Raw genomic sequence first — 110,321 nt, forward strand, 5'->3', positions numbered from 1 at the left:
CAGAAGGAACCCAGGAGTGCTGGCCTCAGGTGGGAGCCGGTGGGGAGCGGGAAGAAAGGCCGGGGGACAGGCGGGGGTGGGCAGCGGGGTTGTGGAGTGGGGTGGAAGGGGAAGGGGGAAGAGGTGTAGGGTGGAGGTTGCAGGTTTGGGTGGAGAGTGGGGGGTGCAGGACAGGATGGAGGGGTGCAGGATGAAGGGTGGGGGATGCAAGGCAGGTGCAGGGGAGTGGATGGAGGGGTGCAGGCTGAAGGGGGGGGTGCAGGGTGGTGGATGGAGGGGTGCAGGGGGCGGGTGTCGCCCGGGGACCCCAATTCCTGGGCTCCCGCTGCCCTCTAGCGGGCAGGTCCGGCTCGGCCCCGCCGAGGGCACCGCGCTGTCCCCGTGCCCCCCGTCCACCCGTGGCGGGGGGAGCAAGGCGGGAGGCGCTTGGGCTGGGAGCAGGACACGGGGGCCCGCGTGTCGTGGCGCAGCCACCCGAGGGGAGGCGCTGGGCGAGGCGGGGGCGGCCCAGGCATCCCGGCACAGCGCCCGGGCGGGCTGGGTCCCGCGTGGGGCCGCTGTCACCCCCCCCGGGGGACACGTCCCCCGGGTGAAGGGAACGGGGCGTGGGGCGGGAGCTGCGGGCGGGGCCTGGGGTTACAGTCATCCAAGCCGCCTCCGGGGGGAGCCCCCGGGCGGCCCCGCTCCCGCTGGAGCCGCGCCAGGGTGCGCAGGGGGCACCCACTGGGGTCCTGCCCCACGCACCCACGGGTCACTACCGGGGCTCCTACTGCCCCCCCCGGGGTGCCCTTCCCTGCACCCAGCGGGTCCCACTGCCCCGCCTCCCTGAGTCCCCTCCCCAGCACACAGGGGCTCCCACTGCCCCCCCCGAGTTCCCTCCCCGGCACCCACGGGCTCCCACTGCCCCCCCCGGCCCCGCGCCCCCGCAGCGCGCCCGCCGGCCGCCAGGTGGCGCCACGAGCCCTCCCGGGCCGGGCCGCGGCTCGAACCGGTGCGGACCCAGCCCGGAACCGGTCCCTGTCCCCGTCCCTGTCCCCAGCCCTGATCCTCTCCCTGTCCCTGCCTCCAGCCCTGTCCCCAGCCCTGCCCCTGTCCCCAGCCCCGACCCTGTCGCTGTCCCCAGCCCTGATCCTCTCCCTTTTCCTGTCCCCAGCCCTGTCCCCAGCCCTGTCCCTGTCCCCAGCCCTGTCCCCGTCCCCAGCCCTGTCCCTGTCCCCAGCCCCGCCCCTGTCCCTGTCCGTGCCCCCAACCCCAGCTCTGTCCCCAGCCCTGATCCTCTCCCTTTCCCTGCCTCCAGCCCTGGCCCCAGCCCTGTCCCTGTTTCCAGCCCTGTTCCTGTCCCCAGCCCTGATCCTCTCCCTGTCCCCAGCCCTGTCCCCAGCCCTAGCCCTGACCCTGTCCCCCCCCGCTCTCCCTGCCCACCCCACTGCCTAATGCTGGGCTGATGCTCCGCATCCCATAGGCGTGTGACAACCCCAGGTTCTCCCTGCACTGGGCCCTTGGTGGCATCTGGCAGGCTGAGTCACCCTGGGCAGCCCTGGGTTGGTGGCACCTGGGCCGGACTGCCATCAGGGACGTGTAGCCACACCATGGGCTTCAGCTGGGACGGGAAGCCCTCAGTTCTGCTTCTGCCCCTCTGACGTGGGGTGAGACGTGGAAAAGGAGCGAAAATCAACGCCGGCCCCAAGGCCTGGGGTGAGGGCACATTTGGGGACGGGGCAGTGCGTCATGCCTGGGGTTCAGCTAGATCCTGGCAGCCAGGATGGGAAGCCCTAAGCACCAACCCAGGACAGTGACGCACAGGGTGGGGTTCACTGCCACTGGGGAAGCTGGACCAGGGGCAAAGCACCTCCAACCTGGGCGGCCATCGGACAGTGCCCGTCCTGCCCGTTACCCCAGGGCTGCACGGCGCCTCGCTGCCCACAGGGCCTGTAGAGAGGCAAGAGAGGGCTCAGCCATCCCTCCCCTGGATCCTTCCTCTTCCCATCAGTTATTTCGGGAGGTGGCACCTCCATGCCCAGCCCCGCACCCTGCCTTGTCCCGGGGTGTCAGCAGGAGCAGGGATGCGCAGGGCTGGCGAGTGACCGAGGCCGGAGGGCAGCGAGGGAAGGCAAGCCCCCCTACTCCTCCCCAGCCTGTTGCGGTTGGAGCTGTGGAGTGGAAGTAACACGCGGTGACACTGCTGCCCAAAAAGCCGCCACCAGAACAATAGTCGGGAGCGCGGAGGACGCAGGCGGCCACGCTGCCCTCAACGCTTGCCAAGGAGCCAGGCGCATCCCCAGGACACCCCGCAAGGGCACCCGGCCTGGGGCATCCCATGCAAGGGACATCCCACGGTGCTGGGTGGCCTGAGCAACTAACAAGGGCACCCTGCTAATGAGGAAGGACTGACATTTCCAACGGTGGCACTGGGACGGAGCTGGGCCGTGGCGCTGGGGTCACGACCGAAGAGGCACTTGCTGAGCCCGAGGCTGTGCCGCCTCCGGCCCTAACAGGGAGAAAGTGAGGGGAAAAGAAAATGGCAGGCGAGACAACAGAGGAGCGGGGTTGCTTTGCCTTTAAAATAATGCAGCAAAATTAGCAGCTCTGCAGTCATTAATATGCAAAAATGCAAATCAGGAGGTAATTAAGCTGCAGTCCTCCGGAGGATATTTCCATCATAATGAATTCTATTGTCAGGGAAAGAGCAGCCAGGCGGATTTATGTTGCTTACATGAATATAAAATATGAGTATCAAAGCGTCGTCCTTGCTGCCTGCTGCAGTCCCCTGCCCCGGACAGAGGAGGGCACAGGGCACAACGTCCCCATCCCTCGTGCCCGCCCGGCTGGCGTTGCCCATCGCCAAGGCAAGGCGGCAGCCGGGGGACTTGGGTACCTGCAATGGGGAGGAAAAATAGCCTCTCCCTTCCCCCTCCCTCTGTGCCACATCCCCCAGCAAACCCCCAACCAACCGGCAGCGCGTCAGTGCCGTCCCCTGCGGAACCCACTGGCACTGAGACCTGTGCCGGGGCCCTGCTGGCTCTCCATCTCCCCAGGGGCCAAAGAGGGACTGGGGACACCCCAGCCAGGGGGTGACTCTTTCCCGAGTGGTCCCGTGTGGTGGGGCTCCCCCAGCAGCACCCTGGCCCGGCCAGGGCTGTGTCTCCACAGGGACCCAGTGTCTGACCCTGTCAGGATTCCCCTGTCCCAGTCCCAGCCAAACTCCCAGGAGAGCTGGACTCTGGATAACACTTTGTCCATCTGTCTCTTCCCACCCCACGTGTGTGCCGGGAGCCAGGACCCAACCGAGGTGGGCACTGGGGGTGCGCAGGGACCCTCGGACACCACAATGGTGGGGACCCCAAACTGGGGGGGATGACACGTGGGTACCCCGAGGGTTTGGGGTGGTGGGGGCAGCCGGACCGCTGAGCTATTCAAGTGATGCACCAGCCAAAGGACCACCAGTCCTTGGGCACGGGCTCAGTCCCCGTCTGCCAGGTCAAACCCTGCCACCGAGCTGTCCGCGGGTGCCATGTCCCCCCCGGCAGCCCCCGCCACGGCCCCCAAACCCGGAGGGCGAAAACCAGGACGCAGCCTTCCCCTTTCATTCCTGTCAGTGGTGTCCGCCACAGAAAACAAACCGAAACCCACCCAAAACGAAATAGTTGGCCGGGTGCCACCCTGCAGCTGCCGTCTCCCGGCTCAGCCTGGCATTTTTCAAATGTCAAGGCGAAAGGCTGCAGGGCCGCCAGGCTTGGGGGGCTCGCTGCTGGGGCGGGGGGGTGGAGGGGGGGCTGGGGACAAGGAGGGGGACGGGAAGGGGTGCGGAAGAGGGGGAAGGGACACCCGCAACCCCTGCAGCTGTCATTGTCATCCTTGAGGTGGAGGTGGTAGGTTGGGGGAGGCGGAGGGAGCCCGTTACGGGTTAGATGGGAGGGAACCAGCTCCATCTTAGCGTTGCTGCGGTCGAGGCGAGAGAAGAAGAAGGTTTTTAAAAAAAAAAAAAAAAAGGCAAGAAAAAAAGAAAAAAACGCAGGAAAGGACACGGGCAAACAGGAGCAGCTGCTCCCCGGAGATGCAGGGCTTTCTTCTTTCTTTCAAAGCCACAAAAGTTGTTGCTCGCAGGCTCGGGAGCCCCCTCCCATGGCCCCTCCTGCCTCACGCCGCTGTGGTGAGGGTGGCCAGACAGTTGGTGGCCAGAGGCTGAAGCCGTGCTTGCCGTCCGAGGGCCCGGGGAGCTGGAGCTGAGCTCACCCCCCATCCCAGGGCATCCCCTCGGCTTGCCCGGGTCCTCCCTGCCCAGGGCACGGTGGGGCTGGGGGCTGGCAGGGCACACGGGGCGGGTGAAAATGGACCCGCCATCCCCAACTGGACCATCCTCATCCTCAGCACGGCTGAGGGCTGGGTGCCCCTACCCATGCCCCGGGGTGGCACGCGGGTGCCTCGCAGCCAGGCTGAGCTGACAGACACAACCCAGCGGTCCCCCCCGGCCCCCACCTGCCGTGGCCCCCCCCGCCACCGCGCTCAGCCCCACCGCGCACCTGCGAAGCCGGAAACCTTCAACTCCCCGGTAAAGCCCAGAGCCGGGGCGCGGGGGGGCCGGGGAGGGGGCATAGGCAGAGGGTTGCCTCCATTTCCCCGTGTTCACCCTCTCGCCGTCGGGCAGTGGGGAAATCGCTGCCTTTTCCCAGGGGAGGCTCATAGCCCCGATGCCCCATCCCTGGGGAGGTGGGGCACCCGGGTGTCCCCCTCCCCAATGCCCTCCTGAGCCCCATTAAGGCCAGTGGGAGCCAGCAGGGCTCTGTGGAGCATGGAGTGTTTTAGGAATGACGTGGGGCTACCTCCTCGCTGTGTTCCAGCCCCACGTCCGGGGATGCAGAGCCCAATATGGTCGGGGGTCCCAGGTTTCCCAGCTTTCAGGGGGCTCGTGCCCCAGGGGGGCTGTGGGAGGGTTGCGTGGATGATGGGTGAGCAAAAGGGATTTGCGGTGGTGATGGCTGACAAACTGAAATCAAACTGGCTCTTGAGGAGCCCAGAAACAGAGCAGGCTGAGGGCAGACTCCCAAATTTACCCCCCCCCAGCCCTGAGGACAGACACCCCCCCCCCCCCAATGAGCTTAGGGGATCACAGGGTCCCCAACCATTGCCCCCAAAGCTACCATATCCATCTCACGGCGGATGGCAGGGGGACGAGGGGTCGGGGTGCTATGCTGACCCCGGGAGAAGGGGACACCCTTGTGCCACCACCCCAAGAAGGACCCCTGAGGGCATTTTCTTCAGTCATCATCACGGCAGGGTCCCAATACACCCCAGCAAAAGATCGTGTCCCCACTCCCCCGGGAGCTCACGGTGTACCGAGGCCATTCCCTGTTCCCGCGGGGACACGAAAGCTGCGTGACTGGGGCTGCGGAAGAGGACGGTTGGGAGAGGAGCACCCATGTTTACATACGGTGACTTGCAAATCCTCCCCCCTCACCCCTGCCTCGGCATCCCGGCCACCCTCCCCCTCGGTGGCAGCTCCTCTTGAGGTTTGAGGTGACATCCTGCTTTCTGCGTCTCGCTGTCACCCCGGCCTGGGGGGCCCGTGGAGCAGGTAGGGAAACCGCAGAGGCAGCAGAGGCAAGGCTGGGGGGGCACATCCCCCTGTCCAGCTCTGGCTGCACCCAAAAAATGGCAACTAGCTACACCAAAGATGAGTCAAGTCCAATGACCCCCCAACCTCCTTGCACAGCTTGGGAGGGGCACATCACAGGGCAAGGAGCTCACAGGTTCCTTTCCTGAGCTCCCCATCCCTGTCTCCTTCCCCTATTCTGGGTGAAAAAACCTGCCAATATTTGGGTTTATAAGCTACCAGGAAAGGAAAACAGCAAGCTATAAATCAGGGTGACATCCTCCCTGCCGAGCAGCAGGTTGGAGCAGGTGAAGCTTTTTGCTTTGGTGCTTTATTTTGGGAGCATGCATGCGGAGGCAGGAATAGAGATAAACACCAGGCTCTGCCCTGCAGCCCATCACCCAACCCTGAGCATCCTGGCTGCCCACACCACAGCACCCGTGTGCCCTGGGCACCTCAAGCGCAGCTGGTTTTATCTTCACCACTCATAAAAATAGAGACAAGGATACCTGGCAGCTCAACCTCCCCTTCCCGGGATGCTAGGGGATGGAGGAGGGATGCAGGGATGGGAGCACTCCCTGTTCCCCTGAATTAATCTGGGGGGAAGCTGTAGTGCCAGCTCTGAGCACCATGCACGGAGCAGCTGCCCCCCCCCCCGACGATGGGCACATGGGTGCTGTGCCTGCATGATGTGGGTGCCCTAGCAGGCAGGAGCAGGGGAAGCCAAGGCGCTTGGCACTTGTTTAGCTGTGAGCACAGCTCGATGCAGAGATAAGATAAGGCGTCTGACGGCTGCCAAGTTAAACTGAGGTCACTGCAAACCCAGGCGGGTGAACGTGCCCCCGCAGCCCCAGGTTACATACACACACATCCAGATGTGTATTTTCATTTCAGGCAGGTCTGTGTCCTTCCACCTGGCTCTCCTGCCGGGTTTGATAAAAAAAAGCACCTTTTCCCACACCACCAAGCGTTGAGCAGAGCTGATGGCAGGGGGTTTCCAAGCCTCTTTTTGCCTAGTTATGCTCAAAATCTGAGCAAGATGCTCTGTGGGAGAGGGGCAGCTTCTTGGAAAACCAGGGTTTTTTTCTATTTCACAGTTTGAGCAAGGTGTCAGGGGCTTCCCCTCCCGGTGTGAATGCGTGGGGCCAGCGTGGGGCTCGGCTGTCAGGGCACGATCCTGCCAACTCCCAGCCTCCTCTCGCTGTCCCGGTTCCTCCGTGCTCCAGCCCCGTGGCCCTGCCGGAGGCACCCCTGGCACCTCCTGGGGCTGGCAGAGCCGGCACCCTGCACCCCCTCCCTGGTGGCTCCCGGGGAGGCTCCAACACTGCCAGTCACCGAAAGCTTTGAAAGCAGCTTCAAAAGTTGGGCTGTCCAGGAACCGCAGAGCCAGGACTTGGCCGCATGCGTGGGCGGTTCAGAGCCAGGGTCACCTTTCTGCCCTTTCCTCTCCCCTCTCCAAATGTGCTTTTTTTTTTTCTCCCTTAAGCTCCTGATTTTAAAGAAAACTATCATGAATCCTCCAGACTCCCTGACCTGGAGCTTTCCTCAAAAGAGAAAGTCCCCAGGTGTCCAAAAACTGAACTGGAGGAGGTCCGGGAGCCCAGGCCAGGGGCTGCCTGGGGGGACAGAAGACACATCCAGGGTTTAATAAGGGTAAAAAGCCCCTTCGCCACCCCAAGGCTTCCTCTCCCCCACCGAGGATGCTCCCCGCAGCCCCCCCAGATGCGGGTTTGCAGGGAGCGGGGTGGGGAGGGGATGCAGGAGGTGGGGGCAATGCGGGGGGAGGCATCACAGCCGGATTCAAATGGGAGACGCCTGACAGATGGGTCTGCCCTAGATTTCACGACTGGCTGCCGTTAATCTGGCTTCCTGCGCCCTCCCCCCCCACCCCAGCCCACCTCCCCACAGCTCAGGGCTGCACCCAAGCTCCCCATTGCCGAGGTGGGGGGTGACAGGGCCCTGTGGGGACACAGGGAGGGGGCCGTGGTGCAACTGGGGTCATCAGGTGTCCCCAGCCTTTGGCAGGGCTCCTGGGAACCCACCGGCCCACAGCCAGTCACAGCACCCTGCTCCGTCCTAAATGTCCCCTGCCACTCGGGCACAGCCCAAAAACCAGCTCAGGGGAGCCCATGTCCCCCCTTGTCCCCGTCCCCCCCGTGAGCAAACCCCTCTGCAGCCTGCTGGCCACAGCCCTGGGGGAAGATGGGTTTTGCTGCAGTGTCCTTTCACATGCCCAGGGCTGAGTACCTCTTCAGCCTCCTCCTCCTCCTCCTCCGGTCTCCCTTAACCCGCCTTTGGATTTCGTCCCATCTCCCCTCTGCACCCCCCTGTTCCCCAAAGACCCTGCAAAGCTGCGGATGTAGGGGAGGGGGAGCACCCTGCAAAACGTCAGGGAGGGACCCGACAGCTTCAGCTGCAGAACAGGCACCCACAGCCGGGCTGCAGGATTTTTGGCTGCTCCCTGCCCAGGGACATTGCCCTGTGACAACCCCCCCTGCCCCCAGCAGCAGCCTCTGTCCCTGCCATACAGGTGGGGACAAGGCACAGCGTGGGGAAGGATGCTCTGCTCCCTGCAGCTGCCCTTTGCCGTGTCCCCAGGCCACTGAAATGCAGCCCCCCCAGTCCGTGTGTCCCCCCCACTGGCAGCGCAGCCCTCCCAGGAGTTTCTGCTTCTCCTTCCTCTCAGCAGGAGTGACGTGAGCTCCTGGGGTTGCCGGCATCTAATTATACCACCGTGTCAGTGCGGTTGGCTCCCCCACCCACGCGCCGCGTCGGCCCAGGGAAGCGAAAGAGAAGCGGTGCCACGGGCCAGGCCGGGTGGGAGGACACGGTGGAGATGCACCTGCAGCCGTGGCAGAGGATGGGCAAGAGCCGGCAGAGCTATGGCATCCCCGTGCTCGGCCCTTGCCGGGAGAGAAGGGTGGATTTGGGGGGTGTCATTTGGCTCCGGCCCCCAGCTCCCTCTGGAACAAGGCGATCTGGACTCGTGTGTCCTTCCAGGAGAAGCACATCCAGATCTCAGCCCCTTGCTTGGGAGCTGATCTATAAACTTAGGTCACTCAGGGCCAAGTTTCTCCAGGGCACCAAGTCGGTTTTTAGGTGCCTGCTCACGGCCAGGTTGGTCTTTGCTCCTGTGCCCAAGCTCAAGTTTTGGGGGAGTTTTCAGCATCTTCCACCCATGCCAGAGCCACGCGCAGTGGGATGAGGTTACGGTGCAGACACAGATGTCAAGAACTGGAACAGTATAGAAGAGGACGGAGCCAAACTGGATCTTCCCCATGTCGGTGGGGCTGGATCTGGCAGCGGGGAGGCAGCTGGGGGGCAGGTGGTGCCCAAACCCCTCCCTGGGCTGAGACTGCAAGGAGGGAGGGTGGAAAATGGGGCTGAGAGGGCACCCACTGCAAACCCTCACTTCGCTGCAGAGGAGGCTTGAGCCAGCTCCTGCTGTGGGGAGAGTTGCCACCGGGATCTGGCCATCCTCTCCCACGGCCGTGCCCCACGGCGGGGGAAGGAGCCTGGAGCAGGGACTCATCTCACTGGGGAGGTTTCTATTACTCCTCAAATGATGCTGAAACTTGACATTATATCACGAAACCCGCTAAGGGAAGAAATCTGTGTAGGGAAGGGAAATCCCCTGGCCGGTCCCAAACAGGCGCCGCCCGTGTCTTCTCCTTCCCCTGCAGCAAAGGCAGAGAGGCCATCGCCGTTCCCGGTGTCCCGGCGCTCGGAGCACCTCCACTTTGGGGCATGTTTGCAAATTGAAACTTTCTGAGCCTCACCCATCGTGAGGACATATTTATTTAGCTTGAAGAAGCTGGAAAGGTGCCCTGTTAACAACACGTTTACATCCCAGCGGCATTCAAACCCCCAGCTCAGCCATACAAAAACCTGCCATCCCCTCCTGTCCCTTCCTCAGCGGCACTTTTGGGGTGGGTGGAGGGGACTTTTCCGGCTGGCAGGGGTTATATTGGCAGTCCTTTAGATGGGTGCTGCCACCTTCTTTGTCCATGGGGAATATTTACCCTCAGGTTCGACAACTGCCCTCACACCCTGCTGTCTTCACCTGTGACGAGATGCTGGATGCCCCGTTTGGCAATGCCGGACAGCACCTATGGGCAAGGCTCCCATCCCTGTCCCCTGCTCTGCACCCAACTCCCGTGATAACTATTTCCTTCCATCCCTCTCCCTCTTCCTCTCTGTCTCACTCCTTCCCTCCTCTCCCTCCCCCTGTCCCCATTCCCCTTCCCCGGAGCCTCCTGCCTGTCCCTCTGCCCAGGCCGGAGCTGCCTGCACAACCAGGGACCAGGCTCCCCTCAGCCTTTTCCCAGCAGAATCTGCACCCCCCCCCCCCCCCCAATTAACCTTCTCCCACCCACAAACTCTCTCAGCCAGCAGCAACCTCCACCTCTGCATCCTGGCGGGGGAAGACGGTCCCCACCGGCCCCCCCGTGGCACCCCAGCAAGGGCACCCCCGGAGATCCCCCCCCTGCCTCAGAGGAGGTGCTAAGATGGTCTCTGGGTGCGGGGGTGTCTTTTCTTTCCATTCAGAGGAGATTCCCCGGGCCCCCCGCCCCAGCAAACACGTACAGAGGGTTTCCTGTTCGTAGGCGGATGCTATCCTGGGCCGCGGGTTGCAGCGGCGCGGGGGGGGACTCCACCTGGGGCTGGGGACACCGTGTTGTCTCCTCCGGCACACCATGCCGAGGGCTCTCTCATGACCCCGGTTCGGTTTTGGTTGATTTTAAGGCAGCTTTTCCAAGCCCCCCCAGGCAGCATCGCAGCCCCCCAGGCAGACACAAGCATCCCCAGGCTTTGCTGTGCTGTGGGGACCATAGCCTGCTGCCAGGGGAATAAAAAGCACCCTTGACCTGGGGCACCCAGGGCGGGATTTCTTTACGGTTGAGTCATCTAAATATTACAATTTGGGGACCACTTCCCCCTGAGCCCCAAGAGAGCCCACGGGGCTGGGGTGCGCTGCACCGTGGCACAACCTCGCGTTTCCCAGGGGTCCCATCGGCACCCAGTAGTCTGCGGACGATGGGCTGGAAAACATGATTCCAGGTGTAATTAGGGAGAGAAGCGGCATGGTGGTGGTGGGAGGCAGCCGGAGCATTTGACATCGCCGCTGCACCGGGGCAGTGTTTTGATGGAGCATTTTTGCATTTTTCAACATTTGCACAAAGTGAAGGGTTTTGCGCACAGAAGAATTCCCCGCTGAATTTTCCAATGAGCTGCCCCGAAGCTTTTCAACACGCGGTTGAGAAGTTTCCATCCTAGCTCTGCCCGGGCTGGGAGGTGAGCGGAGGCAGATGCCACGGCCGTGCTCCTCTGCAGGGCTGGATCCGGCCAGCTCCACCAGCGCCCAGCTCTCCAGCGGGTCCTGAGCAAGGGCTGGATCGTGTCCCGTTCCCCCTGGTGCCTTCCCCCCAGCATCGCTGCCTTCCCCATCCCGCTGTTGCTCCGGTGGGGATGTGGCCCTGCCCAGCAGGTGCCTGTGGAGATGCTCGATGGCCACCCCAATCCTTTGCCTCAGTTTCCCCACCTGCAAACAGGGCTGGGGGCTGCGCGAAACCCCTGAGCGGGGATCTGGAGGAGCAGCCGGGCAGCTCCTGCCCTGGCCGGCCACAGCAGCCATCGCTCACACTCAGCCAGGACCCAAGCCTGGTGGAGGGGGGTGTCCTCCCCTCAGCGCCGGTGACAGGGACACCTGGAGTGCTAGCGGCAGGGCTCAGAGCTACTGATGTCCCTACTCCGTGCTGTGCCCAGAAGAGAGGGTTAAGGAAGAGAGGAAGAAGAGGGTCCCTGATGCCCCCACGCGAAGGCAGGGAGGATGATCACGCTTTCCGCATCACTTCTGTCCCAACGTCTGGAAGAAAAGGAGCAAAACAGGTTGGAGGAGACCTGTCACTGCCACCGATGTCCCCCACGGCTGTGCCGAAGGCCGGTCACCATGGGGCAGGCAGGGAGGCCACGCTGACAGGCAGCCACGGCAGGCAGGGATGAATTCGGATCTATCGTGCAACTCCAGACTGTCCCGCAGGAGGTATTGGCTATCATAACTCAGCTGATGGAATTATAACAGTGGCGCGCGTTGCGGGGGCTGCTGGGGGCCGTCGCTAATAACAAACGGCACCCGAAGGGAGGACGGTGAGCGAAGCTAACGATGCTTTCAGGGAGCTGCCGGTGGCACACGCTCACCTTTTGGCGGAGGAAAAATCCGTGCACAGGGATGAGCAGCGGCAGCCAGGAGCCGGAGAGTGTCCCGCTCTGCTGTGGGTGCTGCAGGGGCGGCCAGGAAGGAGGGGGCACCCTCGGAAGAAAGGGGGACAGCGTGGCCAAAAGGTCCAGAACCGCTGCCCGAGCTGCCTGGAGAGCGTGAGCCAAGCCCAAAGCCTGCCCTTGCTGGGAGCCCATCCCCGTGGCAGCTCGGCTGCTGCACCATCACGCAGGCTGGGAAGGAGCTGGGGACAAAGTAGCTGTAACGTGAGAGATGGGCGGGTTTTTAAAAAAGAAAAATAAGAGTTTTGAGGCCTTTTTTCTCTCTCCCTGTTGTTGTTGTTGTCCATAAATAATAATTAAACCACCATTTCCAGCCGAGGCCACTTGTTTTAAATTTCCTGGCTAAAGTGATGTAACAGCTGTGCGTGATGCAACGCCATGTGGAATGCATCATTCAGGAAACCAAAAACAAAACTGCCTTTCTGTCCAAATACTCAGCATATCTCCTTCCCCCAGCCCCTGGCTCGGGGGTCCAGCAGCCCCCAGGTCTGGGTTGGGCATCCCCCATGTTCCCGCAGGACCCGGCTCTGGGTGCCCGGTGCCTGCAGGAGGAGAGCAAGGGGTGGCTGGGGGGGGGGCAGCTCCCTGGTCCGCGCCGGCTGAGCTCCAGGTCTTTTTTAATTAAAAATGTTACAAATCAAGAACCGGCGCTTACGCTGAGGACATATAAACCTGCACAAGCCTGGCACATACCCTGCAATGGAGTGGAGTGTCTGGTGGGCTCTTCCTGAGAGGTTCCCCCGTTTCCTCCCCCTCTTCCCCCCCAGTTTTGCCCAGCCCTGCCATGGCTGGAGTAGCCAAAAGCTGGCTTCAGCGGGTCTCCTGCCACCCCCATGTCCCCCCCCACTGTTGCTGGAGGGATATAGGGGGCTCACTGGCTCAGTCCCCTCTGTGGCTGGACTGTCTGGCAGGATTTAACCCTGCCTCAGCTCCCCACTGCTACAGGGAAAAATAAACTCTCCGGGATGCCCACGACTGTCCCTCTGTCCCATCCCCTCCTGCAGCATCATGGCTGCCCCGTGCCCAGTGCCAACTCAGCTCCCACGGGAGCCCGACCTGCCTTTGAAACAGGGCTCGCCAGAAAGGACAGGCAAGAAAGGAAAGAAAAAGAGGAGAAAGGGAAAGAGAAGGGGAAAGAAAAAAAAGAAAAAACCCCCCGAGGTTGCAGTGGGAAATCAGAAGTCAGAGCTGAGGCATTTCGGCAGCCGGGGCTGGAATGTCTGACTCACACTGTGACTAAATGCAAATATGAACTCAAACTTGCTCCTTAAAGTTGCTGGGATCCAGTGCGAAGCCCCGAGCTCCCACCGGCCCCCCTCGCCCTGGGTCTCCCAGCGAGGTGGCCCGAGCCCTGCTGCACGGTGGCCCACACCTCAGTGGCTCCAGGGACGGGCATCCGTGGGAGCATCCTCCACGATGACAGCGACATGCGATGCTCCACACCTCCCCATTTGTTTTACCTCCCTGAAACTGGACCGAGGTGGGAGCCTGGGGGCAGGATGGCACCCCCAGACCTCGGCTTTGGGTGGGAGATGCTCGCGTGGTCCTGCTTCTCGCTGTCCCCACGCCGAGGGGACCTCCTTGGGCTGCCCCTGATTTTTAGGGGCAGGGGGGCTTTACGCAGAGGACTTTGTGCAGCCACTGGCCTCGCTGGGTGGTCCCGGCCCATCGGTCTCCTCTGTGCCAGACGTTAGGTCCCTCGCGGTACGGGTGGCTGTCACACGGTGTCCCTGGACATTAAGAGATGGGGGAAGAGTCTGGGTCCCAAATGAGCGGCAGGTCCCAGCAAGCAGCACCGCACAGAGGGAATCACATCATGTCCTGGAAAAACAGCCCTGCTCGAAGAAAATTCCAGGGAAACGGGGATTTTGCTCCAGTACCTTTTTTTTTTTTTTAAGTCTGTTTTGTTGCCCAGCACTGACCCGACCTTTCATTCATTTTCAGTTTTGTAAGAGGGGGCTGGGAGGCTCCAAGGGAAGCAGCAGTGGCCGGTGTCCCGCAGCCCGTGCGGGGGCCGGAGCCTCCCCCAGACATTGCCGCAATACTTAACGCTAGACCAGCTCAGCACTCCCAAGCTCTCCTGGCCAAGGACCGCAGCGAGCCTTTCCTGGACCCTCCTGAACCGCCGGGAGGTGACATGGGGACAGTGACTGGCCAGGGTGGGGGCTCAGAGGCAGAACAACCTGCCCCAAAAAGCCACCTTTGGGCAAGTCTCCATCCATCCTGCTTCAGGTTTCAGCCTTTTCTTCTGCGCCAGCAGCCCTTTCTCTGCAGACAGCGATGGGTCCTGCACCTCCTCGGTGAGAAATTAAATGGCTCGGCTGGTTTTCGGCTCTGGGAAAGAGGCCGGGACACAAAGCAGCCCCCCCAGCTCAGGCAGGTTTCTGCCATGAGGTTTCCAACACAGGGCTTGTTCAGGGCTCCCCTGTCCGTGGACGCTGGCGTGGGCTGGCACACCACTGCCATATCCCCAACAGCACCTACAAAGGTCTCCAAGGTTTTCACATGAACAGAGTTTGGCCCTGCTGGCATCAAACGGAGGGGAAACTGAGGCACAGAGACCGCGGCCACAGGTAAACAGAAAGACCCGACCAGCGAAACTGCTCGTCTTCCTGCGGAGATGATGGGTGGCTCTGCCAGCTGTCGGAGCTTGTGGCCTCTCTCTGCTGTCTTCTGCATTATTGCATGTAACAACCTGCCCAGGCCTCAGCAGCGAGGAGGAGGCGGCCGCGCCAGGAGCTGCATGCCTGCGGCTGGCCGCCGCAACGGCTCCGCTTTGCAAGCGGGGAGCAACACCCAGGGCAGGGAGCTCATTGCGGCCGGAGCTTAGAGCTGCCCGGAGCCCCTGGACCTCAGTCAAGGGCTATAAAGGGATGGTGCTTCTCTGCAAAACTTTTAATGCAGGGAAATCCCCGGAGCGGGAAGCAGAAAGCTGGCACCGTGCAGGCTGGTGAGGGCATCACTACTCCGCCAGCGCCTCCGGCTGCCGGCAGCACTGTTGCTTATTGATATTTTACTGCTTTTTGTTTCTTCCGATGTGGTGCTGCAAACATGGCATTGCGTTGGGGGGAGGCAATTGATGAACCCGGGTTTGGCTCCAGTGGGATTTGTTTGATTCCTGCAGAACTATTAAGTCACCCGCACCTTCCAGGGCTGTCGGCGCTCTGCCTCGTGTAACAGCCAGCGGGTACCGTGCTGCAGGGACCCAGGGCTGGAGCTGCTGGAGCTCGGGGCCAGGGGATGGGAAGGGACCCTGGGAAGGGGACAGCGAGCAGCTCTGGAAGCAAAGCTGAGGGATGTCAGCTGCGTTATATGCAGCAACCAAGGGACACAGGAGTCGGTGGGACAACGGCAAACCCAGCGCGGGTAGAGCTGGAGGCTCTTTGCTGGGGGTCCACACTGGATGTCTGGAGAGCAGCTGGGCTGCTCTGGCCCTGCCAGCACCGCCAGGTTCACCACCGGCTTCCAGGGCTGCAAAGCCCTTCTCAAAGCTAGCAATGCTTTTGCAACAACAGCCGCTGTTCCTCCAAAGAGGGAGCATTGGATGGACGGGCTCTTCCCCTTCCAGCAAGGCTCAGGAGCTGAGCCCCGGGGGATAACCTGCCCGTGGGGGAAGGTCTCCGTGCCCTCCTTCAGCTGGTAGCTGGCCTGGAGCCTCCGCTACACAGTTGCTTTTTCCCCAGGCATCACCAACTCTGAGTACTGCAAGAGTCATTGTGAAACTGTTTTATTTAAGCCACAGATCTTGGGTGTCGTAGGACTACGATGCAATCTCAGCTCTGTTGACTTATTTATTGGCTGTACGTTATTAGCACTAACAGTTGTGAAGCCGATGAAAACTGCTATCCCCATCCCAAAGGTTCAGAGGATGGAAACAAAGAGAACTCGAGATGCTGCCCACGCAACGCTGCTGTGTTTTATGCCATTACGCAGGGCCAAGGGGCGGGGGTTGGCCTGTACCTCACATCACAAGGGGCTCAGGGAATGTCGAGGTTGCTCCCGAGCCTGCAAGCTCCAGCGCATCTCCAGGCGGGAATGTCGCCGGAGCCCCTCCAGCGTCCTGGGTGGAGGTGTCTGCACGGCATCCCCTCGGTACCCCTTTGCGTACCCCCCCCCCATCCCTTCTGCTTCTTCCTGCCTTACACCAAAATAGCCCAAAGTAGGAAACTGAGGGGGCCGTGCCATAAAGTGGAAGGGGGAACTTCTCAGCTTCAAGAAAAAACCACGATGCCGGAGGAGTTTTAAGCCTCCCCAGTTCCTCACAGGCAGGCCTGGGGACACGCTTCTTGCCACGATGCTGCCACCAGGAAGGAGAAGCCTTCAAAGGCAAATTCTATTTTCAACATATGCAAAGACATGCGGTGACCAAAACAGCTCGGAGCAGGAAAATCTCCCCACCGCTTTCACCCCCCACCGTCCCAGCACGGATGCCTGGGGAAAGCCGGCGAGGCTCACGCCAACTCCTGCCCGCCACGGCTCTCCATCACTTGGCTTTGCACAGCCACCAGCGGCAGGATAGCTAGGCTCTGAGGTTTAATTACAATTGTTGACAGGGAAATTATGGCCACACACGCAAAATTAGAATATAATTGTGTTACGGAAATGTTTCATCTTCTCCTTGTCATCCCCAAGAGCAGAAGGCAGAGGGGGAGCAGAGGAAGAGGGGTGATGCTGGCGGGAGGCGCTGGCCCTGTGCCTCGCAGTGGGGGAGAGCAGCCAGGCGCAGGGTGCTGTAGGGCGATAGCTGCCCGAGGGGCCATCGGGCACGGAGAAAATGCAGGAGAAAAAGGCGAATGGGCTCCTTTTACAGAGTGGGAGCGCACGAGGCACCACTCCCCATCCTTCGGGAGCAGGGGGAGCGTGTAGCATGGGCAGGGGGAGTTGCGTCTCTGCCATCCCGTTAGTCCAGCGCTCGGCCCCGTGCCGATTCCCAAAAGCAGCTGCATGCGATGGCCAGCCCCACCCGTGCCCCGCACGCCTTTCCACCCCGAGCCCAGGCGGCATTTCCCCCAGCTGGGCTCTTTGCCCAGGGCTGGCTGCCTGCAGGGAAGCAGCAGGGGCCAGGGGCGATGCTCAGCCCCCCACGCCGCACGCAGGATCGGTGCGGGATGTGCCCAGGGCAGCCGAATCCCACCTCCCAGGGGAGTAGGCTCCTCTCAGAGGGGCACAGATGGCTGCCTGCGAGCGTGGTGGCTGGCGGTTCCCCCTTGGCACGCCTCGGACCGCCACCACAACCGGCACTGCGCTGCCAGCCCCCCATCCTTGCCGAATCGGGGTGGGGGCCGTTCTCACCCCTGGAAGATCCATCCCCGATGACCGGAGATGACTTTGGTCACCGACCCCGTTTAAATGCAGGCAATTCTTTCTGCTTTAAAAAAAAAAAATAAAAGGCAAATGGCCCGAAGGTCCAGGTGACAGCTGGCCCAGGACCCCGGCTGCAGGAGAGGGTCAGGCAAAGTGAAAACGAAAGCAGCCTGCCTGACCAACAGTTTTAAAGCCGGCCAGGCAGGGCAGGAGCAGCAGGCCTTTGCCAGGGAGAGCGCCCGCTCCAGGGCAGGCCGCAGCCCAGCTCCTCCTCGATCCGTCCATCGGATGCCAGTGGGGACTCGATGAGATGAAATAAGCCCCTGCCTGCACCCACAGAAGCCGCATGCTTCTGCCTCTGCTTCTGCACCTGCCTGAATCAGTTGAACTGGGGGCAAAGCGCTCGCTCTCCACCGCAGCGTGACCCGGAACAGGGAAGCAGTGTCGGGCTGCAGAGAACCCCGGCTCCCCCAAACCCGGCTCCTTTCTCCCCAGCTGGCATTTTCAAAAGCCACCGAACAAACGAGCGGCCCTCATGGGGCAAGCAGCTCCCTGGACACCAGGGAAAGATCCCGCCGACCGGCAGCCTCCCTTGCCCCTGGTGAACCAGGCGGACACACGGACACGTTACACAAGGTGCCGGGGCTGGCCGGTCGGCACCTTTGGTACAAAGCGCCCGCCGACCGGCTTCTAAGTGCCGTCACCCAGCTGCAAAGTTAAACCAGGCGGGTAAACGGTCGGAAAGATGTAAAGATCTGGATATAAAATATGGACTTTACATCACAACGCCCGCTACGCTGCCGGGGACCGGCCGAGGCTGCTGGTGGGCAAGAGCGTGGGCAGCGTGGGCAGGCGTCACCGCCCGTGGGCCTCGCAGTGCTCCCCGGGTCACCCCATGCTGCTGGGCCCGGCCTGGGGGTGGTGGGGCTGCCCCGGCCCCCCCAGCTCGGGCCTGCCCTGTGGTGGGGGACCCGACGTCCCCCGTGCTGGGGTGCCCGCGGCTCCCCGAGGGAGCGGTGGGGTCAGGCCGCGGCCCCCTCCAGCCCCACGCGTGGGGCTGCCCCGGGTGAAGCTACCCCACCGTGGGGCACCGAGGCGGCGTCCGGCTGTGAGGCGGCGGCTGCTGCCGGGCGGGGGCTGCCGGGGTGTCGCCGGCTCCGCGGCTGGACCCCCACGCCCGGGTGGGCCCACGGCCCTGCCCGCCCGACCCCGGCGGGGGCCCCGTCGGCGAAGGGAGGGGGGGAGGGCTGCGGGCGGCGACGTGAACCAGCGGCCGCCCCCGGCCTCCGCCGCGCCCCGCCTCTTGCGCTCGGTGGGCGGGGACGGGGACCAGGCGCACCCTGGTTGGCCGCGCCGCCCGCCACTCGGAGCGGCGGAGCCCTCCCGTTGGACGGCGCCCCGCGGCCTTATCAGTCCATCTCCCGGAGCTCCCGCGTCGTCACGACCCTCCCGCCCCGCCCCTCGGCGCTGCGTCCGCCCGTCCCCCTCCGCCAGGAAACATAGTTCCCCATTCGGGGGGGGGGGGCATCCGCCCCGCCTCCCCCCCCGCGCCGCCGTCGGGGCCCGTCCCGCCGTAACAGGTGCCGCCCCACTTCCCCCCCACCCCCCCGGTAGCAGCACTTTCCCCATCACCTGCTGCCTGTGCGGGCGGCGGAGGGATACCCGGAGAGGGGAGGAGGGGGGGCGGTGGCGTCCCGCCGCGCAGGGAGGGGGGGCGGAGCTTGAGGACGGGAGGCGGGGGGTGTGTGCGGGGGGTGTGTGCTGGGGAAGGGGAGGGGGGGGGCGGTGAGGGCCGCCGCGTCTCGCCCCGCCGCCGCCGCCGCCGCCGCGGGGGGACCATGCGGAGACAGCGGGGCCGGCGGGCGCAGCAACAGCAGCGGGAGGCGGAGCGGCCGCGGCGGCGGCAGCAGCAGCAGCAGCAGCAGCAGCGTTAGGGGTCTCCGGGCCGTGAAGGTGGGGGGGGGGGTGGTGGGGGGGGTGGGGGGTTGTGTGTAGGGGGGGGCGGGGGCGCGGGGCGGGCCGGGGCGCACGCGCCGCCCGGTGCGGGGCGATCGCGCCGCTTCGCTACATTGTATCCGCCGGCGGCGCGAGAACAATAGGCGCCGCCGCCGCCCGCCCGCCCGCCCGCCGGCCCCTGGGCGCCGCGGCCGCCGCCCGCCTCGCCCGCCGCTCTCCGCACCCGCGGGACCTTCATGCGCTTCCCCCCCTCTCCCCCGCGCACGCACGGGGGGTGCGCGCCTGCCCCGGAACAGGTAAAAAAAAAAATTATTTTAATAAACCGAAATGTAATAAAATATCAGACGCGCTCACCCGGTTGCTGTAGGTCCCGGTGTAGCGCTCCGTGAGTGGAGCTGCTGCGGGACTCGGGGCGCCGGACCCCCCCCCCCCCCCCCCCCTCCCGTTCCCTTCCCCTCCGCCGGGGGCTGCCCCGGGCCGGCAGCGGCGGGACGGGACGGGGCTCGGCTCTATTGTCCCCGGTGCTGCCGGCAAAGTTTGCCGGGGCCGAGGGATGGGGGGGGGGGGGGGGTGGTCCCCGGTCCTGCTGCGAACTTCAGCCGGGCACGACCTCCCCCCCGCCTTCCTCCTTCGCTGCCCCCCCCCCCGCGGGGGTTCCCTGTCCCCCTTCCCGGGTAGGGGGCCCACGGCTCCGGCTCGGGGCCCTGCAAAAGTTGGGGGACCCGAAGTGTGTGTGGGGGAGTCGATTCGGCCTCCCACCCCCGTGGCGCGGGGGTTGGGGGGGGGCAGCCCGCTTCCACCCGCGGCAGGGAGGGGACCCGTGGGGGCCCGCTCCGGCCTCCTCCCTCCGCTCCGGGCGGGGGCGGCCGGCAGTGACCCCCACCCCTCCCCACAGCACGGGGGACACGGGTGTGTGTGGGGGGGCAGTGACCCACTTCACCCCCCTCCCTGCAGTGTGTGTTGGGGCGGGGGGGGGGGGTGTCCCGCTTCCCCCCCCCCTTCTCCTCCTCCTTCTCCTCCTCCCAGCGGGAGCCCGGGCCTGGCGGGGGCTGAGCGAGGCCCGGCCCGCGCCTGTCCCGGAGCAGCCGGGCTGCACAGGCCGCGCCGGGGCTTGAGGGAGCCGGAGCCTTTTGTCCGAGGGGAGAAAGGTGCCGGCACCGCCGGAGGAAACCCGAGCGGGACGGGGAAAAGGCGGGGGGGGGCGGCGGCGGCGGCGGTGGTGGGAGAGAGGCGGACATCTGCTGCGCGTTAGCCCGGCATCGGCGGGGCCCCCGCGCCCCCCGTCCGGCCCTTGTTCCTGCCGGGTCAAGTTTTTACTCGGCCTTTGTGCTGCCGGGGCGGATAAAGGCCTTCCCGGGCCGGGGCAGGGCGCTGGCTTCCCGGGGGCTGCAGTTAAAAATAGGAAGGGGGGGGGGGGGGAAGAATAAAAATAATAGCCCGGAATGAATTTGGGGTGGTGAGTGCGTATTGTTCGAGTTGTCCGTGATCTTGGCGAAGGCTGCAGGTCGCCTTGGGGGATGTGGGGTTTTGGGGGGGCTGCTGAAGGGATGCATCTCCCCCCCCCCACCACCTTTCCCCAGCAGCGACCGGGGTCGTGGGGGTTTCTCCGGGGTCTAACGGGGACGAGCTCGTCTCCCTGAGCCCACCGGGGCGGGCAAGGCAGCGGGGCAGTAGGTTAGTAAAGTTGCTTTAAAAATACTGACCAGATGCATCGATGACACTTATAGAAAAGGCTTTTTAAAGGCAAGAAAAAGGAAAAAAAAAAATAAAAATCCCCTGGCTGTTTTTTTATAGTGGCGAAGGGTTTTTACGTGCTGGGCTGATTTCAGCGTTTTTTGTAAAACTTCATTGAAATGTGGTGGCTGAGCCGGCACAGCCTACAAACGCCTTGGATTGCATGGAGTTTTCTTCTTTTTTTTTTTTTTAACCTTACGATTAATGAGTTAAATTTATTGGCCAGCTGCCCCTTGTAACCATGAATGAGTTCCTAAAAAAAAAAAAAAAAAGCCCCCAAAAAAGGAATCTTTTATCTCATCCCAGGCCTCTCTGCCTCCCTCCCAAAGAAATATTTTTCTATCATAGTGAGCTAGCCAAAAAGATCAATCTCCCTTTAAACAAATAATCTGTAAAATTAGGAAGAATAATATTTACCTATCTTGCAAGGTTGCCTGGAGGGCTTTATTTTTGCAAAACCCTCCGAAAACAAAAATTCTTTTTCCAGTCCCTTTTGGGAGCGGAGAGGTTCAGTTCTCACTGGGTATGGCCTGGCTGGGCATCCCCAAATTCAGCCCCTGAAAAAGCAGCTGCAGGTGCTCGGCAACCCGAAGGAAAGGGGCGTAAGATCAGACCTTTTTTTTTCTTTTTTTTTTTTTTTTTTCTTTTTTTAAACAAAACTAGGCAAGGACAAGAGAGCCTCCTGCGGGGAGCAAGTGTGGGGGAAGGAGAGGGGGCGAGCCAAGCCAGACAAGCGCCTGAGTGATAACTTGCCTGAACCCTTTGATAAATGAGTTGACTCTTTTTTTTTTTTCTTTTTTTTTTTTTCCCCCTTCATTCGCCACACGCCAGGAACAGAATTGGCCTGAACTAGTGGAATTGGCAGCAAAAAACTAACATACAAGTGTGTCTGGTCAATAGAGCGCTTGTTCCTGCCTCTGGGTGCTATGTGAGGACTCCGACTGTGCTCTCAGCGGAGGACTTGGATGCTGGAGACACGCAAAGGATTTTTCTTTTCTCACCCCTTTCTCTCTCGGTCTGTCTTTTTAAAATATTCATCAATGGGGTGGGTAGTTTGCTCTAGTCATTAAAATATCTCTTTCCCCTCCCCCTCGCTTTCTCTAGGACTGCCACTGTTGAGTCTGTGGGAGTATGAATCAGCAGCAGCAGAGAATGGCTGCAGTTGGGACAGACAAAGAGCTCAGTGACCTGCTGGACTTCAGTATGGTAAGCGAGCGCGGCCGGGGGGCTTTAAAGGCCCCAGGGCTTTGCTTGTGTGCAGTGTTTTGGAGCTGCAGAAGGGAGGAAATGTGAGCCTGTAAATTGGACATGATGGGTTTCAGATGTGCCGTGTTTGTGTGCATGCACATGTGCTGCAACTTGTTTATTTTCAAGTTAAAGCAAAGCCTCTGCCCCTCCTCTCCCCTCTTCCCCTCAAACGTATATTGTTTCCTTGCAGGGAGCACAGAGAGGTGGGTTGGGGTTTTTTTGGATGGGAAATTCTGGGGAAACGTAACGGAGTTGTGTGTTCTCTGTTTAAATGCTCACCGCGAAATGGGCTGGGTGACTGTTTCTGAAGCCATGCAAAGATGTAACTTCAGTAGCTGAATAATCAGGCTTTTTTCCTCTCCCCAGATCCAGACTATTAAACTTTTGCTCCCACAGGTCATTTTGTCACAGTTTGAAATGTGTCCAAGCTCTCCAGTGCATTATTTTTGCAGGAGTTGGATGCTTGTGTTCCCCATGCTCTGCTCTTCTGTATCCTGGAAACCTGCATTTAGGAGCTGTTTATTTTCAAAGAAACAGGACCTAAGAGTTCCCCCAGAAGGGTGTGCACAGCTCGGAGGAAGGAGAAGTCCCTTCTAGTCGTAGCAGAGTGAGGGTTAGTCCCCGGCACATCCGTCTGTGCTGCCGTCCAGGGTCGGCAATCTGCCACACAGTGTACGCTGTGCGCTTGCCGCACCGGTGCTGGCTGTCATTGGCAGGTGACTTGTGGAGGGGAGAGCCTGTGTTCAAAAGAAAATAACTTTCTGTTGGGTTCCTCTGTTGTGTGCTGCACCCTCATGGCATTTGGAGCGTGCATCTTGCTTTTTAGATAAGCAAACGTGCTGCAAAGATAGAAAAAACAGCCCCATGAGGAGGAATAACCATGAGTGTTGCCGCTGTGGCTCTGGGCTGTCCTGGGTCACCCAGCCCACGGCCCCGCTGATTTTCCTGCCCCTTGAAGAACGAGGGAGTAAAGGGGGGGAAAAGCGGCGGCAGAACTAGGGGTACCCGCTGTCCTGGTACCTCTTAACGCCTGTGAGAAGTGCTGAGGCTGGGCTGCTTTTCTGCACTCGAGCACCGAGGGTTTAGCAATGGGAAATAAACCTTTTTGTACAGCTGGGACTTGTACCTGTCCCGGCAGGGCTCCGTGCTTGAGGGGGGTGTCGGTGGTGGGGTCTCTCGGTCCCCCGAAGAGCAGTCCTGCTGCAGGAGGGGCTCAGTTCTCCCAGTTTCATGCTTGTGTTGGGAGGCTGGTTCCGTTAAATTACCAGCGATGTATTTTTACAGTAGTATGTTTTCCAGTTGGTAGGGGGACTGCAGCGATGGTATGCGTTTAAAAACAGGAATATGCTCAGGGCTTGCTGGGGAGCGGTGCGTGGTTATTTGTCCCTCTCTCATCTCAGAGGTCCTGCGGGTTGGCAGGAGCCCTGGAGCTTTCCATCTCCTGCACTGGAGAGTGCCAGGTTTTGAACTGCTCCCTGGCCAGGGCTGCAGTGGCTCCTGCTTTGCTGTTTCTCCCCCTTAGAAAAAAATCAAATCCCACTCACCATTTAGAGCTTTAAAAAAACCCTAAGACCTTATTTTCAAATTTAACGAACCATCCTCATTTGCATGCTCAGAGCTGTATTCCCTGGAGGGGTCCTGACCTGTTCCCTCTGTACACGAATGTTTCTGTCTTTGGAGATTAACCTACACCTAACGGCTGAATTTGGGTTCAATTCCAACGCTCTTACGCTGGCGTAAACCTGGGAACGACCAGAACTTGTTCTGTGTTCGTGTAGGGCTCATGCGTTCAGCAGCGGAACCGGGGGTGGCTGCTTGCAGGATCAGGGCCTGCAAATGTCATTTGCCAGCAAATGATTCGAAGACGTTCCCTCCAGGATAAGTTGGCTGATGGGCTCCGACGCAGTCTGGATTTGAGCCAGATCTGTTTCACAAACCCTCATCTCTGCACACGCACACCCTTCTCCTGAGTTTGCATAAAGGGAATATTAACATCTCTCCTGAAGGATGAGTAGCTAAAATGGAAAGCTTCCTAGCTAGTAGATGGTCTTCACCCTGGCATCGCAAGCTTGTTGTGCACAGTGTGGGTCTGTCGAAGACGCCTCTCCGTGGGTTGCTCTCCCTGTGTTGTTGGGATGCAGGCTTTTTGACCACAAAGCTTGGTCTTTCAGGTATATTTGTATTTTTCTTTGAATAAGCAGGAGTAGAGCATTGGTTTGCTAATCCTCTCCAGGAGAGTAGATGGGAGGGAAGACTAGAGAGAGAGATTCAGAGCAGCTGGAAGCATTTGCTTCACATCAGTGTTTCGGTTCCTTTTTCCTAGGGAAAATATCTTCAGCCCCAGTAGTCTGTGGTCCAGCTCTGCACCGTGTTTTGCTGCGTAGTGAGTGGATTTTCAGGTCCGGCCCTAATGGCATTGCATAGTCAGACGTGAGTTCGTGGGGTCAGTAAATGGCAGGGTTGTGTGAGATGCTATAAATTGGGCTTACAGTTCTGAAAAGAAAGACTCGTGCCTTCTTGAATAAATAAGTACATTGGGTAGTTATTGAGCTGCAAAGCGCTTGCCCAAAGCTTTGTGCCAATGTAATTTGCCAATAAGGGTGAAAATCAAAGGAATCTGTAACATGTATATAAGTGAGCCAGAGCCAAACACCCAGCTATGTAGTCTGATCGCTGCTTTGGGGTGTGCATGGCAGCGTGCTTACCTCTACCTCTGAACAAATTGTCTTTTATAATTGCCCCAAAGTACAGGTAATTTGTAAGCTTTCTTTCACCACCGCTGCCTGGCAGTAGTCCAGGACGGGCTTGCAAATCTGGAGGAGAGCTTTCGAGAAAGCATCCTGCCTATAGATTCGAGTTGCCGGCTTAACCTATTTATTAGGCTTGGGTTTTGGTGCGTTATCCTTTGGCCCGTGGTTGCCAGGCTTTGCAGCTTGGCCTGACGGGCACAGGCTGCATACGGCAGGAGCCGCCCTCGGTCTGCGCCGTCGGGAGATGCTCGGCCACGAGGACTCGCCGTGGTTATCCCGGGCGGCATCTCAGCTGTGTCACGCTGCCGGTGTTGGTGTGTTGTGGGAAGGTGCGGGCAGGTATCCCGGCTCGGCTGGGGTGCTTGGAGGGCAGGGACACCCCATGGCACGGGGAAAGCCGGGATGGAACAGCCCGGGCAGGCATGCAGACGAGGTTGGGGGCCTGTCCGTACCGCAGAGCGTGCCTGCCAAGCTAGATAGAGGCAGGCGGCTGCGTGCCAGCCTAGGTCTCTGGCAGAAGTGAAATGCTGTTAACAGCCATGATTATTAGCAGAGTATTAACCATATGCTGCGGGGATGCTAGTTGTCAGGGTGGGTTTCTAGCTCGATGAGACGTTGCAGGGTGGGCAGGGGCTTGAGCAGTCACATAGGACCTGCCGTCTGATTTCTCCGCGAGCAACTGCTCTCGTGGCGTGCCAGCCCTCGTGGCTCCAGCCGTCGAACTGGGGGTGAAAGCCAAACTGTTACCGGCAAGCAGGGCTCACGCAAGCTCCTTCTGCCCTCGCCGCTGCTGCTTCTGACGTGCTGGAGGATGCTGAAGCCGTGCCCTGCGCCCTGCTCCGGCCAAGGCGCAGCGCCTGTGTTTCCATGATAAAACTCTCGCTTTTGTTTAGAGTGAAGCAGTTGTAAAGTTTGACTTTACGCCACAGTGGACGTTTGGGGCTGTAGTCAGGAAGGTCTGTCTTAAATGAACACGTATAAAATATCCTGCTGGCAATGTTTATTGAGTCAAATTCCCTTTTCTCCCCGAATTAACAGCTGGATACTTTCCACGCTGCAAAATAGATTTCAGGTTTTGAGTTCAGGCCTGAGGTTGGTTCAGCCTGGAGTTCATAAGGTGGAAGAGCGGAGGAAGTGAAAACAGCTATTTAATTTGAAAACACTGATGCACTGGTAGAAGTACACAATAAATGAAATGCTGCTTGATATTGGTACTTGTGTCTGGCAAATTCCCTTTCTTGCTTACGAAGTTTGCTGTTGCAAGTGTGGGGTCTCTTAGCTATAACCTGCCTGGTGGCAGGTGCGGGTGTTTGGATCTTCCCATGCGCTGGATTTGCATCTTTTAACCTGGGAGAACTGGAGGGAGGATAAATTCTTTGGGAGGGGTGGAAATTGAGCTGCGAGGGTACGCAGAAGTTGGTGTCAGCTGTCAGGGAGGCTGGAATCGGGCATGAGAAACCAAATACAGCGACTTAAGATGGGGGATTTTACATAACCGTTTAAATCTACATTATTCAAATCCAACAAAGGCCAAGTAATGACCCAATTACAGTTCCTCAGACACTCATGCCTGGGTCCCTTCTCGATGCCTGGGTCCCTCTGGTACGTGCCAGCTCCGGTTCGTCTCCTCCCTCCCCCTCGTTTATTTTTAAAGCAGCATTTAAAAGCAGAAAGGAAATTCGCAGTGGGTGGGTGAACTTTGCCTGTGAGTGACATACGCCAGCGAAGGCAGCCGGCACTTCACGTATGACTTGCGCCAGGCTCCTCGAGGCAGCGTACCGGGTCGGCTTCAGCCCACACCACAGTGGAAAAACAAGCTGGCAGCAAGAAAAAAAAAACAAAACCCAAACCCCAAATGCTTCCTGGAGTTGGCAAGTGATAAGTGTGTTTGGAGCCTGTATTGAGGTGAGGGGTAACCCGGGGTTCCCCCTTCTCCGGCATCGCCCTGCTTTAGCATCTCCGCTCGCCTTGGTGTGCAAAGGGGTCTGCGAGTCCTTCATCCCTTGGGGAGGGCGAGCAGGAAGGTGTTGCATCAGTCTCGGATCTCTCTCTCGAAGCAGGCAGAGGCGGGCGAAGGGGAGAGGTGGGGAGGGCATCCCCTGGCGGGGCCGGGTGCGGGGGTGTGCTGGGGATTGCCAAGCGTGGCAGTGAGGGGGGGGGACCACCTCTTTTGCAGAAATAGAAAGCGCTCGTTGCACAATGGAACAAAGCTGTTCATTTTCTCCGCTTGTATTTGCTGCTCAAACCTTGGGTTTTTCAGCATCAGCAAGTATTAGGCAGAAATGCTTGTGAAAAAGAGCCAGCAGTGCTTTTTTTGGGGGGGGGGGGGGGTTGGTTGGTTGGTTGGTTTGTTGCTCTTTGCTGCTGGGTACCATTATGTTCGTGTTTCCCATCCCCCCCTGCTCACACATGCAGAACTGCCTCTTGCCACTTGGAAAGGGGGTTTCTAACCACTTCACTTAATCTTCTTCCCTACCTTAAGAGGAGGGAGTGAGCACAGGCCGGGTGGGATCAGCCATATAAATTGCATTTTTAGTAATTTTGGAGATCTTTGCAGAAAACAACACTGCCCTGCAAAGCCGGGGGGGGGGGGGGGCAGGAAAAACCTGTAGCCTTGCAGAGGAAGGTAGGCTGCAAGTCTTTGGTGTCGTCAGGGTTTGTTTTTATTTTCTAGCCCGACTTCCTGAGGAAACAAGGCGTATTCGATGGCCGGGCTGCCGGCCCACCCCAAGTGACTCTGGAGCCCATTCGGGGTGGGCAGCAGCATCCTGGGGGGGGTGCAGCAGGAGCCCCCCCAGCAATGCACCTCCAGCAGCTCTCACTGCAAGGCTGCATGTAGGAGGGTGAAGGGAGAGTGGGCTTACGGCCGGGGGCAAAGCCGTAGGAAGGCAGGTGTCTGCAGGCTGGCTGCTGGCGGGAGTGGTTGTCCACACGCGGGCTGCGTATTTAAACACTGTTTACACCTTTATTTAAATACATATATATAACATATACATGATGTGTGTGTGTGCATACATATATATGATCCCAAATTTGTGTTCTTTTTTTGAATGGCAGTTGGTTTCTTAACTGCTCTCTTTGCATCTCTACCACATTTAACTGTTCTTTTTTTTTTTTTTTTTTTTCTTCTCCCCAGCATTTGTGAAAACAAAGCTGGGCAGACGGTTTTGTACAAAGGAATGTTTCTGACCACAGCCAGACATCAGCTATGTCAGGGCATGAAATGCTGCATTTCTGGAGGCTCTTGTGCCATTACATTGTTTAATCTTCAAAGCATTAAACTTTTGAGTTACTCAGACATTGCAAGGCTAAAAATAATAAAAATTCAAATGACTTGGTGGTGAAAGTATCTTGAGTAGTAAAAGGATATTAAAATGTTAATTCACTAAGCGTTTTCCCACCAGTTGTTTTATTGGCTGGAGCTCCATTTGTGTGGAGAAGAATTAGTTTTCTTTTCTGCTGCACGCAGGTGCATATAAATTTTTAAATAACAGCTTCTGAAACCCTCCCAACTTATATTAAAAATATTTATACAGGTTAGCTGAGGAGGTATGCAGTATTTTTGAGGAAGCTCCCTGGCAGGAGAAGATTAGTTGTGACACTGAAGCTGCAGCAGCATAGCAAACGAGTAGCCAGAAGGACTGATACTGTAAAATACGTTAATCTTCCTAATTGTAAGTTAAATACCTTTGCCCTTGGCGCAGCTTCTCCCACCGGACCCCAGGGCCTTGTTAGGTCACGGTGCCGCTGGAGCCCCCGAATCACCAGGGGTGGGAGCTGCTCCTCGAGGCTGGAGGGTTCTTCCCTCTGAGAGCTGGCGTGAGGCTTCCTGCGTCGAGGTCGAGCATCGCCGGAGCGTGTGGCTTAGTCATCTCTGCCCGTGCCAGCTGGAGCCCGCGGGCAGCCTGCGTCCTCCCCAGGCACTGCACATTGCTGGAGACAGGCCTGGGAGCGTGGGAGATGCTGGATGAGACCTGGACCACTGTGGGTGCTGGGGTGTTGAGGGATAAAATGAGGTTTGCTGGGTGCTGTTGTTTTCCTGCTAGCTTTTTATGAATGGAGTCGGCCTTTCTCCATGGCCCCATGGGCACCCTCTAGCCTAGGCCTTGGTGAATAAGTTAGGGAAGAAACAGTTGGTTTTGACCACAGCAGTGATGCTTCTTGGATGGTTTTCAGTTGCACCTAAGGAACCAGACACGCTGTGTACACAGGAGAAGTTTATGCACGTAGGAATGTGTGTGTATATTAGCACACAGCTGCGCTGCTCTCCTGTCCCTCGTGCAGCTGATCTATGTAGCAGGGACACAAGGAGAGGAAAGTTTTTTACATCAATAAAGTGCTTCTCTTCCCCCTCTGCTCCCCCCCGCCTGCCCAATCTGACCCCCTTTGCAGCAGCACAGTAAAACTAACATACTGAAATCTCTTTTCTCTTCCCTCCTCTCTCATCTTCTTGTTTTTCTAGATGTTTCCCCTGCCAGTGGCTAATGGAAAAAACAGACCCACGACCCTAGCGAGCACTCAGTTTGGAGGATCAGGTACTGTCATCTTAAATTTTTTTTTTTTCTTAACACCGTAATGTTTCTTGCAATAAATTTGTGTTTGCTTCCAGAGACCCAAAAGGAGGGGTTTCTGTAGTTTTGTGTTGTATATTTTTCTGGTGGTGGTCTGCTGCTGTTTCTCCGGATGATTTTCTTGTTGCTCCACGTGTCTCCGGGTAGGCAAAGCTGCTCTTGCCGATCTGTGTCCAATTAAGAAGTCACTACCTGAGCTGAAGGTTGTTGTCCCGCCACTCCTATTGAAGCAGCCCGAGAGCAGACAGTCAATGCTCTTCGCTTAAGCTGCTTAGACAAACGCACGTCTGCAAACGTACACCTTGGAAGACTTTTGCTGTACGTCACTGAGAAGACACGGTGGTGGTGGTTAATTCCTGGGGCTCAGCTGCCCAAAGGGAGACTCTGGTGCAGCGTGGGCGTCTGCTCCATTCAGCCTCTCCAGCAGCTCCCTGCTGTTGGGTGGGATCTCAGCATTCCCAAAGGGACCTTTGCAAAGCCCTCCTGGCCTGATGCCTCCAGGCAGCACGGCCGCCCCGGGGAGGTGGGCAGCAAGGGTGGCTGGAGCCGTTTCACCAGCCTCCGAGCTGGACCCCGCTGCGGTTCTGGGGTGCTGTCAAGCAGAGCCTCGCCTGTCCTGCCTTGCCGCGGTGCCCCTGAAGCCAGCAGCTGGCCCCGCTCCCCAGAAGTGCTGAGCGGCTGCATCTCTGCCGGCCGGGATGCCAAGGAGAGGCCAGGGGTGCCAACATCAAAGGGCTTTGGGAGCAGGGCGTCTGCGGGGAGGAGCGGGCTGGCGATCTGTCTGCGATAGGAGACTCTCTGAAGGGTGCGTAGCTTTAGATGTCTGATTGGGAAACATGGCGCTGGTTAATTTGAGGCTGAAGAGGAGAATTTCTCGTCCGGGCGGACGGCGCGGTGCTGTGCCAGGCTTTTGATGCCTGGGGAAGCCGCTCTGTGCAGGGCTCGCTGAGGCCCCTGGCATGCAGGAAGTTCGGTTAATTTGCCCTTCTTGCTGAAACACGCTGATGCTTTGTGGATGGTTAAAATTTGACCTTCTGTAGCCTGGGCCGACTCGAGCTGTCCAGGAAAACTCCTGGCCACGTGGAATGGCTGTACCCCGACACCAGGAGGCATCCTGGAGAACGCGGTGGGATTTCTGGATAGCAGCTTTGATGCCACAGCATGCTGTGGGGCAGCTCTTGGGGAAACCTGCAGAAGTGGGACGGGAGGGGTGTACTCTGCCCTGCCCTGCTTGGCCAGGGAAATTTGATGCTTTCAGATCGGGCTGTTTAGCTGCATGTCAAGATGGTTTTGAGCAAACATTTTTACAGGGAGGGAAGCTGTTGAGTGGGTGCTGGAGGAAATTTGAGGGGAGAAAACTCTCGGGTTAACCCAGATGGAAGCTGAACTCTCCAGTGAGTGTTCGTGTGTGTGACTTCTGCTGTTAAAATAATCCACAAAAGACGCGCTACACGCTAGTGAGAGAATAGTAATGGAGCAGCTCGCATTAATTCGTTTCCTGCTCGGAGGCTGGCTTGGCTGCCGGGTTTATAGTGCTGGCCAGCGAGGAGAGGCTGCGAGCAGGGCTCTGCGGTACAGCCGGCGCAGCGACTGGACCCCCCTCTGCTTGGCTGTGCAGCAGCCGAAACGACACAAAATCTTTTATTCCCCCCCCCACCTTCTTTTCTTTCGGGTGAGTGAAAGGTAATGGTGACACCACCCTTCCTCTGGGCTGCTGCTTTTTGTGTCTGGCTGTGAGCAGTTCATAAAAACAGAGGACTGGTGTTATACAACTGCACCGAAGGCAGTTGCACAATCGCTGCTGTCCCTGCCTCAGGGCTCTGTGGCAGCTCTTTTGTCCTGCCCTGGGCATCCTGGGTTTGAAATGCAGCTTGGGGCTTGGTTTAGGGGAAGCCTTTTGCTCCAGCAGCAGAGTCATCCCTTGACCAGTCATCCTTGGCCTCACCTTTGGAGAGCAGGGGACATGTTTCATTTGCGTGTCGGCTTTGTGACTTTGGTGTGGTCCTGAATGTTTGACGATGGATTTTTGCTGGTGGGGTGAATAACTGCAGCAAGACATTAATGAGATGTGCCATGCAGAGGGGTGCACTGCGTCTGTTGGAAGAATCCAAGGTGTCTCAACTAGGTCCTAGATAGTGGCGAGTGGTTGTTTTCGTAGTTTGTCGATGTTGGTTTAGCTTAATTCACTAATTGACAGCAAGGTACAATCAGATACTAGTTCATCCCCAAAGGCATAGCCAGCCATCCGGCTCAAAATTTGATTTGAAGTCGAATCATCACCAAACCTGATGTGGTCAGAAGGTGAAGAGCAGATGGTCCTTGGATTTAGGGACCTGGACTTGCTGAGGGAGCAGAGCGCCTTGCAGCCATGCCGTAATCTGGACCTGGAGATTAGCTCCCTAAATCTTCTTGCCTTGCAGGAAGGCCTAGGCTTCATCTTTAATGTGCCTCGTGTTTTTCAAACACTCCCGTTTAATCAGTATCCCGTACCCTTGATAAAGATAGCGCAGCATTTCCCCTCCGCTGCTGTCCCTCTGCCTGGAAAGGAGAAGCAAACGCTGATTTGCTTAAGTCTTAGCTTGCCAGTGTGCACCATAGTGCCAGTATCTCATTATTTGGGGTTATTGTAGTAACCGCAAGATAATAAACTGATGCTGTCTTATGTGCCAGAAAAATTGGTGTTTCATGCTTCTGCCCACCCTTGGACATGTGAATTTATGGCTTCCCACTTTTCATCTCTCTCCTCCTTGGGGAAATCCTGGGGCAGTATGTAGCTTTTATTTTTTTCCCCTTGGAGGAGCTATTAACTCAAGGCTCTTTCCTCCCCAGAGGAAGTTAGGAATGAGGGGAGCAAGGCAGTGACTGATGACTCCCAGCCAAAATGCCCCACTTGCTTCCAAAGTCCAGCTGGTAAATGAGGTAGTACATTCATTTGAAACAGTGCTACTAGAAAATCACAGGGATAACATTGCCCCAAATTCAAATCCTTTTCAAATCCCAATTAATAATTGCCCCGGCCAAGCTGCTGGCGCTCGTGCAGGTGGCCCCTTCTTGAGGGCAAACCCATTTCCCTCTCTCAGGCCAGGAAAATTCAAAGTGTTATTGCAAGCCCTCCAACTTTGAGATCCCTTTGCTTTTATATTTGTCTCCTGGTTTTATTTTAAGCTCTGCCACTGTTTCCCTCATTTCTGTCCTTAAATGCACCAGGGAGGAACTGGTTTAGCTACCCTGCCGCATGGACAATTCAGCACCTCCGCTTTGCATTTTCTTGGCAAGGCGAAACCCAACAATTGCCACTAGGATGGAGCTTACGTCATGCAGACTGTGTCTGCAGCATTTATAGCACATATAGGTCACCGCGGGGAAGTTGGTCTTCCTGGGGCTTTGAGCTGCAACTAGTGTTTTCCAGCGTAAGCCGTGTCATTTGCTGCTGGTATTTTATTTTAGCCGGGACGCTCAGTGTATGCCTATTGTCCTGGCCCTAGAAGGCTGTGGTTTCATCGTCCTCTCGCCAAACTGTTTGTTTATTCTTTGCAGTAGCAAAACATTTAAAACCGTGTCCTCTGTCCCCCCCCCCATGTCGTAGTTCATAAATGACTAATCTGATCAGAAAAGAGCTCCCTCCCAGTGCGCTTAATTAAACTGTGCCTCTAGCAGGAAACCACTCGTGCTAAATTTCACATGGAAATAACCATTTTTAATTGACATTAAGACAGGAGTGGCGGGAGGCAAAGAAGTTTCATTGTCTCTTCCCAGCCCAGGCCGTGGTGTTGCCGCCGCAGCATGGGGCCACACCGGGGCTGTTGCCTCGTGGCTACTGGGTTTTCGGCAGGGTCAGTGCGTGCCAGCTGCGCCTTTGCTTCAGCAAATGAGTTGGGGCTCTGCGGAGCAGGGAAATAAAACCGAGGCAAATGGTTGTGCGAGGTAACGCATCTCCCGGAGCAGCTCATGAGCAGCGCTTTGCATCCGCGGTTAATACAGAGAGCGTGCAGCCATCTCCCCTTCACGTCGGAAATGGTGCGCGATGCCAGGTTTGTGTCCTATTGAAACAGGAGCCCAGGCGGTCTCCTGCTGACAGATGATTCTGCTCACAACAAATAAAAGCTCTGCTAAAAAAACAGCTTTTTTTTTTTTTTTTTCCATGTCCCTTTTGAGTAAGTGAATTCACCATTAAATGTCTTTTCCTTCTTGCTTTGTGCTGAAGGGAGCTCCCTTGCTTGGGATCTCTTAGGTGGGTTTGGAAGGGAGAGTCCCCTCCTGGTCTGTGCTGTGATTTCCACCCCCAAAATTTGTTCGGTGCTTTTTTGCTAGTGAGATGGTGAGATGAGGCTCATTGTTGAGGGAATTGCTTTGATCGGGGCAAGTTCATAAAATACATTTGAAGCTGGCTAACCGGGGAGTTTTTCAAAGAGTTACAAGCTGGTGCATGCAACAAATTTTAAGTTATAGTCTACTGAACAAAGTAAATGCATTCTCCCTGGAGGTAGGTGAGTCTGTATCCCCTTTGAAAGCCTGCTTTAAACAACGTTCAAACTTGGATACCTGTGGCAACAGCACTGAAAGTAATAAATTCTATGAAAGATGAGGTTGTCTCTTTAATTGGTGCTATGGGTGAGCTGTTTGAAGATTTAATTATTTTGTGTGTGCACGCAGCCCTGTATTAGGAAGCTCCGAGGTGGGGAGGGGAGGGTCTGGTGCACCGGCTGGGAGCGCGGTGCCTGCCCCGGCAGCTCTGCGAGCGCAGGAGCGGTGCTGGGCTCCGCTTCGCTTGCGGAGCAGCCGGCTGGGTAGTGTGCAGTAAAAGCACCTAAGTTAGAGAGTTGCTAAGTTAGAGAGCTAAGCACGGCGTTTCTGTTGCCGTGCTGTCAGCAATTGAGTTTCAGGCTGCAGAAACGCATTTGCAACTATTTACCATAGTGAGGAAAGCAGGAGCTTTTATTAGTAAGGATGTATCACGTTTTCCTACTAACTGCCTCTAGTTCCCACATGTTTTGCTTATGCTGAAGTGGGAGTGATGGGCTTTGCTTGCTATTTTGATAGATGATGAAAGGCAGACATGAGGTGCGCAATATGTGACTTGATATTTAAAACTGGCACTTTCCATTAAAGTACGTACTTCAGGCTGCTTGTTTATGTTGCGGTTGTGTGCGTGCCCATACAGCAGGCTTGCAAAACTGTCACTAAACACAAAGCCACCACAACAAAAAAGTCAAAGCAGGAAAATTTACTTGCCTGCCTATTGGCTTGACTGTTTCTTTCAAAGTAAAAATTACTTTTTAGCCATTATCAAAGGGGAGAAAAAAGCCTTGCCATGGACAAGTCAAGCTTGCAAAGCTGTGAAGTCTTGTTAGCCTGGAAAGAGGCAATCCCTGCAGCCCTCCGCTGCTCTCCGCACCCCTGGAGCATTTCCATTCCCACTGCCGGCAGAGCCTGCTCCCGGGGCGTAGGAGGATGCTGCCGGTGTGCTGAGGGTATTGCAGGGAAACACCCAGGGTACTGCAGTCCCAACCTTTCCAGTAACAAAGCCTGGAGGACTTTCAGTGAAGTTCGTCTCCCACGTGCTAGTCAGGTGCGTTAAACAGCTTTCTGCTTTGTTTTTGACTCTGCCTTTGGGAAGCTCCAGTTCTCCTTCCTCTCCCCTTTCTGCTCCCTGTTTTTCCTGTGGGGTGGGTCCCGTTAACCAGGATACAGAAAGCAGGATTTGGAAGAAAAGGCTTGGAGGGCCCGAGAGCTGGGGGCAGGGAGCGAGGGTCGGCAGGAAATAGCAAGCGTGGGGGAACAAATGGCAGGGGAAGATCTTCACGCCTGTCTCCCTTAATCCAGCGTCACACCCCAGTTGCATCTCTGATCCTCGTGTCCTGGGGTGTGGGTTCCTGCTCCCAGGGCTTCCCCACCTGGGCAGCTGTTTCTTCTGCGTCTTTCTTTGCAGTGAGGTTGAAACAGGAAGGCCTTCCCCTCTCTTTCTCTCCTCCCTCCCGCCCCTTCAAAATTTTTTTTTTGTTCCTCAAATTTTCAGGCAAGGCTGAGAGCGAGGGTGTCCTGCCAAAGGCACAGCCGGTTTCTAACAGACACGCAAGGAGCGAGCCTGGGAAGAGCAGGAAAAGGGTGACCATGTTGTTGGGGCAATGGGGATGCTCTGACAGCAGCTCAGTGCTTCTTCAGCAGTTGGGGAGAGGCAAATATAACCCAGTGCCTGTATTGGTGTGTGTTTACCTTCAGGGGGTGAAATGGTGCACACTTTCAGGGGAGGGTATTTTTTGTTATTTTTTTTCTTCTCCCACCCCGGGGAAGAGTCCTCCTAGCTAGATTTGAAATTTTGAACTAGGAAAGAACACAGAGAATGTCGGGGGTGCCAGAGAGCCAAAGCTGTACTGAGATAAGTGACAGCTTTTGTTTAGAAACTGCAAATTTGACACAGACCTTGTTTAAGCACACAGTTTTAACTTTGCCAGAAGAGCTAAAGCAGTACAGCTATCTCCTGCCGGGAGAGCTTTTTTCTTCCCTAGATGAGGCAATTCAGTACTAGTGTAACTGTGCCTGCTCGAGGGGTTATGACGAGATGAGTGTATCTTATGTAAAAATCACATGCCTTGCCTGGATTAAGGCTGATGTGAAGCTGGGCTGCAAGTGAACCTTCTGTGTTTCAAAAGAACATGTACAAGCTCAAGCACCTGCTTTTCTTTTAAGAAGAGGAGCTGGTTGCATATTAATTGCATGCCTAATGTCATTGCCTTGTTCATACTGCTGTCTTCTTAATCGCAAGGGCCAGGGTCTCATTACAAATGATCTTCTGGAGGGCAGCATGCTTGGGGTTTGGCGCTGGGATGCAGCAGCTCTGCCTCAGCCCACCTCAAATCCTGCTCACACAGGACTGCCTGAGCGGCACGTGTTGGTGCGGGGCTGAGCCTTTGGCTCAGCATCCCAGCTCGAGGCCTTGCATGCTTCTTGTGCCCTTTCCAAAGGGGAGAGATGGCTTTGGAAGGGGCCCAGCAGGTCTGGCAAGCGTTTCTGCTGGACCTCGCTGCTGCTAATTTCAAATTCTGCATGCTCTGTAGGGTGCCCTACTCCAGCACGTGTCCCAAGTGTGACCAGTTACTCTGCCTATTGCATCTCCATTGTTAATGTTTATGTGCAGTGAAACTCAAATTGGAATTTTTTTTTTTTTTTTTTTTTTTTTTTTTTTAGTTTGAGACAGCAAGTGGGTGTCTTTAAGGGGCTGGATTTAATGCATAGTGCTATTTTGTTACTCTGGATGGCCTCGTCTCTAATCTGGCACTACATTCTCCAGTGTTAACATGGCTGAAGGATGCTATAAATGCATCTTCTTTGCTCACTAGTGCCCAAAATCACTGGTAAAGGTGATACTTCGATGCTTTTCTAACAGAAGAGCAGACTCTAAACCCAACTGGGTAATGTTGTTATTCACAAGTGACATTTTTACAAGTAGGAAGGTGATGGTGATCTACCACTTTAGCTGGAAGAAGGAAATGTTAACACAAGCCTCCCTGTGGTCACCAGAGTGAAGTCGTGAGTATCTCTGTTTCTTGAACGCTTTAAGCCACGGACCCAAGAGCATGGAGTCCATGACCATCGGCTAGGGGCAGGTGAAGCCCTCCGGAACCACCACGTCCCCTCATAGACGAGGCTGATGAGAGATGATTGTCTCAACTGGGCTGATCTGCCTCTTGGCAGCAACACGGCACGATTAGCTAGCTGCGGGAGTGGAGGTGATCTGCCTGCATCAGCTGGAAACCTGCCCCGGGAGCAGCGTGAGCCAGACTGTGCCTGAAAAACACACTGCACTCCTAGGAGCGGGTTTGGTACCTCTTCCCCGCAGTGCAGGGATCGCGGTGCAGGTAAACCCCAGGTCGCTGATTACTGGCTGTTGTTTCTCTTTTGTCTTGGCGTTCGCTCCCCGGCAAGGCTCCTTGCTGCTTCTGCTCAGCCTGTTTTACCTGCTCCGGGCGCAGGAGCGGAGGGGTTCGCCTGCCCACGTGCTGGCGGCTGCCCAGCGCCCGCTCCGTCGCGTGGAGGGCTGCCCAGTGGTGGGCCAGTGGTGGATGTGTGGCCGATGCAGCTGTCTCAGTTATGCCAAAAAGTTTGCCCACATCTGCCTCTCGAATTCCCAGCCGCGTGGGTTGGGATTATCCTGCCCTCTCCCAGCGCCTCCAAATAGCTGAGAAATCCTGGGAGCACGGCAAGGGGGTGGCAGCCCGCGGGCTCCGAGGAGGAGCACCGACTCGCCCGCCTGTCCCTGCGTGGCAAGGACGAGGGACCTGGGCAGCATCAGGACTGGGTGCCGGGGTTTCCCTGGCACGTCCCCAGGCCACCAGCCCAGCTGGATACATACAGTTGCCTGAACCTGATCAACTTGGGAGGTGAGGACGGGCAGTGACCCGCTTGGTGTCATGCTTTCCAGCTAGCGGGCAGTTTGGAGGGTGCAAAAAACCCTATGAGGATGTGCTGGCCTGAATGCAGGCACCTGTTGGTGACTGGTGCTGTTGGGGAAGGGATTGCATTTTAAGAAAGTGGGGCTTTTGCAGAGGGTGGTTGCAGACAGCCTGTTGTCAGTCAGTTGATGCCTGTGCCTCTGCTGGACCTCTGGGTGGAATCAAGCCGGCGCAGAGAGCGTCTCGCTGCACGCTTTAGAGGCCCTTCTGCCAAAAGGTTCCCAAATACTTTGCAAGTCTTGATTAGTGCATTAGCTTAAACAAATTGAGTTATATGTGCCACAGAGGGAAGAAAGGTACTGCGCTCCTTCAGTGTTGACTTAAAGTTTAATTAATTTTCTTGTCAAATGAGGCATGAAATACAGTGTGAAATATATTGCGGTGCTGAATCCGTAATTGTACGGGGGACTGGGAGCACAGCGAGCGCTGAGGATAGGAGATCACCTGAGGCAAGCCGGGGCACAGAGCTCTCGTGGCACCAAAACGTGCGCATCTGGCAGCGGCGGTGCAGCCAGGCTTTCAGCCGGCAGCAGCGAGCCGATTCGGGGGGACGCATGCCCCAGCAGCGCTCCCCGGGGCAGTTAGGACCGGGTCAACCTCCCCACCCAAAGTGGAAGCGGTGTCTGAAGACGCTGTCGCGCCCGAGGGTCGTCACTGTTTTTTGCCAAAGGATCCAAACCCTGGAGCCAGACAGACGGACAAGACTCGCGCTTGCGGCTTCCAGGGGTCTGTCCTCTCCTGGATGCAGCAGGAGCAGCCGCTGTGGCCTTTGTGTCTTTGCCATCTTGAAATGAGTTCGACCTGGGTTTCGGGTAGGATGGGGAGTTTTGCTGTCTGATTACAGAGATTCTGTGTTTGTCTGTCCCGGGTGGCCTTGCAGGGTGGAAATAATATGAGGAAACATCAGCAGAGGAAAAAGCTGAACTGTGAGTGAAGATTTCTTGATTCAGCTTTTGAGAATTTTTGTAGCGGATGTTTTGATGCTCCTCTTGTTGCCGTGATGAATGTTTCTGGAGGGAGGATGTCTTCACAGCGCCTTACTCCCCCACTAAAGGAGGGAAAGAGGCAGTCCAGGACATCTGCCCCCCCTTTTTTTTTTATCTTGAATATTTCAGTTAACTCTCCAGGTAGCCCAGCTCCAAAGCCAGCAGGGAGAAAAAATTTTAAAAATACTGTCCATCTGCCTGTTAACCCTGAGAAGCACATCCCTACCTCCAAAGTGACCTAAGGCACTGTCTCCCTCTAAATTTAGCTGGAGATTGTGTCATCAGCAAGAGGGAGGTGAAGTAATGTGACATAAGCTTTTTCTAGCAGGGGAGTCTTCATGGTTAGACAGGGACCGAAAATAAATAAATGGGCTTCGTTTCAGAGCATGTGGGGATGAGGCTGGGAGGAAGGGCAGCCTCCAGCGGCCTGGTATGTGTGTGGGGGTGGGTTTTTTTCATACCACGCGGGGCAAAGGACAGTCATCTACAAAACCTTGGCCCGTCCTAAATGGTAAGAACCTTCCAGGAAAGTGGGTTACGTTCCTCGTGTCCTGTCTGCAGAGTGCTGGGGACTGCCAGCAAGCCATGGGGTCTCCTTTGGCAGCAGCACTCACCTCTCCTGGGAACCGGTGGGCAGCAGGTTTGGTGGTGGCTGCCTGGAGCTCACTGGCCACCACTCGAGGCAGAGCTGTTTCTCTCTTTGAGAAAGAGTTTTGAAGCTGCTTCTGCCCATCCTTCATCCCTGGCCCCTGGGGATGAGGAATTGGTGAGGTTCTTCCCCCTCCAAAAGCCCTCCTGGGTCTCCGTCATGGTGCTCTTTGGTCGCAGATGTGGTGGCATCCAGGAGTGCCCCAGGGGACAACCCGTCGTGGTGCTGACCTGGAAGAAGACCCAGCCAAAATCCTGCAGGACAAGCCTTGGGGGACACTGGTGTTGCCCATCACCTCTCTTACCTTTCTGCCTTGTCCTGCACAACCAGGGGGGACAGGTGGCTTGGCTGTGACAAGTGACGAAACCCGTCCTTGTGGTGGTGAGTGTGTGACCACTGCTTGGAGAGCGGCGAGGTCCTGGGCCCCTTCTGCTTTCTGGGAACTTTTTTTTTTTTTTTTTTTTTCTCCTCCTTTAAAGTGAGGTGGTCTCTTTTCCAAAGGCTTCTTAATGCCCCGTTAACATTGTTATACAAAACAGCAGTATGCCATTTAATTAGGAAAAATACGTACTAACCTCTACCATATGTTGCTCTTCTCCTCGTATTTGCATTTGAAAGTCCAGCTGAATTTCAATGTGAAACTGGATTTTATCCAAATGATGAATGGCCCGAGAGGCTGTGGGAAGGTGGATGTGCCTCCCTCTCGCATGTGGTTGGTTTTTTGGGTTTTTTTTTTTCCTTTTTAAAGAAAAAATTTTAAAGCAAGGTTCCTTTATTTCTTGTCCCATGGTTCAGACTGTTCACACCTTTCCTCTAAAACCTTAAGTGAACTTGTCTGGTTGGGTGGTCACTCCTGTGTCCTCCAAAGTACAGAGGCTCCAGTCCCCCGAAGGAGAGGGATTAGATTTACTCTTAAGCAACACGTTTTCAGTGGCAGCTCCGCTCATGGCCAAGGAGATGAGCCTGCTGCCGAGCCCCTCCACGCTTCTGGGTTTCAGCCGCGGCTGCTCTGTTCTCGTAGGATTGTAATCTCCTTTGCTGACTTAAAAAAGACATCGGTATCAACAGGCGCCTTTTCTTTCAAAAGGCAAGTGAACGGCCCAGCCGTGCAGGCTTCGAGTCGCCTTTGCCTCCGCGGCAGGAGCGTGGTGAGGGTTATTCGCTCTGTTTTTCCCAGCCTGCCATCGGATGGGGTTCATCCATATATGCCTCAGCTTGTCTCCTGGCACGCAGGACTTTGCCAAAAGCGCACCAGCCACAGCTTCCTAGCTGGGGGCTGAAGCTTTTGGGCTTTTTATTTTTAGTTTGTTGGAGTGGTGGCAGCTCCAAGCCCCTTCCCAGATGGGGCCATGGTTTCTCTGTGGCCGTTGCTTCTCCGGCAGCGTTCCCCGGCCACCATAAAACAGGAGTGGTGGCATCTCGCTGCTGCTCGGGCTGCTGGAAGAAGAGCTGTTTTAGGAGCCATGTGGTGGCTGGGTCCATGGCAGCGCATCCCCACAGTCTCTTAGAGCTGCCTAGATTTTCCGCTTGGCTGGAGGCTGGATTTTTCTCCTCATCTGAGGTATGTTTAAACTTAGTTAAGCTCTGTAACAAGCTCAGCATTATGTTGCTGAGCTGGGTGTGCTCACGCAGCTCTTAGTGACCTTTTACCTCACCTACCTGGCAAAAAAAGCCCTTAAAAATCACTTCATATCCTGATTATTTCACATCCTCTGCCTCTGCGAATCTGTCTTCGGAGGATCGCTTGGGTGCCAGGCTGGTTGTGGTGCTCGTAGCGGGAGCTGGTTGCCACAGGTTTCTGACTTTTGTTCTCTTTTCTCTCGGCCCCTTGGAGATCAGTTCAATCTTTAAGACAGTTTTTGTTGGGTTTTTTTTGTTGTGTTAATGCAGCTGAACTAATATGATTACATTTCCAGATTTGGGTAATGGAATAACAAGTCAGGAAGCTCTTTCTTTTTTTTTCCTTTTTTTTTTTTTTTTTTTTAAAAAAAAAGGGAGAATTTATGTCACTTCCAAATTATCCAAGTCTCCAGCTAGGAAGATCTTTCCCTTTTGCAGTTACTCTTGGCACAAGGGCTCTTTGCTACCATGGCCATGCGTGTGGCATCTTACTCTTCGTGTAAGGGCTGCTGCACTTTGTGCTCCACGCCATGACTGGCCACAGACTCGGAGCAACCACGAGGTTGTCCTGGGTGCCCAAAAAGATGGGTCTTCTTCAGGAAAGCAGCCAGGCCAAAGCAGCCATGTACATCCCTCAGTGCTGTGTTCAGGGGAGAGACCCTTGCATGCATGTCCTTCCCTGGGGCAATTTCACCAGCATCTCGAGGTGCGTTGGCTTTGCTCATCTCTGTGCTCACTCTCAGATTTCAGAGGAGCAATCTGGAAAACAGCTCAGCCAAACCGTCTCGCAATGGTAACTTCCTTTCTAAAAAGAGAAGGATGTTGCGGAGTTAGTGGCTTCCCATTATTTTCCCCAATTTGAGCGCTTTCTTGCCATCGGTCCCCTAGCGTCAGGCTGTGCGGTCTGCTTTGGTTTGGAGACAGCCTCGCCACTGCAAAAGCACACCGTGGCGCAGGGCGCCCGTGTCTTGGAGCCGTGCGGGCTTTAGCTTCCCGAAGCACCGAGCTGCTCCTCCCCAGCCGGGACAGAGGTACCGGCCAGCGGAGCCCCCGCACCGGGACAGAGGTACCAGCCAGCGGAGCCCCCGCACCGGCACAGCCCCGCCGAGCGGGAGCGGGGCTGCGGCGTTTGCCCTTCTTTGGGTATGCTGTAAGAAGGTAGTGAGTCACTTTCCATCGAGCCGATAGTTACCCTGCTCCTGTCTTGTATTTGTGTTGTGTAGCCAGCAGGATTATTTATAACTTAGCCAGCATCCCGAGTCTATTGTTTCAGCAAAGAGCAGGAATGACTAGATGACTTCCTGAGATTTTTTTTTACCACCCCCTCATTTTTTATTTTTTTTAAAATCTGCTTTTCCTTCCAAGTATTATATTCGCCAGTTGGATGCTTTCCCCCCACATCTTCCCCTCCTGATTGTGCATTTATACTGCTGACGATCCCACTACCGGTGTTGCTTTAACTCTTAAAAACTCTCCCAGGAAAAGCCAGGGTCTGTGCCCCGGGAGGTCCGGGTCACCTTTGAATGGCACAAGCTGCTCTCACCAGGCAAGGAGCCAGCCTCGCAGGTGCTGAGGACCAAGGCATGAGGCTCTGGCAGTGCCGTAAATGGGAGGGCGAGTGCCTGTGCACTTGCAGGAGTTACCTTGTGCTGTGGATGCCTTAGGATGCTGTGCAACCCAAGTGCAGGGTTAGTCTGGTCCAGGCCACCATCACAGGATTGCACATTTGCGCTCTGGTTCAGCCTTTTTGTCGCTGCCCCTCTGAGGGTGTTAATTAGGGCAATCCAAAGGTCTCACCTGAGCCTGGGGCTGCACAGGGCGAAAGCCATTTCCATGCTGGTGGAGGCAGCGTATCCAGCCCTGGGGATGTGGCAGTGGTGGGCATGGAAGAAGCGGGTCCTGAGCTGCTGTCCTGGCACATGCGGCCGCTCGCCCGGTGGCAGTGGTCCCGTCTGGGCAGTGTTTGCCCTAAATCCTGGAGCTCTCCTGGTTCTTGTCCTCCTCCTCTTTGTCCATCTGCCTGCAGTTAATTCGTTGTTGATATTGCAAGACCCAGCAGTCCACATGGTTTTAATTAAGCCTTTTCCTGGAAATCAGTGGGTAGTAAAGGTGTGCAAAATGGAGAGAAGGGACAGCGTGGGTGGTTTGGTGAACTCAGCCGATCTAAACCTTTGGGAGGGACCTGCAGGTTGAGCTTCCTTGGGGAGCACCACCCAGGGCCCCGATGGCTGCTGTCTGCAGCTCCTCCTTGCCCAAACAGCACAGGTCTACTTTGGATTTTCTTGCTTGAAATTGGGGCATAAGCCTCCTGCTTTGGGCTTGGCTTGGTCAAATTCTTCTGGCCAAGTGGGATGCTCTGAGATGGTGCCCAACCCGGCTACATTTCCTTCATTAGCTGCTTCTCGTGCGTGATGTAACGAGCAGCCTCTGAGGTTAGAGCGGCTGCAGCCATGACCTGCAAAAGCGTCCCGAGGGCAAAACAGCTGAAGAGGAAGAAGTCTTTGCTGCCTTGTGGTCAGCAGAGATCCTGCAGAAGTCCTCTCGGTTTCTATTAGTTCAGAACTCAAAACCTAGCGCTCGTTTATTTTTAAGCTGCAGTTTCTAGCCGAGGTGCCTGCGAGCCCTTGCTTGTCCTCTCCCCGTCGGCAAAAGCTGCCTGGTAGCCCCTCTGGCTCTGGACCCTTCCCGAGCAGGGCTGCAGGGAAGCAGTGGAAGGGGCTGGCGGTTGCCTGGCCTGTCTCCGGTTCTCTCCCTTTTCAGGGCTAGCGGCACAGAGGTGTTGCTCTCCCTGCGCTGACTTTCCAGGAACTGCCCGGCTCCACAGGGAAGCATGAAGTTGATCCAAATGGAGCTCTGCCGTGCTGGAAATGCCACTTGGATGTGAGCAGCTCAGAGTGGAAAACAAGTCCTGAATTCTGTCCTGTGGGGTTTCAACATACTCTGCCTAGCTGGTTTTGCTTTTCCAGGTTTCTTGTGGCACAGAGCACTAGGTATGGGTCAGAAACTGGCGGAGTGTTGCATGAGATCCTGGGCTTGGGGGAGAGATGATGCTCTGGGAAGGGCCTGGGAATTGAGGCATCTCAGGGAACTGACGTCCAGAGCCATGAGCTCACAGCAGACTTCTGGGGTCCTCTCTAGGTTGCTTGTTGCAGTCAAAATTGGAGGTCTTTTGGGCCAGGCACTTAACTGGCTTCTTATAAGAGCCAGTCCCAAAGGCTTTACAGCCCAAGTGGAGCGGTTTCAGGTCACACAGGAGCTCCCGCATCCAAGAGGATGCTTGTGCCAGCTTCTAGGCTGCCTCCCGCTGCTGCTTGTTCTCGTTCCTATGAGGTTTTCAAGCTGCTGTTCCCCCAGCTAGGGCACCCATGTGCTGGCTCCTTCCCATCCCAGACGCTCGGTTATTTTGGTTTTCTCCCCTAGCTGGAGTCTACAGGCAGTGATCACCCAAGTAAAGTGCTGGTACGATTCCCGTACTGTCCGGCTCACCGCAGCGTTTCCCTGGAGTGGTGGGAAAAGCCAAGCCTGGATGGCACTGAATTCCCCGCTTCCTGCCGCTCCTCAGGTTCCTTTCAACTGAAGTGCATGGAAAATAAAGCAGAGTAAAAAGATGGGGAGCTGCGACTTATGCTCCCCACTGTGAAGCCACTGCAGTTTAGGACCTCTGACAGCAGGACATGCGCCACATGGCAAGGAGAGCCAGGCATGAGCATCTCCTACAGCAAGCTGCCTCTTCCAGCCCTTCTGGGTCAGCTCAAAAATAGAGAACAGCACTTCTCCCCCAGCTTGCTTTGTATTTTTAAAAGCACTGTGGTTTTTTGTTCTGTTTTCTTTAAATAATTTTCTAAAAAGTTGAAACTGTAGGACTGGTGCTTTTTTACCCAAAGAATAAAACTGAAAGATTAATGAGACCTTGTGGTTTGGATTGCCAGTTGTAAAGATTTTTGCGCGCTCCAGCATGCAAGGCTTTCAGACCTGGTGAGCGCAAGTGCTTGCTCCAAGAGGTGGCTCGACAACATGTGGGTTAATAGCTGGAGATGTGTTTGTCCATGCAGGTATTTAAGGGATAATCTGTGTCGCTTTATATTGTGCCAAGAGAGGCTGTCTCAGCTCTGGTCTCTGCTGCTGCATTTCCAGCTCTGCCCTAATTTTTGGGCAAGTCTCTCCATATGTACAATAGCTAGAAACAGTTTTGTTCCCTAGAGAGGCTTTGAGGTTTAACATTTATAAAATGCTTTGAGATCTGCAGATAAAGGAGAGCAAGACAATAAGCAGTGACCAGGGCTGTGCCAAAGAAATACCCTGTATCACCACAACAGAGCCACGCAGGACTGGGTGGAGATGGCTTTTGTTAGAGGGCAAACAACTGCTCCAGAAGCCACTGCTGCAGACTTGGTTGGGAGCCCTGCTAGCAGGAGGGGTGCAGCTAAGCCCCGACCCTGGCCTTTAAAAGGGCTTGTGTTAAGGAGGTAACACCTGTGGATAAGAGCACGACTGAGGCACTAGGTGAGGTTTTCCCTGCGCTTCACATTGCCTGGGGTGCTCTCCGGCTGTCCCAGGGTTCCCTGGGAGCGAACCTGGTCTGGAAGAGATGCTGCCAAGTTGCTCTTTGCTCTCCGGGCAGTGCATCATAAAATCCCCCGGTAAACTTAATCCACTCCATAAACCTCGTTAACTTTCTTTTAACTGCCTTTGCCTGTCCTTAGAGTGAACTCCTTTATAGTCTCCCAAACAAAGGCAGGCAGGAGTGGGCAGGGACGGAGGAACCGGGAGCTGCGCTCCTCCCCGGCACTGCTGGGCGGCTGGGAGGAGCGTGCTGGGGCTCGGACCGCTCGGCACAGGGGTGCTGGGCTCCTTGGCTGCCAGCTACTCGATGGACATGGCATCCCAGAACAAGCTGTTGTGGGGTAGGTCTTCCTGCCAGACATCTGGCGACGCTGGGATTTTTTTGGCAGAGGGTGGGAGGATGGAGTGCGAAGGAATAATTTTTAGCGGATCAGATGGGAATTCTGCTCTCAAGGGATTTGGAGGCAGGTGGACTGGAGCGTCAGGCTGGAAGTCTTTAGGGATCCTTCTCTCCTCCTCCCCATGCTCTAAGTACCTGCCTTTCAGTCCTGTTTCGCTTTTGGGCAGGAGCAGAGAGCGTTAATGCTGCTTAAGGACACATGATCCTTTTTTGGGAGCAAGATGTGTGGCTCTGCAAGAATAGCTCAACTTTTTCTGCTGCTTCCCTGCCTTCCCCTATAACGTATACGTAAGTCCCTCAAAACCTATTAAAGCAGGCTGTGGCGAGCGGCACGGCAAGAAGAGGAGAAGGGTACGTAGCTGGAGGCTGGCTCCAGCACACGATGAAGTTGATTGCTAGCCGAGGGTTTCTTGGGTGAGGTGGTGACCTGTGGTCCCCGTGCTGTGAGCCAGTAGCTGGCATGGTTACCTGCTGTAGCTGGGTGGGTAACATGACCTGGATGTGGGGTTTCCTTGCCCTACAAGGGGCTTGTGGGATGGTTTTCATTTCAACCGGTTTGGGAAATGAATCAAACTGATGCCCAGCTCTGTGGAGGTGGTCTTGCTTTAATACGAGTGGCTTGTGCCTATCCAGTTGTAACTTGAGAGAAACCAGTTTATCTGAATCGCTACAAATGGTGCCTGCTTTGAAATGAGGTGGGCTACAAGGGGCTCTTGCTCTGGCTGGGAAACTTACACATCTTAGTTTTAAACAAACGCAGGTTTGTGTTTAAGCGAGGCAGTATGCTGCGTGCTTTGTAGTGGACACTGTTCCCCCTGGGATGCCAGGGAGCAACTGAGGCTTTAGGATGCTGCTGAGATAAAGGGGAGTGTGCAGGATGGACAAAACTGTGCAAGTCCAGAATTAGCTTCCTATGAGAGAGTTAAATCTCTGTGCCTGAGGTCACCGGAGGTAGACGTGTGCTCCTTATCCTGATCAGAGCAGCGTGGGCAGGAGCTGGACAGCCAAACCCTCGAGTGCAATGGATCCTGGGCACCGGAGAGGTTTACAACTGCCTTGTTTTCCCCTCGATTCTGCCGGGGGTTGAGGGGGCCCAGTGGAGCAGCTGAGGCATCTTGCACAGAGGTGGTTGTCCCCTCCAGCCTCTGACCTGCTCCCTCTGCTGCGGTGGCAGAAGCAAACGGGGCTCTTGCATTGCCTGAAAGGCAAGAGGTGTGGAGCTGTGGTTTTGCAAACAGCTGAGCTGACGGTCGCTCGCTGCTGGCTGAGGTCTTCCTCTTCCCATCTGTCCTGGCCTACCCCATCTTGGGGGCTTCTGGGACACGTCGTGCTCCAAATGGGGAACTGATTTCTCATTGGGTTTCCTGCTGTCTTACATGTTCAGCAGCCCCTGGAAAGTCCGGTGAGCCCCAGAACTTGCTGAGGGTAAATGTGAGGCGAGAAGGGCCCTCTCCTTCCAGAGCAGCGAGTGCTGCAATGCTTTGAACCACCTCAGGAACCCAGTGCAGCGAGGAACCGGAGGGAGCTTGGTCTGCTCCAGGGTGGCCCAGCGTCTCCCCAGGAGCAGAGGTGGGAGCTGCCGGCAGAGCTCACGTGCTGGAGGCAGTCCGGTTGTTCAGTGATGACTTTGGTCCTTTACTTTTTCCTTGCAGCAGTGAGGCTAGGAGTGGCTTTCCCCCCGCCCCCCCTTCCCTTTTTATACCTATATATTCTCTCCAAAGTTGCATTTGAAAATGCAGCCACTTTTCTGCAGGGCAGCAGCTTCTCATCCTGAGCACACGCAGCGTTTCACCCAGGCCTACCGGGAGCCATGTGGCTCAGCTCTCACCATCCCAACAAACTGCAGAGCTCCAGGTTTTTAACCCCCTTCAGACAACCAGAGCTTTTGAGCTTACTGGTTGGGCACTGATGCAGCTCTTTTTGTTCATGGAGGGAAAAATTCCTTTGAGCTTCTTGTAGTTAAGAGAAAGCAAACTTTAAGCAAAATATCAGAGAAACTTCTTAATGGTCAATTTTACTAGACAGTTATATTGACATTCCTGATAAGAAGTGTTACTGCTTGTCTAGACAAAAGCACTAGAGAACGAAACATCATGTAGAGGAGACACAGACAAGATAATCTAATAGCTTTCTTTTTGTCTCCAACTTGCTCCTCTGAATAGCACACCGCACTGATGTGAAGAGCGTTTAAAGGGCTCGGACACGGTGCGTGAAGCCAGACTGGATGTTTGCATAGGTTTGCCATGTCGGCTGCAGAGCAGGGGGAGAAAACCGACTCCCACCCTTCCCGGCAGCACTGCATCACCGATCTGCAACCTGAACGATGGGTTGGTGCATGCCCAGGGTAATGTGAAAGATGTAAATTAGGTGAAATGTTGCTCCTTAGTGTTGTAATAGTCAGAAGAATAAAACCTGCTTTCATGAGATCTTCGTGGGGCTTCGTAAGAACCGTGCGGTGGGTTTTCCTCAGGGCTTTTTTTATTGTTCAGCATGAGAGATCAGACCAAGGAGGACCAGCTCCTGCCGGCCGTCATGAAGTGATGCTAAAGTTGCACCCAGGAAATGGTTTGAAACGTGCACGCAGGAAGAAGTGTTGGTTAGTCCTAGAAAACAGAGGAGCCGTGCTACATGTTGAGTGCCATCTACTGGCACCTCGTCCACGGTATTGACACGTTTGCCTGGGGAGAGGGAGAGCTGTCGTGGAGGTCAGCAGCACGGGACCCGCTGTGGGGCTTACGGAGGGAGGGCTTGGTGTGCCCAGCGTGTTGACGAAGGGATGGTACGGGTGGGCTTCCCCTCCGCTCGTTCAGCGATGTCCTTGTTGTCCAAGCAAGTTGTAGTCCCACCCAGTGCAGGAGGAGCCCAGAAGCAGGTATCAGCTGAGGTTGACACATCCCAGCCTGAGCTGGATGCTTCATACTGTACCTCCATGACTGATTTAATGTGGGATGCATCCATGCTGCTGTTGGCAGAAGCTGTGCCACCCTCTGTTCCTGTCCCCTCCCCGTTCCTGTCCTCTCCCTTGAGCTGGCCCCAGATACTTGTCTACATACTGAACCAGACCAGGTGACAGATCTAGATTTTTTTAAAAACCAACCCACCACCACCAGCTCGGTCCCTTAATCTCTTTGCCAGCGTTTGGGCTAATGCGCTGCTTGGAGATGAGTGTTGGGATCTGGTTTTATGGACAAAGGGAACCAGGACACAAGGGGCTGGAGCAACTTTTCGGTGCCCCCTCGCCGATGTATGATTAGAAACAGTCTCAGAGGCTGACCGACAGCCTAAACTCACAGTGCAATGCATCATTGATTTCTACTGAGGTCAAGAGGCTGGTTGAGAGCTTGCCTGATGGACTCTACGCCATCTACACCATAAGCCTCTGTAGACCTTAAAACAAAGCTGATGATTTTATATTTTTTTTTTCAGGTAAGCTCTTCCTGTGACTTGTCCTTTTGGCTTTAGGGATACAAGGGAAATTTGAGGCATGGAGTATGGTTGTGCAAAGATGTGGATTCTTCGCAGGGGAAGGGACAAGTGAACATCTTGAAGTGTTTATATTTAAAGAGGAAAAAAAAAAAAAGAGTCGTGGTTCTTGGAAATGGTGCTTCTTAGTAGCAAGTAGATCGAATACAGCCCTTTTTAATGCAATTTAAATAATCGATGGTATATTCAATTACAGAAATATTTGGCAGAGCTCTAAATAGGTCACATCTGTCCTTAAACTGTTCTTAAGGTAAATGTCTCACCATGCTGTGTCGTGTTGATCAAATTCTGTAAGAACTGGTGCCTGGGAGGGAAAACTCCTTGGCTGTACGTGCAGTTATCCCCAAAACTCTGCACCTTAGTATACTACTGGTTTTGCTTAAGGGATGCCTTAGTAAGCCTGGCTTGTGTATTCGGGGCATGTTCAGCTACCGAAGTTTGCAGTCCTCCAGTTGCAGCGCTGTAACTGGGCCTTGCTGGGGGTTTTGGCATCAGACAGGTGTTGGTGGCTTCTGTGTTGCCCACCAGCTTCTTCTCGGGGGACAGGATGGCGGCCGTGAGCCTGCTGCGCACTCGGCGATGCTCGCCTCGGGAAAGGAGAAGGCAAAAAGATGAACCTTTGTTGTGGTGACCATAGTCTCGAAGTTATTTGCAAACAAAAGCTGGAGCTGAGGGCTTGCCCCAGCCCCGCGGAGGGAGGCAGGCAGGTGGTGTTGAGAACACTTTGTTTGGGAAAGTTTTTCTCATTGTGTCGAACAATTCTTCTTAGATGATCCTTCCTGTGGGCTGAATCATCGTCTCGGCGAACATGTTAGCTATCCTAGCCAGCCCCGTGGCCGCATCCTGTGCGGTCCGGGGCATCTTTCTCTACTGGCAGAGCCGGAGGTCGCTGGGCTGGCCAGCACCCGGCAGGATTGCAGCCCCTGCGTTTTGGGTTAGAATAAACACTGCTGGATGTGCGTTTGCTTTAGCCTTCCTCTCCCCTTTGGGATCTGTTTTTTCCTCTTGCTCCAAGGAAGTTTGCAGGGTAAGTGCTGGGTTGTTAGCAATAGAGCATACAAGTCATTAACCACCATCCCTCTCCCCGTAAGAGAAGACTTACAAATAAACTACCAAGGCCACTGTGATTGTGTGTGCGTGTGTTTGGCTGTTTCCTGCCATAATTTCCACATTATTTGGAAACGGTCTTTAATTTGTCTAATTTTTAACTGCCTTTGGCCTCCTTACCTGCTGGCTTTGGAGCGTGGCAGCGGTGGTGGGCTGGGAGGGCTCACGTACGCACGGCTGGCACCAGCCTCTGGATGTGGCCCAGGGACGCCGCCAAGGAAAGCCTTTTTGTTTGATCTGAAATGTCTCTCTTGCAAACTTTTGGGGTTTTTTTTTGGTCAGGTATAAGCAAACAGGCTTTTGTCCCCTGTTTTCGTGCTTGGTGAGTAATGGAAACCAAGGGGAAAAAGATTTCTATTCCCCAGCAAAAGGACAGTATTCTGGTTGCATCTCTGATACTGTAATTATATTTTACATTGCAAATTAAACAATACTTGGAAAGATGCAAATCAGAGCGGAAACAAGAGGTATATGCTTCTAAGTAAAGTAGTGGGGGTGTATGTGCCTATTCTGTGCATCTGTGTGTATGTGCAAAATACACAATTGCCTGCGAAATACGAAAGGTCAATACGTAGCGTCTCGGGGGACCCGCAGCCGTCGTATTTCATTCCGTGCTGGCATTGGGCTGCTGTGCACGCTCAGCAAAATGAATTCTTTCTTTCGACAACAATACGTGCGTTAGTGTCGAGTGTCTGCATCTTTCATGAGTGTGCAACTTTGTGGTAAAATAAATGAGCTGGAAAAAACAGGATGTGGATTTACTCTCGCTCTTCTCCCCAAAGCTTTCTGTTTAATGGAATATAACCCCTTGCTTTGTGAATAAGCCTGTATCTACTGAATTTAAATTGTTTTGTGGTAGCAAACAAGTTGATGTTGTTGAATGCACGCGATGCGGAACATGAGTAAAAGTTCTCTACAGGACTGTCTTCGTGTTTCAGTTTGCTTGCAGGATTGCAGTTCCCAGGAGCCCTCAGAGGTCCTATAGACACACGTATGGGCTTCAAGCCGGGGGCTCCTGAGTGCCATGAGTCTGGTGTTCGGGTCAAGGATGTAACTCCTCGTAGCTCCAAGGGTTTTAATATTTAGTTAATAGAATTAAACATTTTCAAATCGCATGCCTGGAAATAGCGAGGAGCAGCATGTTGGGAGCGTGCAGTAAGCTTGGGTTGAAGGAACGCTGGAGAGGTGACAGTGGCACTGCTGGTGTCCCGCGCTGCGTTTCTCTGTGCTGAGATCTAGCAGCCGTGAGTCGGCGCCCGCTTGCGATGCGTGAGTGTGTTCCCCAGCCTCCTGGTGAAAAGCAGTTTGGAGAGGGCTGAGGTGCTTCGTGGCACACTCCTGGGAAGGGGTGAGCCACGGACACAGGTCTGAGATAGCTCCTTGCCCTTCTGCAGGATTGGTTTTATCACAAGCTGCTACCAGCAGCTGCGGGTGGCTTATCTCCAGGTGTGGGCTCATCCCAAGGGCCTCGGGGCAGCCCCTCGTGTTTCTCCCACCCTCCGCGGTCCCTGCAACCCTGCTTTGCCGTGTCACCGTGCAGTGGGACCATGGGGCTATCTGGCCGGTGGCGATGGGGTTCCCGCTGTTGCCTCACACTGGGTCTCTGTTTCCATCTGCAAGGAGGGTAGCAGAGCTGCTCCTCCGAAATACGTGTTGATCCGAGGTGCTAGCAAAGAAAAAGCGAATTCTCTGACACCTGTTGTCGGTCTGACTCAAACCAATGTTATTCTTGGTCCGTTTCCCTGCACCTTTGTCCCTTAGACTCTCCTTGACATCCTGCTTCTTGCAGAGCATGGATGGGCTGTTGGGCTTAGATGGAGGCTGGGGACGAGGGACATGGGTAGGTTCGTCCCGGAGAGGCTGGGGACAAGGGACACAGTGGGTTCGCCCCGCAGGCTGCTGACCTTTTGAAAGCACTGACTGGTCGAGCCCTGTGTTATCCTCCGTCCCCTTTTCATGCTGCTCCTTTGTGCTCTTGTTTGGTCATTGCTGTGTCTTTGTTTTTACAGCTGGGGGAAGTGTTTTGAGCTTTAAAGTTTATTTTCTTCCCTCTGGTTGTCGTCACAGATTTGTTTTCTTTCTCCCTGTGGCATCTTGCTGGCTCTCCTAGGGGCTGGGAGGTAGGACAGTCTCTGTCCTCTGTGCCTTTCTGCTGGAGGGAGCGGGCTTCTTCCCGGCGCTTGGGAGGCCCGATGGCCTTGCTGACTTCGCTTGGTCTCACTGTCTTTTTGTTAGTTTAATAAATCCTGTCCAGTTTGGCCGATTCTCCAGGAAGAGGGTAGCCCAGCAATTTGCCCCTGGCATGAACCATGGCACTCTGGTCCGGTCCTCGGCTGCACTGTGGACACCGGTGGTGGTGGCTGTGCCACGGTGCACCGTTGTGCCACCACCGGCACTGTGTGCAGTTGTTTTGCAAGGCTTTGATGAGGTTTGGGCTGGTCCAGGTAACTTATTTCCTTAATTATGACTTTAAGCAGGCAAACTCTCATTTTGGTTACCAAAAAGCCTCCTCCTGAAACGCAGTGGGGACCTTCCTGTAGGGTCTGCAAATAACACTTGTTTCTAAAGTGAAAGGTGTTTGAATTTGCTTGTTGGGTTTGCATGTTGGTTTTGTTTTGTTTTCTTTTTTTCCCCGCAAACCTTCCTCACCCCTGTACTGGGCACTGTTCTGTACACTTATTTTTCTCTTCTGGGGCATTTGTGGGATGTCACCCCAGCACCCCCGAAACCAGCCCCGGGGGGGGCTGCCTTGGAGCCTGTCCCGTCCTTTCAGAGCAGTTGCAGCCGCCCGCCCATGGGCTGTGACATTCGAGTGAAGCAGTGTCCTGACCCACAGCAGAAGCTGTGAATGCAGCTTCATTTTGAAATGCCATGTGCATCATCTTCCAAAAGACCAAGAGTAACTAAAGTATTTACTTGGCTCTTTTTCCTCTCTTTCTGGCTTTTTTTGGTGTTGGCTGTAGATTTAATTTCACTCCATACTCATCCCTCATCCAAAGCCAACAGAGAATGGATCATTTTTCCCCACTCTGCCTGGTACCACTCCCATCTTTCCCCAGCCCCAAACATTTCCTAAAACCCAGCTCCAACTGTGGACTGTGCAGAAACTGCTGAACCAGAATACGGTGCAGGAGATGCCAGAGCAGATGCTAAGCGGAGGAATTAATGATCACCGAAGTGGTGGCATCAGCTTTTTTTAAGTCAAAAATTATCCCTGAGTGCGCATTTGGGGAGGGGGGAGGCAGCAGCGGGCGCTTCCCTGGGGACAGGGGCACGGGAGCCCATGCGGGGTAGATGTGCGTGTCTTGGCTTTGAATTCTCGGTACATTCATCATCACAAAGATAAATGAGGAGAGTCTGCCCCATAAATCTTGTAGGGATCTGTGTTAGCGGGCTCCGAGGTGACCTGTTTGTTTAATGTGTCGGTGCGGTTGTTTGTTTAATGTGTCTCCCCTTCGGCATCGCTGTCCCCCGCTTCACCAGGCTGTCGTGGTCCAGAGCATCCGCTTGTGCCGCCTGGCCCACTTGCTCCTCCTGGATGGGTTGGGAAGCGGCAGCACGGAGGGGCAGGGGACAGGACCGAGCTGGGTCCTGGGGAGCTGTGAGTTTCTTGGGCAGCATGGCTCCATCCCCTTCTTGGGGCATGACGTGGTAGCTTTGGGTCCCTCGGGTCAGGGCTGGCATCTCGCCGTCTGCGGGGCGGTTACCCAGCGGTGCTGATCCTCAGGGATCACCCCCATGCCCCTCAAAGCACGGGCTTGGGGGAGCACATTCCGGCAAGCGGCTGTCTTCACTCGAGCCGTCCCGTCCTGCGTCCGGCCACGCTGCGTCCCTCCCCCAGGACCGGCTGGGCTACAGCTACCAGCAGCGCAGCACGGGCTGCGAGGTCAAGGCACGAAACTGCCCACTCTCAAGCAAGATCCACCAAAATACTTTCTTTCTCCCCAGGCAGCAGAAAAGCTGAGCCTTGCCGTCTCGGCCAGCCAGCTTTGGTCCAACCTCAAATTTCGAGGCAGTGGAGGGGATGAAATGGAGCTCCCGTACCTGGGACGAGGACTCCCGATATGCCTCATGAGCAGGAGCCTCCAGGGTGCATTGCTGGGGACCCTGTGCTGCCCTCCAGGTGTTCGGCACCACTTGCTTTTGGGGGATTTTTTTGCCTTTTTTTTTTTTTTAAATTGTTTTGTCGTGCGCCGGGAAAAGGAAGTGAACAAATTGTATAGTCCCATCCACAATCGACGTCCTGTAAACAGCTACCGGCTGCCTTCCATTCACAGCTGTTTTTTCCTATTCCGGGGGTGGACGGGGCTGGTAAATAAACAGGCAAAGCCGGCGGCCGCTCCCAGCGCCCGCTTTCCCCCTTGCAGGGGCTCTGCCTGCACCCAGGAGCCTTTCCAGGGGGATGCCTGGGTGCTGAGATGCCAGTGGTGTGCGGGTCCAGAGAGCCAACTCTCGCCAGGAAAAACAACTTTGCTAGTTTGACTGGGACTACAGCTAATTACTAGTCGACTAATTTTATTGATTTCGAATCCCTTTTAGCAGAGATTTTGCTGTGAGGCTGATCGCCAGAGCGATTAGGACAAAGCCGCTTAATTTGGAAGTGTTTATCAAGCAGCCTTCTGTCACCTCTGTTTCAAATCAAATTACGGTGGCACCGGTGTCTCTATCCGTGGCGGCTCACGCCATCCCACCTCCAACGGAGGCAGGCGGGGAGCGGGTGTCCCTCGCACTTCTCCTGGGGTGGCTTGGGGCTAGCAGAGGTTAAGTGTATTCATAACATAAGCATGGTGGGCTGCTGGCTGCGGGTTTCTTTTTTTTCCCAGCTGCCACCACGTCCCTGTCCTGCTCTGGCCCGTGGGCAGTGCCGTGGCTGCAGAGCTGAATTTGCCGCCTGGCTTTCAAAGCCTTGCTGCGGGTACCTTGTGGTCGGTAGACCCTTGAAGATGGAAGATGCCGTCTTCACGGCAGCTGCGGCTGCTCCTGAACCTTGTCCAGCCACATGAAGGGCTTGGCCTAAATATTTTTAATAGATTTAAAAAAAAAAAAAAAAAAAAAAAAAAGAAAAGCCTAGCCTAGTCATTTTGATGGGAATCAGATTAGGGAGGGTGCTTTGATGCTGGCAGATTGCGGAGGCAGGGGTGGCCTGGGGGAGGGAAGCGCTCAGCCACAGCTCGAGCAGCGCAGCGTTCCCAGCAGTGTCCCCCAGTGTCACCCGTGGGGCTGTTGTGACAGTCCCCTTGCTGCACCCTCCTCCTGACGCTGAAAACTAGGTGCCTTCAAGTCGTTTGAGCCTGCCGGACCGTAGCTTTGCAGCAGTGCGTGTTCTCCTCCAGGTATCCCTTGGTGCAGGGTTTAAGAGCAAAAACTCTGGATCTTGCTGCGCAAACGGTGTCCGAGCAAAATGTCTTGGGAGCAAAATGTCCTTCTTTGCATCCCTGCGTGTCCTTTGGGTCCCGAGGGATGGCTGCCCGCCCCTTGAGCTTTGCTCGCAAAGGAATCATTAGGGATTGAGGTTGTTTTGAAAGACCTTGGCCTGAGTGCAAAGGCCATATGTCGGGGAGTCCTTCTTGGCTGTCTCCCGGTGGGCAGAGCAGGGGCTGGCACCGAAGCCATGCTCCCTCCCAAGCCGCGTCCCAGCGCTGTGCTCCGATCAGGGCTTTTGGAGCTACAAAACACCTCGGGGCTCACGGCTGGCTTGAGGGCCAGCACGTATGCCCAGGTAGCTTTCGGGGCTCAGGTTATTGAAACCAGAGCAGCATCTCTTGGTGCGGCGTTTTCGGCTCCGGGGACCCTGTGGATGGGGGCTGGAAGCCACAGACCGGGAACTGAGCAGAAGGGACCGTAAGTGGCTGCTGCGATGTGGGGATGGGGCAGAAAACCCTACACCCTCCTTAGCACCTTTGCTTGTTTAAGAGTTGTGTGTTTAAAGTGGTTTTATTCCTCCTGGGTGGGGAGCAGCTCCTGCTGCCCTGTGTCACCGGTCACTTGCGCGTAGCCTTTTAGTATGGCTCGTTACTTGGCGAAGGGCTTTTTTGCTGAGACTAAGTGCGGACAAATTATTTTTATCCATGCTGAGAGCTTAGGATGGTTCTTGTCTATCAGCTCTTCTTAGCTGCAGCACAAAAATCGTAAGGGGAAAAAAAAAATTACTGTCTGACAGCTACATCTTATTCTATTAGTATGTTTTAATTAGAACATGAACAAGAAATGTGTTATGAATATTCATGATCAGGGTTATTAAAATGCACAATTAATCTGTATGCTTTTTAATAACTGTATTAATGGAGAGAGGAGGTAGTTCCTATTTTTGTCTTTTCTGAATTGGAAAGTGTGCCTTAACTTGGTTAGTTGGAAAATGGGTTTATTTTAAAGTAAAGTTGGCTCCCGGCAGCTGCGTGCACACGTGGGCGTCTCTAAAACTGCACACACGCCCTGCGCTGGAGGAGCGTTGTAAATGTTGCAAAGCCAAGCACTCAAAAGCTGGGATATGCCAGAATTAAGCTTGCTTGTGCAAATGTAATTCAGCTCCGTGCCATGTGAATTTTGACACGATCTCTGTCGGTGACTTGGATTTATGATTTTATTTTTTGCCCAGGACTGTGCGTGTTTTAATGCTGGAAATCTGTTCCCAGGGGTGAGGCAGAGTTGGGGGGCGAGGGAGATGCCTGCGGGATCTCTGTCCCACCCGGCGGAGCCCGGCAGCACGTGAGCTGCTGGGACAAAAGAGTCTGGGTGGGATGCTTGGGTGCCCTTGGGCGAGCACTCGGGGAGAGCCCCGGGGGTGCCGGTGTGGGGCTGCCTGAGCCGTGTCCTTCTCGCCCCAGGCTTCCCTGTCTTCTGCTCCTTCCTCTCCCTCCATTTGGGTCGAGTCCGGCTGCTCGGTGCCAGGCAGTGCCCGCAGGCAGGCTGGGCTCGAGGGCACCGCCGGTGAGTGCCGCAGGCTGGGGAAAGTGGGACCCGCGTTTGGTGGTGGCACCGTCTTCGGGGATTTTGTGGTGTGAGTGGAGTAAAACCCCACTGATGGGGGCTTTCCCAGAAGCGCCTGCCTTCGGCCAAACTTTGGGTTTTTGCAGGGTTGGCAGAGGGCATTTGCTGCCAAATTTTAGATCCTTACTTGGATACGAAGGGAGGGAAGAGCAGGTTGGCATTGAATGTAGGACAGATGCCAAAAGTCCAGAGCGGGCAGTCTGTTTTTTCCTGGCTTTGTCCCAGAAATCCCTGAATTCTTAAAACACCTGCGGGTTGAAAATGGGAGATTTTTGCCGGCACCTTTCATGCCTGTGGCTGCAGCTCAGGGAAGGTGTGAGACCTTTTTTTCCAGCAGGCATTGGACAGCGAGCTGGCCCCGCAGCAGCGTGCTGGCACAGGCACGTTCGGAGGCGGCTGAGCCTTTGGGGCCGCTTCCAGAGCCATGGACCGCTCTCTTTGCCGCGCGGGTGGGAGGGCGATAACCTCGCTTCACCTTGGCAGCCACACAACCATGTGAACATCAGCGCCTGAAAGGAAAAAAAGGCCTTTTGGATTTCCCCAGAGGTTGGTTTGCTGTTGCAGGATCTGGCCACTGCTGTGCCTGCAGCTTGGTTGCGTGTTGCAGAGCTGATGGGAGGAGGTCGGGGTTTCCCTCCTGGTTCCCACTCAGCTGGTGCAGGCAGGGTGGTGGGGGGCTGCTTGCCCCCAGCTCTGCATCTCCCCGAGAGCAGCGAGGGGGAAGGAGGGGTGCCCAGGACTTACACACGCTCTGGGAGAGCAGCTTATCCTCCGCAACCCGCCGCGGTGCACGAGTGCCGTCGGAGCACCCGGTGCAGTTTTGACCCCTCTTTGGGGCACGCCGGTGGCACGGCAGCGTGGAAGTAGCTTGCGCAGAGCTCCGTGTCTAGGGAACGTTTGAGCCTCTTGGCCTCAGCTTTTGTCACCTGTACCACCCGCCGTCTCCTCTTCTCTCCTTCCTTGGGAAGGGTTGGCAGTGATTCTTTGGTTTTTTTTCAGAAATTTTGGCAAAAAGTTCATCCTGGGCTTCCAGGCACCCGAACTCGTTCCAGACCCCCCCCCCCCCCCACAGCGTGCCCCGCTGAGCATCCTCTCCCAGCGCATCCTGGCCTGGGGATGCTCCTCTGCCATCAGGTGGGATAGAGACAGGACCGGGTGGCCCTGCGGGAGGGCAGGGGGATCCAGGACCCGCAAACGCTCGCCCTGTGCAGTGCAGGGGTGGGCGTGGGGATCGGGGCCCCCGTGCTTTGGCTTCCCCTCGGGCTCCAGGGCTCCTGAGGCACCTTGTGGGGACACCGGCCACAGCCAAAGCCTGGTTGGTGCCGCAGTCGTCGTCCTTCCAGCGCAAAGGGCCAAGTTTGCCAAGGATGTCTGAGGCTGCGGTTCCTGCTCATGTCTTTGCCCTGACCGTTGGGGAGCTTTAAAAATACCCATGAAAGCAAAATGAATAGAAGGAGCATTTCTGCCTCCTGATCTCCGTTGGTGTTTGCAGGGTATGCAGATGAATTGCTTTAGAAAAACACATTAGCAAAGCAAAAGTTTATTCTAGGAAGTAGGAGGTGGGAGAATTGGCAGTAATTCTCCCTAGTATCCAAGGTATTATTAGAGGCTTATCCCTGCTCTGCACAGTAATCACATTGGAAATTTTTGATTAGAAAACAAAATCTAAATGAGAATTATGAATATTCATTAGGTGTGGAGATTAATATGCATAATTATGCAAATTAGACAGCAATTAAACACCAATTCTCTGGGGAAATGATTAACACAAAGGCACAGAAATAGAAGGATGTAATTTGAAAGAAGTTTCTGGTTAAATGAACAGTAAGGGGAGCGGAGGAGACAAATACATGGCGTGTTTGCCATAATAATCAGCTTTGCTAAAACGAAATTGGAGTGCGCCCTGCAACCCTGCCCCCCTCCATGTCCTTGCTCCCGCACGCACCCCTGTCCCTGCCACCGTCCTGTGCCTCCGCTGTTACCACTGCTGTGAGCGGGTCTCTGCTCGTAAAAGAAAATCTCCCGTAAGGCCCTGCCGGCACCTCGGCTGTTGGCGCTTCGCTGTCGTTGGAAGAGCCAGCATGGAGGGGGTCCCCAGAGAGCCCCCAGGGCCCTTGGCGCTGGGGGTGGCACAGGGTGATGCTGGATGCTGCCGGGAGCCGCTGCAAGAGGTTTCTCATGCCTCCCTGTGGCAAGTGTGGCCATGTGTCCCCCGCAGCGGGGTTGGGGTTTCCGTGGGACGAGGCAGAAAGATGGCTCTGCCCAGCGCCATCCGCGCTGCTCAGCCTCCCGCAGATCTGGGATTTCTGCCTGTCCGCCCTGGCTGAGCTCGCAGTACCTGCATAGCATCTCCAAAGCCTGGCTGCAGGGCAGGACGGTGCCCTCACCCTACCCGGCCCCCTCTCAAATCCCCGGCTTTACCCCCATGAGCCTTTGATCGGGGAGAAGCCGACTGCCACTCGCCGACCCCCGGTCACCCACCGGAGCAGAGGAGATGGACCAGCACAGTTAGAAATCCTGCTGCTGAGTCGAGTCAAGGCTCAGCTGCCAGAAGAGGTTTCTTCCATGCGGTCTGGTGCCAGTTTGAACTGCGAGAGCTTTGCTGATGCAACTGCTGGGGCTTTTTTTTGTCCTGGTGCACGTTTGCCATCTTCCCTAGGTGCCTCGTGTGCTGGTAGCCCAAGAGGTGCAGCCTGGGTGGACCTGGCAGACGATGAAAGGAGACGATTTCCTACCGCAGTCTGTGTGCGGGCACGTTGCAAAACCCTCCTGTTTGGTCCCTTGCCATTTTGGGTCAGATCCCCTTTGCCAAGGATACACTTGTGAGGGCTACAAATGAGATGGATGGGAGCGTGCTCTGATCAGCCCTGTGTTGACAGCGCACCTTCCTCTGCAGGAGCATAAAGGGGCTTAAATAACAAATGCCCTCGAACAAGTGTAACCAAGCCACAGGCAACGTTGTACCCCCAGCAATTCCCATCCGAGGCAATTTCAGGTGTGGGCGCTCTTTTAATCTGCTCGGGTGCAATGAAGAACAGAGTTTGGTCCGTGATCTGGCAGCACCATGGGCAAAAATTGGGTCCCACTGGAGCATCGGGATGGGTGCAATGAGTTTTTAATTCATAGTCCTCTTCACCATCGATCTCTGGGGAGAAGATGTTCACGATTGCTCTCTGGAATAAAGCGGGTTAAAATACTTGTTTCTCCTCTTCCCACTGTCCCGTGTTTTGAAGCGTTTCCAGGCTGTGGTGGGATTTGCTTTGAAGTTTGTGGAATAAACTCCCAGCTGGAGTGGGAAGGTGAAGAGGGAGAGGGGAGGATCAGTCACGCCAAGTGGAAGTGGTTTATTAATGAAAATATTGTTTTGTTTGTAGAAGGAAGAGTTAATTTTGCGAGAACACCTTTGAGGCTTTGCTGATAAAGCAAGAGTAACCTTTGTTCTTCCTGTTTTTCGGTAGGTTTGGATGAAAGACCAGGATCAGGTTCCTGGGGAACGGGAGATCAAAACAGCTCCACATTTGACCAAGGAAGGGTAAGGATGAAGCACAAACACTGAACTCCAACCAAAATAAACGGGGGTTTTACCATGGCTTCTCAGCGCCTGCGTTTGTGCCCAGGTTGGGTCTAACCCTGGAACAGCTTTTCTTGCCCCGTTTAGGACATTGGTTCTGTTAACCCTGCGAGGGCAGCAGCAGGGAGAGGGGCCTCCCTGTCCCCATCTCCCCAGGCTTTGCTGCCCTGAGGTCCCTCTGGAGAAGGCTTCTCCTCCAAAAAACTCCTGCACCCTGTGTGGGCTCCCCACGACTGCTCACACCTCTCCCCTCCCTGCACTCAGCTTTGGCAGGGGGACAAGGGGGGCTTCTGGCCGCGGGGTGGGAGAGGTCCCCAAATGGGGTCGCAGCCAAGCGGGTGGAGGGATCTCACCTGATGGACCGTGCCTTCGGCAAAGCTTGATGGGTGCCCACCACGCACAGCTTTGGGAGCCCGAGGGGCCGACTGGGGCTCGCTTTGGGGGGAATTTACCACGTTGGCCGACCGAGGCACCCTTGGTGGGGATGGAGAGCATGGGAAGAGTTTCGCAGGGAAGGAGTAGAGGCTGCAACAGCGTGTAACTCGGGCCTGAGGAGGGGAAGAGAGAAAAGACATTAACTTAATTGAAATGGTGTTATTTTGACAGATGCTCATGTTTTAATGGGTTTGTGTGATTCATTTTTGCAATGGCACCTTTCCCTTCCCTTAGGTCAGTGGCGGAGCAGGCGCTGTGGTATCATTTCTCATTTTTATAGGCCTTCTCCTCGCCCCTTCGCCCCCCTGGCTCAGGGAGGGGGCTGCCTGGCTCTCACCTGGTGGGTGCTGAGCTGCTGGGCGAAGGCAGAAACTGCCTGAGAGCTGCCAGCGTGAGGCAAACCCCCCATATGTCCCTGCTTTGGTGCCATGTCCCCTCCTAATGCCACAGCCTTGTGGCTGCACTGCCTTGCTCTCCCTCGCTGTGAGGATAAGATCATTTCTGCGCCCTTTTTACGACAAGCCTTTGACTTTGACCCTTTCTGCTATGGGAGAGACTGAGCTCTGACAGCCTTGTGTTTTGGCATTTGGCTCGTCATCCCCACGCGCCCGACGGTAACTCTCCTGTGTTGCTTCAGCAGAGCTATGGTGAAGGCCCCCACTACGGCGAGCACAGGGACCTGCCGTCTCACAACAGCATATCTTCATCACCATTCCTGGGAGCTGGACTAGTGGGTAGGTGCCTTTCAGCTGCCTGGCGGGTGTGTGGTCAAAGCAGGGGAAATCTTAACGCAGAATGGCGTGTGGTGGTGGGAGTGTTTGCACTGGCCGGTGTTGCTGTTCCCCATGTTGGACCCGCTCCAGAAAGCGTTCTCAAAGAAGTGGTTAAAGGAGCTGCCGTCCAGAGGGTCTCATCAGTGCCTGACATGTGTGACAGCCGGCGTATTTTATGCACGTGATTATTTCTCCCTGCTTTACAGTAGCACCTAGAGGCAAAAGCGGAGATTGATGCCTGCCGTGCTGGCACGGGGTGGGCTGAGTTTGCTCTTGGGAGCTGGTAATCAAGGGTGGAAAAGCACCAGGAGAGAGGGGGAGAAAAGATGCAGCTCATCGTTAAGGTCTTGCAACAGGCTCGTGGCTGCTTTGCTTTCCAGCCTCGCAGCCCCAGGGCGGTGCGATCTCTGCAGAGAGCTGGAGGTGCTCGCCCTCGCTGCCGTGGGGTTTGGAGGGCCTCCTCTTGTGTCCTGCAAGGCTCCAGCAGCCCTGTCCGGCTCCTCCGTCGTTCACTGCTGCAACTGGGCAGCATGAGGAGCTTACGGGGACTGGCGAGTGCTGTGCTGCCCTGGCCCCACCTGCTGTGCCGGAGACGGTGATCGTGCGTGACTGGATGCGTGTGACAATTTACCTAGTTACCTCTCCCAGCTCAGGGGTGGGAGGAGAGATTAAGAGCAGAAAATATCCATCCTGAAGGGCTTAGAGAGCTCTAATGACATTAGGCGAGGAATTGGGGTTAGTCCTCCCCACCTTTGCCCACGCAGTGGTGGTTAAAACCCTGCAGCGAGTGTGGAAGGAGCGGTGTCAGGGCAGGGCCCCGCAGCTAGCTGTGTTTGCTCGTGGTTTGAAGGGTGAGGTTAGAAGAGGGAATTGTGTTTGAAACAGAAAATCCCCACCATGATAGGAGGTTCCTCCTGCGGAGCTGGTCGGAAAGGGGAAGAGAGGAGCGAGGTCATGCTGGGAAGTGAGCAACCACACATTTGCTCCTCCTGGCTCGTGTCTGGGGTGGGGGGGCTCACTCTCAGCTCTGCTCCCCCCTTTCACGCCTCTTGCTGTTGGGGGGACGATGTTTAATTGCCCCTTGGGGGTCCTGCGCAGGCGTGGAAGAGCATTTCCAAGCAGCTCCCTCCTGTCCCTCTGCAAGGGCGGTTATTCCTTCTCATTTTCTGCCCCAGGAGGATGTAAGCAAAGCAGAAGAGATGTTTCTTATTAAGACAGGGCAGCCTTGATGCAGTTCAGCAGGGTTTCTTGGGGGTGTGCGTGGGGGGGACCCATCCCAACCCGTCCCACACCTGGGGCCAAGGCAGCCTTGAGAGTTTCCAGCCAAGAAGGAGCTGCCCGGGGAGGAACACAGAGGTTTCCCCTTTGATGTGTGCAGGGAAGACGCGTTTGGCTTCCTCTCAAAGACAGGGCTCCCAGTCTTTGGCAAGCGCCGCGGCACTCCCCAGCAAGGCTGCGAGCCCAACCGGTCCCCAGCACGTGGAGCCGGAGCTTCTGCTGCCCCGGCGGGTGATTTCCACTGGCTGTCTCCGCTGTGGAGGGCAAGCTGCAGCCTCGTGGCCGGCAGGATGGCGGCCGCGCACCGTGCCCGAGGCTCGAGTGCCTGCCGGGGCTGCATCTCCCCGCACTGGCTCAAGGTCTCAGCCACTGGCCTGGGCGGTCGAGTGCAGCACCAGGAGCTCCACCACCGAAACAGGAGCTGGGGAGGCTGGGAGAGAGCAGCCAGGAGGGGCAGGGCACTCCTCACATTTCAAAGTTGCTTTTGTTCCTAAAATTGAATGTGGTTAAAGTAGAAAACATCAATTCCTGGAGCAGGTTCCAAAATATATAAATAAGTTTTGCTTTGCTTCTGTGCTCGTGTGCTGAGAGGGATGGACCCGGAGGAAGACCACAAGTGGGATTTTCTCTTCCTCTTTACCGAGCAGCTTCTGAAAACTTTTCAAGTGGCAAAATGATAAGTGGAAGGGGAGAGAACGGAGAAAAGGAAAAAAAAAAAATGGTTTTGCATACGATAATGTAAAAGCAGTGGCAAAGTGGGAGGGAAAGGTGAGTTTTCTGGAAATGTGTCACTTCAGTTGCCAGTCCCTAGTTTCCAGCAAGGTCCCCCCCGGGGGCAGCAGGCTGGGCAAGCTCATGCTAATGGGGCAACTGAGTGGAACCGGTGTCATTTGAAATGTGAGGAGATGTAAGAGGAGCAGATTAGGATGGACATGTCTGGTGGTACTGGGTGGACAAAAGGTGCGTGAGACTATCATCTAAGCCCTTCTCCAAAATCAGAATTTTTCTCTCTTTCCCACTTGACCTCTATTTCTTCAAGGAAGATCAGAAACTGCTGGAAGAAACGTTTCAGGGGGAAAATGATCTGTGTTGGAAGTGATGGGCATGGCCAGCTAGAGAGGGAGGCTGAGCTTTCACAAAGAAAATGTGCACGTTGGTTTCCCCCATTGGGGTGGACTCAGAGCACTGGTCTCTGCCAGCGGCCGCTCGGTTGGGGTGCTGGCCTCCTCCGGGAACCCATGCCCTCCGGCTTTTGTGTTTCATGAGTCAGTGCAGTGTCCCAGAGGCAGGCTGCAGCCAGCCATCCTCTAACGATGTGCATTAGGGACAACAAGCACCCTTCCTGCAGCGAAGGGACACTGCTGGCCAGGCAGCACTTGGAGAAATGGAGCTAAACTGTGATTTTTTTTTTTTTTGGCTCTATTTTCCACATGCATCTGGCAAATGGAAAGGAGGCTCCGCTCTCACCAGCCTTTGGTGGGCTGGGGAGCTCCTGCCAGCCCGAGCTTTGAAGCAGCAGTCGTGTCCTTTTGAGGGTGGAGATTTCACTGACCCCTGAAGGCTGATGGTGTTTTGGGGCCGTGGTGTGCAGGAGGAGGAGCAGGGGTGCAGCTGGGTGCTCGCCTACCCGCATGAGCCATTTTGCCACTCACAAACCGATCTGACATGAGCAGGGGTGCGAGGAGAGAGATTTGGGAACTGCAGGGTGTAGCGGCTGTTTGGATAAAGAAGCAGTGGAATGTACAAGCTTGTTCATCCAAATTTCTTCCTGGCACGTCCCTGTGCCGGGAGCTGGATTTGCAGGGCCGGCCAGGGAAGCTCTGGCTGCAGGTGGGTCTGGCTTGTGAGCAGCAGTGATCGTGCACAGAAGCAGCTTAGAGCGTTGGTTTCAGGTGTATTTAGCTAGGGGCGCGGAAAATTGCAAGCAGTGCCAGGGCAGCAAAATCCATGAGGAGGGCAGGGCTGGAGGGATTTGCACGGCCCAGGAGAGAAGGAAAGTGGGTCTGAGTTTGAGGGGAGCAGGGCACTGCCAGCACATCCCCGAAACCCCTGCGAGACTGCATCCCTGCCTCTTGTTCCTGCCTGCCTGTCCAGGCAGGTCCCTTGTGCCATCACCCCAGCCTGTGCCTTCGTCCCCTGCCCAGGGTCCCCCTCCCAAGTGCGGTGTGGAGGGGGCTGCTCAGCTTCTGGGGGGGAGCACAAAGCTGTGGTGCAAAGCGCCGGACAGATTTAATCCCAGAAGGACAGCGTGCCTGTTGTTTCCTGCAAGCAGGCAGCAGTCCTGGCAGCGGGAGGTACCAGCGCTGGCGGCACGGTTGCCTGCCTGCTCATCTGCGGGCAGCCCCAGTCCAACCCACTCGGGATTATCACAGGGTGCACGCCTAGTCCAAAACCGGTTTCAATTCACGTAGAACGCTTTGAAAGGAAAAGTACTGATTTCTGTTCAGCTGGGCCACACAGATGTGGTATTCGGGGCTTACAGATGTTCTTTAGATGAACGTACAGCATCTGGCACGATGGGAGCTTGGCTTTGGGAGGCACCTTGAGCAGGAGAGGGGTCGCACTGACGGTGGGACCTGCGGGTACTGCTCCCAGCGCTGGCCTTCCCCTGCCCTCAGAGCTCCCCGAGAGCTGCGGGTGACGCCGCTCATACACTTTTTGAAGGGGACAGTGCGAGGGCAATCTGCAATCGGATGCTTTCCAAAGCCCAGGTTCCCTCTTTGCCACAGCTTCAGCTCTGCAAAGTGATGGGGAAAACCACAGCTGTCTGCAAGACTGACCGGGTGGGGAGCTCTGGCCTGTGTTGCACTGGATGGGATAACCTAAATTTTTTTAAAAAAAATCAGTCAGTCCCTGAATGGAAATCCTGTCAGTGCTCTGAATAAAAATCATCCCAGGCTGCCAGACGGGGGGTCGCTGAACCCGATGAGCAGGGCGCAGTAGCAATGCATCACTCCCTCCTCCAAGTTTTCAAGCTTTGAGCCCTTGGTGCTGCTCCCCGGAGGATGAGTGACGTCCTGGTGTGGTCTGAGCATCCCAGCCTCGGGGGGAGAGGTGACGGGGACCATACCTGGCTGCCTGGGGTAGTGCCAGGACACAGTGCAGTGATGAACCAGCTCATCCCAGAGGGTGAGGAGGGCTTTTCTTTTTGTTTTAAATCGCCAGTCTTCAAAATCTGCCACTCTTTCACCATTCATCTTCAGCGGGGCAGGCGGCGGGGGGGGGGGGGGGGGGATTGCTTAAGCAGCGGGACAACTGATAAGCCATAACAGATTTCTTTCTAGTAATTATTTCTAGTAATTAGCTTCTTTTCAGAGGAGTATTTCTAATCTTGTGTGTATTGTGAGCTGTTGTGGATTGGGTTCTTCCTGGACAATGGTTTTAATCTGCCCACGGATGGGGTTTGTCACTGCTCCTGTTTTTTTAACATTTTTTTTTTTTCTCACCCCTTTTAATCCCCGGCTGTGTTTTTCCTCCCCTTTTTCCCCAGGCCATAACTGTAATGGAATTACCGGCACGGGGCTGGGGGGTGGCTCGTGGTGGGTGGCTGTGCCATGGCTGGGGCGGTGGGTGCTGGGGGCTGCACCGGGGCTCCGTTTCAGAGTGTGTGGACGAGGTGATGCGGGGACACTGGTGTGAAGTCCCCACGGGCTGGCAAGGAGTGCGGGGCACTGCTCCTCGGCAAAGCACCTGCCTTCCTCCTGGCAGGCTCTGGCAAAACCCACAGGCAGCATTCAGTCGCCTTTTCTTGGCTTATTTGTACACATCTGTGAGTGGGGATTGTCTTGGGGAGAGAAATGGCAAAACCACAAGTTTACTTAAAAGCGTGGTTTGCTTTGGTGGAGGTGAGATGCTGCCATGGTCCCAGGCACCGAGGCCAAACCCTGCCGCTGCCGGAGCTGGCGGCAACCCCAAGAAAGAGGAGTTTTTATTCTGCCACCTTGTCTCCAAGCCCGGGAGCAAATCTGCCTTTGGGAGGAGAGAGCGCAAATCGTGCACAGGGGTTTCTCTGCAAAAGCCCTGGGTGAAGGTAGGCCTGGGGGAGGCTTCGTCTGAGCCTGGCACAGCCAGATCCTGCAAGAGAGAACATGCTGGTGAGAGGAGAGAGGTTGGGAAATCGCTTATTAAGCAGGGTTGAAGGCAGCACGGGCAGGGGAAGGAGCTGGTGGGGGTGGAAAAGGCAGGAGGGGGATGCCAGGACTCGCAGCGAAGCAATGCCATAAAGAGCTGGAAATACTAAATGCTCCTAGCCAGTTTCTGGATATGCATTGTTCAAGGTGCCCTCTGCCATGCTTCACCTTTGCGTGCTAAAATTTGCAGAGGTAAATCCAACAGATAGGATTTCCAAAGGAAACCCCTTTCCCATTCAAGGGATTTATTCCCAGTACCTTGTGATTATTTCCCGCCCCCCCCTCGAGATCCCTTAACACCCATCTGCAGCATTTCAGTAATTCCGTCGGGAGTGAGATGGCATTTGGAGGGATTTCTGGCGTTTTCTGCTGAGACCTGCCTCTCTCCTGGTCCTTGCTGTGGTCCTGGGGTTTCGCCACCTTTTCTGGTCGGTGCTCCTGGGCTGGGCCTGTGAAGGAGCGACTTGGGCGAGTCCGGTTTGCCGCCTGTGCCAGCAGGCATCTCCCTGGCAGCAGAAACAGCACCTTCTGCTGGCAAGTTCAGCTTTTGCCTGTCCAACTTGTGGACTTTTTTTATTTCAATAAGCTAGATACATTCCAATCCAGAAGAGTTTGCCTTTCTTCCTTCTGCCTTGTTTTCCTAGACAACTAAATGCAAAATTTCTACTGCTGAGGTTTTTGCTGCTTTTTCCCCTTTTTATGTGATGACAAAGGGGCTAGGGCTGGCCAGGGGGCTGCCTTCCTTTTCCCAATTTCCCCTATCTAGCAAGACACCCGCCGATCCAAGCGTGCAGCAGATTGTTGGTACCAAGCACGCTTGCTGTCCCACGTGAACCGAGCGAGGCATGGAAGACCCTCAGGTGAAGGCAGCGGGTTTGGGAGCGATATGGTGCAGAGCTGGTACTGGGTTGCAGCCCTTCGTCTTCCTGTGCACGTGCCAAGAGCCCTGTGGTTCAGCCTCCGAGGTTATCTGGTGACAGCAGAGGCGTTCGGCTTGGTGCTTCGCCGCTCGAGCCATGTGTGGAAGCAGCAGTATATTATCAGATGGGAGGCCTGGCTGTTGCTGACCAGATAAACTAGTGTGGCATTACCCTGTTTTTCCTCTGGTTTAGGAGTAATTGCAATCCGCCCGATGCCACAACCTGTTGAGTTATTTGTGTAACGTTGCCAGCGCTGCAGCAAATAGAGCTGCTAAGCTCTTTTAAAAATTAGGTCATTTAGGAGATCCGTCCTCTGACATTTTGACCTTTGTTTACTTAACGTTTAAGCCTCTGAAACGAAACGGCAGCGGCGCGCGGTGTGTCCAGCTGTCACTGGAAGCGAGGGGCGGTGGGATGCTGGCGTGCCGCGCTGCGACCCCCGGCACCGTCGGGAAGCTGGGGGGTGTCTCGGGCTTGGGGGTTGTAGTGGGGAAACCCACTCTGAAATTTTGGGTTGAGTTCAAGGCCCCCATGCTAAGGTTGCAAAACCGAGCAGACTCCTCTCTCTTCCCATCAATCTGCCCTGTGCTTCAGGGGGGCTGGTTTGGGGAAATTTGCTCCCCCGCCCCCCTTCATCTGCTCCCCAAAATTTCTTAACTGTGTGTGGAGCTGCCTGCCAGCCCAAACATCGCCCCAGTGCATTAACCTGCATCATAGCAGGCTTCGGTGATGGCTTTAGGTTAAGCAGATTGGCAGAATCCTCCCCCTCCCAATTTTGCTTACTAAGCCAGACCGGAGGCAGGATGCGATTGCCCCTTTTCGGGGAAGGATTTTTGCCCGGGGGGTGGTGGTGGTGGCAGCGGCTGGCAGAGCCCAGCACCTCCCAGCCACATCATGGGCAAGTCCCCTGCGCTGGCATGGGGCAGCTGCCGGCAGGGCCATCCTGCCCTGGGTTCAAAGCCTTTTTGATCATCATCTCCCGTTTCCCTCTTCCTTTTCCCTGGTGGCGCTGTTAATAAGCTGTAATTAACAGCAGGGAAAAATTCTTTTTTTTTTTTTTTTTAATGGAAAAGTGCCTGTTCCCCTCTAGAAAAGTGTCTAATTTTGCTTTGGGGAGGCGGGGGGGAACCCCAAAGCAGACTGTTGTGCTTCTGGCTGCCCCAGGCACTGTGTAGAACTACTCCCTTTCTCCCTGGCCTGGGGTCCTTCCCTGGGGCTGTCCCGCTGCCCTGGCACCCACGGGTGGTGCTTGCACAGGCTGCGGTGTGCTCTGGGGCGGTGACCACCAGGGAAGAGACTGCAAGGACATTTCAGAATGGAAACATTTCACCATGTGTGTTGGGTTTCTTTTTTTTTTTTTTTTTTTTCGCTCCCCCCTCCTCCTTGAAAGCACTATTTTCAGCAGCATGTGGGCAGGGTGAGGTTGAGCATGTTTGATAAAAGCCGTTGCTGGGTGCTAAAGTTCACTCGGCAGTGCTGGGACACGTGGGTTCGTGGGTTCGGCTCGCACGGGGCTGCTCCTGCACAGCATCCCGGTCAGCAGGGATGCTCTGGCTGCGATGAGCCCCGAGGTCCGGGAGGAGCCTGGCTGGTGGGACCTAACGGAGGGGGCTTGGAAAGGAAGGAAAGGCTTTTCTATTGAATGGCCTGCTCTTTAGATCTGAATGTTTTTTTGGAAAGTTGAATCTCCACCAGGAAAGGGGAAGAAGGTAATTCCTGCGCTATAAGGAGCAGGAGCTCAGCTCCACACACTGCTGCTCAGTGTGCGCTGAAATTGTATTTCCTATTGTATGGAAAGCACCCGCAGAGTCTGGTCACTCATGCCTGGCTTTCAGTTTGCTCTGTCACTGCCTCTGCCAAATTTGGCTGGCTTTTTTTAATATGTCTGGAGGGATTTTTTTGCTCTGGTCTGACACTGCCAGTTTGCATGGCCACAAGCACTTCCCTGCATTGCTGCAGTTTTGGGGTTTTGCTGTTTATGGACCAGCCGAGCCCTGCTGTCCATGAACTTAAAAGAGCTCCTGTTTTAGCAACAAGCTATTATGGGAGGCAGTCACCTCTGCAGACAGGCAGGAGGAAGCTGTGTTACGAGAGCGGGCTTCGCACCTCGGGAGGACGGGTGTGGGGGGGTGCACGCAAAACCTCCCCTTCCCTCTTACACAAAACCTTGTCTTTTCTTTCCTCCACTGTAGGGAAGAGCAGTGAAAGAGCCTCGTACTCCACGTTCGGAAGAGACACAGGGATGCCAGGACTAAACCAGGTAACGATAAAATGCATTGAGATTTTTTGCTTCATTTACTGGCTAAGCTGCTAGGGGTGAGAGCCTGGGAATGAAAAGGAACCTGGTGGTTTGCATCTCGTCTCTCTGCACAAGGTTCTGGAAAGCCTCTGCTCTGCTCAGAGACATCTGTTGAGTGTTGGGGGCTTATACGGGTCTGTGTTGCTGGCTCAGAAGAGTTGTCAGAGTTTAGAAATGGGGCTGTAGCAGCTTCTCAGTTCTTTTCAAAACCTCTTCAGACTCACTTATTTTATTATTGTTAATCCTGTTCCTAGCTGATTTGTATTTAATCAGATACGACCTAGCCAACACTGCCCTCGGAGGGAGTTTCAGTAGGTTGGATCCAAGCAACACCTTTCCTTGTGTCAGGGTGGCTGCGGGCAGACGAGTGCTCCGGGAGGCACCTTCTCCCTCCAGCTGCCTGCCTCGGGGTTCTCACTTTGCCTCCGAGCACCATGCCTGGTGCTGCATGCTCTCCCTCCCCGACTAGCATCTCTCTGTACCCCGGCCAGCATCCCCACGTCCCCCCACTCGCCAGTTGAGGGGAGGGAGAGTCCCCAGGATGGTTTCTGTGCTGTTGTAGCATCATTTTGGTGGATATCGGGCAGTGTTTTGGTTTTATGGTGGTGCTGTTGAGGCAGGACCTGCAGCAGATGCTCCTCTCCACAATCAGGGAGGGACACGGCGTGGGAGAGCTGCTTCTTGCAGCAATAACACTGCCCTGTTGGGTCACCCCATGTGAACCCCGGCGGAAGGACCAGGGCTGTGCCATGGGGAAGAACTTGCTTCCTGTGGGGAATACCACAGGCGTAAATCAGAGCCCGGGAACGCAGTCGACCAGCCCTGAGATAATCTAGCCTGCTACCACCAGCATCCAGAAATAGTTTTTCGGGAAGGAGCGAGTACCTCAGCTTTGATGTGTTGCTGCAACTGCCCCGTCAGTGCCTGAGCACGGCCCCGGGGAAACAGTCCCACCATTTTATTCAAGGGAGCAGCTTTTGGCTGGACAGCTTTTTATTTTATACATGTACACACACACATATTACATGTTTTAATTTTACACAAATTTGTCATAATTTCCTCTTCTCTGAACTGAGGATGTTTCCTTTGCTGAAACAGCTGTGCTGGCTGTCTGTGCCAGAGTGGATTTAATTTACCACTGAAGCTGCTAAAATAAAAATGGGACAGATGCCAAGCCTTGCTTTTTAATGTTACGGTTTTGCTGGGGTTTCATGGAGGAGGGGGAGATATAAGGTAACAGAAATGGGCTAGGCAAATGGTGCTGCGGGCTGGGAGAGGCCCTGGCGCGGGCGCACGGGTCCGGATCGGGTGGCAGAGCGGGAGACGGAGCCCGTTTGATGTGGAGGGGAGACAAAACCCCTCTTGTGCAGGGCGGTGGGAGGCGAGCGGGGCCGTCTGCACGCTCGCTGTGGCCCCCAGAACAGTTGTTGCTTCTGGCTCCAGTTTTGGGGGGTTGACCTGTTTTTTTTTTTTCTTTTTGAAAAGCGCTGGAAAATTGTCCGGTGACAGATGCCCTGGATGGGGAGCTCGTTCTTCCCCAAAACACCCTCCTCCGGGGCAGAACTGTGGCTCCCCCCTCGTTTAACCCTTAACCATGTCCAGAGGCATCCCCAGGGAGAGGGAAGGGGAAGAAAATCCCTTTCTCTGGGAAATGGCCTTAAAATCTCAGTGCCTTTCTGGAGGTACCCACTGGAGGAGGTGGGCAGCAGCGACCCAGCCATCCGGGATCTCCTCCAGGGTGCTGTGCCGCTTGCTTTTCTTGGCCGCGCTGCTCCGTGGCGCGTAGCGGTTTCAGTGCAAAGGTAATATGACCGGTGGAACAGATTGCAGGAATTTCACCAGCTGTGAATACACGAGCTCCTCTTTCCCTCCCCGACCCCTTTCTGGAGGAGATGGAGTTTTAAAGTAGTGGGTTTTTCTTTCCAGTTTCTCAAAAGCCTGAAATCCTCCTTTATTTCAATGTGTTGCCCTCAGAAGATGGGTCAAAGCTAAGCTTTTGTTACTTAAAGGCCCTTTGCCAGCCCTCTTAAATTCCACGTAAATACATTTAACTTTCTCCCGAGGTGAAAGGGGCAATGCCGGTGGGTGTGCTCCCAAAGCAAAGGCACGCTTGCTCCATCCTGGGAGCCAGCAAGAACCCCGGGCTCCGGCTTCTGCTGGCTCCGCGCTGCTTCCCAGAGTGCCCAAGGTCAGCTGGCATAAACACGGGGGAGGAGTTTCCTCTTTTTAGAAAGAGGGATTTGACTTTTCCCTGATAAGATGCAAGAGAGAACCACCCCCAGCAGAGGCATTGCAGCTCCGTTGCATCGTCCACGATGGGTCCAGCTGCGCGGCACTGGGGATGGGAGAGAAACCGTCAGTGCTGGCACCTTGGGCTGGGGGGACTGGGAGAGGCACAGTCAGGTGGGCTGCTGAGATGTGACACTTGAGAGATGTGACAGGCTGGGGGCTCGTGGGTTTGCCGGTGGGTGAGCGCTGTATCTGTCCTGTGCCGTGGCCGGGTCCCTGATGGCATCGCGGGGGCGAGGGGCAGCACGGGGCCATTCGGTGGGATGTGCCTTTCAAGGATGGGTGGACACGTTGTGCCCATCAGGTCTGACCTGCGCCGATCACATCAGAAACTGTAATCCCTTGCTGTAAAACCTCGGAGGTGGTGAGGGAAGAGTTTTGTCCCAAGCAAGTCCGTGAGGCAGGTGGGGAGCACTGCGTAAGGGGACCCTCAGCCTGACGGTCACCTCCTCTTTGCCTTCAGCGGGCTGGGCTGATAACACGGTCAGCAGGGTGGGCAGCGAGGTGAGCGTGAGACCGCAATGCTCCCCACGATGGCACCTGCTAGTTTGCGTCCTTGGTTTGTAGAGAGGTTCCTTGCTGGGGTCCAGCAAGGAAACAAAGTTTGAAAGACCCTTTTCTAATTGCACATATGTTCCCCCACCACTATCCCCATATTTACGTATTTGTTTTTCCTTCTGGCCCTTTGGCTTGTCTTTTTTTTTTTTTTTTTTTTTTTTCTTTCCCCTCAGCTGAATTTGTGTGAAGGTGGCTCAAGGCAGCTCTGTTCTCTCCCAGCAAGCACAGTGGTTTTCCAGTGTAATTACATGGAAGGGCTTTTCTGTCTCCTTGTTTGCAGACTGGTTTCCTGCCCAGCGAAATGGGAATTGCGAGTCCGAGCACGCTTTCCCCCACTGGGGTGAAAGGGGGGGTCTCAGTATTTTTCTTACCCCAACAATCCTCGCAGGAGAGGTGCTGAGAGCAACATAGGTAAGTCGCTTCGTGTCACCCTCAGGTGCCGTTGCTCTGGTTTGTCCTGCAGCTTGGTCAGGCAACCGCAGGGGCTGTTGACTGGGTGGGCGCCCGTGTCGGGTCTGCCTTCAGGAATGAAAGCACTGATGTTGCCATGTGGGCATGTAGGCGTGAATCTGGCATTTGCCTTTTTTGGGGGGGCGGAGGGGAGTATATATATAAAAAATTTTAAAAAAAGGGGGTGGGTGGGCTCAGAATCATGTAGAATTTCGTTCTTTCTTGAAAATATCAGTTAGGTGAAAGCAGCTAACGGCTTGAGGTTCTTCTAAAAATGCCTCCAGCCAGACTGCACATCAGTAGTCGTTCCTGGAAAACCCTGGGCCGCCTTCGAGGCTGTTTTTATGGCTGATGGCCGTCCTTGGAGCCCTTGTCCTGCTGCAAGCAAATGGGACTGCCAGGAACAAGTTGTGAAGAAGCAGCGTGAGGTCCAGGCGCTCTGCCGGGGTGTGGGAGCTGTGCCCTGGGACACAGGCGGTGTTTGCTCCAGGACCTCTCCCTGCCTAACTGCCTGCTTCGATGTTCCAGAGCAGGAGTTGCCCACATCTGGATCTACCTGGGAATAAGCCATTTTTCTTTGCTTTTAACAAAGGCTAAGGTTGGGTGTGAATTTAACTTTTGAGTGAAGACAAGCCCTAGTTCTCCAGAACTTGTGTTTCTTGTCATAGTTCCTCCCCGCACCCTCCAAAGTCACTTTCTTGCTGCTATTTTGGGCTTTCCCCAGCAAACGAAACTAGAAGCGACCCAGTGTTACATGTATTTTTTCCAGTGCTTTTCAGAAAAAGGCATCTGCTTTGATATTGCCACTTCAAAACGTTGCTGGTTTATGTTGTCAGCCTGGAAAATGATTCTTTTGCATCAGGTCATTCTGTGTGGTGAATTTCTCCTCCTGAGCTACAACCCGGCAGAGTCCCTGGCTTGGCAGACTTGCTGTGTTAGCATCCTGCACCCCCCCAGCTGGGGCTTTCCTTAATTATGAACTAAAAAAAACCCCAAATTTTTAACCAGTGCTTCCCCTTGCGCCACTCCTTGGGATGTTTCCCCCACCGCCTCCCTGAGCCATTTGTTTCCCTTCCCCCAGGACACTGTGTCCTCCCTGCTTGGAGCTGGACCTGCCTTCCTGCAGCAGTGAAGCTTTCCCAAGTATATTACTGTATAAGGAGCAAATGAAAACACCACCCTATCCCTGCATTTGTTCTCTTTCTGCGTCCTCTCTCCACAAACCCATTTCAGGTTAAATTGTTTCCAAAAAAACCACCAACAAGGGGTTATTTATGGGCTCAGTCTCTTCCAAAGAGCAAGTGCAGCCCTTCTCTGCATGGTGAGCACCTCTTATTGCGGTGTTTTGGGAGAGACTGCCCTGTGAACTCTGTGGGTGAAACCTGCCCTCAAAGGGTGCAGACGAGATGAGGAGGAGAGGTTCATCCTCAGACATTTTCACTATTGATGCTTCCTTGGCTATGGGGCATTTGGGATCTGAGCCCTATTTGTACCTGCATCTTCCACCCTTGGAGACTTTTAGCTGTAGCTTGTTGTTTTCCCTCCTGCTAATCCCCTTCAAAAATTAGATCCTCTCTTCTTTTCTTTAAACCAGATGGACAGCCCAAAAAGGTTCGGAAGGTGCCTCCTGGACTCCCCTCCTCGGTAAGTGGCAGGAGCGTTTTCCCTGCAGGTATCCCCTCCCTGTTCCTTCATCCCCTGGGCATCCCTGCTGCCTTTGCCACAAGAGCTGCCGGCCCTGTGGGTCCAGCCACCCCAAACATTGAGGGCTTGGATTTTAGCAGGATGGGGAAGGGTTTTCTCAGCTACAGCTTCCTATGTAGGAGAAATGACGAAGCACTGTGAGACTGTGGTACTGGGGCACTGATGGCAGAGAAGGAGCCGCAATGCTCCTGGACCCACCGCCTCCTGCCCTCGCTGGCTCTCGTCTGTTTGACGTTATGTCGCGAGTGCCCGAGTGAAATGTAATATTTGGTGTGATCGGATTTCACTCCAGAAGGGAAACCAAACCAGTTGTAATGCGGGCAGGCAGCTGGGGCTGCTCCAGGTGTGTGCGCTGCCTGGGCTGTTTTATAAGAAAGCCGAGCAGCCTGTAGGAATATGTTAGCCATGCTCCCGCGGCTGTTACAGGGGAATAAACTGAACAATGTCTTTGTGGCTAGAAGTAATGGGATCTCCAGGAAAGCTAATTGGAGCAGGCTGGAGGGTTCCTGCAGGAATATGGGAGCTGTCTGGCTGTGCGGCAGCCGAGGCTGCATTCCTCGCTGGAGCGTTTGCGTGCTTGCAGGGGGACGGGCAGGCTCTATTCTGCGGGCGAGCTAGAGCCCAGGCTGGGGCTGCGCTGGAGACGTGCCCTTGCCCGAGCGTGTCGTGCCGCTCGCTCCCAAAGCTGATGCCGATGTGATGGGAAGCAGGCGCCCGCTCCCTGGGGAACACCCTTGTGTGTCCACCCATGGGGGAAATCTCGTGCTGTGGCGTTCCCTCGCTTGGTCTGTAACCTCCACCATGGGGTCTGCCTTCGGAAATGGACCCTGAGATGCCGATGTCGGGAGGACGGAGGGAGAGGAAGGCACCGAGGGCTTGCTGGATTGGGCTCGCAGACTGGAGGGTATTGGAGGTTCCGTGTGGACCCACATCATGCAGAAACCAGCTCCAGTCAGCAGTGCTGAGTTGCTCCAAGAGTCTATGTTTTAACAGGGAAAACGTGCTCGAAGCAGAATCCATATCGCTGCGTTGAGTTTCTGTGTGAAATTTGGAGCTCTTAAACTCTGGTCGACATGTGGGGAAAACATCGCTCCCAACAAATGGCCCTTTATTGGCCTCAGATTTCAAAGGTGATGGGGCTTGCTGCCCATCGTGCTGGCAGTGCCCTAAAGGGCCCTGATTCCCACAGGAAGAGCCGCTCGGCATTTGCCAAAATTCAGCCCCTTCCCTGTGTCTGAGCCGACTCCCGCACACCGGCTTTTGCAGCCCAGAAAGCACTGGCTTTCGCCTTGGTTGCCCCTTGACCGCAAAGCTCCAGTTTTTGGTGTACAGGCTGATGCTGCCTCTTCCCGCTGCCCTCTCGTTGCTGTGACCTCCGACTTCTTGGTTTGTTTTTGGACTTCCTACACCCAGGGACAGAAATGGGCACTGAGGTGGCGAGAGAGGTGTGGAGCAGAAGGAGTTGCGAGCCTCAAAGGCAGCGGATCAAAGGCTCTTTCTTGTCTGACTCCTCTGCACAGGAGCCCGCCCCGTGTTATCGCTGGACCCTGTGCAAAATAAATAGGTTAATCAGCATCTTATTAAAATAAAGTGCTTTAATCTGTAATTCCCTAGCTGCTTTGAAAATTCAGAGAGGTCAGCGGCTGGAATAGTTGAGGGTGGCTGAAAGGGGAGCGATTCTGCCAAAGGCACCAAGAGGCATTGGTGGCGTGAGATGGTTGAAGAGGGATGTGAAACGGGATGCCGGGTCCGAGCGGCTCTGACTGCGGAGGGGCGCGGAGGGACCTGCGCTTGTAACCCACGGCCCTTTGGGGTTAGTTCTTGTGAAATAGGTGCTGGGCTGGGGCAGTGGCATGTGCCGGGGCTGCCCCCAGGGCACGGAGACCCTTCGAGCGTTCCTGTGACATGGAGCTGGAAAGCAGAGTTAGTGCTCGCGGTCGTGCTCCTCCGCAGGCTGGTGTGTCCGGGCACAGGACCCGGGGCTGGATGGGGCTCCCAAGCCCCGGCTGCACATCGGCTGGCTTTGCCAGAGGAAGCCGAGGAGGGATTTTGTGCAAGACGGTTCCTGCGGGATTTTGTTGCTGCAGCGAGTGCAGTGGCTGGGAGCCGTTTCAGCCTGCGAATTCACAGTCTGGTCACTGCACTGTTTAGCTTTAGTCTGCCTGAAGTCCCACCCCAGTTCATGCATTTAAGCAAGAAAAACAGGGAGGGAGGGGGGAAAAAAAACCAAACCAAACCAACACCACAAAGCCCTGCGAATCCCAGCGTTGGGGCTTTTCAAGTGGCTCTCTCGCCGCGCTGGCAATTTTAGCCGGAGGAAATGACCTCACCTGGAGGTCCCCGAGGCCGCCGCCGGCTCGAGGGCTGGGGCCGTGGGGTGGGGAGTGGGGACCTGGCGCTGATTTACTGTTTCCTGCGGCGCTTGGCCGGTGGCCGCCGGCTCGGCCGTCTCCCCCGCACGCAGCGGGGCTGGGATGCTCTTCGTTCGGCCGGTGCGGGGAAGAGCGGAGTTGGGTTTTCGCAGCCTCCCGTGCGTCGAGCAGGGAAATGAAGGATTTGGAGGGGCCAGGGTCATTCCTGGGGTGAAACCCGGCCCCCTCGGGATCCAACAGGAGATGGGGGGGAGGTCAGGAATGGCGGAGCAGGGCGGATATGCAGCGAGGCGAACTCCCCCCTGCTTTGCAACCCTGGTGTGCTCATCCCTGCTATTTCATTCTTCTTATTTTCGCTCTGGATTTATTAAATGGATGTTGCAGCTCGCCGCGGCCCCCCCGCGCTCGCTCCGCTGCCGCACAGCTGCCTCGCGCGCTGGCCAGGTGCCAGCCCCTGGCAGATGGCGCGGGGCTATTAGACGTGCTTCATTCGATTCCCTGTCCCAGCTCCCGCTATTTAATCAAATTATAGGAAAAGTCAATTTACTGGATTCTTGTTCTCTGCAGCCTCCTCCATTCCCCTGCTCTCCCCGGCCGCACGCGCTGCCCACGCGCGGCTCCGTGCGCCCGCTTCACCCCGACGCTGTCCTGCGATGCCACGCAAAGGCAAAGTGCTGTGAATTTTCTTTTTTGAACGAGGGACGAAGGGCAGCTGCCAGCGTCTGTCAGGTTTTTCCCTTCCCCCTCTCTTTATTTTTATTTCTTTTTTTTCTTTATTTTACAAGTTCCCCAGTCTCGATCTGTAGCACCAATGCCCACAAGTTGCTTTCAGCTCCCCATTGCCCTGTGGTGTCCAACTACCCGCTGCCCAAGAGCCGATGGGTGGCGAGGGGCTGGGGCTGCCCCTGGGGCTCTGAACCCCCCCAGCTTTGAGGGAAGCTGCTCTGAGAAGCAGGAACTGGGGCTGCTAGGGGAAAATGAAGCGATATATTTAAGTGCAATCACTGGTGCTTTTCAGAGCTCTTTTTTTTTTTTTTTTCTTTTTTTTAACAAAAAGACCCCTATTTTCTATTATCCCCCCACAATAAAAGAAGAAATTCTTGGTGTTCTGGGCATATACAAAAATAGAGAACAATTTTGCCCCTTCTTGCTGGGTGAGACAAGGGGTCAGAGGGAGTTGGCTGGGTGTGGGGAAAGAGAAACTCAGGGCAGGTTTCCTTTCCAAAGAGAGCTGTGTCTTCCAGGCAGAGCTGGCTGAGCGTACCCAGCCAGCCTCCTGCACCCGCCTCTGCTTTCGTGTGTATTTAAAAAAAAAAATTATTAGTGGTTTCAGAATGAATCAATGGGGATGAAAATAAGTTGTAACAAAAGTTCTCACGTAATTTTAAGTGGCATTTCAGTTTCTTTGCGTGTTGAATTTCTGCTTTAAAAAAAAAAGGATGTTTTTGCACGGGCACAAGATGATTTTCGGTAAGGGCTTTCTAGGATGGGTTTGGTTAATTTAGAAGAAAAAAAAAGCCTTTTCTTTTGCTTAATATGCTGTTAAATAACGTAGCTGAACGGTGCTGCAGAAATCTGGCCAAAACCTGTCCGAGAGCCATCCCCTCCCGTGTGATATCCCTTTTGAGGGACTGCTCAGCCCTCAGCTTCCCCCATGCCTCAGTTTCCCCTCGAGCAGGATGGGATGATTTCTGTGAAGGGTTTGAGCAGAGGCCGTGCTCAGGAGCGGCTGCTGCCGTCACGGTGCCGCAGCCCAGCACACGGCAGGGTCGGCGCAGGGGTGAGCAGGTCCCGAAGCCTCGTCCGTCCCTCTTGCCGCCTCCCAGCCCGCGCCCTTGGGTGCGGGGTTAGCACACAGAAATGACAGCTTTTGTGGTTACCCATAAAAAGTTATAACCGCAGAAAAAGGAACTAGAGCAGAGAGTTGAAACTTCTGCTGGCGCCGGCATCTTCTGTAGGAGGGGGCTGCGGGGGTCCGCAATGTTACAGGAAGGCAGATGGGACGTGTCTGTGTGACGGCCCCGTCCCCGGTGCCGCTCCCTGGCAGAGCCGTGACTTTGGCTGAGCTGCTTTGGTTCCCCCTGGCTTTGCCGTGGGACTGGCTGTCGTCTGCTTTGATGAATAAAAGTGAAGCTGCATGGGGTGGGGTGACCCGTGGGGAGGATGCGGGGCCACGGAGTGGCCAAGCACTTCTCTTTAACCCCTTTTCTGCCCCGCAGGTGTATCCATCCAACTCAGGTGATGACTACAGCAGGGATCCAGCTGGATATACTCCCTCAAAACCTCCCAGCACTGTGTATCCCGGAGCCTTTTATATGGCAGGTGAGTTATTAACAACCCCGGCAGGAATTGCACAGCACGTGAGATGGAGGGAGCTCGGGGCAGGAGTGCATGAGACACGAAGCAGCCCTGAAATGGCTCCGATTTGCTCAGCAGGTGATGCTCAGCGTAGGCAGGAACGCAATGGGGACGGACGCAGCCCCTCAGCCCGGGCTGACTTGCCGCCACGTGGGCAGCGTCTCTGCCCCGCTCAGCCCTGGTTTTCCTTCCAGACGGGCTCCATAACTCGCCAGACCTGTGGAGTTCACCGGGTGCCATGAGCCAGTCGAGTTACGGTGCCATGCTGGGCAGCTCCTCCTCCCCACTCCCGCAGTCCAGCGGCTTCAACAGTTTACATCAGCACGAACGCATGGTAACGCGTCCCCGCGCTGCCCCGCGGGCGGGCTGGGGGGCTCCGCTCGGCCGGCCAGCGGCAGTGCGTCACCTCGTCCCGTAGCTGTCGGCTTGGGGCGGCTGCCGACAGGCAGGACCTGGGTCCTGGCCCGGACGCCGAAGCCCGGCAGCCTTTCGAGGGCACCTCTCACCCCTCTCCCCCTCTCTGCCAGAACTACCAGCTTCATTCAGGAGAGGTTAACGGCGGACTCCCCTCTGTGTCTGGCTTTTCCTCCGCCTCCACGCCGTACGGTGTCTCCAGTCACACCCCCCCGATCAGCGGGACAGACAGCATGATGGGTACGTACGGTCCTCAGGCGCACGGTGGTCTCCAGCATGATCCCTCTTGCTCCACTGCCACGCAGAGGCTTAACTGGAAAATCAAAGTCTTGCGCAAACCTCTGACGCTCGAGGCTGTGATATACGTGTCCAGTGTACCCAGACGCTTTTTGTCCCTTGTGTGTCACCTGGCTGTGGAGTTACTGCGTGAGGAAGAGGCGCAGTGAGGTTATTGGTGCTGGATACCTGGGCAGGCTATAGCAGGGAAACAGGGGGCTGGCTTGGGGGTTTACACGTTGCTTGGTGGATCTGGGAGGAGACCAGGATCTGTGACATTATCTCTTGGAGGTGCCATGGCTTAAATGAGTTGCGGGAAGGATTTGCACCTGCGTTGCGGGAAGGCGGGGGTATGTGTGAAGCTGTTCATCTAAATCCGGAATAGGAATGTTTGTGCTGCATTTGGATACCACGTTAAACCCCCGAGTGCTTTAATCTCTAACCCTGTTGAACCTGTTACAAAACCTGTTACTGAAATGAACTCGTGTTCCCCAGGAAATGAAGAGCCTGACCTTGATTTGTAGAAAAAAACCTTGTTTAGAGGAAGGGAAGCAAGTTTGGGATTGTAGGGGCTTAAGATGCCCTGCGGAAATAGGCCGTGCTGCAGCAGAGACATTTGATCGCGATGGCATGACACCTTCGACCCAGCATCTTATAAAGATGTTCCTGCAGCCCCACGAAAGCTGCTGGGGTGTGTGTGCCCTTGTCCGGGCTGCTCTGAGCTTGGCATCCATTTAATTTTCAAGCAAAGCAGTAAGAGCAAGAAGTTTCAATCTCAGAGCAGGTGACCCCAGAGAAGGTCTTGTACGGGTGCCTTGTCCTGCTGCATTTCTAGTGCCCTGGCAGTGATGTCTGTGTCCTCTCTCAGCAGGTAACAGAGGAACCACAGCTGGGAGCTCAGGAGATGCGCTCGGGAAGGCACTAGCTTCAGTAAGAATTTCTGCAGATCCTTGACCTGGTCCCGATCCTGTTGCAGCGTTGGACCTTCCCTCTATAACAGGGACCCTCTAGGCAGCAGGGAAGATGCACATGTTGAGAAGTTTGGGTGAATGCACCCAAAAAACATGGCAGCTTCTGAGGGGAGGGTTTTCCACCCTCTGTGTGTGCCATCCTGAGTCCTGGCACTGTGCAAAAGCACGTTTTGGCAGATGGGGAAGCTGAGGCACTGGACGTTATGGTGGCCCTGGAGACCCATGCCCATAAGCTGGCTCTGCAGCCAGCTGGTCTGGCACATGGTACATCGTACAGCTTGGTACTGGTCTGACAAGATGACCCTATGCAGCCCTTGTAGCAGGAATTGCAGGTCCCAGTAGTCCTGGCCCTGTGTGTGCTGGTTCCAACTGGAGGGCACTGGCCCACTGGGCTATCAGAGCTTGGGGTTGCCTCTGTCCCGTTCAGTGCAAGGACCTTTGCTTCTGCATGGTGGCAGAGGGGTGCCAGCACTGCACCCTGCAATAATTTCTTGGGGCTCTCGCTTCCTTCCGAGGTGGGACCTGAAGAATGGAGGCTGTAGCTGCAGGGGCGGTGGCAGTGGGGACGGAGAGAGACCCCGGTGTTAATGGGGGAGCGGCGGGGGGACTAGCAGGCTGGGAGCGGGTATGGGTATGGGAAGGGAGGTGCCATCAGGTGATTCCATCGGGAGGTCCTCCCTGCAACTGGGCTTGGCGGCGCTGCTGGGGAGGGGGAGAGCTGTCGCAGGGGTGGGTGCTGCTGACCGTGCTCTGCTTCTCTCGCTCCAGATTTATTCCCCCGATCACTCTAGCAATAACTTCTCATCAAACCCCTCTACACCGGTCGGCTCCCCTCAGGGGCTTGCAGGTAGGTGAAAAATGTTGCTCTCTGTGTAAAAGGGAATGTCAGGTTTGCTTTCAGGAGGTCCAAGGCAGTGTACTTCCCAGATCAGCCCCAAACCCTCATTAAAGACACTTTTGGAAATCTTGTCAAATCCCATTTATTTTTAAAAGCAGGAGAGTGAAGAGGAAGGACAAGCAAACTTGAAGATACTTTCTAAATGTCTCCTGTGAAGTTGCATGTCTGTCTGCTTTAATTGGTTGTAGCTTTTCCCCCATTTGGAGTCGAGCAGTGCCCGGGTGCGGTGAACGCCACATGTGTGAGGACGATGGCTCTGCCTGTGCCTGGCTTTGCCTCTGCATAGGAGTTTTAGCAGGCGGCTTTGCCGGAGGTGTGAGCCTGGCCCACATGGTAGCACCACCACGTGCTTGAGTTAAAGTGTCAGTCCTGCCCTTCAGACAGACCCTGTGTCTGAGCCTCCCATCTTGGAGGGACTGGGAGAGTTTGCCCCTGGTTTTGTCTCCCGTGGGAGGAGCGCAGTGGGAACTGGGAAGCAGCCAACTAGTTAAAAACCCTTTTCAGTGCCCGATGAAAGCCCGTCTTTGCTCCCGTCCGGCGAGAGAGGTCTCGTTTCTGCCCAGCAGAGCTGGCACCGAGGCTCCTCGGCGCCCGGGGTGCGGAGCAACCTACACCCACCAGCCTGCCGCTGCCGTGGGCTGGGAGCGAGCACAGCGTGTGTGCTGGCTGCCAGCTCACTGAGATGATATAAATTTAAAAACCTCTCGAGGTCTGAAGGCCTGAGCTCAGTTTCCTGCTGAGGCAGAGCAGAGGCGAGCCCACAGTGCCGTGCGGTGCCATGGTGGCCCATGCACAGCGTGGTGGCCCAGCTTCCAGCCCCATCTAGTGGCAGCCATGCCCGGTCCCAAGCTCTCCCCGTTTGTTTGCAGGCACATCCCAGTGGTCTCGAGCGAGCGGACAGGGTGCCTTATCTCCCAGCTACGAAGGGAGCCTCCACACTTTAGTAAGTGTCGCCGAAAGATCTGCCTTCTTTTCTCTTCCGTCCCTTGTGCGCCTAACGGTAAAGGACTTTTGGGTAAAGTCCTGTCGCCTGAACATCTGGGGCCTGAAGGAAGACGGTTAGTCGGTAGATGGACATTTTGGTTGGAAGCAGCTGAGCAGAGTTGGGCGCTGCTTCCCTGAGCCCAAAGCCTTGCGGGCAGAGGCGCAGCTTTGCACCCTCGCCCTGTTTATGGCCCATGTACATCCCTGTGGGTCTGGCCCAGCCGAACAGATTTCTGGCTGGTTTCTGCCTCCCTTTCCTGAGCAGTTCCGCTTGTGTGACCCCTTGTGCCTTTAGGAGACAGCACTGACTGGATCAGAGGGTTATTTCTCCCCATACCTGCCTTGTGGTAGCTGAGTGCACGGCCGCCAGCTATTCTTTAGCATAGAGAGCTGCAGTGGGCTGCTGGCTTCACACACATTAACACGGACATATTTCTCTGTCCTGTTCTTCAAGCAAAACAAAATGGAAGACAGGTTGGATGAAGCCATCCACGTGCTGAGGAATCACGCCGTGGGCCAGACAGCTGCCATGCCGAGCAACCACGGGGACATGCATGGGCTCCTGGGCTCGGCGCCGGCCCACAGTGCCACCGTGGGCAGCCTGGGCCAGGCCTTCCCTGCCTCGGTCATGTCCCTGGGGAACAGGCACCCAAGTCTGGTAAGTGTGGAAGCATCGTGGCAGCTGGCGGGGACACACCAGGGACCCATGTCACGGGGTCCCCTGCCATCCAGAGGGACATTGACATTGCCTTTGGTGTGAGGATAGCTCAGTGTGGTCCAGCTTGGGTCAGCTGTTGACAGCTTTGAACAGGCGATGTGCACAGAAGGGCAGTGGCTTGCCCTGTTCGTGCAGAGGGTGTTGAATCCGTGCTCAGCACAGTGGTGGCTCTCGGGCACAAACCCCACATGCAGTTCACTCATGCCCCTTCTCGAGGCAGGCAGAGGTGGTGAAAGTTCTTCTTCCCCTGCAACATGGAAGCAAATCCCTCAAAACAGCTTCAAGCTGTCCCTGGGGGATGCAGGGAGAAGGATGAGAGGGATCTGGTGCAGGGCGGGACTGCGGGTATAGAGAGCAGGTACATATATCACCAGGACTTCTCTGCTCCGAATTATTCAGGCAGATACCGCGTCCTTCCATGCATGTGGGCAGCGCTGATGTGTGATGGCTCATTCAGGCTCCAGGGAGCACAACAGGTCCTGGGTGCCCTGAGCATGTGGATGCTGGGGTCCCCTGCTGGGTCACCAGAGTCCCCCCTTGTCCAGAGGCTGGTGACCACGGGAGCACGTTTTTGGCAGAGCTGGTTGCCTGCTCCAGCAAACAGTAACATGTCTCCAGTCTCTCTAGAGAACTAGATGGGCTTCCCTTCCAAGCTCCCCAGACTCTACTACTAAGCGATGAATCACATGTGTGTCCTCTGTTGCAAACTGCTGCCAGCTGCAGAAACAAGAGTGTTTGCAGCAGGGCTGGCTCTGTCCTGCCGGTCCCTGGCCGGCATAGTGCAGGCTCAGAAAGGCTGCCTGACTCTCACCCTTTGCGTCCAGGCCCTTCAGAGCGAAGTTCGTGCTGCTGGGATGTCCCTTGCTCTGGTGGCACTGAGGAGGTGGCAGAGATGTTGGTGCTTGATGGAGACAGGACACGTGCAGCCCAGGCAGGGTGTCCTCTCCAGTGTGCCAGCCTCGCATCCAGGCAGAGAGAGGCTTTTCCACAGCGGGGGGAGACAGCACTGATGGGGGCTTTCTGCTTGGTCCAGCTGATGTGCAGGGCACGGAGCTGCTTTCTGCAGTGCCCCCGCCACGGTGCCCGGAGGAGAGCTGGTGCTGGAGCAGGTTGGCTCTTCCCTCCTGCATGCCTGCGCTCTGGGTGGTGGGAGTGTGCGAGGAGGGCACACGGTTGTGCCTCAGCCTGGTCTGCCGAGCCCCACGGCTGTGCTCGGGGTGACTATGCCCATGCCCACTGGCCGTGACACTTCCCCCCCTCAAGGCTTGCTCTGCTTATTCTGCTGTAGGTGGGAGGAGGTCACCCCGAAGACGGGTTGTCCAGCAACCCCAGCATGCTCCACAACCATGTCACACTTCCGTCACAGCCCAGCTCACTCCCTGACCTCAACAGGCAGCAAGACACGTACAGCGGTAAGGCAGCTCTGCACGCGTGCACGCTTGAGGCTCGCCTGCCGTGGGGGTGATCGGGGTCACCCGTTAGGTCCAGCCCTGTGCAGCAGCAGCCTTGGGGAAGATGGGTGCTCTTGCAAGTCCAGTGCTTCCTAGCAGCAGCCGCAGGGCAGTTTCTACTTGAGCCTTTTCCAGAGGTTTGACCTACATGTTCCTGTCCCTCCTGCCAGCTGTGGGTGCATAGAGCCCCTGGGCCCTGCTCTACTGGGGGAGGTTGGGCTCTGATTCTGGAGGGGCTGGGAGGTGGGGAGAGAAGAACGGGGGAGTGGTGGCAGGGCAGAGTCAGCACCCCTCCAGCTCCTCTTGCTGCGGACTGGCAATGCAGGATGCGTCTGGGATGCCGCATGCTGGCGATGCAGCGCAGCAGGAGCAGGGCCTGGGGACCCCCCCAGCCCTCTGTTGTGGGTCAGGCCCCTCCAACCTCCATGTGTGGCTCTGCTTCCTCAGCAGGCTTGTCAGGGGGGCTGGGGCGAAGCAGTGTCTCCTCGGGAACCAGCGAAATAAAGAGGGAAGAGAAGGAGGATGAAGAGAACACGTCGGTGGCAGATAACTCAGAAGAGGAGAAGAAGGAGCTGAAACCCTCCCGGAACAGAACAAGGTGCTCTTTGAACAGGTCTCTCCCTTCACTTACTCTGTAACCAGGCTGGGGGCATTTGGGCTGGGGTACGGCCGCAGTGACCCACCGGCCGCTGGGCTCAGCCTGGTGAGGCCGGGGGTCGTCCTGCGGTGCAGACCCGCCAGCCCCTGTCCGCTGCGGGAGCCTTGTGTGTCTTCACACAGAAGTGGCACAGCCTGGGCTCCCGCTGCTTCCCCGTGGCTGGCCGCTTTGGGCCGTGCCGGGGAAGGATCCCTGCCACCCTCTCCTGCTGGCTCCCATCCCCGTGGCCACAGGGCTTCCTCATGCTCATAAAGCAGAGGGCTTGCGCCTTATCCACAAGAGCTGCACCCGCCTGCGTGGTCGCTCGGGGCGTTGCTTGTGGCTGTGCGCAGAAAGGACCGAGTGCTCGGTTCCCCTCGGCCAGGGGTGGGGAAGGTTTTGACCTCCTCCCTGCTTCGGGTTGCCTCCGCTGTCTGCTTTGGGCTCCTGTATCCTCTGTCACATCCAGCCAGATATGTGGCAGCGGATCAGGTAGAGTCCTTCCAACGTGCTGCAACCTCACCATCGGCTTGGAGACCTCGCCAGGGTGATGCTGCCCGGAGGGGCAGCGCCAGCTCTGCTCTTGCCGGACTGCAGCCACCTCCTGCCCTGGAGGCAGAGGGCTGTGTCTTCCCAAAAAGCCAGCTTGGGACACCAGTGTTGACCCCCACACCTTCTCCGGGCCACCCTGCACCTCCTGGCAACAAGCTCAGGCCTTAATCGCATTGTTGTGGTTTCTTTCTTTGTTGTTTAAAAACAAAACAAACAAACAAAAGAGGCAGAAGAAGACCCCTAATTGCTTCTCTCCAAAGTCACTGTGTGTCCCTGTGTCTGAGCGCAGGGCACTGGGCCGGCACGTCCCAGCGGGGGCACGCGGGGCGCAGCGCTCCAGCTCACGGGGCCACGCGTGGGGCTTGGCGTCTCGGTGCCTCGACGTGTGTTTCTTTTCTGTGAGTTGACCAGTGCTGAGAGTGCACACGAGGAATGTCCCTGTCTCGTTCTTATTTTAAACCATTAGTCAAGATGAGGATGAGGAGGACGATCTTCTTCCCCCAGAGCAAAAAGCCGAGAGAGAGAGAGAAAGGAGGGTCGCCAATAATGCCCGTGAGCGCCTGCGGGTCCGTGACATCAACGAGGCCTTTAAAGAGCTCGGACGCATGTGCCAACTCCACCTAAACAGCGAAAAACCGCAGACCAAACTGCTAATCCTACACCAGGCCGTATCAGTCATACTGAACCTGGAGCAACAAGTTAGAGGTCAGTGAGGGTCCCGGAGTGGTGATATTTTACGTATCTGATCGGCACGGGGCTGTCTGTCTGTCTGTCTCCTGTGACATGTGCTGTGGTGCCTCGCACTGTCTCTCTCCCTTGTGGCCTTGGGTTCCCAAGGCTGTTGATGTCCTTTTTTTTTTTTTCTTTTTTTTTTTCCCCCTTTTTTGCATCCCTGCTGTTCTCTCTTTTGTTCCCCACTGCCACTGCGTGTGCTGCATGCTGGTCCCTGAGGGGGCACCTGCGCCGTCCTTGCTTTCCCGCAGCCAGGTGTTTTGCTCAGCTGCTTGGCCAGCAAAATGAAAAAAAAACCAAAAAACCAGCAAATCTCCCAGAGGTGGCCCAGATCTGACGTCTCTCCAAGGGCTGCTCCAAGCACAGAGCCCATCTCTGCCTGCAGCCGCAGCAGCAATGAGCGATGCCCTGTCCTCCCTGCCCGCCTGGCACGGGGCTCTGTGCTCCTATCCCCACCACTGCACCCCTGGGATTGCGGGCACCCGGCAAACCCCTGGAGATCGCTGGAGCCGTGCGAGGGGCAGTGGGATGGAGATGCTGAGCCCAGGGTTGAGCAGCCCTCACTGCCTGTACAAACTGGTCTCTGACACAAGCTGGGAGCCCTGCGCATCCCTAGCAGAGTCTGGAGCTGCAGGCTCTCGCCCTTGTCAGGGCACGCTCGCTCCGTTCGCTCCCTTCCCTCCCTTCCCACGTGCGTGTGCGCCCATCTTGGCCACCCGTGCTTGCCCTGGGTGCCGTGTCCCGGTGGGAGGGGAAGCGGAGGGCTTGGCTTCCCGCTCTGGAGGACTTTGCTGCTTTGTTCCTGCATCCCGCAGTGCATGCTCCCGCTCCCCGGCCCTGATGCGCAGGGTGCCATGGCAGGTTAACCCCCTTTCTCTCTGCAGAGGCTGTTGTAACACGCATCGGTGGTTTGTGCCTGGCTGTGCTCCTCTCTGCTGGCCTCTGCTGTTGCATTGATGTTGGAGTCCTTTGTACCTCTCTTCAGTTTGTAATTTTTTGCCTTTCATAACACGTATATTTTTTCCTGTCTCTTTTTTTAATTTCCCCTTCCTTTTTATTTTTTTATTTTGAGTTCCTATTTTTTGGTTCTGTTCTTTCTGATCTCCTACAGACAGTCCCCAGCCGTGACCTCTCGGTGGTCCCACTCTCTACCTTGTACTTGCTGCTTGCGGATCGAGGCAGGAGCCGAGGGGCGGTGGGGGCAGGGGCTAGACAGAGTTGGCACCGTGTTCACTTTGGTCTCCCACGCTTGTCCCTTTTTAAACCCTTCTTGGACGCAGCTGGGGAAGCGAGCCGAGCCCCGCGTGCTGCTGTCAGCAGGCGTTAGCGCAGGCAGCTAGGATGTCCCTTCTCTGGTGGGTTTGGCCTTTGGGCTGCGTTGCAGAAGAGAAGCCAACCTCCACATCCCCTCCTGCAGTGCTGCCGTGGAAGCGGGGCCGTCGGGTCCCCACATGCCCAGCCAGGGCTGCCACGGTCCTCCTGCTGCCATTAGCAGCTAACGAGGCAGGAAGGGAAAGGAGAAGATTGGGGGGCATTGCGGGGGGCCAGGCAGGGAGGTCAGTGCCCCCTTTGAGCGGAGCACAAGGCAGCCAAGGCACCGCACGTCCTTATAACCCAGAGGACCCCGCAGAGTGGTGCGAACTGCCAGCAGCACTTGCCGGTGGCGGGGAGACGGCTCCGTCCTGCCCGGCTGTGGCATGCAAGGCGCTGCTGGAGCTGTTTCCCTGCTGGGGAGAGCCAACAGCCAGGAACCGCGGCTGCCGGTGTGTGCTTGGAGGAACAAGCTGGGTTCTTGCCACGGGTGGGCTTGGGTGCTGGGGTAGCTGGTGGCTCCACTCCCCCCGGCCATCCTGGGCGTGCTGGAGAGAAGGTGGCAGCGTCAGCTGGGGCACCGAGGCAGTGAGGAGGGGACACAGGCAGGGACAAGGCAGCAAGGAGAGGATGCAGGCAGGGACAGCGGGCAACCCTCTGTCCCACACAGGCAAACGCTTGCCTGCAGAGCCGTTGCTCCCCCTCCACACGGTCGGGCACATCTGGAGGCTCTCCAGACCCCGCAGCGCACCCAGGAAGGCTCTGACTCTGCGGCCCGTCTTTGGTGAAGGCTTATCCCCACGTGGCTACCCTGGAGCCAAAGGCCACAGTCCTTCCAGTGCCAGGTCTCACCCAAGGACCCTCTTCAGATAGGTGTCTTTCCTGCAAGAATTTTTGCTCTGGGGGAGAAGGTCGTCTGTACAGTAAATTGGGGGTTTGGAGGGGACGGGCTGCAGGTGAGGCCACAGTTTAAGATGCTGCCAGCACGACTCTGCCTTCCCCCCTGTCCCTGCCTGTTTTGGGCACCCCTGGGGTGCTGCCAGCGGTGGAGGCTCTCCCAAAGCTCCTGACCGTGCCTGGAAAAGAAAATCACCCCCTTCCAGAGTGATTTTGGCTGTGTTGAAAGACCTGGATTCAGTGTCTGCATCCAAGACCGACCCTCAGCAGCAGCCGGGGCACTCGGCTCCTGCCCCCAGTGCTGTCCCCCACCCGTAAGAGGGTGCCGGGCCAGGCTGCATCGCGCTGCTGTGGCACGGCTGCCCAGAACGCCTTCACTGGTAGGATTTTGCTGCAGATGGAATTTTTGAAGGAAATCTTACAAAGAGGGATTTGCTTTCTGCCAAAAAGTCTTTCCTTGAGGGATGAACCTGATGCTTTTGGCTGAGACTCCCCCCCCTTGAACTTCTAGTTTTCAGCCGAAAACGAACAGGAGGGCAAAATTTTGCAGAGGGGAGAAGGTGTCGCTGTCGATACTGCATCCACTGCCCGCCCTCGCACCCGGCAGCACCCTCCAGCCCCGTGGGAGCCCAGCCCCGTGCTGGCAGCACCTTCCCGTGGCTCGCAGAGGCAGCGTGCAGCCCGAATAGCCCGGGCCGCTCCAGGAAGCGCCCGAGACGAATTGGCTTTGCAAAGTGAGGCTGTTTGAGCCATTTCCAGTGGACACCAGAAGCACTACCAGCACGGCAACATATAGCCCCCCCCTTGGTACCACCCCCCTGACTAATCCCTGTGGTGCTATGAACCCAGCAGTACAGACGAGGCCTTGTCACTGGAGGACAAAGATCTGAGGGACCGGGAGAGGAGAATGGCCAATAACGCCAGGGAAAGGGTGCGTGTACGGGACATTAACGAGGCCTTTAAAGAACTGGGACGCATGTGTCAGATGCACTTAAAAACGGACAAAGCACAGACCAAACTGATCATCCTACAGCAAGCGGTGCAGGTCATTCTGGGCCTGGAGCAGCAAGTACGAGGTATGGTAACAGCTGGCAGGTGCCTTTCGGGGCCTTTCTCTCCCCCCACGTCTCTGCGTACGCGTGCATCTCTGTTGTGACTCCTGCTTTCGGTGCGAGGTTGTGTGTTTGCATCGCCAGCAGCACTCTCGGGTGCACCATGCGGCAGGCTGAGATTTCCAAAGCCCCGGCCCGGGGTGGATTTGAGGCCACTCTGTCCATCTCCCCTCATGCTTAGTGGGAATTTGGCACCTGGATCCCATTAAGCAGCTTTGGAAAACTCAGTCCTCAACTCTCAGAGCTGGCTGAAGCACTTGGGGTTTTCTGTAAGCAAGCACATGTTTAAATTGGCATGGTGTTTCAGCTGGGCATGGGGTTTTGCTCTAGCAGGGGTCCGGCCAAGTTACTGCAGCCACTGCAAGGAGCGGCAGGCAAAGAGCAGCTTGCACTGAGGTTGTTTCCTCGCATGGTCCCGCGTGTCTGTCCTGGGACTCTGTCCTTGCTCTCTCTTTCGGATGCTGCTGCCGTGCGTGATGCTGTTTGCCCAAACTGAGGTTGCTTCCCTCCTTCCCTTGCTGTTTTTGGCATAGAGCGCAATCTGAACCCTAAAGCAGCCTGCTTGAAGCGTCGGGAAGAGGAGAAAGTGTCCGGAGTAGTAGGAGATCCCCAGATGACACTTTCGGCTTCACATCCTGGTCTAGGAGATGGTCACAACCCTGTCGGACACATGTAAAGGTATCGTCCCCCGCCCCGTGATCCCAGCACCCCGCTGCGGGTCCAATCCGTGGCCGACGCACACTGCTTTGCTTTGGCTGCTCAGCCCCCACGCGTTCGGCACCAGCCAATGTCCTTCTTAATTTTACCTTAAGTAAATGACTTGCACATGCATGTTGTTTGATCCTCCATGGACTCCCAAAGCCTCTGCCCTGCAGGAGAGGTGCAGCCCCGTAGCCGGGACGGACGATTTTGGTGCTCTCACCACCCCAAGCAAGCTCAGCTCTGCTCTGCACCTCCCAGCCCTGCCCCAGTTGGCTACTGGAAACCAGCAACTCCTTTGCCTGGTGGCCCCATGGGAGGGAATGAGCAGGTCCCAGAAATGCCAAGAAAGACACAGAAGGTGAAATTTCCCCAGTGAGACCGCGGCAGGCGCAGGCTCTGCTGGGCAGTCCCCATTTTTAAGGGAACCCTGTGCTTGGCCAGGAGTAGCTGAGCCTGTTTGGCCAAATGGTGCAGGGATGTCAGTGAGGGGTTGAGCAGATCCAGGAGCGGCGGATTGGAGGCTGACCCCGTCAGCGAGGCTCCCCTGTGCAGGGCTGCAATGCCTCAGCCCGTAGCACCCACGTACCCCAGAGCGCATGGGGGGGCCGTGGTCCCCCGACGTCCCCTGCACCGGTGGGTGCCTGGGACCGCCCTGAAAAAAAAAGGCAAAGGCGGTGTCTAGGCAGAATAGCGAGCTCATGTCTCAGCTCCACTGCAGCCACATCGAGCCCTTGGGGCTGACTTCTCCTGTGGAGACGAGGCTGCGGTAGGGGGGCTTGCGGCCCCCCCACGCAAGGAGCAGTGTTTTATTCTCATTTGGGTTTCTCTCACTTGAGGCTTTTGTTTTTTTTATTTGTAGATCTTTTTGTTCCTCTGGATACAGAGATCTGTAGGAAGAAAACCCTTGGTGTGACCTGCAACCTTCTCGAACCATAAACTTTAGTACTGCTAATACTGACACACGTGGACGGATCCTAGCATGACGTAAGGGGTGGAAAAAACACTTTGTCAAAAACAAAACGAAAACAAAAAAATTGCCTTAAGTATAAAGTGCAGAACAGTCAATACATATCACTCAGTTAGGAGGGGGTGGCGTGTTCTCTTGGCTTGTTCACAAGCAGCCAGCAGCAAAATTGTGCCTAAGCTTGATATTTCTTTTTTAAAAAAAAAGAACATTAGTTATGAGATTTTTTATGTAGAACAAATAGCAATGCCTTTTGGTTTTTTTAGCTTCTTTTGCATATGTTTTGTAAGCAACGAAAAGAATTTTTTTTTGTATAAAAAAAAATGTCTTGTACCCCACGCTTTTCTGCTGCTGTTTCTATAGTTAACGTTGCATCTTTAGGATCAACCAGAATATTAAAATTGTATTAAGAGAGACTGGATATAAAGAGAGGAATTCTCAGATTCGGCTCTGAAAGCCACTAAAAGCGAATGTAGCCACAGCGAGGGGATGTTCTTCCTCGCCTGGCTTGTACCTTCCATTATAAAAAAACAAACTCATGTGCTGAATTCACCATCTCTTTGCTTTGGCCACTTCTGATTTGGGAAAAGGAAGTTAAACAGCAAAGCAAGTTGCAGCAGTATCCCTCAGCGGTGCTCCCGTTCCTCCCGGGAGCTGACCGAGGTCCATCGAGGGTCTCTGCAAGATTTGCTTTACTCCTGGAGGATCCCGGAGGCTGCAGTCCTGTCTGGGAGAGGAGGTGCCCCACGGCTGTCCCGGAGCGTCGTGATGGGGAGGACGAGCTGCCAGGAGAGAGCAGGTTTTGGGGGGTGGAAGAGAACCAAGGGACTAGGGCGCTTTCAAGGTAAGCAAAGAAGCAACACGGATGCAAGAGGAAAGCCCAGGGTGGACGAAAGCACCTCTTGCCCACACATCTGAGCAAACGCCCGCTGTCAGAGGCGCTTCCAGGGGCAGTGCTGAACAAAGGCGAACTGAACAAAGCTGGAGGACTGGGAAGAGGTGGACAGAGCAAAGGCAGCACCGGGACTCCGTGCCCAGTGACCTTGCAGCAGATGGACCCGCAGACGCTGGTGGCAGGCAGCGGAGCCCAAGGTGGCAGGGAGTGGGGCAGCTACCCGGCATGTGCGCTCACTCCAGCCCTCGGCAAGCTGCGACTGGCAGCAAGATCCCCGTCTCCACGCAGCTTCTCCCCACACTGGAGCCACCAGCATTGGAAGTGCAAAACACTGCAGGCTTTGGGGAGAGGGGTGGTTTCACACCCTGCCTTCACCCGCTGTCATATCTCCAAAGCATCCTTGGAGGCAAACTCAGCTCGGCATGCCGCCCAGCTTGCCATGGGGATGCAAAGTAGCTTCTGTCACTTGCATGTGGGCTCCTCTCTCTGTGCTGGAAAGAAAGGGAGCAGCAAGCACCCATTCTGCATGAGATGCTTCAGCAGCCAAGCTGGGCCAATGATTCCTTCGCTCCGAGGGCTCCCCAGTGTCACTCCAGACCGCTCCGGTGTGCTCAGGAGGAGGAAGACCCGCAGCAGCCCCACCGTGTGGCAGGGTGCCCCGGAGGTGCGGGAGCAAATGAAGAGCTGCTCGGCAGTGCTGAGCTGCAGCAGCTGTGCTGGAGCTGGCAACGGAAAAGCGTCCACTGGGAATTTATTCTTGTTTCTTCCCTCTCCTTCCCCTTCTGAAACATTTTGTGCCCGGTTCTTCCCAGCTCTGCAGGCAGACAGGGTCAGTTCTCCAGTGCGATGTTAAATCCCATCTCAGCAGTGTCTGTAATGCTCTCGGACTGGGGCCAGCTGCTGCCTAGATCTGCCTGGCAGAGCCCAGTCAGGCAGGTTAGTTCACAGGGCATGGGTGCTGGCCTGGAGGGGACATGGGGACAGCGAGTACAGTAGGACCCCTGGCAGCAGGGTCCATGTCTCCCCTCTGCTTCTCTGGCCTGTGCTTCTGGGGAAGATGTATTGCTTTGGCACAGGGAAAAGGAAGGACTGGCGAACAGGATTAGGTCCTGTGGTACTTCCCAGCAAACCCAGGCTTTGGCATAACCTCCTGGTGCTCCTCTGTGCTCATAGCTATGCTTTGTGCTCCAGCAAAGCCTGCTGGAAATGCTCAGGACGTTGCTTCTCTCTCACCTACACCCACGTACCATGGGCTCAGCCCCTGTAGCATCTCAGAGAGGAGCCACTTAAAAGTGCCGGAGCAGTATGGGACCATCTTCCCCTGCTGCCCCTGGCACTGGTACTGCCCTGGGACTCTGCAAGGTCTAACCATAGCTCTGAGGCTTTTGGGTGCTCCTGACTTTCCCTGCCCACAGCCCACTGCTTCCACCATTGCTTCTGTATGGTGAGACCTGAGACCACAGCAGCCTCCAGCGCTGTCCCTGGGAAGGCCAGGAAAGGCCAGCGGCTGTGGTCCCTGCAGCCCAGGAATACACGTTCTTCTGGCCTGTGTCAACAGATGTTTCAGCATAATTAGCTCGTCAGGTTACGACAGTCTTCCCTCCCTTGGGTTCTTCTGCCTGCTTAAGCACTGGGCAGCGTGAGACAGATGAGGTTTTCCTCCATGTGTGACAGCCTTGCCCCTGTGGAGCAGCTCCCTTGCAGCAAAAGCCGTGTCTTCCTGAAGCATCCTGCCGAGTTGGGTTGTGCTTCAGATGCTGGAGCGAGTTCAGTTTGGAGATGGTAAAACATGCAGGGAGGGGCCAGTGCCCCTCCGTAACCCCCCAGCCGGGTCCAAATGCTCAGACAACCGCGATTCGTGCTCTGGGGTAGGAATTGGGGACTCATCGGCTGATTTCTGTAGCCTGTAAGAGGCTGCTTCATCCCACAAGCGTTTCTGCCTCATCAGCAGGACAGTGCTGGGGCTGGCAGGGCACTCACTGCTCAGGGTTTTTGCTGGCTCAGTGCCACTGCCCCAGGACCGGGGAGGGATGGAGCAATGTCCCAGCCCTGGCAAGCTTGAAACCGTACAAAAAAATTAAAAAGTGCTTCCCCAACACTTTGATTTTGCAACAAGAATTTGAGGTGGCAGTCATGTACAACTGGATTTAAAGAAAAGAGACTGTAGTCAAGAAAAATCCAGAAACTCAACAAAATTGGAAATTTGAGAAGATTTGTGATTTGTTCAAAATTTTGCTGAACTCCTTCATCCCCTCCAAGTCCTGACTGATGCTCTGCAGGCCAGTGGGGACTCCTGATGAGACAGAGCCTTTCCCATCATCCCCAAACTACCAGGCATTGCAACAGAGGTGGAGCTTTTCACCTGCATTGAGGTGGTTTAGATGCTGTTTTCGAGACAGCAAAACCAGCTAACTTCCTTGGCAAGGCTTGGATGAAGGTCGTCGAGCATAAACCCCTGGTGCCAGGGTCTGGAGGAGATCTTGGTTCCTCCAGCAGGAAAGCACAGTGTCAGGGGCTGGTAGTGCTGTGCCTGGGAGCTGCCTGGATGGCACAGGGTGCTTTGTGTGCTGTCGCGCTTGCTGCCTGCATCAGCCCAGTGCAGCCTCAGTGGCATCTCTGCTTTCCAGGTGCATAGGGAGCAATTGTGGAGTGCAGCAAGGAAAAATTACTTTGGCTTGCCAGTGTGTTTGGCTCACTGTGAACGTGGTGCCTGTAACCTGCCAGGGAAAGTGGCTTTTCTAAAAATGAGCACTGTCAAGTGCTGTGCCCAAAATACCACCAGGCTAGCCCTGAAATAGCGGCCTGTTGCAATGAAGTCTCGTCTTTAGGTGTCATGGTCAAAGAGGGCCAGGGTCTGCACCCTCCCCAGCCCACAGCTCTGCCGGCATTCAACTGTGCGATCTTACAGATCACTTTTCTCCCCAAACTTGCTTCTCTGCCTGTCTGCACGTCCCTCGTGCCAGTGGTCCTGCAAAGAGAGGTGTCATGGATGGGTGACATGCTGCAGGGTGGCATTCAGTTTTCTGCTTCCTCTCTCAGCCTTGCATGCATGGGTTCTCCTGGGCTGCATGCACCTCATCGTGGGGGGCCACACAGCCCCCACAAAGCTTCCTTTGTCAGATAGGGAATCGGGAGAGGCTGCCTTCCCCTGTGTGCATTTCCTAGTTTCTCTTTTCCCAGGCTGCAGTAGCTGAGCTGTATCACCGTCAAACAGGAGAACTGGGGTCTCAGGCATACAGCTGCAATGGGACACTTCTTGTGTGGCAGGGCCAGCCACTGGGGTGCAGTCCGTGGGTCCCTAGCCCAAGGGATCTCCTCTTTCCTCCCCCTCAAGCAGCCCCCTGCCTACCTGCACATCCTGCCTGAGAGCTGCGCATGCCACCAGGTGCTGGGGAGTGTCTGGAATCCAGTTTATTAACAGTAAAAATTGCAGATTTTTGTTCTTTCTCCCTCTTCACCTGCTTTCGCCCCAGAGCAAAACAGCTGCAGCCTCCCAGAGACTGCACCTTTATGGTCTCGTACCGACGGCACTCGGCATCAACGGGAGGCAGTGGCAGTCTGCCTGCTCCTGCTCGCAACCCCGCAGCCGCTGCCAGCACACCCCGGGGAGCAAAATTCCAGCTAACCCCTGGTTTGGCAGTCACTCCCCTGCCTGTGACCTGCCAGTCAGACCTACTCACAGCCAAGCAACTGCCTGGCTTGAGTTCAGCTCCAGCTCTTTGCCAACATTTCCTCGGGCTCTCTGCTCCCCTGCTTTTAAAGCTTGCACTGGTATCCTACAGAGGTGTGTTGGCAGGAGGGACAGGACCTGGGACATCTGAATCCCAGTCTGTGCCCCTCCTGTCTGCACTGAGCTCCAGCTGGGGAGCAAGGGGATCAGCAGTGCCTGGGCAGATGGTTTGCAGGTATCGGGGCAGTCGAGTTAGCTGGGCACCCCAAGATCCCGCATCTGGCTGTTGGGAGCAGGTCCATGCCAGCCCCACATGGTGGGGTCAACTTGCTGCCCCTTCCCTGTGTGCCATCACTCCAGGGCTAAGGGTCTGGCTGCTTTGCAATTGGGGTTTTTGCCCTCTCCAGCAGAGAAATGCAGAAGTGTGATGTGAAACCTCCCCAGCTGTGACTTCAGTGAATGGCTTTTTCCCCTAGCCCATGTGTCAGTGATGAGCCGGTTTCCTAGAGGTTTTGCACTTGCTGCCCAGTAGCGATTGAACAGGAAGGACAGAATCAGGCTGGGATTTCCCCAGGAGTCTGCAATTTCAGGTTCAGTGCAGAAACCACTCTCAAAGGTCCTTTGCGTCTCACGCATGTACCTGCTGAAGCCAGCAGAGCCTTTGGGCCCTGGGCCCTTGCTGGGCGATTCAGCGCATCCTCCCCCTCGGCAGGCGAGGGTGGCCTTGAGAAACAGGAGGCTTTTGACACCCCCCAATCCCCTGCATCCCTGAGCTTTGCTCCCATGAGGAGGCTGCCATCTTCAGTGCCAGTGGAGCCCATGGTCCTCTTGCAGGCCCGGCTGTGTGCTGTGCTTGCGACTCTGGGCTAGCTCCACTTTCAGCAAGCCCCTGACCTGGGGTTTTAGAAAGGAGCTGAGAATGGGCAGGTGAAGCAAAGCCAGTACTGGAGTTGGGCCAGGACAAGCCATCAGCCCTGGAGGTGCAGTGCTGGCTAACCTGGAGCAAGCCGTGGCCGTTAGATTCCCCTGTTCCTGCTCGACACCAGCAATAGCAAGACCTGTTTTCCATACCACAAGCTTGCACAAGGTCTTTGCCCTGTTAAATCCTATGCAACCCCCTCTCCTCTCCCCCAGGGCTCTCCAGGTCCCATCCCAGCCCATTCTTTCTGCTCTGGTCCATTACTGCCGAGTTCCCGCTCCCTCCTGCTCTCAAGGTCCGGCTTCATTTCTAGCAGCTCCAAAAGCATTTCAAGACCTGTGCCCTGAAGCTGGGGGGGTGGGAGGTGTAAATGAGGGGTGAGACTGCAGGAACACCCAACTCACGCTGCAGGAGCCGAGCACTGAATTGGAGGGGCAAGGTCTGGTCCCAGGGCTCCTCTGTGCACCCTTCACCCTCCTGTGCCTTCTGCTCAATGCTTGGTGGCTCACTACCAGCGTCCTTCATCTTGCACCATATCCCCCAGTACCGCTGAATGGAGAAGCTGTGTCCCACCTTGCTGCTGCCTGGCTCTACGGACTGCTCTATTAATGCCTGGCTTGGCTTGGCCGATCTTCAACTGCCTCAAGCCTGAAGTTGTGTTTTCCTCCCTCCTGCGCTCCCCAATCTCTCCAGCCAGCACCTCCGAGCTATTTCCCTTCATGCACAGCCACCGTGGATTTCTTTGCAGTGGGGCAGAGCCATGCCACTAGCTGCCCGTCCGCTGGGGCAGAGGTGGGAGGATCTGGGAGGTGGATGCTGCAGGTCAGTCCTGCGGCATGGCTGCCTCTCCCTGCCCCGCTGCCCTTGAGGCAGGTGTGGGGGGACCTGGTGCTCTGTGCAGAGCGTTTGATCTTCAGGGCAATTCACCCCTTCTGGAGAGCTGGCAGCTGCAGTGCCTTTGCCTGTGGGACTCCCATGTGAGATGAGCATGGAGGTGGTCTTTGGTTAGGAGGGCAGCGCAAGCTGCAGGTGTCCTTTCTGCCAAAACTTCTGTGTCCATCTTGCATCCCGCCCTCCGGGGCAAGAGGCAGCCCTACCATGGGTCTCCATGGCGGTATTTCTGTTCCTCTGCTTTTGTATGCCTCTTGCTCCTCAGGTCTTGCAATACCCACCCTGGTCCAGCCAAGCACCCACCACGTTGGAAGGAGAGGGAATAAAACTCACGCCGTGTTACGTCTTGGCACAGTGCAGCTGTGGGCACCAGTACAGGAGGGCAAAGGGGTTTTTGCTTCAAAATGGGGTGTCCCAGGTACCGAGGCCTTTGCCGAAGAGCATCCCTGTGCCCTGCATCCCTGGGCTGTGCCTGGGGAGCCGTGGAGCTCCCCGCAGCAGCTCCTGCAGCAGCGAGCTGGGGACACCGCGGTTCCCCTTGCCGGTGCCACGTCTTCCCAAATCACTTGAAACCCACCAGCTTTTGAGCAAACCTTGTAACATGGGGCCTCTCGGGGAGGGAAGGAGCCGTAGGAAGCTGTGCACCCTCCTGCCAGCGGTGGTTAATTTGCCGGGAGATGAGAAAGACGCGCCTGGTGAAGCGGAGCAGGGCTGACCCCAACCACACGCTTGGACCTCACGGTCTGCAGGAAATGACCCATTTTCTATGCAGGGCTCCAGCTCGTGGGGGAAACGAAGCATTACTGGGTTGCTCTTTTCTATATATTTTTGTAGGAGGGGGGGTGGGAGAGCAGATGGGAGATGCCTGCGGAAGTCGTTTATTTTTAACCCCGTAGAAAGTTTTGGGTTTTTGGTTTTGGTTTTTGGCCTTTAAAAAAAATGGTCCTTGCTTTTGATGTTTATGCTGCCTACCTGTAAATCCAGATGTACTTAAGTGGCTGAAATCCTTGTTCTTAAATCAGATACACATTATAGTTTTGAACTATATATATAGTAAATATATATATATATATGCCTAACCCAGCAAAAAAAAAAAAAAATAAAGTATTTGGGGGTGGGGAAATGCATTGTTCTTTGAAATGAATCACAATTGGGGATAAAATTGTGTTTCTGAGTGCCTCAAGATATGAATTGTTTTCATTTTTTTAAATAATTTTATACAAGTGTCAAACAGCTGGCTGGATTATTTGGAATTTTAAATAATCCTAACTTTTTAAAGTAGATTTTGAGAACTGTCCTGTATATAACAGTAATGTAGCAATAAATGTGACATTTTATAACAATATTACCTTTTTTCCCCATATCTGTCTTTCAGATGTTGTATACCTATGAACAAAAAGTTGTAATAAAGGTTTTACCTTGTACTAAAAAAAAAAAAGAAGAAAGAAAAGACAAGATAGGTTTTCAGACACTGTCCACTCACTCTCTGTTCTGTGCTCTGGGCACAGGACCTACCCACCCAAATCAGCACTGTGGTGCAGCCTGTATGCAGCCTCCAATGAAGGTTTCCAGCGCTGCCCATCACCATGGGATCTGGGCACATTCCCCAGCAGCCATCGGAAATGCCTGGGCAGACATGTAGGTGCTGGGGCCTCCCTGTTGCAGCACAGCTTCTCCTGTGGCTCTGCTGTGGTCGGTGGGGTCCGCTGCCACCTTTCCAGGGTGCTGTTCTCGTGGGGCAGCGTGTGTTTTATTCCCAGGTTACACGTGGCAGGGATCTCATCTTCATTTCTATTGCTGGAAAGATTTGTGTTGGGAATGCAGCCCCTGCCTGGCTAGAAGGAGGGGATGTCAGAGCACGGCTGTTGCTTCTTTGCCTCTGCCCTGCCCTGGGGAGCACCCAGTGAGGGCGGTACCGGCAGGATGCAAGTTGGAAATGAGGTCAAACGCACCCAGCCCATACCAGGAGCCCAGCATAGAGTGGTAATGAGGGAGACAACATGGCAGAGTGTTTAAGAGGGCTTAAACCCTGCAAGAATGGGCTGGATCCAGCACTGGGAGACAGCCCAGCCTTGTAGGTTCTCACCCTCCCAGCCTCATCCGTGGGGTGAGGCTATGCCCTGGCTGGGCTGAATCATACGGTCTCTCTCCATCACCCTCTGCCAAGGGCCCAGCCCGAGCCCCAGCATTTTCAAACCCACTGCTGCACTGTGCTGCCCAGCCGGGCTCTCCCTGCCCTCATCCTCCAGGCTTCTCCAGGCAGGTCCCTGATGTGTTGCCCCTCCAGTCAGCAGGTATTTCCCCAAATCGTCATAGCCTCAACTGTTGTGGTTTCAATGGTTGGGTTAGCCCTCCACCACCAGGTCGCTCGGCATGTTAGTGACTACCTTTTGGGGAAAACGGACTTGCAGCAGCTACATCCAGGAGCACTGAGCCCTCACAGACCCTCTCCGAGACCCTGGTTCCAAAGAGGAGATGCTGCCTGAAAGCAGCCCTCCGTTCTCAGGTTTGCTGCCTGTGTTTCTGCTGTGCTGCTCCAGCCTGGGGCTTGTCTACGTAGGGCCAAGCAGGAAAACCAGTCCAAATTAACTGAACGGTGGGAGTGGCTATTGCAGTAAATTTCATTAAATTTCATTGAGCCCTGGCTGCCCTTCTCTCAGCAGCGAGCAAGCTCTGAGGTAGTGCACTGTCCTTCCTGAGCTGCACTGAGTGCATCAAATGATAGTCCTTTCAATACTGTGTCTCCTTGTCTGGGCTGATGTGCCTCACCTCATGCTCTTTGCCTTAGCTTCCTCCTCACAGGGGTTGTTTCCCGTGTACTTTCACACAGAAGAGCTAGTTCAGCCTTGGGGGTTGCATTGCCATGTGGCCAGGGCCTGTGCTGGGCCTGTTTGCTCTTCTCCCTTGAGCTGGCTAAAAGCCCGGGCAGGCCCACATAAGCCAAACTGTTGAAAGACACCAAACACCTTGGTTATTGAGAAATTTGAGATGTGAGCTGCCAGGCCAGGGGGTGATGCACATCCTTAGGGTGAGGAGGGGAGCCACCCACCCCTATCTGGACAAGGAAGGGTGGAGGACCAAGAAACCAAGGTTGTACCAGATCCAGGCAAGGGAGAAATGTGTGCTTGGGAGCAAGGCTGCCGCTTGGAAGATGGATGCTCAGAGATGCACAAGGCTGAAGGTAAAGCTGGCAAGCCCCGGTGGCAAGAGCAGGCTTGGGCTGGGAGATCAGGTGAGGGCAGGACCAAGGAGCAGTACACAGGAGTTGCTGCTGAGTGGCTGAGAGCAAATAGTTTGTCCAAGATCCAAGCAGTGGCCACCAATATGGAGCTGGAGATTCCTGGGTGAATGCTCAGAAGCATTTTCTCCCTGGAGATGAGTCAAGAGATGGGATGAGACTATCAGATTCTGTGGGCAAATGTCATGTCGTGGTGGCACTGCCAGACATGGCCATGAACTGTCCTTAAAGCAAGGACAAGCTATCGCAGAGTCGTCTCCTCTCTTGGAGCAGAAAACTCCACCTCATTGCTTTAAACAGGGATTGATTTTTGTTGATGCAAGGCATCAACAGAGACATCCTCACTTGGTCTGGTGGCCTGAGAGATGCAGATTGCTTGTTCTAATTGAAACACAGCTTTGTGCTTTACTGTGGTGTCCCTAAGGCAGCTCTGGACAGCCAGGCTCACTGCCCTTTCTTTTCTGCTTCCAAATCTAAAATGACACCTGTGCCACAGAAGTCACCAAGAGAAGAAAGTGGCCCTCACTTTCGTTAGCAGCTCACCTTCAGGAGTCAGACTTTGGAGGTGTAGCTGTCCCTGCTGCGGTGTGAACATTCTCCCAACAGCTAAAAGGAGTTTCTGCAGGGAACGAGCAAGCATGGTGTTGCAGCATGGTGTCCAGAGCAGACTGCAAATGCCTTTGCACAGTGCTTGAACTGTGGATGACAGCAAAATATACTGAAAGGATGAGTTGCTAATATTGCCATTGTTTTCTTTTAACCAGGAAATTGGTAGTATTACTGGATCTTTTCCTGTCTGCCTTGACTGGAGTAAAGCAGTAGGATACACTACCTGCCCGCCCCCCCCCAGCTGCCTTCAAAACCCCAACGCTTTTCCGAAGATAAACGTTGAGCTGTTTTTCATTGCCTTTTGAGTTATTCTGCCTTTGTTATTAATGTGGGTTTTTTGGCATCTAGGAAACTTTCAATGCAAAGTGAAAGCTGAGACTCTCCTGTGTGTGCATGACTCCACAGAGCTAAACAGACATTAAAAAAGCAAAACCCGTGCGGAGCCTGTTCACCAGGCTCGCTCCCCCCGCCGTACCCTTGGTAACGCGGTGGCTGTGGCAGAGGCACCGGTTTCCTGCAGGAACACGCGCCACGGAGCTGCCGCCTGACTTCCTCAGGTACCAGCTGGTGCGTGGGCAGCGGGGAAACAGCTCGCAGAAATGAACCCAAAAGTCTGCATGGTTCAGTAACCCGTGTCGCCCTGCTGGCACCAAGGCAGAGAAACACTTGAACCATCAGTATGAAATGTGATGTGGGGTCCAGCACGCAAAGGGCTGATAAAATAGTTGTTCTGTGTCCTGGGGACAAAAGACAGGGGCTGGATTTTTGCAGCAGGTTCCGCTCTGTGAATCTCGGCTCTTGACAGCCAGCGCAGGGTGTGAGGGAAGACGACGGCTGCTGGCGTCGCTGCCCGACACCATTACTACAGGTTTGCGCAGGGGAGCGTGGAAAGCGTTTGCAGCCCTGACGCTTCGGCAGGCCGGCCGCAGGTCTCGGGCGGTTGAGTGCTTTGGGCTCCAATGTCCCCCAGGACTTTCTGCAGGTACGCAAGCAGCTGAGCTGGCTTGGAGCAGAGCCTGGGGAATGTTGTGGAACTGATGGTGGATTTAGGACCCTCTGCTGAAAAAAATCTGGCTTAAAACTCCCTCTCCTGTTGGGAGAGGCTGAGCGGCAGCGACGAGGGGACTTTGCAGAGGCGCTGATGGGCACTGGGGAAACTGCCCTGGAAAGGGGCCACTTTCCTCCACCACGGGGGATGAGAAGCAGTCCCAGCTCGGTGTGGGGACAGCCCATCCCCTCAGGGCTCGTATCCCCTCTCCGTGACCGGGGACGCGGCTGCGTGGCGGGCGCGGCGCCGTGGGGGCCACGAGAGACAACGACCGGGGGGGGGCGGGCGTTGCCATGACAACGCCGCTTGACCCCAGGCAGCGCCGCGGGCATTCCCGTTCAATGCGCATGCGCGAGGCACGGGGCCCTTTGCGGCGCAGCGGCGCGGCCGCGCATGCGCGGTGGGGGTGACTTTGAAGGCGGTGCAGGCGGCGGGATGCTGAGCAAGTTGGTGGGGCCGCGCTACGTCCAGCTTCTTCAGAACTGGTGAGGCCCGGCCCGGGGTTGTCCGCTCGACCCCGGGGTTCCTTCACGGTGGGTCTTGGGGGCGTGGGGCGGGCCGCGGCCGGTCCCGGCGTCCACGGTGAGAGGTGCGGAGTAGGCCGCGCGTCCCTCACCGTGGACGCCGGGACCGGCCGCGGCACCCACCGCGCACCTAAGGAGCCTGAGGGGCTTCCCGAGCCCTCTCCGTTCCCCTGCCCTTTGTTCCGCCGCTCTCTGTTCCGTACGAGGTCCGCTGGGGTCGGCCCCGCGGGTGCGGAGCAGCGCCAGGGCTGGGTTTGAAGGGCTGAGAGGGGCGGACTGGGGCGGGGGGTCTGCCTGGCGGTGGTTTGGCAGAGGTGGATTTGGCCTCCGGATTGCTCTGGCTGTCTTCAAAGTGTCTCAGAGCTATAAATGTTTGTCGCTGTGCCAGCGGGTGCCGCTTTGCAGGGTTGGTGAGGGAGAATGAAGCAGCCTGCGGGCTAGAATAAAGGAGACGCGAGCCATAGAAGTAGAATAGTTAAACAAATAAGTATGTCTTTTCTTAATTTGCTAGTGCCCTTTTTAAATAAAAGCATATCAACCTTTCCTGTAAAATATCTTGACTGCCCTGGGGACTATTACTTTTACGTGGATGGGAGATTCTTTCAAGGTTTCTGCCAAGCTTTTTTCTTGATTGACATGACTTTCCCAAGTACCTTGGCAATGAGCATTTGCCAGACCTGTCACAGTGGAGAATTAATGTTGTTTACCTGCACATGTGTGTGTCTCTTCTCTAGGACTCCCACCCTCATTACATGGGGTGGTGTAGCTGGTACTGGTTTAATATGGTTCACAGACTGGAAGCTGGTCCTTCAGTATGTTCCCTACATCAGTGGCAAGTTTAAAACTGAAGACTAAGCTTCCCTCTAATGGTAAGTTTTGTTTGTGCATCTCTTAGCTTAAGTAGTAGCACTGTGTTGATGTGACAGTTGATGTGTCCTCTTTGTCCAGGGCACAATCGTATTGTTGGTCCAAAACAGAGCTGCTCAATTTGATTGTTCAGGACTTTTTAAAATTTTTTTTTTGATAAATGGGGCTTCACAGAGTGCCAGAAGGATGAAAAATGTATTCTTATTAATATATCAAGTGATTATTTTGCAGGCAGTGGATGTTTCACAATGTAATGTGGTTCTTTAAGGGAGTTAGGAAGATTTTTGCCTTGCGTTAAAGGATGCTGACAGGAGAAGGTCCAGAGCAAACTATAGACATCTCAATACTTGTTTTTTCTGGTCAGAATAACGGTTACATTTAAATCTTGATAAATGAAAGTAAGATACTTGCTTTCAAGCTACAGGGTATTTTATAGGGAAATCAGTGAGTCTGGAAGTCACAGAGGAAATCGTTAGTACTTTGGTAAGTCTCTTTTTCCAGAGATACTTGTTGCAGTTTAAACAACTTACTGTGTTTTCCCCCATTTTCAAAATATGTATCATATGAATCCTTCGTGTAACCAAAGGATGAGAGAAACTTCTCATGAAAGTCAGCTGCACTTGTAGCATCTTGGGTGACCGTAGATGTTTATGGACAAGTCAGTGGAAAAGCTCTCAAGTTACACAGAGGCAATTAAATACTTCGTAAGGGCTTTCTTTACTTAAAAATTGTCTTAGCCAAGTAGTAGGAACATGCATACGTTCCTGAGACCGCAGTGTATGTTCTCTGTTTTGAAACAAGAGCTTTGATGCGTCATTGTGCATAAATCATCTGGAAAGAGCATATTCCTCTACAGGAATAGAGAAAGAGGATGTTTCTATGGTGGCCTGTCATTCATTCCAAAGAGACTGTAGACCTGCGTGCCTGCGTTCTGGGGTGCCTGTATCGGCTTGTGTAACAGAAACTTCTGGCCTGGATCCTGGAGGCTTTTGAAATCTGTCTGTAGTGTTGGCTGCTGTAGCACTTTGCAGGAAGCACTGCTTAATGATTGCTTTGTGTTTATTGTAGGAAATTTATTGCTGGATAGAGTGTTTTGGAGCCATCCGTCCGCTGAGACCCTGCTTTGAGGTGAACTTGAAATGCCCAATACAGATTCTGCAACAGGTCGTGGTGTCCCTCTCTCTCCCATGAACAGTTGTGACCGCTGGGTTGTGAACAAATTTGACTTCACTGACCAGCCTGCGTAGTACTCTTCCTCTGATCACTTTCACGGCAGATCTTGTCCTAATGGGAGTAATTTATAAACCTGATGTACAAAATAAACCAAGTGAATGATATTTTTGGTTTTTTTGTGTTACCTTCTTAGTCTACATTCTTTAGACTAGACTCCTGGTTTGGGTTATGTCTTCAGCTTGTTTGAGTGTGTGTTCTAAGGAAGGCCTGCCACGTGTTTGCCTCTTCTCATGCTGGTTCCTCGGGCATCAGCCAGTGGCTGCTGGGATGCTGTGTTTGATGAGCCTTTTGTTTGTCGCTGGGCAGTTGTTGCTCATCACTCCTAATACTGCTGTAGTTCTTGAACTATTCTTAGTGATGTGTTGATTTTAAGCTAATCGTTCCTAGATCAGTAGCAACTGTGGACTCTTGCATGCAATTAACTTTTCATAGCCAATATTGCAGAGTTTCATGGTAACACAGATTCCTGGCATTTAGTTTAAAGCAAGGTTTTCTTTCTTTTTAACATCAATTTGTGGACCCCTTAAACTGTCTGATTGGGCACACACCATTTTAAAGCTGTGTGTGCTGTCTGAAAACAGGCTAGCTTTTCTGGCTTAATCTTGGGGCTCAAGGAAGGCAGTCCACAAACCCTGGGAAGCTTTCAGTGTACCAGGGTGAAAACCAGTGGTTTAGAGAACTGCTCAGTTACTTTCTTATGTGGGTTTTGAGTAGGAAAATAACATGTATCTAGACTTCATAGGTATATTTGTCAACATAAATTGGTGATGAAACAACCCGCTACCAGAGCCCTTTAGACAAAAAAGTTTTTAGCTGTTAGAAGAGGGAGGTACAAGGATTATTCTTGATCTGGTCTCTGCCACTAAGCCACAGCAGACGATTCAGACTTAGGGGGCAAAGTTCATCTCTTTCCACAAAGACCAGAATTTGCAAACAAATGTATCTCTGTGTAAGAACAGGATCACTGTTTTCTCTCTGTTTAGTGCCAAATTTCACCTCATTATGATTTTTGGCTGTAATGAAAGGTTCTAATCTCTTTAGGGAAAAATCTCAGTTGTAGTAGCTGTGCTGCTTGGGTATCACCTTCAGGGCAGAAGGCTTCTGAGTGATGTTTCTACGGTAAACTGTTGAAAACCTGCCTAAACGGTGGCACTGTGCAGGATGCTTGAACTGCTTATTTAACAGAATAATTGCTTTAGCGTTGCTTCAGCAGCATCATTGATAATTAATTGGTGGGGCGGGGAATATAATTTTTGCATGCAAAACTCACTTTGCTGCCCTGCTACGTCCAATAGGATGGTACAGAAGCTTATGGTGTAATGGGATAGCCATGGTATTTCCTCAGTCTGTCCCAGTCCCCTGCTCCAGCAGTGCTCCTGAACTCCTGTCTGACTCCCAAAAGGCCAAAGCCACTGTGCCGTGAAATGCTGAGAATAGGTTTGACCACAACAGCCCTATGCTATATACAGGGATATTGATATTGATCCATTTTCATCCAAAGTACGCCTTGAAAGTGGACATTATATTAGCCTGTACTTGCACATCACCAGGATTGTAAGTTCAGACTTGAACAGTTAAGATTCTATGCTCTTACTTACCTGTTTAACATGTCTAGACAGGACGGGCATAATATGCTACTGCTGACTTCAGAAATGACCTAGTTTTGTCTTGTTCCTGTGGGCGGGCGAGCCTCTGCTCCCACGGCTGGGACTGTTCTTCAGAAGGTCTTGAACTGAGGGTCTGTGTTGCCCATTCGTCTAAGGACCCTGGTCTCCCCGAGTTGTCAGTCTGCAGTTCTCGTTAGTGAGTTACCTTTAGCAAAGCCCCAGTGACAGCATTGTGCACAGCAGATGAGACCGGAAGATATTTAAAGGAGAAAAACATATTCAAAATACCAACTGCCTGCACAGGCAGGCCCTGCAAGAAATGTATGGACTTTGGATTTGTTTGCCCTTTGGCGATTGTTTAGCTGCTTGTTTTCTGCAGCATTTCAAATGATGGCTTTGTCTCTAATTAACCCTAGGATTAGCGTATAACTGATTTAACTTGTAGTAGTCCTCCTTCCACAAGAGCAAGCACTCTTCAGAAATACTCTATTAGAAATATCTTCTGCATTCTTGGGCAAATTTCTGTTAAAATTCAAATAATTACTGTTCAAGTGTCACAAGTGATCTTTCTAATTTTTAATATCCTAGCATTGCCTCTTTTCTAACAGTTAATTATTTTTCAGAATGAACTAACCAAATGTCACATACACTAACTATGTGAACAAATTAGTTAAAAGGCAACGACCTGACAGAGGAGGAAAAGCTTCCCCGTCAGAACCTGGAGGATTCCACCAGAGGGCACAGTGGCGGCCAAGCTCATGGCGCTTTGGCTCTACAGAAATCAAAAAGCAGCTTCAGCTCTGGGTTAATGATGCAACTTCAAAACCGCCTCTCAGAAGAGGAAAGCTTGCGCTCCTGCCTGCCTCTTCTGAGTGTCCATACTGGCACCTCCACTTCACTTTCATCATGAAAGGTGTAAGTGGAGATGGGACAGGGAGTCATTACTGCAACCACCCCAGCACTGTCAGTCTGCTACATTCAGCCCTTGTTGGTCTCTTCTCTTGCGGTCGTCTCGTGGAGCAGCCTCGGATTCTGCCCCTCTGCAGGGGCTGGTAGATTGGGTGCTCCCTGGCAAATTCTGCTCTGAAACAAGCTCCTCTGTTGGGTCTGGGATATTTGGCTGCAGAGCAGAAAGCTTTCAAGTAGAGTTATCTGCAGGGCTAAATGGAAGAGTTTTTTTCTGTCAGCATATCCTGTTGCTTGCTTCCATGGCTGACAACAACTGATTTTGGTGATTTTTGGATTATCTGCTAGACCTGGAACAACATGGACTCTCTGGCGACTGAATACACTTTCAGCTGGTGGCAATATCTGCAAAGACCTTATCCTCTGTACCTTGGCAGCATTCTCAAAGGAACACTGGAATATTTTCCCTTGGGCTCAAGAG

At 55.2% G+C, this 110,321-nt stretch overlaps 2 protein-coding genes across 2 annotated transcripts; both read left to right on the forward strand.

The window, feature by feature from the left end:
* Positions 1–19,272: 19,272 nt before the first annotated feature.
* TCF3 (transcription factor 3) lies at positions 19,273–101,153 on the forward strand. The gene is given in 21 exon segments (XM_052802484.1): positions 19,273–19,425; positions 21,968–22,069; positions 29,324–29,396; positions 61,136–61,209; positions 62,324–62,417; positions 70,977–71,044; positions 74,211–74,273; positions 74,275–74,341; positions 75,975–76,024; positions 80,676–80,778; positions 81,009–81,148; positions 81,342–81,468; positions 82,376–82,434; positions 83,244–83,322; positions 84,243–84,316; positions 84,812–85,015; positions 86,364–86,487; positions 86,974–87,124; positions 91,505–91,731; positions 92,301–92,445; positions 93,329–101,153. Coding segments are annotated over 19 exon segments (1,995 nt in total). The 5' UTR covers positions 19,273–19,425; positions 21,968–21,994; the 3' UTR covers positions 92,444–92,445; positions 93,329–101,153.
* Positions 101,154–105,069: 3,916 nt separating this feature from the next.
* On the forward strand, positions 105,070–107,431 carry LOC128148460 (cytochrome b-c1 complex subunit 10). Its single transcript, XM_052802304.1, has 3 exons — positions 105,070–105,188; positions 105,962–106,096; positions 107,163–107,431. Exons 1-2 carry the CDS (start codon positions 105,097–105,099, stop codon positions 106,080–106,082), a joined length of 213 nt encoding a protein of 70 aa, XP_052658264.1. The 5' UTR covers positions 105,070–105,096; the 3' UTR covers positions 106,083–106,096; positions 107,163–107,431.
* Positions 107,432–110,321: the final 2,890 nt, after the last annotated feature.

This window comes from Harpia harpyja, chromosome 11 (genome assembly GCF_026419915.1).
Source record: "Harpia harpyja isolate bHarHar1 chromosome 11, bHarHar1 primary haplotype, whole genome shotgun sequence".
NCBI lineage: Eukaryota > Metazoa > Chordata > Aves > Accipitriformes > Accipitridae > Harpia > Harpia harpyja.

Coding starts and splice junctions, on each gene's coding strand:
- LOC128148460 (XM_052802304.1), top strand. CDS start 105,097: ATGCGCGGTGGGGGTGACTTTGAAGGCGGTGCAGGCGGCGGGATGCTG. Junction 105,189..105,961: donor GTCCAGCTTCTTCAGAACTG/GTGAGGCCCGGC, acceptor TCTCTTCTCTAG/GACTCCCACCCTCATTACAT.